General features: G+C 43.8%; 2 protein-coding genes across 3 annotated transcripts in view; one reads left to right on the plus strand and one right to left on the minus strand.

Annotated features, from left to right (window-relative positions):
- Positions 1-1,827: 1,827 nt before the first annotated feature.
- On the minus strand, positions 1,828-103,494 carry ccdc12 (coiled-coil domain containing 12). The gene is made up of 7 exons (XM_068031508.1): positions 103,360-103,494; positions 37,262-37,344; positions 19,467-19,546; positions 16,382-16,443; positions 9,972-10,006; positions 9,675-9,751; positions 1,828-3,402 (listed from the first exon to the last, which is right to left on the minus strand). Exons 1-7 carry the CDS (start codon positions 103,441-103,443, stop codon positions 3,323-3,325), a joined length of 501 nt encoding a protein of 166 aa, XP_067887609.1. The 5' UTR covers positions 103,444-103,494; the 3' UTR covers positions 1,828-3,322.
- Positions 103,495-113,982: 10,488 nt separating this feature from the next.
- Positions 113,983-144,179, plus strand: part of nbeal2 (neurobeachin-like 2) — a 314,989-nt gene continuing 284,792 nt past the window's right edge. For both annotated transcript variants that reach the window (XM_068031502.1, XM_068031504.1), the window contains exon 1: positions 113,983-114,455. In XM_068031502.1, coding sequence (XP_067887603.1) covers positions 114,405-114,455 — 51 coding nt within the window. In that variant the 5' untranslated portion in view covers positions 113,983-114,404. The remainder of the gene's footprint in view (positions 114,456-144,179) is intronic.

Consider the following 144,179-nt stretch of genomic DNA (forward strand, 5'->3'; position numbering starts at 1 on the left):
TAAAGCATACAGTATCCTAGGCTTATTAATAGGAAGAGTACAAGAGCAAGGAAGTTATGTTGAACTTGTATAAGACATTAGTTCAGCCTTATCTGGAGTATTCCATCAAGTTCTGGGCACTGCACTTTTAGGAAAGATGTGAATGCATTGGAGAGTGTACAGAAAAGATTCATGGGCATGGTTCCAGAGATGAGGAACTTCAGTTATAAAGATAGACTGGAGAAAAAGGCTGAGAGGAGATTTGATAGAGGTATTCAAAATCATGAGGGGTTTGGACAGAGCGAATAGGGAAAAACTGTTTCCACTCGTGAAAGGATCGAAAATGAGAGGGCACAGATTTAATGTGATTGGCAAAAGAAGCAAAAGCAACATGAGGAATATCTTTTTCATGCGGGGAGTGGTTAAGGTCTGGAACGCATTGCCTGAGAGTGTGGTGGAGGCAGGTTCAATTGAAGCTTTCAAAAGGGAATTAGACTGTTTTCTGAAGAATGAGCAGGGTTACGGGGAGAAGGCAGGGGAATGGCTTTCGGTGAATTGCTCATTCGGAGAGCCAGTGCAGACACGATGGGCTGAATGGCCTCCTTCTGTGCCGTAACAATTCTGTGATTCTACGATTATGCATTAGTAACGTTTGGCTGACTGACCATGAGGTACCCAGTTTATTACTTTCTCCATTTTTGAACAGAAATGTTAAATTGGCAACCCTGCAATCTTCTCTATGACTCTGTTCCATATCCCACAATGTTTGAAAGACTGCGCTCAGAGCCTCTGCTATTATCTCTGACTTGCCTCAGCATGCTAGGATATAACCATTAGGCTCAAGTGCCCCTTCCACTTGAACTCCATCTTTTACAGTATTACTTCCTTATCCATAGTCACCCTAATAGCCACAGCTCCTCCTCTTGTACCCTTTTGTTCCCACTACCAAACTCCGCTGTAAATAATAGGTCGGGGCTTTTTACTTTAGAAAAGTGAAGACCTAGAGGTGTCTTGATAGAGGCTGTTAAAATTATGAACAGGTTGGACAAGGTAGATGTGGAAGAATATTTTTACTTGTAGGAGAATTCAAAACAAGGGGCCATAAATACAAGGTAGTTACTAATAAATCCAACAAGGAAAAAAGGAGATAATTCTTTACTCAGTGTGGTTAGAATGTGGAACTCGCTGCTACAGGAAGTATTTGAGGCAAGTGGCTTGGATGCTTTTAAAAAGAAACTTGAGTACATGAGAGAAAGGGAATAGAAAAATATGCTGAAAAGCTGAGATGAGGCAGATGGAATGGGAGGAGACTCATGTGGAGTATAAACACCTGGCCTATTTCTGTGGTGTATATTCTATGTAGTTCTATCTAAAAAAAACTGAAGCAATCTACTCATTTAGGATCTCTGCCATTCTTCGTCCTCCATAAGATTTACTTCTCATCTCTAAAAGGGTACTAACACAAATCAAATAGATCGTAGCTGCCCTGGCTTTATGTGTCAGAATGCCAGTACTGGTGGACTGCTGGTGGCCTCTACCGGTCGGGTTGTTAGGGCTGGTGGAATATGGGTGACCCTACCGATGAGGTTGTCAGGACTGGTCGACTGTGCTTGGCTTCTACAGGTTGGGTTGTTAGGGCTGGTGGAATGCAGGTGTCCATATGAATCAGGTTGTCAGGGCTAGAGGAATGCAGGTGTCCCTATGGGTCAGGTTGTCAGGGCTGATGGGATAGGCCTGGTAGACTGGGCTTGGCTCATGTGCTGAAGTCTGAACAGTCCTGGTTGAGATTATTTGACTAATCACTTACTTCAAAAATCAGCCTGGTTTATTTCACTGTAACCCAGTAGATTTGGTTTATACTTGTTTTATTATAAATTGGTGCAGCATTTTATACAAAATGTAGGGAAAGAACTGTTCAAAACATCACAGAGTAGAGAGGACAACCAGTAAACAAGGGGGTAATCTATTTAGTGAAACCCCAATTCTGACTCATGGCAACAGCACACATAAACAAAGAGGGAGTGAGTTGTGGACATAACTCTCATACAGGGACAAGCAGACAGACACTGACGCATCCCCACACAGAGGATTACAGACACACACACAGGATAGAGGCTTACAATCTTCACAGATATAAAGAAAGAGATATACCACATAATAACATGCTGGGCTGAAACTCAAGATGAAACTCGCACCTTTTAAAAGTAAAATTGCTGGAACATACAGCAGTTCCGCCCACGTGGCAACATTCAGGGTACGGACTCTTCACCATTTCTGATGGAGGGTCTTTACCTGCCTTTCCTTTTCCACATACTGCCTGGCATACCCTGTACTTCAGCTAGTTGGGGTTTCTTTTTGTTTCAGATATTCAATCTTTGCAGATTTATGTTATGTTTAAACCTTAGAGAAGTTTATTAGTGAGCTCAGATTATAGGTATGCAACCACTGGCATGAATTACATTCTGCGATTGCAATGGGTTTTAATGGTGCAGGCTTAACTTTTCAGATCCCGATACAAGTTTTGGTTCTTGTATGACCTCACAGCCCCATTCTTCCACCCTCCAATTCACAACAAATCGATACGATTTCCTGTAGGACCAGGTGAGCTGAAGGCAGACAGCATGATAATAAAGATACATTAATTGTCTCTCGGGGAAGTTAATTATGCTGCAGGTGTCAGATAGGCTTTGCGGTAAGGTTAGTAGGTTTCACCACTTGAGAAACAGGGAGAGAATGTACAAAAATGAGACAGCACTCCAAAGTGAACAACTGCTTGTGCATAACTGCACAGTACTCTGGTCAGACTGCACCGACTACTGTGTCCAACTCTGGTCAGCAAGACATGAAAGAGTCATCCAACCCCTGCAGTCGGTGCAGAGAAGAATCTAAGAGGCTGATCTCTAGCATCAGAAGGAGTTATAAGAAAAATCTGTCTCTTTGTCTTGGAAAGGATGTAACTGATAGGAATCTAGCGAAGGTGTAGAGCATAGTAAATGACATAGAAAAAGTAAATCCTGGGACATGTCAAGATAAACCGTGACAAAGGGACAAGCAAGTTTAGGATTGAAGTTCTTCACACATCAACATGTGGAATGGAATTCCAGGTAAGGCGGGAGACACATTGGAATCACTGAATAAACTTCAGGACAATCACGGTGCAGACGACTGCAGGATCTTTTTGGAAGGACGGTCGAATGGCCTCCTTGCTCTTTATTGTGAGCACCCAGTTGGTTTCCTTCTGAGGTGAACAGAAGACTCCAGATGATATGGCAGTGTTCCTATTCCCAGAAGTCAGCTGGTTTGTGGCTGGCCTTCACCCCTACTGTCCATGTGAGAACCTGAATCACTCTGAGTCATAATCCTCCTGTTTCACAGCTCCAACTGCAGATGCCAGGTCATCTTCATTGCCTTTTAGTTTCTCCCCTGTGGGATTGAAAATAAATAATTAACATTACCCCAATATTATTTCAAATTTGAGAACAGACTTCCTTCTCTCTCTTCCCCTACCAGCACCCCCCCCTCCCCAAACTAATAGCCGCCGCTTGATGGCGGACTCCAGTGCTCACTGCTTCAATTATCACACTTGAACAAAGTCAGATGTAATAAAGCCTGGCTACCCTACCCGGACTACATGTGTCGGGTTCGGGTCGGGTCCGTATTCTGCGTCCAGCATTCGGGATCGGGTCAGGCTGGACTGTTTTGTTTCGTATTGTTTTTATTTGAATCTACGATCTTTTTTCTGTTTCAATAATATGTTGTTATTTTCAGGCCAGGTCGGACTTTAACAAAATTAAAGGACTCTGGTTCGGGTTGGCTGTTGTCGGGTCGGGTTTTAATTTTATACTCGAGCCAGGCTTTAAGGTGTAATATAAAGTCGATGCATTTGTGACTAATCGAGTGTATTTGTAAATGAGAGTGACTGAATGACAGCGAGGGAGAGATTGAGAGCAAAGGAGTGAATGAGTGAGAGCAAAGCAGTACGACAGTGAGAAAGAGTTAGAGCGCACGGAGAAGAGAATGCCGGGAAGAGTGCCTGAGGGAGGGTGAGAAAGTAAGACATTTTGAAAGTGGGAGAGTAAGCATGAGACAGAGAACAGCAAGCATGGAGAGAGGGAAAGCACGGAGAGAGCGAGTGCAAGAGAGATATATTTTGTGATGGTGTGTTGGGTGTTCACAGGATCTAGTTTGCTTGTGGTTCCCGTCCACTAATGATGGAAGAGCACCACTGTATATGTTCTATGCTGCCAGTTGTCCATGTTTAATTGTGGCTTTTTTCCACATTTATTTATTCTCCCTAATCTTCATCCTCCCCTGCTGACGGTAATGACTCCCGATTGGCACTGTGGGAGGTTGGCCTGCAGGTTGTTCAATATTAAAATAAAACAGAAAGTGCTGGAAGTACTCAGCAGATCAGGCAGCATCTGTGGAGAGAGAAGCAGAGTTAACGTTTCTGCGACCTTTATCATAACTGTTCAATGGCTGGTCAAAATTGACTGGCATCACACTCACAGTCAAGACTGATCCTGATCTTGACCAGTTACACACACACTTTCTACAGGGATACACAGTGCACAGAATGGTAGAAATTACAGCACAGAAGCAGGCTATTTAGCCCATTGCACCAATGCTGGGAACAGACTTTCAGTCTACTCTAAAGCCATTTCCTTTCAAATACTTATCGAATTCCTTTTCAAATTACATTGTAGCTTCTGCCTCGGTAACTACTTGTGGTAAAGCATTCCATAATATAAGAACTGTTAGGTTCAGGAAATATCTTTCAAATGTCAACCTTGGCCCACTAGTAACATTCCTTCCACTTGGGCACATAATTCTAGGTAACTTGTCCACAACTCTTCCATGCTAAGTGAAAAAGTTTCCCATGACTTCCCTTTTTACTCCTAGCTTTTAGTACTGAGGGAATAGTGCACTGTCAGAGTTACTGACTTTCGAAACATTAAACAGAGGCCCTCATCTGCACTTTCATATGAAAATTTAAAAGAATCCCATAAGAGCCTTGTGTAGGAAAAAAAACATTTTAAAAATGAATTCATGGCAAAAAACTTGCTGTGTAGGCCATATTCCTCGTCATGCCCTACAACAAAACGAACTGGACTGAAAACAAAAGCTCCTGTGCAAATTGCAGTCTTTCTAAAATAAACCTGAACTTGCTGAGCCGAGATACAAAAACAAACGCTAGCAGGAAAAACAACAGAGAAAATACAGGCAAGCAAGAGACATTGGTGTTTTGAATTTATGAACATGTGGCCTTGGAAAGATGGTAGAACTTAGATAAGATGAAGCACAGTGTGCCATCTGTTTCTAAAAGACTGACTGCAAGGGGCTTGAAATAATGGAAAATTAGTGGAGAAAGCAAAAGAGAGACGGACAACTTTCTGGGCCAATTCAAATCAAGGTTTAAACAAAGGATAATTGGGTATTGTGCTTTTCAAAGAAGCTTCATAGGATGGTGTGGCCTGTCAATACAATAAACTAATCACATCCTCTGAAAAGGGTATAAACAGGTTGAACACATTGGAGACCTTGGCAGCAGTCGCAAGAAAGCAGCATTGCAGTCAAGGGAAGAAAACCCAGCTAATTGTTGGAAAGAGATCTCATGCAGAGGGAGTCGACAGATCACTGGGAAGAGAACCAACAATCAACAGGAGCTGGCCACTACGGGTGAGTGTTTTACTAATAGTTACAACATATTTCAGTGAGATATTGATGAAGCATTTACTTGCTGAAAGTAACAAAGCATGCTTTTTACTACTTTCTTCACTCTTCTTTCTCAACCTTTTCAATTTGTAACCATTTTCTGTCATCATTTTAAATAAACCGTGACAACCTTTTAAGTGTCATCAATTTGTTCTCTTGTAATTTACGGGTCAGTGTTTTCAATCATTACAATTGAAAGAGCAGAGGAGTTCTGCCAGTCCTGTAGCCAATATTTATTCCTCAAATTTTTCTTTGGCTTCCTTGTCTCGAGAGACAATGGGTAAGCGCCTAGAGGTGGTCAGTGGTTTGTGGAGCAGCGCCTAGAGTGGCTATAAAGGCCAATGCTAGAGTGACAGACTCTTCCACAGGCGCTGCAGATAAAATTAGTTGCCAGGGCTGTTACACAGTTGGCTCTCTCCTTACACTTCTGTCTCGTTTCCTGCCAACTGCTAAGTCTCTTCAACTAGCCTCTCTTTATCCCTGCCGTTATGGCTGTCCGCCAGCTCTGACGATCGCTGGCAACTGACTCCCACGACTTGTGGTCAATGTTGCAGGACTTCATGTCGAGACATCTTTAAAACAGAGACATGGACGGCCGGTGGTTCTGATACCAGTGACGAGCTCACTGTACAATGCGTCCTTGGGGATCCTGCCATCTTCCATGCGGCTCACATGGCCAAGCCATCTCAAGCGCCGCTGGCTCAGTGGGGCGTATATGCTGGGGATGTTGGCCACCTCGAGGACTTCTGCGTTGGAGATACGGTCCTGCAACCTGATGCCAAGGATTCTCCTGAGACAGCCAAGATGGAATGAGTTGAGACGTCGCTCTTGGCTGACATACGTTGTCCAGGCCTCGCTGCCGTAGAGCAAGGTACTGAGGACACAGGCTTAAACACTCGGACTTTTGTGTTCTGTGTCAGTGTGCATTTTCCCACACCCTCTTGGCTAGTCTGGACATAGAAGTGGATATTTTTTCCATGTGCTTGTTGATTTCTGCATCGAGAGACAGGTTACTGGTGATAGTTGAGCCTAGGTAGGTGAACTGTTGAACCACTTCCAGAGCGTGGTCGCCGATATTAAAAGATGGAGCATTTCTGACGTCCTGTCCCATGATGTTCGTTTTCTTGAGGCTAATGGTTAGGCCAAATTTGTTGCAGGCAGCCGCAATCCTGTCCATGAGTCTCTGCAGACACTCTTCTGCGTGGGATGTTAATGCAGCATCGTCATCAAAGAGGAGTTCCCTGATGAGGACCTTCCGTACTTTGGTCTTCGCTCTAAAACAGACAAGGTTGAACAACCTGCCATCTCATCTTGAAGGAAAATTCCTTCTTCTGACGACTTGAACGCATGTGAGAGCAGCAGGGAGAAGATGATCCCAAACAGTGTAGATGCGAGAACACAGTCCTGTTTCACGCCACTCAGGATAGGAAAGGGGTCTGATGCAGCACCGCTATGCTGAATTGTGCCTTTCATATTGTCATGGAATGAGGTGATGATACTTAGTAGCTTTGGTGGACATCCGATCTTTGCTACTAGTCTGAAAAGACGACGTCTGCTGATGAGGTCAAAGGCTTTGGTGAGATCAATGAAGGCAATGTCGAGGGGCATCCGTTGTTCGCGGCATTTCTTCTGTAGCTGGCGAAGGGAGAACAGCATGTTCTCTCTCTGCTTGAAAGCCGCACTCTGCCTCAGGGTAGACACGCTCAGCCAGCTTCTGGAGTCTGTTTAAAACTACTCGAGCGAAGGCTTTCCCCATTATGCTGAGCAGGGTAGTTGTTGCTGTCACCCTTGTTCTTATAGTGGGTGATGATATTAGCATCGTGCATGTCCTGTGGTACTGCTCCCTCATCCCAGCACAGGCAAAGCAGTTCATGGAGTGCTGAGAGTATAGCAGGCTTGGCACTCTTGATTATTTCAGGGGTAATGCCATCCTTTCCAGGGGCTTTTCCACTGGCTATAGAATCAATGGCATTACTGAGTTCCGATTTTGTTGGCTGTTCGTCCAGCTCATCCATGACTGGCAGAGACTGGGCTGCATTGAGGGTGGTATCAGTGACAGCATTCTCCCTGGAGTACAGTTCTAGGTAGTGCTCCACCCAGCAGTCCATTTGCTTGCATTGGTCAGTGATCGTGTCCCCCGATTTAGACTTGAGGGGGGCAATCTTCTTGATAGTTGGCCCAAAAGCTCTCTTAATGCCATCATACATTCCTCTGATGTTTCCGGTGTCGGAGGGCCAGCTGAATACGGCTGCATAGGTGTTGCCAGTAGTCATTTGCATGGCGCCTGGCTGTTCTTTGCGCGGTGCCTCAGGCGGCTTTAAGTGCTAAGGATGTTAACTCGCTGGGGGCTTTCTTGTAGTTCAGCAGTGCAGTGCGCTTGGCAGCTATGACTGGTTCCATCTCTTCAGAGTGAGATTGAAACCAGTCTGCATTCTGCTTCTCACGTTTGCCAAAGGTGGTCATTGCTGAGTCATAGATGGCATCTCTGATGTGGTCCCATTTGGTCTCTGCATCCCCTGCAGGAGTGTTTTGAAGGGCTTTTTCAAGTGAATTAAGAAACTTTTGTGACAGCTGTGGGTAAGAAATTCTGTTAGCATTGATGCGTGGGCGGCCCTTCTGCTTGGAGTGACGTGGCTTCTTTAGTTTGAGTCTAACTATGCTGAACACCAGGGAATGATCAGTGTCGCAGTCCACACTGTGGAAGCTGTGTGTGATTTGGACTGTTTATAGAGGCTCGCCTTGTGACGATGAGGTCCAGCTGGTGCCAACGACGTGATCTTGGGTGTCTCCATGAAACCTGGTGACAGGGTTTAGTATGAAAGAACAAGTTGGTGATGCAGAGGTTGTGATAGGTACCCAACTCCAGCAGCCTCTGTCCATTCTCATTCATCCTTCCAATGCCATAGTGCCCGAGGCAGGAGGGCCATGAGTCATGGTCGGCCCCAACCCTAGCGTTAAAGTCCCCAACAGGAACAAATGTTCGGTATTAGGAATGCTACTAATGATATTATGGAGTTCCTCGTAGAACTGGTCTTTAACTTCAGGTGGGGAGCAGAGTGTTGGAGCATAGATGCTGAGTAGGTGTACTGGACCAGAGGCAGTGAGCAGTCGGATGGACAGTATGTGCTCCAAGCCATTTGTAGGCTGAGCAGAGTTTCTGATGGTGAAGCCCACTCCATGCTGTCTTGGTTCTTCTGGATCCCTATCTTGCCAGTAGAAGGTGTAGGCTTGCTCTCTTAGAGATCCGCTCGCAGAGAGGCGTTATCTCCTGAAGTGCTGCAATGTCCACATTGAGTCTACTGAGCTCGTTGTTAAATGATGGCGGTCTTCCGAGAGTCATCGATTTGTGTAACGTCTTCTGACAGGCCAGGACACATGGTTCTGATGTTCCAGCTTGCAAAACAAAGGGCTGGTACCTTCTTTCATTTTTTGTCGTGCTGTTTGGTGCGGTCTTACAGTCCACCTGTCAGACAATGACCCTGAGCTCCAAACACCCATTGAAGCAGGTGGACTGTGGTGGGACAGAACCTTTCTGACTGGGGGCTGCCTGGTCACCACTAAAAACATACTACCTATCTCATTGCTGATTGTGGCACCTTGTTGTTAGCGCATTGGCTGATCCACTTTCCTACAAGACAACAGCTTTGGGACATCCTGAAGGCTTGAAAACTGCTATATAAATGCAAGTTCTTTCTTTTTCATAGATCAACCCTACCAAGTCCTTTCTCACTATCTCCCTCAATCCCTCCTCCACTAGTCCACTTCAATGTCATTCCCGTAACTGATTCCACAACTTGATTTCCCTTTGGGTGAAAAAGAACCTACCGACTGCCTTCCTAATTTTTAATTTGTGTCTGCGTTTTAAACCCTTAACCATGGCAAACAAATTGCCATGATCAGTTTTGTCAACTTTCTTTTGTACTCGTCAATGTCAGCTGCCTTTGAATGCAATGAAACCAGTTAATTCATTAATTACTCACGGATTAGTTCTGCTATCGCTCTCTGTGTCCTCTTCTCCAGCTTTTCCAATTTCTTGGCTACATCCCTTTTCAGATCCCTGCAAAAGAAACAAGTCTTTACCACCACAGCATCCTTAGAAAATGCCCTCTAATCCACTGTTAACTTGGCAATCAAATAAAGGTCTCAAGATGGACAGGGTGACAAATTGAAAAATGTCACACGGGCTAAGTAGGACAGGTAGATTAACTTGCATACAAATTAAATAAATTGCTTTCGAAAATATCATCTTGAGAGATAAAGAAAACTCAGTCACGTACCAGTCAGGCTTCCTGGGTGCAAGGTTCACCAAATCCTACAAAGTAAGGTTAAAACATTAATAATAATTTAATAATGGAAATTCAACTATTTCAGCTCTTCAAAACCATATTGAAAACCAGAAGGGTAACAGGATAGGCTATCACTGTCCTTTCACCTCCAGGACTTGGGTTCAATTCCAGTCCAAATCTACAAGATGTCTACTGGCTGTCAGTGTCCAACAAGAAACGAACTTGAGCATTGGCACAAGAACGAGCAGTCTCACTCAGAGGGGCTGGAAGATGGCTGATGGCTGGGTAAGAAATTGTCACATTTTTGAGATTGGGATCAAGGCACATTGTAGAAAACTTCACTTTGTATCTTGGAGTCACAGCTGAGATTCTTCAGTTCTTATTCATAATCCTGGCTGAAACATGCAAAACAAAAAAGGTGCGGAGATCTTCATCGTCATGAGCGTAAGTCACAAATGGGACATTTACCAAGTAGTTGAGAACCCAACACAGGTATCATATAGAAGCTAAGCACCTCGGTCCCCTTGTCTCATTCAAAGGCAACCCATGCTGGTCAGGTACCATTTAGTGAGTTTGCTCCTTGGGAAGGGGTTGGGGAACAGTTGAGTTAGGTGAAGCCGAAATAGAAGTTGAAGTGCCTCCAAAATGGCAGACATTACAGGAAGTTACACTATGTATCTGCTATAGAGGATCCACCTAGGAAAATGCCCTGGGAAATTATAAGGATAGTAATTGGGAGACTGGAACACAAATACAATTCTCAACATTCCCAGGGCATTCTAATGAACAGATGCTCTGTACCAGACCTGTCCATAATGCTCCAGGTACTAACAGTATGTTGAAGAACCAACTGGGGAACAGGTTATTTCAGATTTAACATTGTGTAGTGAGACAGGATTAATTACTTTTTTTATTCTTTCATGGGATGTGGGCATCACTGGCAAGGCCAGCATATGTTGCCCATCCCTAATTGCCCTTGACAACTGAGTAGCTTGCTAGGCCATTTCAGAGGGCAGTTAAGAGTCAACCACATTGCGGAGGGTCTGGAATCACGAGTAGGCCAGACCAGGTAAGGATGGCAGATTTCCTTCCCTAAAGGACATTAGTGAACAACAGTCATGAATGGTGGTGGATGATTAAACAATTAACTGGAGGTAGAAACTCCACAAACATCCTCAATTATGGGAGAACAGCATGACCGCGCAAAAGACAAGCCTGGAGCATCTGCAACCATCTTCAGCCAAAATTGAGGAGTGGATGATCAATCTCGGCCTCCTCCTGAGGACCCCAGCATCATGCATGCCAGTCTGCAGTCAATTCAATTCACTCCACTTGATATTAAGAAATGGCTGAAGGCACTGGATACAAGAAAGACTATGGGCCCTGACAATACCCCAACTGTAGTACTGAAGACTTGGGTTCCAGAACTAGCCATACACTGATCCAAGCTGTTGCAGTACAGCTACAACACTGGCATCTACCCAACAATGTGGAAAATTGTCCAGTTTATGTCCTGCCCACAAAACGCAGGACAAATCCAATCTGGCCAATTACTGCCCCATCAGTTTTCTCTCAAGCATCAGCAACGTGACAGAAGGTGTCAGTGACAAGGTTATCAAGTGGCACATACTCAGCAATAACCTGCTCGCCAATGCTCAGTTTGGGTTCTGCCAGCACCGCTCAGCTCCAGGCCTCATTACAGTCTTGGTCCAAACATTAACAAAAGAGCTGTATTCCAGAGGTGAGGCGAGAGTGAGTGCCCTTGACATCACTACAGTATTTGACCGAGTGTGGCATCAAGGAGGCTTAGCAAAATTCAAGTCAATGGGAATCAGGGGAAACTCTCCACTGGTTGGAGTCATACTTTGCACAAAGAAAGGCGGTTGTGATTTTTGGAGATTAATTTTTAAAAATTCTTTCACGAGATATGGGTATTGCTGGCTATGTCAGCATTTACTGCCCATCCCTAATTGCCCTCGAGAAGGTGATGGCGAGCCACCTTCTTGAACCGCTACAGTCCATGTGCTGTTAGGGAGGGAGTTCCACGATTTTGACCCAGCGACAGTGAAGGAATGGCGATAGAGTTCCAAGTCAGGATGTGGCATGGCTTGGAGAGGAACTTGTGGTGGTGTTCCCAAGCATCTGCTGCTCTTGTCCTTTGGTAGAAGTCATGGGTTTGGAAGGTGCTGTCGAAGGAGCCTTGGTGAGATGCTGCAGTGCATCTTGAAGATGGTACACACTGCTGCCACTGTGCGATGGTGAAGGGAGTGAAGGTTGAAGGTGGTTGATGGGGTGCCAACCAAGGGGGTTGCTTTGTCCTGGATGGAGTCGAGCTTCTTCAGTGTTGTTGCAGCTGCACCCATACTGGGGCGATAGGTGGTGAGTTCCTTTGCGCTAAGTATGACGCCAACCAGTGGAGAGTTTTCCCCTCGATTCCCATTTTGCTAGGGTTCCTTGATGTCACACTCAGTAAAATTCTGCCTTGATATCAAGGGCAGTCATTCTCACCTCACCTCGAGTTAAGCTTTTCTGTCCATATTTGGACCAAGGCTGTAATGACGTCAGGAGCCGAGTAGCCCTGGTGGAACTGCATCAGTGAGCAGGTTATTGCTGAGTAAGTGCTGCCTGATAGCACTGTCGACAACACCTTCCATCACTTTGCTGATGACAGAGAGTAGACCGATGGGGCAGTAATTGACCGGGTTGGATTTGTCCTGCTTTGTGTGTACAGGGCATACATGGGTAATTTTCCATATTGTCGGGTAGATGCCAGTGTTGTAACTGAACTGCAACAGCTTAGCTAGGGGTGTGGCCGGTAATGGAGCACAATCTTTAGTAGCATTTATTTTTATTTAGTTTATTTATTTAGAGATACAGCACTGAAACAGGCCCTTCGGCCCACCGAGTCTGTGCCGACCAACAACCACCCATTGATACTAACCCTACAGTAATCCCATATTCTCTACCACCTCCCTACACTAGGGGCAATTTACAACGGCCAATTTACCTATCACCTGCAAGTCTTTTGGATGTGGGAGGAAACCGGAGCACCCGGCGAAAACCCACGCAGACACAGGGAGAACTTGCAAACTCCACACAGGCAGTACCCAGAATCGAACCCGGGTCCCTGGAGGTGTGAGGCTGCGGTGCTAATCACTGCGCCGCCCATATTGCTGGAATATTGCAAGGGCTCATAGCATCTCACCCCTAGGGTGTTGCTGCAGGATTTCCTTTGGGTAGTGTACTAGGCCCAACCACTTTCAGCTGCTTCATCAATGACCTTCCCTCCAACATAAGGATAAGGACAGCAGACACATGGGAACAGCATCACCTGCAAGTTTCCCTCCAAGTCACACTCCATCCTGACTTGAAACGATACTGCCATTCCTTGACTGTTGCAAGGTTGAAAATCTGGAAATCACTGCCCAACATCGCTGTGGGTGTACCTACAGCAAATGGACTGCAGCAGTTCAAGAAGCTGGCTCACCACCACCTTCTCAAGAGTAAATAGGGATGGGCAACAAATGCTGGCCTTGCCAGTTACACTCTCATCCCATGAAGAAAAAAAACATCTGAACTCTGTACTCCATATCAGGTCGGACCAAGGCCCTGTACACCTGAAGCATAAAGTCCTTGCTTATATTGCAACCCAACTGGCATCATAAAAGGAACAAAGAAAGTCAAATATAATAAATTGCTTTGTTACTCTTAATTAAAAGGCATGATACAAATGGAAATAGCGTAGGAAAAAAGGACACCAAGATTATAGGGGGAGAGATTCGGAGCGGTAACAGTGAACCCAGTCAACATAAGGTGGCTTTTGAGTTGGCTTTTAGAGGAAAGAAGAGAAACGGAGAGTTGATTAGGTTTAAGGAGTGAGCCTCAGGAGCCAAATGGGATGAGGCTTCAGTCTCAAATGTTGAAGCAAAAGAGAGGGAGTCACATAAAAGGCCAGTAGCTTTGGGGCAAGGGGATCCAAGCCTCAAGGAGGTTAAAGCTGAAGAGATTTACTTTCAAAGAAAACTTTTTTTATTCATTCTTGGGAAGTGGTTGTTACTGGCAAGATCAGCACTTGTTTACCACATTTGTATTTTCACCCGAGAAATTGTTGGTTGGCCTTCTTCTTGAACTGGTGCAATCCGTGTACTGAAAGTACTCCCACAAAGTTTTATAGTTCCAGGATTATGACCCAGTAACGATGAAATAACAGCGATATGATGGTGTATGACTTGGAAAGAAATTTGAAGGTGCTGGTGCTCCCATGTAACTGCTGCCATTATTATTCTACGTGGTGGGGGTTGTGAGCTTGAGAGGTGTTGCTGAAGACTTGGTGACTTGCTACAGTGCCTTCAGTAGACAGTACACACTACAGCCACAGTAGACGAGTGATGGAGGGAGTGTATGAGTTGCCAATCAATATTGCTGTTAACAAAAGACATTTACAGTGTCAGCAAGCAGCCTCCTCACAACAACTGTGGTCTTAGCTATTTATTTATTCCTGCCTCCCCCTTGTTTAAAGCATTGACTCATGGTCCAGTACAGTTCCACATATGGGCCCTTCAACCGTTCATGTGTAAGTCTACACAGTGAGTGTTGGCATGCTATTGAACCATGCAGGACGGCACAGCCATGTACAGTTCTATTCTCACCTGCTGGCCAGACAGATGCATATAGCAAGAATCAATGCACAACCATCAGTGCTGCAAAATGTGATTCATTTCCTCCCAAATCTAGGAACACCAAGACTAATTACAGCACTGTGACTACTGAACAAAGAACAAAGAACATTACAGCACAGGAACAGGCCCTTTGGCCCTCCAAGCCTGCGTCGATCCAGATCCTCTATCTAAACATGTCGCGTATTTTCTAAGGGTCTGTATCTCTTTGCTTCCTGCCCATTCATGTATCTGTCTAGATACATCTTAAAAGACGCTATCGTGCCCGCGTCTACCACCTCCGCTGGCAACGCGTTCCAGGCACCCACCACCCTCTGCGTAAAGAACTTTCCACGCATATCCCCCCTAAACTTTTCCCCTCTCACTTTGAACTCGTGACCCCTAGTAATTGAATCCCCCACTCTGGGGAAAAAGCTTCTTGCTATCCACCCTGTTTATACCTCTCATGATTTTGTACACCTCAATCAGGTCCCCCCTCAACCTCCGTCTTTCTAATGAAAATAATCCTAATCTGCTCAACCTCTCTTCATAGCTAGCGCCCTCCATACCAGGCAACATCCTGGTGAACCTCCTCTGCACCCTCTCCAAAGCATCTACATCCTTTTGGTAATGTGGCGACCAGAACTGCACGCAGTATTTCAAATGTGGCCGAACCAAAGTCCTATACAACTGTAACATGACCTGCCAACCCTTGTACTCAATACCCCGTCCGATGAAGGAAAGCATGCCGTATGCCTTCTTGACCACTCTATTGACCTGCGTTGCCACCTTCAGGGAACAATGGACCTGAACACCCAAATCTCTCTGTACATCAATTTTCCCCAGGACTTTTCCATTTACTGTATAGTTCACTCTTGAATTGGATCTTCCAAAATGCATCACCTCGCATTTGCCCTGATTGAACTCCATCTGCCATTTCTCTGCCCAACTCACCAATCTATCTATATTCTGCTGTATTCTCTGACAGTCCCCTTCACTATCTGCTACTCCACCAATCTTAGTGTCGTCTGCAAACTTGCTAATCAGACCACCTATACTTTCCTCCAAATCATTTATGTATATCACAAACAGCAGTGGTCCCAGCACGGATCCCTGTGGAACACCACTGATCACACGTCTCCATTTTGAGAAACTCCCTTCCACTGCTACTCTCTGTCTCCTGTTGCCCAGCCAGTTCTTTATCCATCTAGCTAGTACACCTTGGACCCCATGCGACTTCACTTTCTCCATCAGCCTACCATGGGGAACCTTATCAAACGCCTTACTGAAGTCCATGTATATGACATCTATAGCCCTTCCCTCATCAATCAACTTTGTCACTTCCTCAAAGAATTCTATTAAGTTGGTAAGACATGACCTTCCCTGCACAAAACCATGTTGCCTATCACTGATAAGTCCATTTTCTTCCAAATGGGAATAGATCCTATCCCTCAGTATCTTCTCCAGCAGCTTCCCTACCACTGACGTCAGGCTCACCGGTCTATAATTACCTGGATTATCCCTGCTACCCTTCTTAAACAAGGGGACAACATTAGCAATTCTGTTCCAACTGAGACCAGCACAGACTTGGGATCACACCCGGGACCTCCTTTGCACAGATAGTTCATTCACCCACTGAGCTACCAGAGCACCAAGTCTAGTTTCCATGACTAAACCTTTCCAAGCTGGACCGTTGAAAGTCATTTTGCAGTTACTGTAAGAGGTAGCAATACAAGACAAACATACCACTTCTTCAATGATTGGTTCAGGCTTCCCTGCTTCAAGTTGATCCTTCACCTTATCCTCCACTGTTGGTACAAACACAGATTGGGTGGCCGTGAACAGAACAGCAATTGAAATACAGCAACAAATGACACTGGGAAAGTTGCACAGTAATCTGGCTCGTCACCTTCCTGCAAGATGTCAACTCACTGCCAGCCTACAGTGCCTTGTCTAAGTAATCGATCATCATGTGGTAGTGCCATTAGAATACTGCACCGAGAAGGACTCTCACAGTTGAACCAGACGCTGGACTTTCCACCAAGTCTTATCTGCTAGTGATCACCAAAAGGAACCTTGTTTGGTTTCTCCCTCCCTCTCCGTGTAGGTGGAGCTCAACCAACTCGGCACAGATCAGACATTGGTCATTCCTGGGCTGCATGGCAGCAATCAGTACCACAGCAATCAGTGCATTCACTCACCAAGACATTTTTTCTTTTTTTTTTTGTGGGATGTGGGCTTCGCTGGCTATGCCAGCATTTATTGTCCTTGAACTGAGTGGCTTGATAGGCCATTTCAGAGGGCATTTTAAGAGTCAACCACATTGCAGTGGGTCTGGAGTCACACGTAGGCCAGGCCAAGTAAGGATGGCAGATTACCTTCCCTAACTAGAGTGCGACAATTTTTTCTTATATTAGTTCTTGGGATGTGAGCATCCCTGTCAAAGCCAGCATTTATTGCCCATCCTGAATTGCCCTCGAGAAAGTGGTGGTGAGCTGCCTTCTTGAACTGCTGCAGTCCACGTAGTGTAGGTATTCCAACAGTGCTGTTGGGAGCTCCAGAATTTTGACCCAGTGACAGTGAAGGAATCAGTCCAAATCAGGCTGATGTGTGACTTGGTGGGGAATTTGCAGGTGGTGGCGTTCCCATGCATGCATGCTGCCGTTGTCCTTCTAGGTGGTAGAGGTCACGGTTTGGAAGGTGCTATCGAAGGAGCCTGGGCGAGTTGTTGAACCAGGTCTGACATGCAAAACTATTTTTCAATTTGATTTTATTAATCTTTCATATGTCTCATGTTCAAATCCCTCCATGGCCTTACCCCTCCTTGTTTTTGTGACTCCCTCCAGCCATACAGTCCTCCAAAAATGCTTTCCTCTAGCTCTGGCGTTGTGCATTCCCCACTTCCCTTATCCCATCATTGCCTGCCATGCCTTCAGCCATCTAGGCCCTAAGCTCTGGAATTCCCTCCCTAAACCTCTCCTCCTTTCAGACCCTCCTTAAAACCTACCTCTTTCACCGAGCTTTTAGTCTTGCTTCCTAATATCGCTTTCTTTGACTGTCAATTTTTTCTGATTACCCTTCTGTGAAGCACCTTGGAATGGTTTCCTTTGTTAAAGTTGCTATATAAACACAAGCTGTTGTCTTTTTTGTTCCCTAATTTTGAAGTTTATTTGAACAAAGGTTTTTTTTTAAATATATAGAGGATAAATGCAAATGAAAAAGGTTAATGTTTCACAGGATAATTCCCTGATAATTTTGTGTTTAATTCTGGGTAAGATTCAGGAAAAATAACCTATGACCATATTAAACACAATCTTCTGGCATCCAGCCAATGAAATATGCCACTCCATATGAGGGACTATCTCCTGCCAAACTTTCCTACATTGTCTGTAACTTGCAGCCCTTTCATTCTGGATTAAATGTGATAGGTTTGGGGTGTGAGGGGGAAATCAGTCACGTGACATGCGGATAATTTGGCCCATGCCATATCATTCCCTTTGAATGAACCTAATATTGAGCCCTTGTGGCATTCATCAATGATCTCAGCTGTTGCTCCTCCACAACCTTAGTTTACTCACATGCTCATCACTGTCACATCAAATTGGTCTTGCATTAGTTTGACCCTGTACCTTCTTGTCCTGTCACAACTTAATTTCACAGAGCATTCTGGACCTATTTTTGCAGAACCATTTACAATCTCTCAGGCACCTCATTTCAAAGTAGGAAACTCTTTCACTCCAGAATTCTTTTCAGAAACTTCACCTTGCTTCGTCCCTCCTCCTTAAGCCTCCTTAAATATCTATTACTGTGACTTCACCCCTGTTCCCACCTGAACTTATTTCTGGTCTTGCTCAATATGCATTTTAAGGACTTGGAGGCATTTTATGTTCCTTAATAATTTAACTTTAAGTTCCTCTTTGCCTTAATTTTTTTTTTTACTTCTCTCATCTCTTCATGTTCTCTCTTATCATACACTCCTCGGCTGTCTATGTACTTAATGTATGCTGCTTTTTTAACCCTCAATTGTTCCCTTATGTCAATTCTGAGCTTAGTATCTAGGCCTTTACGAATCCAAACACGCATTATCGACAGTTTTTGCACATTCCTCTTGCTATTTTTCTGTTGAGCTAATGAGTGTAACTCACCTTATCTTAACGCACTTCACTCTTGTTCCATATAATTGCTATTTTACCAGTGAAATCTTCAGTTACAGGTCCGTCTTTGTTTCTGAATCATTAGTACAAATTAAAAAGGATGACGTATGTCCAGAGGTTTTCCTTTGCAGAACTGTTTTCCCATGTTATCATCAAGTTATTAAAGTTCTCCGAAACTTATGAATCAGTAGGCAATAGCACATATTTAAGTAAGTCTATTACTTTATCCTGAAATGGACCACTACTGTAGGGTCAGCCCTAGCCCAACAGTATTTTAAAATGAGATTAGTGAGAAAGCTGAGAAGGGTGGCACAGATTTAACATAATTGATAGAAGGATTAGAGGGGAGTTGAGGAGTAATTGTTGCAGCCAGAGGGTGGTGGGTGTCTGAAAATCACTGTCTGAAAGGGTGGCCAAGGCAGAACCCCGCACCACCACCCCCCCCCCTCCGCCATTGCATTTAAAAAGCACTTGAATATGCTCTTGAGGTGCCAAAATCTACAGGGATACAGACTAAGAACCGGAAGGTGGAATTAGGCTGGAAATCTTTCTTTGGCCAGCGCAGAAACAATGGACTGAATGGCCTCCTTCTATGCCCTTAATCTTTCTATGTTTCTGTTTCTGTGAAAGAGGGTTTCAGGGGCTAGAACATGGGTTTCATCACACATGGTACTAACCTGAAGCTGGCTTGGCATTGGGCACTTGGCGTTGTTTCAATTCTTTATCTTCTGGTACATAGTTACGGAGTTTTAACTCTCTGGAAGAGAAAAACAAAAAAAGTAGTTCAAAAATGAAAAGAAGATTTTACAACATTGATTTTTTTTTAAAAAAAAGGCACCATCAGCATTCATAAACTGCTGGTTTCAGCTATCTGACTGGATCAAGGTAACAGTCTTGACTCAGTGATAGCACTCTCTCCTGAGTCAGAAGGTTGTTGGTTTAAGTCCCACCCAAGATACTTGAGCATCTAATTCAGGCTGACATTTCAGTGCAGGACTGAGAGATGTTGCACTATCGGAAGTGCCGTCTTTCAGATAAGTCAAACCGAGGATTTGTCTGCTCTCTCAGGCGGATATAAAGTACGCTATAGCACTAGCCCAAAAAGAGCACGGGAATTCTCCCAGTGCCCTGGTCATAATTTACCCTTCAAACTATATAACTAAAACAGATTATCTGGGCATTTATCTAATTTCTGTTTGTCATAGAGTCATAATGGTAGAGGAGGCCATTCGACCCCTCGAGTCCATGTCGTCTCTCTGTAGAACAATCCAATCAGTCCCATCCAGCCCCGTAGCCTTAAGTTTATTTCCCTCAAGTACCCATGCAATTTCCTTTTGAAATCATTCATCTGCGCCAGTTCCACCAACCTCGCAGGCAAAGTGTTCGAGGTCATTACCACTCGCTGCGTAATAAAGTTCTCCCTCACATTCCCCCACATCTTTTGCCTGAAACCTTTAATATGTGTCCCCTAGTCCTTGTACCATCAGCTAATAGGAACAGCTTTTCTTTGTCTACCTTATCTAAATCTGTTTATAATCTTGTACACCTCTATCAAATCTCCCCTCAATCTCCTTCATTCCAAAGAGAACAACCCTTAATGTGGGCAAATTGGCTGCTACATTTTCTACAATACAAAAACAAACTTCCAAATGTAATTCATTGATTGTGAAGTGCTTTGAGACATTTTAAGGGTGTGAATTGCGCTGTACCATGCAAGTTCATTCCTACGAAATAACTTTTCCTCTGTAATTGTCTTCGGCTCTGACTTATTCCACATGGATTGCAACTGCAATTCCACCCTTCATGTATGGGATCCACCATGATTACAGATATCTCAAAAACATTCAGCGATCCTCGAACCACGGCTCTCACCACATCCCGAGATCCACACTCGACGCCATGCACCGTGATATGCAAGATCGCGACTTCTCACTTCAGCAGCACCAACTCACTATCTCTGCAGTTTAATTTTATTCTTCGCTTCATCCAACACTTCAACAAAAAGCTTCTCTTTCTTCCTTTCAGATACAAAGGATTGCAAGCTTTAACAACGAGAATACGAACGCCCCTCCGGATCGTGATTCCCTTTCACTTTCCTCTGACCGTATCCCTCCTTCCAGTCTCACCCTTTGCTGTGTTTTCACTATCCCCCCTGATGGTTCCCTCTCTGACCCTGAATGATCAGTCCTCAGAAAAGGCCTCAGATTCTTCCCACACGCGAAGCCACTCCCATCCCGCCACCCAAAATCAATTTCAAGTCTGGAACAATGCTGAGTTGTTCTTCCATCCCCTTCAGTACCCTGCTAGAAACTCCCTAACTCATATACAGCAGACCCTTTCTTCCTTGGTCAGAATTCTCATTCCATCTAGACCCCTCCCTCTGGCGTCTTACCCTCTCCAGATCTTTTCATTGGGAACTGCAGGCATGACATCAGCTGTCTCAATTTTTCTGCTCTCCTCACTCACTCTAACCTAGCTCCCTCTGAACGTGCAGCGCTGTTTTCTCATTAATACTGTCATTAAACCTGACCAGGCTGGCGCTGCTATTGTTTGGCGAACTGATCTCTAACTTGTGTGGGTTGAATGGCCAACTGACAGCTCCTCCTACCTTCCCCTGGACCATGACCCCACCACTGAACATCAAGCCATTGTTTCCAAGACAATCACTCACTACATTACCTTTGGAGATCTTCCCTCCATGCCTCCAACCTCATAGTTCCCAAAACTTTCACAGCCCACTTCTAATCATTCTCAAGATCCAAAAACAGGGCTGCCCTGGTAGACCCATCGTTTCAGCCTGTTCTTGCCCCACAGAATTGATTTCTTCCTATCTACCTCTATTGTTTCTCCCTTGCCCAGTCTCTTCCCACGCCTTCCCCACTAACAGTTTCCCGATCCTACAGTCTCCTTTTCACCATGGACGGCCAATCCCTCTACACCTCCATCCCCCACCAGGATGGTCTAAGGGATCTCCACTTCTTCCTTGAACGGAGGCCCAACCATTACCCTCAAAAGGAAATCATGTTTAACCAAGTTATTGGAGTTCTTTAAAGAAGAAACATGTGCTGTGGATTCAAAAAGGGAGGGAGACAGAAAGCAGGAAACAACAGGCCAGTTAGCTTAACATCTGTCATAGGGAAAATGTTAGAAGCTATTATTAAATACGTTTTAGCAAGGCACTTTGAAAAATTCAAGGTAATCAGGCAGAGTCAACATGGTTTTGTGGAAGGGAAATCATGTTTAACCAATTTATTGGAGTTCTTTGAAGAAGTTACATGTGCTGTAGATAAAGGGGAACCGGTGGATGTACTGTACTTAGATTGCAAGAAGGCATTTGATAAGGTGCCAGATTGAAGGTTATTGTGGAAAATAAAAGCTTATGGTGTAGGGGGTAACATGTTGGCATGGATAGAAGATTGGCTAGCTAACAGGAAACAGAGAGTAGGCATAAATGGGTTATTTTCTGGTTGGCAAGATGTAACGAGTGGTGTGCCACAGGGATCAGTGCTGGGGCCTCAACTTTTTACAATTTATATAAATGACTTGGATCAAGGGACCGAAGGTATGGTTGCAAAATTTGCTGATGACACAAAAATAGACAGGAAGTTGTGAAGAGGACATAAGGAGGCTACAAAGGCTTATAAGATTGGTAAAGTGAGTGTGCAAAGATCTGGCAAATGGAGTATAATGTGGGAAAATGTGAAATTGTTCATTTTGGCAGGAAAAGTAAAAAAGCATATTATCTAAATGGTGAGAGATTGCAGAGCTCCGAGATGCAGAGGGGTCTGGGTCTTCTAGTACATGAATTGCAAAAGGTTAGTATGCAGGTACAGCAAGTAATTAGGAAAGCTAATAGAATGTGATCATTTATTGCGAGGGAAATTGAATACAAAAGTAGGGAGGTTTTGCTTCAGCTATACAGGGCATTGGTGAAACCACATCTGGAGTAATGTTTACAATACTGGTCTCCTTATTTAAGGATGTAAACGCATTGGAAGCAGTTCAGGGAAGGTTTACTAGACTAATACCTGGAATGGGCGGGTTATCTTAAGAGGAAAGGTTGGACAGGCTAGGCTTGTATCCGCTAGAATTTAGAAGAGTAAGAGGCGTCTTGATTGAAACAGATATGATTCTGAGGGGTCTTGACAGCATGGCCGTGGAAAGGATGTTTCCTCTTGTGGGAGAATCTAGAACCAGGGGCCACTGTTTAAAAATAAGGGGTTGCCCATTTAAGACAGATGAGGATAAATTATTTTCTCTCAGAGGGTCGTGAGTCTTTGGAACTCTCTTCCTCAAATGGCGGAGTCTTTGAATATTTTTAAGGCAGTGGTAGATAAGATTCTTGATAAACAAGGGGGTGAAAGGTTATTGTGGGTAGGTGGGAATGTGGAGTTGAGGTTACAATCTGATCAGCCATGATCTTATTGAATGACCGAGCAGGATCCAGGGGCTCAGTGGCCTACTCCTGCTCCTAATTCATATGTTCGTATGTACCCTCCACTGTCTAGCTGAACTTGTTCTCGCATTCAACAACTTCTCTGACTTCACTCACTCCTCCAAATAAAAGGTGTTGCTTTGGAAAACCATACTGTCCTAGCTCTGCCCTCCTTTTCATGGGATATGTAGAACATTCTTTGTTCCAGTCCTACTCAGGTCCCCTCCCTCCCCTCTTTTTCTGGTACATTGATGTCTGTATAGATGATGTTTCCTGCTCTCGTCCTGATGTGGAAGACTTCATCAAATTTGCTTTCAATTTCCACATCCCTCGCCTTCATGTAGTCTATCTCCCACTCTTGCCTTCCCTTCTTTGAATGCTCTAATCCCATTTCTGGGGACAGGCTATCGACCAATATCCACTATAATGCCACTGACTACACTTCCTCACACCCCATTTCCTGTAAGGACTCTATTCCATTCTCAGTTTCTCTGTTGTATCTGTTCTGATGATGCCACCTTCCTTACATACCAGTGTTTCCGATATGTCTTCCTTTCTCATCCTCCGCCACTTCTGCCACCTCCATTGTGATGCCAGCACCAAACACATCTTCCTCTGGCCTTTCAGCATTCCAGAAACCATTCCCTCCATGACTCCCTGGTCCACTCCTCAATCACCCCCACTCCCCTTCCCATGGGAGCAAAGAAAATGTAACACTGCCCTTTCCCCTCCTCCCTTCCCACCGTCCAGAGCCTCAAACATTCTTCCAGATAAAACAGCAATTTACTTCTACTTCTTTCAAATACTAAACTGTATTCACCACTCACAATGCGGTCTCCTTTACAGTGGGGAGACAAATGCAAATTGGGTGATTGCTTTGCGGAACACCTCCGTTCAGTTCGCAAGCGTGGCCCCGAGCTGCTGGGGGCCTTAAGTTTTAATTCTACGCCCCACTTTCACTCGGACCTTGGCCTCCTACACTGTTAAAATGAAACTCAAATTAATTCAAGAAACAGCACCTCATCTTTCAATTAAGCATTTTATAGCCTTCCAGAATCAACACTGAGTGCAACAATTTCAGATCATATCCTCCGACCCCATTTTTCCGAACAGAAGCTGTTGGTAATGATTCTGCTTTCCCATTCACATGTCCTCTAGACCCATCATTTGTTTCTTTACTTGTCCCAATACCACCTTTCTTTTGCCTTTCACCATTATCTCTCTTGTCATTTAATCAGTCCTACCTTCCACCTTAGCACAGACTTCCCCTTTTGTTCTTTCTCCCCTCCCCCTGCACTTGTTTAAAACCCATTATATCTAACTTCTTCCTGTTCTGATGAAAGTTCATTGACCCAAAATGTTATCTCTGTTTCTCTCTCCACAGATGCAGCCTAACCTGCTGAGTATTTCCAGCATTTTGTTTTTAATTCTTGCTTAGGAATGCAAGAGTGTAGCTTGGAAGGATGGAGGACAAAGGAAAAAAAGGGAGGTGGAAGGAAAGAAATGAAATGAGGAAGAGGGGGAAGGGGGCATTTATATGGTGCTTCATCACATTACAAACCCCATCACATAAAAATTACTTTTAAGTACAGAGACTAATGTTTTGTGGACAAATGTGGCAGCCATTTTGAGCATAGCAAGATCCCATAAACAGAGGTTAAGTTGAAGACCAATTAATCTGTTTTGGGCAGAGTTTGTTGAGGAAGGAATATTGCCAGGACATCAGGAGAACTCCCCTTCTCTGCCTTGAATTTTGTCAAGCAATCTTTGATATCCACTTAAGCCAGCAGATCAGACAGACCTTGGTTTACTATCTCATTAGGCTCTTTCTCCTGCCCCTCAATTCCTCTCCCTGTCAAATATCGACACAGCTCCTTGAATATCATAGCATTCTTCAGCTTCACATAACAAAATGCTGGAAAATACAACTGCCCATCAGCAACTGAAAGCGGAAAAGGAGAAGTTAACATTTGATCCTTCGAGGAAACAGTCTTGACAAAAGGAGAGACCCAAAATTTCTTTCCACACTTGCTAACATGACTACTGTATCTTGTCCAGCATTTTCTGTTTTTATTTTGGATATGAAGTTTTTTCCCGCAGTTAAGAGACTTAAAAAAAAAATACAGAAGGTTTTAGGACATGGAAATGCCCCACCAAAAACAGTGGTAAAAGCAGAATCTATTGAAAAGAGAAGTGGATGAATATTTGAAGAAAAATTGAAACGTACATGGGGAAAATGGATAGCTCTTTCGGAGAATCAGCATAGATCTGAGGTGGGAGTATGGCCTCTTCTGCACTATAAAATTCTATGTTTTGTTAAAATTCATTCTTGGGATGCAAGGACATCAGGAGAACTCAGGCCTGCATTTACTGCCCATCTCTAGTTGAGTTCATGGCAACATATTAGCATGGATAGAGAATTGCTTAGCTAATAGGAAGCAGAGAGTAGGGATAAAGGGATTATTTTCAGGTTGGCAGGATGTGACCAGTGGGGTGCCACAGGGAGCAGTGCTGGGGCCTCAACTATTTACAACCTACATCAACGACTTGGATGAAGGGACTGTATACATCGTAGCTTAATTTGCTGATGACGCAAAGTTAAGTAAATAGTCAAGAGGGCATAGAGTCTACAAAGAAATATAGATAGGTTAGGTGAGCAGGAAAAAATTTGGCAGATGGAGTATAATGTGGGAAAATGTGAACTTGTCACTTTGGCAGGAAGAATAGAAGAGCGGATTATTTAAATGGCGAGAGACTGCAGAACTCTGCGGTACGGAGGGATCTGGGTGTCCTGGTGCATGAATAACAAAAAGTTAGTCTTTGGTACAGCAAGTGATTAGGAAGGCAAATGGAATGTTGTTGTTAATTGCAAGGGGAATAGAATATAAAAATTGGGAAGTTTTGCTACAGGGCCTTGGTGGGACCACATCTGGAGTACTGTGTACAGTTTTGGTCTCCTTACTTAAAAAAAGATAAAATTGCATTAGAAGCAGTTCAGAGAAGGTTCACTTGACTGATTCCTGGGATGGTGGGGTTATCTTATGAGAAAAGGTTGAACAGGTTGGGCCTATACCCATCGGAGTTCAGAAGAATGAGAGATGATCATATTGAAACATATACGACCCTGACAGGACATGACAGGGTGGATACTGAAAGGATGTTACCACTTATGGATGTGACTAGAACTAGGGGACCCACTGAAGATGGAGATGAGGAGAAATTTTTTCTCTGAGGATCGTCAGTCTGTGGAATTCGCTACCTCAGACAGCAGTACAGGCTGGGTCACTGAATTTATTCAAGGTCGAGTTGGATAGATTCTTCATAGAAAAGGGAGTCAAGTGTTAAAGGGAGCAGGCAGGAATGTGGAGTTGAGGCCACATTCAGATCAGCCATGATCTTATCAAATGGGTCGAGGGGCCAAGTGACCTACTCCTGCTCCTAATTCATATGTTCCAAGGCCACTTCAGAAGGCAGTTAAAAATCGACCACATTGGCGTGGGACCAGATAAGACTAGAAAAAGAAAACGGACACGCTTTCCCAAAGATCAGTGAACCAATTGAGCTTTTTACAACAATCCAACAATTTCAGAGTCACTTTTACTGTTAGCAGCTTTTCATTATCAGATTTTTAAAACTTAATTCTATTTATCAAACTGTCTAACTGGTTCTGCATATTTATCTCTATATGCACTAATAAAATCTAACCCACTACCCAATTTGAGTTTTTATCCAATTGACTTATGAATCATTATAACAGTAAAGCACAGAAGGAAGTCATTTGGCCCAATGCCATTATGTCAGCTCATTGAAAGAGCTATCCAATTAGTCCTGCTCTTTCACCGCAGCACTGTAAATGTTTCCGTTTAGAGTATCAAACTTAAAGAAAAAGCCTATAACTGCGCAAGGATGGGAGGCAGGTCAGAAGATTGCACAGAATATAAAAAACAGCAAAGAATGACTAAAAGATTGATAAGGAAGGTAAAATTAGAGTACGAGAGAAAGCTAGCTAGAAATATAAAGACAGATCGTAAGAGTTTCTTTAGATATTAGAAAAAGAAGAGTTAAAGTGAGCGTTGTTCCTATAGAAAGTGAGTCTGGGGAATTAATAATGGATAATAAAGGAGATGGCAGATGAATTGAGCAGATATTTTGCATCGGTCTTCACTATTGAGGATACAAGTAACATCCCAGTATTAGCTGTAAGTCAGGAAATGAAAGGAAGGGAGGAACTCAAGAAAATGGCAATCACCAGGGAAGTGGTACTGAACAAACTATTGGAGCTGCAGGCTGACAAGTCCCCGGGTCCTAATAGACTTCATCCTAGGGTGTTAAAAGAAGTGGTTAGTGAGATAGTTGATGCGTTAATTTTAATTTTCCAAAATTCCCTAGATTCGGGGAAGATTCTTTTAGATTGGAAAATAGCGAATGTAACTCCTTTATTCAAACAGGGAGGGAGACTACAAGCTAGTTAGTTTAACATCTGTCTTAGGGAAAATGTTAGAAGCTATTAAAGATGTTACAGTAAGGCATTTGGAAAAATTCAAAGTAATCAGGCAGAGTCAACATGATTTTGTGAAAGGAATATCATGTTTAACCAATTTATTGGAGTTCTCTGAGGGAGTTACATGTGCTGTGGATAAAGGGGAACTGGTGGATGTATTGTACTTAGATTGCCAGAAGGCATTTGATAAGGTGCCAGATCAAAGGTTATTGTGGAAAATAAAAGCTTGTGTAGGGGGTAACATATTGGCATGGATAGAAGATTGGCTAGCTAACAGGAAACAGAGATTCGGCATAAATGGATTATTTTCTGGTTGGCAAGATGTAACGAGTGGTGTGCCACAGGGATCAGTGCTGGGGCCTCAACTTTTTACAATTTATATAAATGACTTGGATCAAGGGACCAAAGGTATGGTTGCTAAATTTGCTGATGACACAAAAATAGATAGGAAAGTTGGTTGCAAAAAGGACATAAGGAGGCTACAAATGGATATAGATAGGTTAAATGAGTGGGCAGAGACCTGGCAAATGTAGTATAATGTGGGTAAGTGTGAAATTGTCCACTTTGGCAGGAATAAAAAAGCATATTATCTATATGGCGAGAGATTGCAGAGCTCCGTGATGCAGAGGTATCTGGGTGTCTTAGCGCATGAATTGCAAAAGGTTTGTATGCAGGTACAGCACGTAATTAGGAAAGCTAATAGAATGTTATCATTTATCGCGAGGGGAATTGAATACAAAAGTAGGGAGGTTATGCTTCAGCTATACAGGGTATTGGTGAGACCATATCTGGAGTATTGTGTACAGTACTGGTTTCCTTATTTAAGGAAGGATGTAAATACATTGGAGGCAGTACAGAGAAGGTTTACTAGACTAATACCTGGAATGGGCGAGCTGTCTTACGAGGAAAGATTGGACAGGCTGGGCTTGTATCCGCTGGAATTTAGAAGAATCAGAGGCGACTTGATTGAAACATAGAAGATCCTGAGGGGTCTTGACAGGGTGGATGTGGAAAGGATGTTTCCCCTTGTGGGAGAATCTAGAACTAGGGATCACAGTAAAAATAAGGGGTTGCCCATTTAAGATAAAAGTGAGGAGAAATTTTTTCTCTCAGAGGGTTGAGAGTCTTTGGAATTCTCTTCCTCAAAAGGCAGTGGAAGCAGAGTCTTTGAATATTTTTAAGGCAGAGGTAGATTAGATTCTTGATAAGCAAGGGGGTGGAAGGCTATCGGGGGTAGGAGGACATGTGGAGTAATCAGTTCAGCCATGAACCTATTAAATGGTGGAGCGGGCCCGAAGGGCCGAGTAGCCTACTCCTGCTCCTAATTCGTATGCTCATATGTTCGTAATGCTGGCCTTTATTGCAAGGGGGATGGAGTATAAAAGTAGGGAGCTTTGCTACAACTGTACAGGGCATTGGTGAGGCCACACCTAAAGTATTGTGTACAGTTTAGGTCACCTTATTTAAGGAGGGATATACTTGCATTGGAGGCAGCTCGGAGAAGGTTTATTCAGTTGATTCCTGGGATGAGGGGCTTGTCTTATGAGGAAAGGTTGAGCAGGTTGGGCCTATACTCAAGTGGAGTTTGGAATCATGAGAGGTGATCTTATTGAAACATATAAGATGCTGAGCGGGCCTGACAGGGTAGATGCTGAGATGATGTTTCCCCTCGTGAGGGAATCTAGAACTAGGAGACATAGTTTAAAAATAAGAGGACTCTCATTTAACACAGTGATAAGGAGGAATTTCTTCTCTCAGAGGGGTGTTAATCTTTGGATTTCTCAACCCCCGTGAGTAGTGAAGTCTGGGTCATTGAATATATTCAAAGCTGAGCTACGCAGATTTTTGATCCACAAGGAAGTAAAGCATTCTGGGGGACAGGCAGAAAAGTGGAGTTAAGGCCACAATCAGGTCAGCCATGATTTTATTGAATAGTGGAGCAGGCTCGAGGGGCCAAATGGCCTGCTGCTGCTCCTATTACTTATGTCCTTATGATGTTACAGAGGTGGAAATAGGTGGTTTTAGTGATGGTGCAAAGATGAGGTCAGAAGGTCATCTCTGGGTCAAATGTGACACTGAGGTTTAGAACAGACTGGCTTAATGTTGGAATGTTGCCAGGGAGAGGGATGAAGTCAGTGGCCAGGGAAAAGAGTTTGGGAACCGAAAACAATGGCTTCAGTCTTCCCAATATTTCATCGGAGGAAATTTCTGCTCATCCAGTATTGGATGTCGGATAAACAGTCTAATCGTTTAGCAAGCGTGGAGGAGTCGAGAGAGGTGCTGGTGAGGTAGGGCTGGGTGTCATCAGCATACATGTGAAAACTAACACCTTGCTTTTGGATGCTATCACAGAAGGACAGCATAGAACATATAGAACATTACAACATGTAGATGAGAAATAGGAGGGGGCCAAAGATACAGCCTCGGGGACACCAGAAGTAACAGTGCAGGAGCGGGAAGAAAAGCCATTGCAAATGATTCTCTGGCTAGTGTCATTGACCAGTAGTTTTTTTTGGGAATATGCAGTTTGCCTTTAAGGCTTGCAAGGGATCAGTATTGCTTTAAGAACCGGCAAGCCTCAGGAGTTATAGGAAGGTGCATTTTCGTTGCCTTAGAAACAGCTATTTGGAGACTGCGATTCAAAGGGTGCATTCTCGTTACCATAGATACGACCATTGGGAGTGAGTCTCATGCGATACATTTGTTGCAATTCAGTTTTGAACTGGCTTTTAGTTGAAGAGTTTGTTCTAACAGACAGACACATGGAGACAGAGGACACAGCTGTGTTTAGCGCACCTGAAAAAGAACTCTTAACCATTTAAACTGAAGGAAGAGGATTTTATTCTGTTTAATTATCTCTCAAAATTCTAAAAAAGTCAAGCCAAAACAGAGATCTCTGGTAATTTAAATTGAAGAAAGGGAAGGGACTGTGACTATCTTTTATCCCTCAAAAACTCTAGTCAGCTTGATTCCATTGAAAGAGTTTGCAAGTCGTTAATTGTTGAAATTCGCTGGAGAAGGAAAGCAACATTCTATGAGGACTTTGAGCAACACCGAGAACTTCGAGCAACATTGAACTGTAAATTTGCAAGGATTCTAAATTTTTCTATTTTAAATGTTTATATCTTCATAGTGTTTAAGAATTTAGTTCTTCTAATTAAAGAGTTAATTTGTTGATTTAAAGACACCTGGTTTGGTTAGCCTCATTCGGGGGTTAATAGATGGTACAATTCGGCTGGATCTTTCTTTAATTTGGAAAGTTTTAAATGATATGTTAGCCATTCTGTGGAGCAATGGGATTGAATTAACTATGCGTTGGTCCCACCACAATCAGAATCGTATAATTTAATTGGGGGCTTTGACAGGAGCGGTTGGTTGTAACACTAGGATTAGATAGATTCGAATGGAACGAGGTGAGAGCAGTTCCACACAGCAGGCCAATGGTGGAGAGGCTTTGGAGGAGGATGGTGCGGTCAACCATGTCAAAGCCTGCAGACAGGTCAAAAAGAACAATGAGGGAAAGTTTACCTTTGTCACAGTCACATAGGATGTCTTTCCTGACTTTGACAAGAGCTGTTTCAGTATTGTGGCAGGGGCGGAAACTTGATTGGAGGAGTTCAAACATGGAGTTCAGGGAAAGACGGGAATGGATTTGGAAGGCGACAATACATTCAAGGACTTTGGAGAGGAAAGGGAGGTTGGGGATGGGACAGCAGTTTGTAAGGATGGTGGGGGTCAAGGGTTGGTTTTTTTGAGAAGGGTGATGACAGCAGATTTCAAGGAGAGGGGGATAACACCTGAAGAGAAAGACCTGTTTGCAACATTAGCTAACATGGGGACCAGGAGGGGAAGTTGGTGGTCAGCCCTTTAGTGGGAACAGAATCGAAGGAGCAGGAGGTAGGTCTAATGGACAAGATGAACTCAGAGAGGGCATGAGGGGAGATAGGAAAGAAACAAGATAAAGTTGCAAGTTCAGGGCTAAGGCAGGGGGCAGCATTAGAGGAAGCTTGGCCAGGTGAGCTAGTGGAAGGGAGAGATGGGGCAGAGGTTCGAATGGTCTCGATCTTAATGACGAAGAAGTCCATGAGCTCATCACAGTAATTTTTGGAGGCAAGGGTGGGCGAGACAGGGGAGAGGTTTAAGGAGATTGTTTGCAGTGGAGAAAAGAAGCTGAGGGTTAACTTTGCATTCCAGGATGATCCTGGAGCAGTGAGCAGTTTGAGCAGCTGAGAGCAGGTCCTATATTTGCCATTCAGATTATTCACCAGAGGTCGAGCAGAGCAAAGCCTTCCAGATGAACACACTACCTTCCACTGTTTCTTTGAATTGTTCATGTTCTATTTGTCTTCACTCCTGTTAATAGGGTATCCCTGTCCATAGAGGAAAGCCAATATCTGGAATTTTCCCATTATCCCTAGGAGTGGCCCTTTCCATTGTTCTGGATAATGGAGGTTCTGCAATTTGACAACTTAAGTAGAATAAAACTGAAAAAAAAAGCCCCAGTGCAAGTTACAGAGGGGTAAAGTAATGGTTGTAAAGTGAATAGCGGTGACCAAAAATGTAGGTATAGTTTTAATAATGGAGAGCTGAAAAACAGCAGAGGGACTTTAAGGAATGGGTCTCAGACAGTAGCACCACAGTGGCTGAAAATATCGGATGGGGGTATGTACTAAAGTCAGAGAACCAAAGGGTGTGGGCAGGAATATTAGGTTGGAGGCAGCTCTAGAAGTAAAGTTAGCTAAGACCTTGGAGGGATTGAAGAACAGGACATGTATTTTAAATGCAACGAGTTGGAGAGTGGGAGCCACCATGATCAGCAAGGATAGAGGATGGACCAGCTGAAGTCAGTATGTCGACAGCTGATTTTTGGATGAGTCGGATTGAAAAGAAATGGCTTTGGTGTTCCAGTTAGAGAAAGCTTTGATTCATCCACAAGTTGTGGATCAGGCATTCTAACAGCCCAGAGGTGGTTGTTTAGTTAGGGAAAATGGAGAGCTAGAGCTGGATGTCATCAGCATACCATGACCTAAATGTAGAAAATGTCCCATGGCACTTCACAGTCGCATAAGGAAATTAGGAGGGGTGACCAAAGATTTGGTCAAGAAGACAAATTTAAAGGAGGATGAGAGGAAAGTGGAGCAAAGGAACTATAGATCTTGAGCTTAGCTAAAGGTACAGCTGTATATGGTAGAAGGAAGGGAGGGGGGGATGCATAAGTTAGTGAAAGCATGGATAACAGTTGAACAGGACTTGGAAGCTGATCTTGTGCCTCAGATGATATCACAATGGGCCAGCACCTAGAGAATGGGAAAAATGATGGACCCTTGGGAACACCAAAGGCAACAAGTGCAGGAGTGAGAAAACAGACCATTGCATCAAATATGCAAGCTGCATTAGGATAGGTAGGAGTTGCACCATGTGAAGACAGTCCCATGAAACAGAGGAGAGGAGGTGGAGAAGAAGGGATAGCACACTGCAGTTACAATCACAGAGAATGTGGCTTTGACTGGGATTGTGAGAAGGGTGGAAAACAGATCGGAAGAATTCGAACAGGGAGGCCATGAAGCTGGAAGGCAACACATTCCAGACCTCAGAGTAAAACCTGGCTCAGGTATAAAATTAAAACCCGACCCGGCCACAACCAACCCGAACCCGACCCGAGCCCTTTAATTTTTTTTCGCACCCGACCCGACACGAATGTCCTTCATCTGTTCCGGCAGCAGGCTATTCCTGCAGCTGGTAAGCCTGATCCCGTGACTTCCCGGAAGCAGTGTCCAGCCCAGCCCAACCCGACCCCGAATGCTGCACTCGGAATTTCAACCCGACACATGCAGCCGAGTTCGGGTCGGGTAGACAGACTTTACCTTAGAGCGGAAAGGAAAGCCAGAGATGCTGCAACTGTAGAAGAGGATGGAAGGATCAAGTTGGACTTTGAGAGAATTTGGGGGTGCAAAGAATGCAGAATGTGATCGTAGTTGCTTTGAAAGGCAGATAGCACTCATACCGCAGGGTCAAAAGGTTTGAACTCTACTCAGGACTTGAGCAGATAATGTAGACTGACACTCCTAATTATTGGAGATGCCATTCTTCAAATGGAATATTAAGGAAAGATCCCATTTGCCTGTTCTTTTTGACAATAAAACTGCCATGACACTCTTCAAAGATCAGTCAGTTAGCCTGGCATCCTGACCAACATTCTTCAGTCAAACAACACTGTCAAAAACAGATATACTGGTCAAGCACCTCATTCACGGTTTGTCGCATTTTGTTGGTGCAGAATGGGTGTTGTGATGGCTTACCTAAGAATAGCCCCTGCCCTCCAATAAAGAAAAAGTCCAAAGTTACTTTGAGAGGTTTCAGCAAGATGTGACAGTGCACTTGATTTTACATCATTGGTCGCAAAGCACTTTGGGACGTCCTGAGGTGGTGAAAGGCATTATAATAAATGCAAGTTCTTCCTTCCTTTATAAATGCATGGTAGTCAGCCAAAATCTAAAGGGAAAAGAAATGACAGGCGCAAGAGCATAGGGCAGGGCAGGAGACTTCAGTTAGAGCTGTCTTTTAAATTTTCTTATTCTTTCTTCTGTCTGAGGATGATCACTTAAAAAACCTTACAACACAGCAATTAAAGGCATTTCTTCAAATTGCCTCAATAAAACATCTAACAGTGGTTCTAAGAAACACTCAACTCTGCTTTTGGATTAGAAACCAATGCACTGTGATTTCAAAATCCCTTAAAGGTAAAATGTCAGGAGCAGCTGCAAGCCTCCACGTGGCATTAAGCAGCCTGCCATTTGGTTGAGAAATATGCCTCTGTTCATTGTGAATTCCACACATTTCTAAACAGTGGTGTTACAACATGCTCTTCCCTTCCTCTCAAAGTAGACCTTACAGGAAAAAAAACAGGTTATTGTTTTGGATAGAGACTCTGTCATCATTCATGGATAACTAACCCCACACCTTCACTTGTCTTTTCTCTATTCATGCACGTAGGCTTGCTCTGAGTCAGGAAGTTGCGGTTTCAAGTCCCAGCCCAGGTCTTGAAAACATAATCTAAGCTGACAGTCCAGCATAGTGCTGAGGGAGCGCCACATCATCAGTGGCGCTGTCTTGTCCAATAAGATGTTAAGCTGAGGTCCTGCCTGCCTGTTCAGGGTGGACATCAAGGGTCCCACGGCACGATTTGAAAAGCGTGAGCACTCCCGGCGTGATGGTCGATAATCCTCCCTCAAATAGCACCACCCAAAAGCAGGTTGACGGTCAGCTAATTGTTGTTGTAAGAATTTAGTTATCCCCAAAATGCTTCTCACATTTCCTGACACAACTGTCACTGTACTTCAAAAGTAATTGGTAATTCACTGTAAATGCACCATGCTTCGAGAGGATTCAGAAAGGTGCGGGAAGATGCTACAAAGGTCTTGCTTCCACAAATCTATTACATGTTTCAGTCATAGAGTGATTATGGCATGGAAGGAGGCCCATCGAGTCTATGCTGGCCCTCTGCAGAGTAATCCAATCTATCCCATACCCACACTCTATCTCCATAGCCCTGCAAATTTATTTCCCTCAAGTGTCCACCCAACTTCCTTTTGAAATTATTCATTGTTTCTGCTTCCACCACCTTCATCGACAGCAAGTTCCAGGTAATTACCACTCGCTGCATAAAAGGTTCTTCCTCAGCCCCCTTGCCAAAAACCTTAAATCTGCGTCCCCTAGTCCATGTACCATCAGCTAATGGGAATAGCTATTCTATGTTTATCTTATCTAAACCTGTCATAATCTTCTGCACCTCTATCAAATCTCCCCTCAATCTCCTTTACTCCAAGGAGAACAACCTTAGCTTCCCCATCCTAACCTTGTACCTAAAATTCCTCATCCCTGGAACTTACCAAAAGTACTTTATTGGCTGTAAAGCACTTTGCGACATTCTGAGGTCGTGAACAACGGTATATAAATGCAAGTCCTTTCTTTCGTTACTGCTCATATACCAACACTAAATTCTCAAAGGGGAGCTCCTGTCGCAGCATTGTAGCATTGTGGGGTGGGGTCTGGGGAAGAAGAACGCTGCATGCTAACACCAAAGTGATGCCATAAGAGTGAGAGATAACCCCTTAGACACTCATCTCTTTAAAACCAAAATGCACTGCACAACTCATTTCCAACTCAGGCCAGGTAAGTGGAGTTGCGGTAGAAGATCAACCATGATTTATTGAATAGCGGTGCAGCCTTGAAGCACCATATGGCCTCCTCCTATTTCTTATGTTCTTATTCCTTTCCAGCATCTCAAAACTGTGGAATTCGCACCAGCTAAACACAGCTTTCTGATTTCAGATTAAAGCCCCAAGAAGCTTTCACAGAATGGGAAGGGAAAAAAAAAAGAGAAGGTACAAGTTGAAGTGCCACAGAAATCAGCATTCTCAGAGGGGCAATGGAGGTGCGAAATGGAAATGAAGTTCAAATGAAGGTGAAATCAAATGAACAAATGAAGTAGAAGGTGACTTGGCATGGGACAATGATAGGGTCAGACTGAGGTTTGGCAAACCATGAAGAGATTAAATATCAGAGGATGCAAGTTAATTTGGAAGTTAGAATCAAAGTGCAGAGAATTCTTCATCAAGTCATGAGATAAGTTACCAGGGAAGAAAATTGAAGCAGATGATCAAAATGGGCTCAGGGGACAATTGGATGCATCCCTGGACTGAGACGGGACTGAGAAATGGTGGGCAACTGGGCTCCATCTGAGAAGAGAAAGGCTTTGATGAGGTTAATGAAGCTCTTCCCATATTCCTAAAAGTTTTTCAGCAAGTCTACAAAGGGTTGCTGGCAGCCCAAGGCGAAGAACAAGCAAATGTAAACATGTAGCAAAGGAATTCTTGAAGATAATTTGATTCAAACCCCTGTTGCATATGAAGGCCAACAATGAACAGTGATGTTGCTGAGCGATGAATAATAAGGTACTCACAACATTTCACCCCTTCGCTGTCTGAAGACTCTCCTCCCACTGTCAAATTGTGGAAATCTTTCCACTTGTACGACAGATGGTCCACGTTTTCACTTGGCACACCACATTAACAAAGGAATGGCAGCACAGCATGATACCTTTTTGTTTTGTTGTAAAAGGAGAATGACAAACTGTAGGTTCAGCCTGGCTAATGGCTCCTTGGCAAATCCAATTCAGCACTAGGTCAGAGACCATGGAAGTCCCAGGTTTCATCCACTGGTCAGAGCTGAATTGGCCTCAGTGCCCTTGGTTGGTTGATTGTGGGGGCATTAAGGAATCCACACTAGATCCTCTCCTATAATGCCTACTGGAACATTTGTTGCATGATCGGCAGGCAGGACTGAATCGGGCGAAAACTGTGACACCCCTTGTGATCAAGCAGCCCGTTTGCACTCTTTGTCCAGACTCATGTGAGTAATGGTCAAAAAAGCCTAATTGCACCTGTGGAACTGCAACACAGTACGAGTCTGTGCGAAAAGGAAAGGAAAAATGGGGTGGAAATAAACAATAAAGTCAATGAACACAATCTGCTCACCTGTGCTTCACCTCCTCCTCGTGCTTATCCTCATCCTCTCGGAGCTGTTTATTCTCTGGCTCTCCTTCATCTTTGTTACGGTTCTGTAGGCCAAAAATGTAAAAAAAAAAAAACTGGTTCAAAATGCTTGCGTTATGCTACTAATCTCACATATACTATAATGTCCTACCAGATTACAGTTCGTTCAGACAGGAAGGGTTTCGACAAGTATGTAAAAAGGAAAAGAGTAATTAAAGTGAGCATTCGTCCCTTAGGGGGTGAGACTAGGCAATTAATAATGGAAAACATGGAAACGGCAGAAGCGTTAAACAGGTATTTTGTATCAGTTTTTTTAATTCTTTCAGTGGATGTGGGTATAATAGTTTTTTTAGCATAATCGTGGAAAAGGACAAAGACAAAACAGGAGTAAAAGTTCTAAATTGGGGGAAGGCAAATTTTACGAAACTGAGGGGTGATCTGGCAAAAGTGGACTGGATACAGCTACTTGAAGGAAAATCAGTGGGAGGCATTCAAAAGCGAGATTCTATAGGCACAGCGTAGGCATGTCCCCACCAAGATAAAGGGTGGTACAGCCAAATCTAGAGCCCCCTGGTTATCGAGAAGCATACAGGGTAAGTGAAAGCAGAAAAAGCTTATGACGATCACAAAAAACTTAATACCTTAGAAAGCCTTGAGAAGTATAGAAAGTGCAGGGATGAAGTAAAAAAGGAAATTAGAAAAGCAAAGAGGGGAAATGAAAAATTATTAGCAGGTAAAATCAAGGAAAACCCAAAGAAATGTTATCAGTACATTAAGATCAAGAGGATAACAAAGGAAAGGGTGGGGCCTATCAGAGATGTACAAAGCAACTTAGGCATGGATGCAGAAGATGTGGGCTCTTTGTCTCTGTCTTCTCCAAGGTGAGGGATGATGTAGACATTGTAGTAAAAGAGGAGTGTGAAATATTAGATACGATAAGCATAATGAGAGAGAAAGTACTAGAGGGTCCGACATCCTTGAAAGTGGATAAATTGCCAGGGCCGGATGGATTGCATCCCATGTGGTTAAAGGAAGCCAGGGAGAAAATAGCGGATGCGCTGAGGAGCATCTTCAAATCCTCACTGGATACGGGCAAGGTTGGAAGTCTGCGAATCTTATACCATTCTTTAAAAAGGGTGCAAGGGATAGGCAAAATAATTATAGGTCAATCAGTAGGACCTCAGTGGTGGGTAAATTATTAGAATCAATTCTGAGGGACAGGATAAACTGCCACTTAGAAAGGCACGGATTAATCAGGAATAGTCAGAATGGATTTGTTAAGGGAAGGTCATGTCTTACTAAATTGATTGAGTTTTTGAGGATGTAACAAGGAGGGTTTATGAGGGTAGTGGAGTGGATGTGGTATAGATGGATTTTAGTAAGGCATTTGACAAGGTCCCATATGGCAGGCTGGTCAGTAAAATGAAAGCCCATGGGATACAGGGGAGTGTGGCAGGTTAGATCCAAAATTGGCTCAGTGACAAGAAACAAAGGGTAGTAGTCGACCGATGTTTTTGCGAATGGAAAGCGTTTTCCAGTGGCATTCCACAGGGCTCAGAGTTGGGACCCTTGCTGATAGTGGTATATATTAATGATTTGGACTTAAATGTGGGAGGCATGATTGGGAAATTTGCTGATGACACAAAGATTGGCCATGTAGTTGATAGTGAAGAGGACAGCTGTGGATTCCAGAAAGATATCAATGGTTTGGTTAAGTGGGTGGAAAAGTGGCAAATGGAGTTCAATCCAGAAGATTGGGGAGGGCAAACAAAGCAAGGGAATATACAATAAATGGGAGGATTTTGAGAAGGGTAGAAGAAGTGAGAGACCTTGGAGTGCACGTCCACAGGTCCCTGAAAGTGGCATGACAGGTAGATAGAGTGGTGAAAATATATGGAATGCTTTCCTTTACTGGCTGAGGTATAGAATACAAAAGCAGGGATGTAACATTGGAACTATATAAAACACTGTTTAGGCCACAGCTGGAGTATTGCATACAGTTCTGGTCACCACATTACAGGAAGGACATAATTGCTCTAGACAGAGTTCAGAGGAGATTTACAAGAATGTTAAATAAAAACAGAAAAGTGCTGGAAAAACTCAGCAGGTCTGGCAGCATCGGTAGACAGAGAAGCAGAGTTAACGTTTCAGATCAGTGACCCTTCTGCAGAACTTTTTGGTAGACACTTTATCAAATACCAGGAGGGAAATAGAAAGCAATGAAGGTGAACAAGGCAAAAGAGACAAACGAAATCCCTGTCAAGAGAGAAGAGCAGAACTTCTTCAAGGTAGGCATTCCTGGGAGAGAAGTGGCAGTGAATTAAACACTAAAATAAAAGCAAAATACTGCAGAAGTTGGAAATCTGAAATTTGAAGAAAGGTCACTGACCTGAAACGTTAACACTGCTTCTCTCTCCACAGATGCTGCCAGACTTGCTGAGATTTTCCAGCACTTTTCTGTTTTTATCTCAGATTTCCAGCGTCTGCAGTATTTTGCTTTTATTTACAAGAATGTTACCAGGGCTTTAAAGTTGCAGTTATGAGGTACGATTGGATTGGCTAGGGTTGTTTACCTTAGAACAGAGGAGGCTGAGGGGTGACTTAATTGAGGTGTACAATATTATAAGGGGCCTATATAGACAGGAAGGACCTGTTTCCCCTAGCGGAGAGGTTAATTACCAGGGGGCACAGAATTAAGGTGATTGGTAGAAGGATTTAGAGGGGACACAAGGAAAAACATGTTCACCCAAAGGGTGGTGGGTGTCTGAATTCACTTCCAGGAACGGAATTGGAGGCAGAAACCCTCAACTCATTTAAAAAGGTACCTGGACATGCACTTGAAGTGCTGTAACCTGCATGACTACGGACCAGGTGCTGGAAGCTGGGATTAGTTTGGGCGGCTAGTTTTTTCAGCCAACGCAGACACGATGAGCTGAATGGTCTCCTTCTGTGCCGTAATTTTCCTATGGATGTCGCTTGCAAGGTCTGTATTTATTGCCCATCCCTTATTGAAAGTGGTGGTGAGCCACCTTCTTCAACCATTGCAGTCCATATTGTGTAGGTACACCCACAGTGCTGTTACGGAGTTCCAGGATTTTGACCCAGCAACAGTGAAGGTACAGTGATATAGTTCCAAGTTCACAGAGATGAAGAGAAATTTTTTCTGAGGGTTGTGCAACTTTGGAACTCTCTGCCTCGAAAGGTGGTGCAGGCGGGCTCATTGAATATTTTTAAGGCAGAGGGAGATAGATTCTTGTTAGGCAAGGGAATCAAAGGTTATCGGGGGGTAGATGGGAGTGTGGAATTCAAAACACAAACAGATCAGCCATAATCTTATTGAATGGCAGAGTAGGCTCAAGGGGCTGAAAGGCCTACTTCTGCTCCTAATTCTTAAGTTCATATGTCAGGATGGTGTGTGGCTTGGAGGGGGACTTGCAGGTGATGGTGTTGCCATGCAACTGCTGCCCCTGTCCTTTTAGGTGGTAGGGGTCATGGGTTTGAAAGATGGTGTCGAAAGAGTCTTGGAGGGTTGCTGGGTGCATCTTGTAGATGGCACACACTGACTGTGGTGGATCGGGTGCCAGTCAAGCAGACTGCTTTGTCCTGAATGGTGTTGAGCTTCTTGAGTGTTGTTGGAGCTGCACTCATCCAGGCATGTGGAGAGTATTCCATCACACTACCGACTTGTGCCTTGGAGATGGTGAACTGGCTTTGGGGAGTCAGGAGGCGAGTTACTCACCGCAGAATTCCCAGCCTCCAACCTGCTCTTGTAACCACAGTACTTATGCGGCTGGTCCAGTTCAGTTTCTCGCCGATGGTAACCCCTAGGATGTTGATAGTCCATTTAGCATGGTGGTAGTGCCACACAACATGATGGTGGGTATCCTCAATATGAAGATGGAACTTCATCTCCACAAGGACTGTGTGGTGATCACTCCTATCAAAAATGCATCTGCGACAGGTAGATTGCTGAGAACTAGGTCAAGTAGTTTTTCCCTCTTCACCACCTGCCACAGACCCAGTCTAGCAACGATGTCCTTTCGGACTCAGCCGGTTTGGTCAGTATTAGTGCTACCGAGCTACTCTTGGTGATGGACATTGAAGTCCCCCACACAGAGTACATTCTTGACACTCTCAGTGCTTCTTTCAAGTGGTGTTCAACATAGAGGAGTACTGATTCATCAGCTGAGGGGGGACAATAGGTTGTAATTAGCAGGAGCTTTCCTTGCGCATGTTAGACTGATGCCATGAGACTTCAGGTCCGAAGTCAATGTTGAAGACTCCCAGGGCAACTCCCTCCCGTCTGTATACCACAGTGCTGCCTCCACTGGTTGGTCTGTCCTGCTGGTGGAACAGGACATTCCCAGGGATGGTGGTGTCTGGGACATTGTAAGGTATGATTCCATGAGTATGACTACATCAGGCTGTTGCTCAACTAGTCTGTGGGACAGCCATCCCATTTTTAGCACAAGCCTCCAGATGTTAGTAAGGAGGACCTTACAGGGTCAACAGGCTGGTCAACAGAGTTCTTTGAGGAAGTAAGTAGCAAGGTGGATAATGGGGAACTAGTAGTTATGTGTATTTAGATTTCCAAAAGGCATTTGATAAGGTGTCATATAAAAGGTTACCACACAATACAAGAGCTCATGGTATTGGGGGGTAACATATTAGCATGGATAGAGAATTGGTTGGCTAACAGGATGCAGAGAGTCAGGATAAATGGCTCATTTTCGAGTTGGCAAGCTGTAACTAGTGAAGTGCAACAGGGATCAGTGCCGGGGCCTCAACTAATTACCATCTATGTTAATGAATTGGACATTAACTGCATTACCCTCATTAATCCTCTGTTACTTCATCAAAAAATTCAAGCAAGTTAATTAAACAGTTTGCCCTTAACAAATAAAAAGAAGAAATGCTGGAACCACTCAGCAGGTCTGGCAGCTAAGGGTCACTGACGCGAAACGTTAAGTCTGCTTCTCTTTCCACAGATGCTGCCAGACCTGCTGAGTGGTTGCAGCATTTCTTGTTTTTATTTCAGATTTCCAGCATCCGCAGTATTTTACTTTTATTGCCCTTAACAAATCCGTTCTGGCTTTCCTTAATTAATTTACATTTGTCCAAGTGACTGGTAATGCGTTGGAGGTGGTTCAGAGGAGATTTACTAGATTGATACCTGGAATGAGCATGTTGTCTTATGAGGAAAGGTTGGACAGTGGGGGCTTGTTTTCACTGGAGTTTAGAAGAGTGAAGGGAGACTTGATTGACGTACATAAAATCCTGAACGGTCTTGACAAGGTGGATTTGGAAAGGATGTTTCCTCTTGTGGGTGAGTCCAGAACCAGGAGGCATTGTTTTGAAAATTAGGGGTCACCCTTTTAGGACAGAGATGAGAAGAAATTTTTTCTCTGAGGGTTGTGCGACTTTGGAACTCCCTGCCTCAGAAGGTGGTGGAGGCGGGGTCACTGAATATTTTTAAGGTGGCGGTAGATTGATTCCCTAGCCTAACAAGAATCTAAGGTTATGGGAGGTAGATGAGAGTGTGGAATTCAAGACACAAACAGATCAGCCATGATCTTATTGAATGGCGGAGCAGACGCGAGCGGCCGAATGGCCGACTCCTGCTTCTAATTCATATGTTTGTATGAAGGGACCGACTGCATGGTAGCTTAATTGGCTGATGACACAAAGATAGGCCCATATTCCTTTGTTGAGCAGAAAATGTAGGCCTACAATTCAGTGCAACCCAGAGGAGATTTCATTCTGCTAGTCATTTCCATTAATACATTATGCTATAAATAAACCACCCATACGAACATACGAATTAGGAGGATTAGGCCACTAGGTCCCTTGAGCCTGCTCCAATATTAAACTAGATCATGGCGATTCTGATTGTAACCTCAACTCCACATCCCAGCCTACCCCCAATAAACTTTCACCCCCTTGCTTATCAAGAATCTACCTCTGCCTTAAAAATATTCAAAGACTCTGCTTCTACTGCCTTTTGAGGAAGAGAATTCCAAAGACTCATGACCCTCAGAGAAAAAATTTCTCCTCTTCTCTATATTAAATGGGCGACCCCTTATTTTTAAACAGTGACCCCTAGTTCTAGATTCTCCCATAAGAGGAAACATCCTTTCCACATCCACCCTGTCAAGAGCCCTCAGAATCTTGTATGATTCAATCAAGTCGCTTCTTACTCTTCTAAATTCCAGCGGATACAGGTCTAGCCTGTCCAACCTTTCCTCATAAGACAACTCGCCCATTCCAAGTATTAGTCTGGTAAGCCTTCTCTGTACTGCCTCTCATGCCTTTATATCCTTCCTTAAATAAGGAAACCAATACTGTACATAGTACTCCAGATGTGATCTCACCAATAGTTGAAGCATAACCTCCCTACTTTTGTATTCAATTCCGCTCGCAATAAATGATAACATTCTATTAGCTTTTCTAATTACTTGCTATACCTGCATACTAGCCTTTTGCAATTCATGCACAAGGACACCCAGATCCCTCTGCATCAGAGCTCTGCAATCTCTCACCATTTAGATATGCTTTGTTTTTATTCTTCCTGCCAAAATGGACAATTTCACATTTTCCCACATTATACTCCATTTGCCAGATCTTGCCCACTCACTTAACCTATCTATATCAGTTTGTAGCCTCCTTATGTCCTCTTCACAACTTACTTTCCTACCTATCTTTGTGTCATGAGCAAATTCAGCAACCACACCTTCATCCAAGTCATTTATATAATGGGGACAATTTCAAAATAAGGGGTAAGCCACTTAAGACTGAAATGAGGAGAAATTTCTTCACTCAGAGGGTTGCGAATCTTTGGAATTCTCTACTCCAGAGGACTGTGGAAGCTGTTGAGTATGTTTAAAGCAGAGATTAACAGATTTCTAAATACCAATGTCATAAAGGGATATGGGGATAGTGTGGAAAAAAGGCCATGATCGTTATTGAATGGCAGAGAAGGCTCGATGGGCTGAATGGCCTACTCCTGCTCCTATGTTCCTATAAATTGTAAAAGGTTGAGGTCCCAGCATTGATCCCTGCGGCACACCACTCGTTACATCTTGCCAACCAGAAAATGACCCATTTATGCCTACCCTCAGTTTCCTGTTAGCTAGCCAATCTTCTATCCATGCCAATATGTTACCCTCTACACCATGAGCTTTTATTTTCACAGTAACGTTTGATGTGGCACCTTATCAAATGCCTTCTGGAAATCTAAGTACAGTACATCCACCAGCTCCCCTTTATCCACAACACATGTTACTTCTTCAAAGAACTCCAATTTCCCTTCCATAAAACCATGTTGACTCTGCCTGATTACCTTGAATTTTTTGAAGTGCCCTGCTAGAATGTCTTTAATAATAGCTTCTAACATTTTCCCTGTCACAGATGACCTGTAGTTTCCTGCTTTGTCCCCCTCCCTTTTTGAATAAAGGAGTTACATTTTCTATTTTCCAATCTAATGGAACCTTCCCCGAATCTATGGAATTTTGGAAAATCAAAACCAACGCATCAACTATCTCACGAGCCACTTCTTATAAGACACTAGGATGAAGTCCATCAGGACCCAGGGATGTATCAGCTTGCAGCTCCAACAATTTGTTCAGTACCACTTCCCTGGTGATTGTAATTTTCTTGAGTTCCTCCCTCCCTTCCATTTCCTGATTTACAGCTATTTCTGGGATGTTACATGTATCGTCTATGGTGAAGACCAATGCAAATATCTGTTCAATTTATCTGCCATCTCCTTATTTTCCCTTATTAATTCCCCAGACTCAATTTCTATCAGACCAACGCTCACTTTGTTAACTCTTTTAAAAAATATCTATAGAAACTCTTACTATGTTTTTATATTTCTAGCCAGCTTTCTCTCGTACTCTAATTCTTCCCTCCTTATTAATCTTTTCGCCATTCTTTGCTGCTTTTTATATTCTGTCCAATCTTCTGACCTGCCACCCATCTTTGCACAATTATATGCTTTTTCTTTAAGTTTAATACTATCTTTAACTGTTTTAGTTAACCACGGATGTTGGGTCCTCCCCTTGGAATTTTCCTTTCTCATTGGAATGTATCTCTGATTAGAATCAGCTTGTAACTCACTCCAGAATATCTGTTATTCTACATAAAAACCTCTCGATTGGATTCTACCTTGTGACTCATTCCTCGTACTCTGTTATTCTATATACAATAAAAGATACAGAACTTACAACAGGCAAACAAGTAGTTCAGCTGAACCAGTTTATTTTGGCATTTACTTGCCACGCAATCAGTATACACTTTCTTGCTTTAGCAATTCGAAACATTGTAAAGAAGGACTGTCTCAGGGTCTTTTCTGGAACCAATGTTATACTCGACATTTGAATTTTCTGATTTTTTTTTGCTCAAAATGGTCTTTCGATTTCCCTTTATACTCGGATGCTTTTTTGGGAGGTGTAACTTCAATTTTGTCGATTTCATTGCTTAGTTAGATAAAATTTGTAAGCCTAACACATTGCGGCCATCATCACTGAGCTCCATAAATCCAAATTCTATATAACTCTCCTCATACTTTCCTTTCTTCAACTGTTTCTTGCTACTAGACTCAGCACTATCCATAGCTTCGGTTGAAGTATTTGCAATGGCAGTATGAGGTTGTTTCAAATACTTTTCCATTTTCAAGTACTTTGCTCACACAGTGTCATTGATCAACTATTTTAAGTGTGTCGGTGTTGTACAAAAGTACACAGCTGGCAGAATGATAAAGGTAATGTATATATATAGCCCACATCCCATGAACGAATAAAGAAAATCAAATATAGCAACTGTGAGCTTCCGCAGTGCACTCCTGCAGAATTCTCAGACACTAATAAGAAGTGTTACTATTATACTTACTAACGGGGCAGCCTGAGGAAAACTGGTGCCCTGGGCAAACTTGTATTCTGGCACCTGTGCTTTGAATTTAAGTATGTAGTTCTTATATATTTAAAATAAAACCCCCCTCTTGAACAAGGCTGAACTCACCTGCGCCTATCGCCAGCCTTGGCAGCTTCGGGTCTACCTGTTGATTTTCATGCCACCCTCAGAGTTTCTCCGTGCACGCTATCCTCACACTCTGTGCTGCACATGTGGCAACCGCACTGTGCTCTGCACACCAAGTTGCCTCCAGCAGCCACAGACTCTATGGAAAGTCTCTACGGACTCCAGCTTGATAATCACTGATCGACAAGGACAAAGACACAGTTGCATGGGGCACCATCACTTCCAAGTTCCCCTCCAAGTCACACACCATCCTGACTTGGTCATATCACCATTTATTTAGTCACTGGATCAAAATTCTGCAACTCCTGACTTAAGAGTGTCTGGGAGCACCTTCACTATATGGATGAAGCGGTTCAAGAAGGCAGCTCACCACTATCTTCTCAAGGGCAATAAGGATGGTCAATAAATGCGTCCTTACTAATGACACCCAGATCTTAAAAACTAATTTTAAAAAAATTAATTGAAAGTGGTACAGTTCACAGGGTGCAGTTAAAACCTATTGTGACAGCTGAATGTACAAAATCACTTTCCCTCTTGCAGTTGTGGAGCAGAAAAATCATAGGTTCAGATTTTGCAATGGTAACGACCCCAAAAGTGTCAGCATTCCCTGTCATTACTCCACTGGAACAGACAGCAACTTCAGGAGTACACAAATGCAAATAGCACAGAAATCCAGGAGTTGCTTGTCAGTGATTCTATGCTCCTCCTGTTGAGATTCCCCCCTCAAATTACAATCCCAAATCAATAGATCAGTGAATTGACAAGAACTTCCACTTTGATGCAGTTAGTTTCATGGTAAAAATGTTTTCAAAAGTTACACCTTGTTGAATAAGCTGTAGATGTGCTAACTTCACAATTAAAAAGACCGACTTGCATTTACAGAGTGCCTTTCACGACCTCAGTCCGTCCCAAAGCGCATAACAGCTAATAAAGTACTTTTGATATGTAGTCACTGCTGTAAGTTAGGAATGTAGGTTGTAATGTAGATTATGTCGCCACTGACTGCAAAATCTAGCCCATCGTAATTTGCAGAGTTTCCCCGGTACAATCCCTCCGTCAATATTGGTGCTGTTATTTACATTTGTAAACTTAATGTGAGAAACTTCATACAGTGAATGCTCTGTATCTTTAAATACAAGGGTTTTTTCATAACACAAAACTGTCAACTTTTCTTTAAGCTATGCAATCAGTAAAGATCTTGACTCTAATACCCCCACTACATAGCTAACAATTAACTCACCACCTGACTCCCCAAAGCTTGTCCACCATCTACAAGGCACAAGTCAAGAGTGTGATGGAATACTCTCCACTTGTCCAGATGAGTGCAGCTCCAGTAACACTCAGGAAGCTTGATACCTTCCAAGACAAAGCAGCCCGCTCGATCGGCACCCCATCCACCATCTTAAACATTCACTCCCTCCACCACTGGCACACGGTGGCAGCAGTGTGTACCATATACAAGATGCACTGCAGCAACTCTTCAAGCCTCCTTTGGCAGCACCTTCCAAACCTGCGACCTCTACCAACTAGAAGGATAAGGGCAGCAAGTGCATGGGAGCACCAGGAGCTGCAAGTCCCCCTCCAAACCACACACCATCCTGACTTGAGAATATGTCACTGTTCCTTCACTGTCGCTGGGTCAAAATCCTGGAACTCCCTTCCTAACAGCACTGTACCTGCACCCCAAGGACTGCAGTGGTTCAAGTAGGCAGCTCACCACCACCTTTGCAAGGGCAATTAGGGATGGGCAAAGAATAATGGCCTTGCCAGCAACGCCCACATCACAGGAACGATTTAAAAAATCTGAGGCAGTTTTTAAAGCAGCAATTCCTTTAACACCTTTAAAAGCAGGACTTCAATAAAAAGGTAGGAATGCACTCAACAACTCATTCAGTACAGATAGTGAACCATACAGACCTAGGGAAATCCTAAGATGGATCCCTGTACCTTATTGCAGGTGGAAAACCAGTGATGTTGATACTACTCTTTCCTACATGGTCGAATAGCCCGTCAACACTCACTGCCTGGGTTCATACATGACAAATGTGGACACACATGGAAAATGACTTGAATGAGATGCTGTGGGGAACCCAATATCAACAGTCCTGCAAGGGTCAGCTCCTGTATGAAGAGAAGAGACAGAATTAGGGATCAGGCGTCAGCAACGCATCCATAGTAAAACAATTTAGAGATCCATGGTTTCCATCCAGCCTGCGAGTCCTGTGACTGACAGCGGGCTGCCCGTGGCTTGGCTTTGATTGATAGTTCTCTTATTAAATTGTGCATCGGGGAAGGCAGGACCAGCATCTGACGGACAGCAAATGCCTACCTGTGATTGGTCGCTGCCTAGGTGGGATGAGCTCTGATTGGCAGATCGTGGAGCAGGCGCACTGGGATCGGCCACTTTTGCACGGTTTGCTCCTGCAGGGGATAGGGGGAAAGAAGCCAAATGGACAGCAGGAAGTGGGCTAGACACAGCCAGAAGAGAAGAGTGGAGCGATGCTGTGAGTCACGCAGCCCTTTAAATAATCAGCCCAGGGAGTGGGCTAAATGAGAGACGGGGGGGGGGTGGGGAGGTGGATAGAGAGAGAGAGAGACTGCGAGACGGTGGGGGGGAGGTGGGGTGAGAGAGCAAGAGAGGTGGGGAGAGAGAGGGGGGACGGGGAGGTGGGGAGAGAGAGGGGGGACGGGGAGGTGGGGAGAGAGGGACAGACAGAAGGGAGAGAGACAGAAGGAAAGAGAAAGACGGGGATAGAGAGGGTGAGAAAGAGAGGAAGAGGGGGAGAGGAAGAGGAGGAAAGGGAGGGGGAAAAGAGGGGAGAGAAAGAGAGTGGGAAGAGAGGGGAGAGAAATAGATCAAGATTACTGCCGACAGATCGACATCTGTCCGAATTCTCTGCATTGCCAAATCAAGTGTGCGGGCTGTCATTGACAACTTGTGCAAGCAAAATCTATGCCAGGTATTCCAATAAATATTGAGAAATGAGTTTTAAATTGGACTGTGTTTTAATGGCATTAGGTTGGCTATACACTTTATATACAGATTAACTGCCCCTATATCCGTGGTTGAGTCAATAATTTTGTCCAATGTCCGTGCCTAACATGTTGGTGACCATCCCTGCTTGGGATTGCAGAGGTGGAAAGAGTTGAATGACCAGGAATGTGTGTTGTTACAACCAGGATTGTGTGTAATAAAGACAATTGCAGAGTAGAGGTGAACAAACTATAAATACTGACACTCAGGCAGAAGACTGGAAATTTTATTCATTGCTCTGAAAGGGGCTGTTTTACACATCTGTGGATTATGCTGGAGTTCAATCTTGAACCACACTCACCTGCTCCTGCTCTGTAATATAGAACCATAGAAACATTATGGCACAGGAGGCCATTCAGCCCATCCTGTCTGCGCTGGTCAAAAAAATTAGCCACCCAATCATATATTCTGGACTATGTGTCTGGTGCCCTGCTCACCTCTGTTCAATGTAAGCCACTTGTCTCTCCAGGCTCCTGTTCCCTGGCACACATCACCCATCTCTTTCCCTTCCATTCTCCCTTGACACTGTTTGACCTTCCACTCCCTCCATTCCAGAACATGTCACTCTTCTCTCCAAGGTCTCCAGTCTGTCTCTCTCTCCAGTGCCTGGCCTCCTGCTCCCCTCTTTTCAGAATACATTGTATATCTCTCACCAGATCTCTTCTCCCTGATCACAGGTCTCCCAAGCCTGAAGCAGTGTGTGGAATAGTCAGCACACATTAAACTAAAGACTTACTGCTATCAAGGGAGTGAAATGACTGAATGATAAAGTTGATAAACACGTTTTTGTACGAAACTTGTCTCTTTTGAGAAGTGAGAAATTAAAAAATGCCAATAAATATTATAAGCTGGGTGGCTTTTATTTTAATAAAAAAAAGTCAACAGATTAAACTCTCCGCCGAACAAAGGCGGTGGAGGGGTGCCACCACCCGGTAAACGGGACCTGGAACAAGCAGAGATCAGCAACCGCCAGCCTCTCAATCCATGTATGCAACATTACATTTTCTTAGCTCAAAAATAGAGTTCTCTTACATGCAGGTCACCTATACATGTGCAGGAGGGTTTTTAGCTTTGAGTGAAGGGCAGAGAGAGCAACTCAGCAGAAACATTTCCCAAGATTTGAAATGCAGAGATGTACACAGGCTATGGCTTGGCCCACTACATAATCTATTCTTGTTCCTTTCCTTATATGCATCATGTAAATATTCAAAGACAGAGTAGTGTTCTCACACGACAATGCATATTCTCAGGTACAGCAGCTGTCCCACTGGTACCAATTAAGCATTGAACTCCACCCACACCTCAGTGACTAGCCTACAGGCATTCATAAGCAGTTTAAACTTTCCAAGTGCATAAGCATGTCCTAGCCTGTCTGCTCTACTCGTTAATAGCAAGTACTATTTAAATGCATTGACAGATCAAATTATTTCCCCACCCACGTTAACTATTTTGAAATGGATTTTAAGGAAGAGTCAAACTCTTACAATCTCAGCAGGTGTTAACCTCTCTCCACCCTGTTTCCATGTCAGGTACGATAATAGCTGTGACACAGCCATTACTACCTCTCCACATACCACATGCTATCTGGGAGGCATGAAAGTTAACATGTAACACACAGTCGCAGTCTCTCAGCCAGCTACTAACAGTGGCTACGTGAAATTTTCAGCCTTTATCCACTTGAACTGTGAAGAAACACTGAACAGGACAATTATACAGTCCTTCCAAACTCAGACTGTGCTTGCAGGCAGGTTTGTGAGCAGTACTAGAGTGAAGTGTCAGTAGTTAAAAGGCTGACACTGATGTTGGGAGGCAATGAATTGCAACACCTCAAATAGTTGAGTATTGCAAAATGCTAAAACACACTAAACTCAGCACAAAGTTCAGAAGCCTCTGGCACTGTGCCTCTGGGCGGCACAGTGGTTAGCACCGCAGCCTCACAGCTCCAGGGACCCGGGTTCGATTCCGGGTACAGCCTGTGTGGAGTTTGCAAGTTCTCCCTGTGTCTGCGTGGGTTTTCTCCGGGTGCTCCGGTTTCCTCCCACAAGCCAAAAGACTTGCAGGTTGATAGGTAAATTGGCCATTATAAATTGTCACTAGTATAGGTAGGTGGGAGGGAAATATAGGGACAGGTGGGGATGTTTGGTAGGAATATGGGATTAGTGTAGGATTAGTATAAATGGGTGGTTGATGTTCGGCACAGACTCGGTGGGCCGAAGGGCCTGTTTCAGTGCTGTATCTCTAATCTAATCTAATCTAATCTAAAGGCCTGAGATAAAAAAAATCTTTTCCCCCACAAGATGCTGGATAAGGAATAAACTCCCAGGAAGGATTATTTCATGGTCAACTGGCATTTTCAAAGAGAAGTTCAACTGAAAGATATTGAGTAAAAGGAATGGAGGGCTCTAAAAGCACTTTGATTTTATTTTAAGGGGAGTTGGAGGAAGGAAGTTAGCATTCATTAAAATAGGAAGTTAACTGGAGGTGTGGAAGAAATGTCCTCAATACAATCAGCAAACATGGTCAAAGGGTACAGTAACCTAGTGGTTATAGGGCTATCAAACCAGAACTTGAGCTTTCATATCCCAATATGGCAAGTTGGGAAACTGAATTAAATATATCTGGTAATTTATGGACTGGCGCCAGAAAAGTAACATGAAAGCTTCCTGACTGTCTTAGAAACCAACTACTCTCCTTCAGGGAAAACAGCCAGCCATCCCTACCAGGCACACTTATGACTTCAGTCCCACACGATATGGCTAGCTCTTAATGCCCTCTGAAATGACCTAACAAGCTACCCCAATGTAAACAATTGCTACAAAAGTTTAATAAGAAAATCAGACAGCCAATATACTTCTTAAACGTTGTGAGGTATACATTGGGATGGCCTGACAGTCCTCAACATTATGTCCAGACCCCATGAAGTCGAATAACTTCAGGGAAACAAGATTGAGGAGACCGTTTGCTGACTAACACCGTACTGCTCCATGTTGAACACAGAGAATGTCTGAGGGAAGAAAAAGCACAGAATGAGTTGTGGGTGGGGCCTTCAATGTCCATCACCAAGAATGGCTCCACCACTGACCACGCTAGCTGAGTGCTGAAAGACATAGCTGCCAGATTAAACCTGTGCCAGGTGGTGGGGGAAATCAACTTGACCTTGTCCTCACCCTCACCAACCTACCTATCTAATAGGACAGCTAGAAGTGGCTAGGGCCCAGTCCTTGTGAAGACAATGTCTTGTCTCCACTATGATGACATCCTCTATTGTATCATGTAACTACCACAGTGCTCAGTAGGAATGACTAATTATATCTAGTAACTGAAAACTAGGTACTCATGAAGCACTGTGGGCCATCAGCAGCAGCTGAATTGTATACGATGATAATCTGTAATCTATTGGCAGATGCAGCACTCATTGATCACCATCAAACCAGGAGACCAACCCTGGTTCAATGTCTATTGTAGAAAGCCAGAAGCAGTATCAGGGATTTTGATAATGAGGTTTGGCCAAGTGAGACCCTATGCTAATAATCAAAAGTAGCTGATTCAAGACAGATCGACCTACTCCATAATTAATAGATTGTAGCAAAGCTCTGCAGCCCCACCACATCCAATCAAGAACGGTAGTTAACATCCAGGCATCTAACAGGAGAAGGGGCTGCCATCAAGTGACACCTACTCACTGACACTGAGTTTGGGTTTCACCAAAAACATGTGGCTGCAGAACTCATCATAGCTTTGATCTAGACACAGATGCAAGAGCCAACTGCCACAGGAGATGCCAGAACGGCTGCCTCAATATTAACTTGACTGAGTTTGGCACCAAGGAGCCTGAGCAAAAGGGAGGACAATGTGGGTCAAAAGGAAAGTTCCAGGGAATGGTTGTGGTTGTCAGAAGCCAGTCTTCACAGCTCCAGGGCATCAATGCAGGGGAGTTTCCTCAGCTCAACCATCTACAGCTGCTTTATCAATGACCTCCCTCCCTCAATGTCAACTAGCTGCTCGCTAATGATTGGAGTGTTCAGTTCCATTCACATCTTCTCCAACAATGAAGCAGTCAATCCAATCTACAGAAGAACAAGTGCTGACAAGTGGCATGTAACATTTGTGCCACACAAGTGCCATCTCCAATAAGAAAAAGTCCATTAATTTTTCCTTCACGATCAAGGACATTCGCCCAATCCTAACAACATCTTCGGGGGGCATCACCACTGATGAGAGATTAATTGGACCAGCTATATCAACACCATGGCTACCTGACCAGGGCAAAAACTGTGACTAGTAGCTCATGACGTTGCTGCTCTTTTCTTAATAGGTGGTAGAGGTCACAGAGGAAGGTGGTGCTGTTTAAGTAACCTTGGTGCGTTGATCCTATAGGTCGTACATACTGTAGCAACAGTGCATCAATGGTGGAGCGGGTGAATGTTGGATCCAATGGCAGGGCAACCACTGCTCTGTCATGAATGGTGCCAACCTTTTTGAATGTTGTTTCAGGTGCATCCATCATGACACTCCTGACTTAAGCCCTATAAATGGTGGAGAAGTTTTGACGGGTCAGGAGATGAGCCACTCATCAGCGTACCCAGTATCACAATATTGATATAGTGATTACCAAAATCCCCAAAACGAAGTGTTCTACTATCAGGACTGTTCTTAAAATATGAAACAAGCCTTTGGATAAATTCACTCTGTGATCTGGTACTAAACAACTTAGTGTGAGATATGCTACAGGTTCAAACACTGCTCAGTTCACTGATCTCAGCCAAGGTAGTGGTAGGTGCTACTATGTTCTGTCGATGGACTACAGAGATATCATGAGGAAGTTAACAATAATTTGCATTTATATAGCACCTTTAACATTGAAAAATGCTCCAATGTGCTTCACAGAGGCTTAAATCAGACAAAAATGACACAGAGCCAAAGCAACACCAGGGATCTGCTCCTGATTGCTATCCAGTGGCCCCGACCGAGAAGAATATCTGTGTGGCTATCTAGCGATGAAAACCTCAAATTGTGAAATCCTAGTCATAGCTGACCTGCTACTGACAGCAAACAAATGAAAAAATGACATGTAGTCAAGTTCCAGGAAGGCCGCTGGCACTTGAGGAACTATAACACTGGAAAGGTCACAGTTCAGGAACAAAAGAACACTCCTATTTCTGTAGCACCTTGCTTCTCAGAAACCTCTCGATGCTTAACCGAAAATGCATTAATCTGAAGTGCAGTGAATATTATGGTAGCCATTTTAAACACAGTAAGACGCCACATTCAAATTCTTTGCTTTCTTAAATAGTGCCTTCGGATCTTTAACATCTAAACCACTGGAACAAGGATATGGTTTAATATCTCAATTCTCGGTACTGCACTGAATTCATCATCCTAGAGGATGCGCTCAAGTACTGGAGTGCAACTTTGACCAACATCATTATGAGCCAAGCTGGCTCACAAACTCAGTGAGACATCAGTTGAAAATGAATGTTTCTTTGATTTAATCAAGTAATCTGCAAAATGTCTTCGGGAGGGACCATTTAAAGTAAATAGCTTAGATCGAAGACAATGATAGGAAACGACTACATTCCTAGCAACATGTGAAATATAAATTGTACATTTACAAGACAAATATTGGAACAGTTCAACCTGCAGGACATTACAGGAAATCATTTAAATAGGTCTATTTTCAGAACAAAATAAATGGTGTTAAAGGGGCTTGATTACTAGCAGCGAAATTCAAGAATAAAACTGCCGGGACCACCCGGCATCAACCTAGGCACCGGAAACGTCAAAGGCACACCCTGCTGAGTCGACCCGTGCAATGTCCTCACTGCTAACGTCTGGGGACATGTGCCAAAATTGGGAGAGCTGTCCCAGACTAATCAAGCAATAGCTTGACATTGTTAAACTCACTGAATCATACCTTACAGACAATGTCCCAGACTCCTCCATCACCATCTGCAGGACAGACACACCAGAGGTGGCAACACAGTCAGGAGGGTGTTGCCCTGGGAGCCCTCAACATTGATTCTGGATGCCATGAAGTCTCATGGGATCAGGTCAAACACAGGCAAGGAAACCTCCTGCTGCTCATCACATACCACCCTCCCTCAGCGGATGAATCAGTACTCCTCCATGTTGAGCACCACCTGGAAGAAGCACTGAGGGTAGCAAAGACAAAGAATGTACTCTGGGTGGGGGACTTCAATGTCCATCACCAAGAGTGGTTCGGTAGCACCATTACCGACTGAGCTGGCTGAGTCCTGAAGGACACAGGCCTGCGGCAGGTGGTGAAAGAACCAACAAGAGGGAAAATCCTACCTGACCTCACCCTCAACAATCTATCTGTTGCAGATGCATCTGTCCATGACAGTATTGGTAGGGGTGAACACCACAGAGTCATTGTGGAAACGAAGTCCCGTCTTCACACTGAGGACACCCTCCATCGCTTTGTGTGACACTCCCACCATGCTAAATGGACAGATTCAGAACAGATCTAGCAGCTCAAAATTGGGCATCCATGAGGTGCTGTGAGCCATCAACAGTAGAATTGATTTCAACCACTACCTGTAACCACATGGCCCAGCATATGCCTCACTCTACCATTACCATCAAGCCAGGAGATCAATTTTGGCTCAATGAGGAGTGCAGGAGAGCATGCCAGGAGCAGTACTAGGCATACCTAAAAATGAGGTGCCAACGTGGTGAAGCTGCAACACAGGACTACATGCATGCTAACCAGCGGAAGCAGCATACAACAGACAGAGCTAAGTGAACCCACACCAACCGGGTTGAGAAACGCCCCAAAGACAAAAAATTCTGAATTTTGTTTTGTCAAGAAATCACTAAGTACAGCACTGTTAATGATTTGTAATGAATGCAAATGCTTCCAGGTCACTTCAAATGTGTAGAAACATTAGTTTTCCCTTCGTTTACATTCAATTACCAGGAGGATGGTAATACATTTCTATAAAATCACCAAAGTGGCCTCAGCATTCCAACATTTCAGCATTTAATAGTTAGTACATCATGTCATTATGAAGGATGAAGTACATGTTAACTCCAGAACATGACCTTGAAAACTTATTCGTAAATCTGTGCTTGTTTGCTCATTGTCACCACAGCCTTAGTGGGGCCGTTGGCATCATTTTTTTTCCTCTGGCTTTCTTCAAGCCTCCCTCAGTCCACGTCTCAATGTCATTCACCCATCCAATTTTTCCTCTTCTGTTGTTGTCCCCCAATTTCTCCTTCAATTATTGCCAAGACAAAGCTGTCGGGTCTTTGTTTCCAATGTCTTTATAACTTTTCTCATTTCATCTTTCAGTACCTCAGGTTTCAGTTGTTCTTTTAACTTCCAATCTTTTCTGGTTCTTCTTCAAACAATTTCATGCAGTGATTTTCCCATCTCAGTCTTGACCTTATGTAACAAGTCTTTTTCATCTTTGATACCTATTCCTGGGTTTACATATTTCTTTCCAGCCATGACCTTGACGAGTGAATATATTTTCTTGGTTACCAATCTTGAAAGCTTCCTCTGCTTCTTCAGCTGTTCGCTCAGCCATTTGTTTTTGACTTTTAGACAGGTTTTCTTCACATCAGCGCACAATTTGAGGTATTCTCTACTTTGTAAAACTTTTGCACAGATTTGTACAAAAACACTGCTAATTGACTGGTTAAGTTTTCCCTTTAGCTGATGAATGCAGAGCTATAACATGGGCCTTTCAAGCTTTCTGAGCAACAACCATCGCAACGTCTTTGGCTGGTTTTCTGGTGTGTGATTGCTAGCCTTTTCCTCTTTTTCTTTTCTCCCCTGATGTTTCTCCTCAGCAGATATCTTACGGACCTCTTGCAAACACTTCACCAGTTTGCCACTGACAGGATCACTGGTCTCGTGTCTTCTGACTTGACTTTCCCTCTGCTCTCAGTGCATATTTCACAGTTTGAATGGCACTGTATAGAGTCATACAGCACAGAAACAGGCCCTTCAGCCCATCGTGTCTGTGCCGGTCATCAAGCACCTACCTATTCTAATCCCATTTTCCAGCACTTGGTGAATAGCCTTATATGCTATGGCATTTCAAGTGCTCATCTAAATGTTTCTTAAATGTTCTGATGGCTCCTGCCTCTACCGCCTGTTCAGGCAGTGCGTTCCAGATTCCAACCACCCTCTGGGTGAAAATTTTTTTCCTCAAATCCCCTCTAAACCTCCTGCCCCTTACCTTAAATCTATGCCCCCTGGTTACTGATCCCTCTGCCAAGGGAAAACGTTTCTTCCTAGCTAACCTATCTATGCCCCTCATAATTTTGTATACCTCAATCAGGTCCCCCCTCAGCCTTCCCTGCTCCAAGGAAAACAACCCTAGCCTTTTCCGTCTCTCTTCATAGCTGAAATGCTCCACTCCAGGCAACATCCTGGTGAATCTCCTCTGCACCCTCTCCAGTGCAATCACATCCTTCCTATAGTGTGGTGCCCAGAACTGTACACAGTACTCCAGCTGTGGCCTAACTAGCATTTTATACAGCTCCATCATAACCTCCCTGCTCTTATATTCTATGCCTCAGCTAATAAAGGCAAGTATCCCATATGCCTTCCTAACCAACTTATCTACCTGTGCTGCTGTCTTCAGTGATTACGGACTAGTACACCAAGGTCCCACTAACCTTCTGTACTTCCTACGGTCCTACCATCCATTGTATATTCCCTTGCCTTGTTAGTCCTACCAAAATGCATCACTTCACACTTCTCAGGATTAAATTCCATTTGCCACTGCTCCGCCCATCCTGCCAGCCCATCTAGATCGTCCTGTAACCGAAGGCTTTCCTCCTCACCATTTCCGACACCACCAATTTTCTTGTCATCTGCGAACTTACTGATCATACCTCCTATATTCACGTCTAAATCATTAATGTACACTACAAACAGCAAGGGTCCCAGCACCGATCCCTTTGGTACACCACTGGTCACAGGCTTCCACTCGCAGAGACAACCCTCGACCATCACCCTCTGCCTCCTGCCACTAAGCCAATTTTGGATCCAATTGCCCTGGATCCCATGGGCTCTTACCTTCTTAACCAATCTCCCATGCGGGAACTTATCAAAAGCCTTACTGAGGTCCATGTAGACTACATCAACTGCTTTACCCTCATCTACACATCTAGTCACCTCTTCGAAAAATTCAATCAAGTTAGTTAGACATGATCTCCCCCTGACAAAGCCATGCTGACTATCCCTGATTAATTCCTGCCTCTCCAAGTGGAGATTAATCCTGTCTCTCAGAATTTTTTCCAATAGTTTCCCAACCACTGATGTTAGACTCACCGGTGTGTAATTACCTCATTCATCCTTGCTACCCTTCTTGAACAATGGTACCATATTCGCTGTCCTCCAGTAATCTGGTACCTCTCCTGCGGCCAGAGGAGATTTGAAAATTTGTGTCAGAGCCCCTGCTATCTCCCCCCTTGCCTCACATATCAGCCTGGGATACATCTCATCCGGGCCTGGGGATTTATCCACTTTTAAGCACGCTAAAACGTCCTCCCTTTCAATACTAATATGTTCAAGTATATCACAATCCCCCTCCCTGATCTCTACACCTACTTCGTCCTTCTCCATAGTGAACACAGATGAAAAGTCATCATTTAAAACCTCACCTATATTCTCCGGTTCCACACACACATTGCCACTTTGATCCCTAATGGACCCTACTCTTTCCCTGGTTATCCTCGTGCCCTTAATATACTTATAAAATACCTTAGGATTTTCCTTTATCTTGCCCGCCAGTGTTTTTTCATGTCCCCTCTTAGCTCTCCTAATTACTTTTTTAAGTGCTAACTTTTTTTAAGTGTATGTGCTAACATTCATTCGGGTAGATCCTGAGTCAATGATATCAGCCATGGTACTGAAAAAATCTTCAACCATAGGTCCATGGAAGCAGCTCATCAAACTAAATATAAGACTGCAGAGAGTGTTGTACTTGCCCCCCTCGTGTACTTCATTCAACAATACGTCTCACCTTCCTTTCTTTTTGTATGGGGGCAATTGCTTGTCTGCATGCAACTGTCTGACCTCCAGAATGCAGCTCTGAAGTTCTGCCTCAGCTTACCCATCCAACTGCAACACAAACACACAATACCCCATTCCAATCCAACACTACACACCACCCACACAGTCCCCCATCCAAATCACCCCCATACATACTGTACCCCATCGAATTCTCCACAGACACATACACTGTACCCAATCCACACACACACACACAGTACCCCCAACTCCCCTCCCCACCCCACACTGTATCCCATCCAACTCAGGCAGCTTTATGGTTGGCCAGCTTTGAGAAAAAAAATGCAACTGTCAGTTCCATTTTTAATGTTGGTCTTTTAAGGTCAGAGAGGGAGAAGCCAATGGCGGATTTCCAAAATCCCAATGTCGGAAATCCACCATTTGGCGGAAATTTCTTATCTCTGCACCAACGGATGAGCTCAAGCTCTACAGTCCAGCCACATCCAGCTGTGAATGGTGGTGGACAATTAAGCAACTAATCGGAGGAGGAGGCTCCACAAAGACCCAAATCCTCAATGATAGGGGAGCCCAGCAAGTCAGTGCAAAAGACAAGGCTGAAGCATTTACAACCATCTTCAGCCAGAAGTGCCGAGTGGATGATCCATCTCAGCCTCCTCCTGAAGACCCCAGCATCACAGATGCCAATCTGCAGCCAATTCAATTCACTCCACGTGATATGAAGAAATGACTGAGGCACTGGATACTGCAAAGACCATGCGCCTTGACAACATTCCGGTTGTAGTACTGATGACTTCTGCTCCAGAACTAGCCGTGCCCCCAACTACAACACTGGCATCTGCTCGACAATGTGGGTGTAACACTGTATGTATTATATCATAACACACTGTGTTACTGGGTGTAACACTGACTGTAAGGTATGATTCCGTGAGTATGACTATGTCAGGCTGTTTGACTGGTCTGTGGGACAGCTCTCCCAACTTTGGCACATGCCCCCAGATGTTAGTAAGGAGGATTTTGTAGGGTCAACAGGGCTGGGTTTGCAGTTGTCGTTTCCGGTAGGTCGATACTGGGTGGTCTGTCCGGTTTCATTCTTTATTGACTTCATAGCGATTAGATGCAACCGAGTGGCTTGCTAGGCCATTTCAGAGGGCATAAAACCACATTTCTGTGGGTCTGGAGTCACATGTAGGCCAGACCAGGTAAGGACAGCAGATTTCCTTCCCTAAAGGACATTAGTGAACCAGATGGGTTTTTACAACAATCAGCAATGAACAAAGAACAGTACAGCACAGGAACAGGCCATTCAGCCCTCCAAGCCTGCGCTGATCTTTATGCCTGCCTAAACTAAAACCTTCTGCACTTCCGATTTCATGGCCGCCATTTAGACTAGCTTTTCATTTCAGATTTATTAATCGAATTCAAATTCCACCTTCTGCTGTGGTGGGATTTGAACCCATGTCCCCAGAGCAATACCCTGGGTCTCTGGGTTACTAGTCCAGTGACAATACCACTACGCCACCTCCTCCCCCAAAATTCTAGTCCAGTTTCAGTAAGGGAAAAGCCATATTTATATATTGTGGCATGGGAACAGGTCAGCGTTGCAACGCTTGCTGGAGAGTATGTTCCCATTTCTGAAACTCCACTAAAGTGATGTCAAAGATGATCATTTTGTAAGGGGGTGCCAGAGTTGGCATGTCGTGCGCACTCTAGTTATTTTTGTGTTATTGAACCTTCCCTTTCCTCTTCAGTGGTGCTAACTGATGCTGTTGCCAATGCTGTTGTGTGCATCTACAAGCAGTAGCAGCCCTCTGATTCAACTGGCCATTTTTCATAAGAGAGTCTGGAAAATGAGTCTTCAACTGTGGTAGGCAGTTGAAATGAAGTCTATAAATGTGTGTTTGCCAGCAGATCTTGCTAAATAATAGGAGTAGGGAAAATCCCGCAACATCTGAGGTCAGTTGCCAATGGCACACCAGGAATCAAACTTTGGGTGGGTTAGGTGCAAATAGCTCAGTGGTAATATTTTCCCTATGAGCCAATAACGGGTGACATTTTCCTCTCCGTTATTGTTTTTTTGACTTGGAACTATTTCGCCGTTCCTGCACTGTCACTGGGTCAAAATCTTGGAACTCCCTTCCTAACAGCACTGTGGGTTTACCTACCCCAGATGTACTGCAGTGGTTCAAGAAGGCAGCTCACCACCACCTTCTCAAGGGTAATTAGGGATGGGCAATAAATTCTGGCCGAGTCAGCGACACCCATATCCCATGAATGAATAAAAATAACTATCCCTATCGGGAATGATGTTGGCAATGACCATTCTTAAGAGGGGAACACAGCTGAGGAATCTAGAACATGGGGGCACAATCTCAGGATAAGGAGCTGATCACTAAGGACTGCGATGAGGCGAAATTTCTTCAAAGGTTTGTGAATCTTTGGAATCCTATTCCCCAGAGGGTTGTGGATACTCCATCGTTCAATATATTTAAGGCTGAGACAGACAGATTTTTGGTGTCTCAGGAATCAAAGGACATGGGGACCAAATGGGAAAGTGGAGTTGAAGCCAAAGATCAGCCATGATTGTACTGAATGGCAGAGCAGGCTCGACAGGCCATGTGGTCTACTCCTGCTCCTATTTCTTATGTTTTTACAAGAGTACAATGGAGAAAACAGGCAACAAAAAGACAGGGAGAAGCTGCAAGGGAAATGAGAGAGATAGCATCAGCAAGCAAAAGGGAGAGCCGCCTTCTAATGATCCTTGAAGTTGTCTTCTGTTCTCAGGACTGTCTGTTTCCCATGAGGTGCTAGCAATTACTGCGCATACATTATTTAGCACTCCCTGGCCTAGTGTAATTTGAACTGATGGATGCAAAACCCCAACCAACTGGAAAGCAGCAGTCTTTGTAAGTGTCCACATACATTTTTGTACAACAGACAGGTTTAACAATCGGGGGTGGGGGCATGGTTTGGAACCCAGAATTGGAGGAGGATGCAAATGTAAAAATCTTGAAGCATACATTTGGTAGTTGTGGAACCATACCTCTGTCAGGCTGCAGAAACGTCAGAGGAGAAAGGGAGGGAAATGGGGGGGGGGGGGGGCGGTTAAAACTATTTAAAAATAAACAGGCTCTAAAATAAGAATATCAAATATTTAGTTACTATTATCATGGTCATGTATAGTTTTTTCAGGACTAAACACTGCTAAGTACAACCTCTGTTCCTGCTCCAAATATATACATGCTCAGCTCCTGTAGTTCAGGCATATGGCACTCTGCCTGTGCGTGCTGATAGAGAGCCAACAAAAATAGAACAAAGAAAACTGGAAAGCCAAAGATAAGGGCAGATAAGATGGAGAGAGAGAGAGAGAGAGAGAAAGAGAGACAGATGGAGAGGGGGGCAAGACAAAAAAAAATAGGGAGACAGGGAGAAAGTTTACAAGGTGCTAGGAAGGCTCCTTCTCCAGTGGTTCAGTCCAGTAAAGAGAGGCCTGTGTCAGTGTGTGTGTATGTGTATAAACAGGGAGTAAGCTGATGGACTGCAGAAGCAAATAAACTTGCCTCATTTCAGTTTATAGTCCGAAAGTGTCACCGTCGAAATTGGTTTCGAATTGTGGGGCGGCACAGTGGCGCAGTGGTTAGCACCGCAGCCTCACACCTCCAGCGACCCGGGCCCAATTCTGGGTACTGCCTGTGTGGAGTTTGCAAGTTCTCCCTGTGTCTGCGTGGGTTTCCTCCGGGTGCTCCGGTTTCCTCCCACATGCCAAAGACTTGCAGGTTGATAGGTAAATTGGCCATTATAAATTGCCCCGAGTATAGGTAGGTTGTAGGGAAATATAGGGACAGGTGGGGATGTGGTAGGAATATGGGATTATTGTAGGATTAGTATAAATGGGTGGTTGATGGTCGGCACAGACTCGGTGGGCTGAAGGGCCTGTTTCAGTGCTGTATCTCTAAACTAAACTCTAGTCACCCATGTGACTATTCCATTCTCACACATGTCAAGTTGCACGCTACATTCTCCCTGGAGCACAGCTTAATTAGTTTTAAAATTAACAAAATCGATCTTTGAATCTGGCACAGTTAGCAACAATTTTGTTTCTTTTTGTTAGGTTCCAATTCCCACATTGGTATTTGCCAACAGTGGATGTAATCGCAGCTGTCTCACCATTTGGAAATCGCCGTTGACTTATCATGTTTTTCCCTTCATTGTTCCAATTCACGTAGTCTGAACCTTATTCTGACTTATGAAATATTAATACAAATAAAATAGCACACAGGATGAATGGCCACATAGGCAAGGTGCCAGAGGACTCCTGGATCCTGTGGAATCCCATCCCATAAGAGTATGTAATATAAACAAGAAATGCTGGAAATACTCAGTAGGTCTGACAGTATCTGTGGAGAGAGAAGCAGAGTTAACGTTTCAGGTCAGTGACCCTTCATCAGTTCTGATGAAAGGTCACAGACCTGAAACGTTAACTCTGCTTCTCTCTCCACAGATGCTGCCAGACCTGCTGAGTATTTCCAGCATTTCTTGTTTTTATTTCAGATTTCCAGCATCTGCAGTATTTTGCTTTTACCATAAGACTATGTCCCTTCATGGAGGATGGGGAAAGGCTGAAGGAAGTAAAAATGGAAAATAAGCAACCTGCATCGGCAAGAAAAATAAACTGCATTTTATAGCGCCTACAGTACCTTAGGATATTCAAACCCCATTCCCCAAACCCACCCTAGCCGCTCAGGAGGCCGTTGACTCTTGCTCATAGACAAAGAAGTACTTTCTGAAGTGTAGTCACTGTTATTAAGGGAAACACAGCAGCACATGGCAAGGTCCCTCAAACAGCAATTCAATAAATGATCAGTTAATTGATTTTAGATGTTGATTGAGGGATATATGCTGTCCATGCACTGTAACTCCAGCCCCACACAACATGGTTAGTGCTTCATGCCCTCAGAGCAACTAGGAACAGACAGTAAATACTGTCTGGTCAGTGTCACCCACATCCCATGAACGCAAACACTGCATCACACAGAGGGAGCGAGTGTGTGGAGCAGACTACCCCGGGAGACAATAGAGGCAAATATTGTCGACCAATTCAAGAGTGCTCTTCAAACCCACTCCAAGATTGAGCATATAACCTGGGCTGATAGTCTAGTTCAGCCCAGAGACGCGGGCCATGTTGTAATGGATTATTCTTTGTCTATTAACACCCGCATCACCTGGAAACACCAAGATAAACCTAGTGACAAACCTGCAGCATGCATCCTTTCATACACACACAAACACAGAGAGTTTTGGATCTTCTCGAAGGAATAAAATGTTTTCACCCCTCTCTCATTCCCCAACTTCACCCTCTCCGAAGACTGTTAACTCTTGCTCACAGGTGCTTCCACTTCCTCGGCGAGTAACCAGGGCATTTGATTGAGGGAGATCTGCTGCAGAGGCTGGCTGCAGTGAACCCTACTGTCATCCTTAGATGACATGAGCCATCACAGCACAGACCAGAGATCAGAACTTAGGACCTTAAAGAACTCGGCTATATATTGATTTTATTAAATTAGTCATCGGGAAGCATTAAGAGGAGTTTGACAACAATTCCTACTGCAATGACTTGTGCTGACTTACTTTGACATTGTCGGCCCCAGTGACAATGAATCTACCTTCTACGCCCAACAAGTCGAACAGTTCCTTCACAAACCGAAGCCAGTTGCAACATTCCAAGGGCAGTTAAAAATGTCTTAGCAGTCAGTCAACAGTTTAAAGATTTACCACATTTCGAAAAGGACTGCCAAACGTCAAAACTTTCAAAAACAGAGCTAAGCATCGAATAACGAGCCCAAATATATCCGAAGATGCTCCAGGCCATTTATTTACTTTGTAAACACCAGGATCCTGACTAATGGTTAAGAAGCTCTATATCTTTTTTAAACAAGTTGCTGCAGCACTGAGGGCCTTTTTGTCGTCAGCTTTCTGCCATCTTCTCCTGAGGGTGCTACCTTTAAGGAGGATGTCAAGGTCATGGAGAGGATGCAGAAGAGATTATCTAAAATGATTAAAGTGAGGAGAGGCTTTAGTTATGGGGAGAGACCAGAGAAACTGTTGGGGTTCTTTTCACTAGAACAAAATAGGCTCTGAGATGTAACAAGCAGGGTGGATAAAGGCAAACCAGTAGATGCAGTGCATCTGGATTTTCAAAAGGCATTCAATAAGGTGCCACACAGGTCACTACACAAGATAATAGCTCATGGTGTTGGTGGCAAATATTAGCAATTAGCAATTTGTTAACTAACAAGAAACGGAGAGTCGGGATAAATGGGGCATTTTCAGGTTGGGAAACAATAACTAGTGGGGTGCCACAGGATCAGTGATGGGCCTCAACTATTTACAATCCATATTAATGATTTGGATGAAGGGACGGAGTGCATCGTAGCCAAATTTGTTGACAGTACAAAGATAGGTAGGAAAGCAAGTTGTGAGGAGGACACAAAAGACTCTGCAAAGGGATATAGATAGTTTAAGTAAGTGGACAAAAATTGGCAGATGGAATATAACATGAGAAAATGTAAGGTTGTCCACTTTGGTGGAAAGAATAGAAAAGCAGAATATTTAAAAGGAGAGACACTATAGAATGCTCTGGTACAAAGGGATCTGGGAGTCTTTGTACATATATCACAAAAAGTTAGCATGAGGGTACAGCAAGTAATTAGGAAGGGAAATGGAATGTTGGCCTTTAATGCAAGGGGGATGGAGTATAAAAGTAAGGAAGTCTGTACAGGGTGTTGGTGAGACCACACCTAGAGTATTGCGTACAGTTTCAGTCTCCTTATATAAGGAGGGATATACTTGCATTGAAGGCAGTTCAGAGAAGGTTTACTAGGCTGATTCCTGGGATGAAGGAATCTGATGAAGGGTCACTGACCTGAAACTTTAACTCCGCTTCTGTCTCCACAGATGCTGCCAGACCTGCTGAGTATTTCCAGCATTTCTTGTTTTTATTATGCCTGGGATAAAGGGGTCGTCTTATGAGGAAAGGTTGAGTAGGTTGGGCCAATACACATTGGAGTTTAGATGAATGAGAGGTGATTTTACAGAAACATAAGATTTTGAGGGGGCATGACACGGTAGATGCTGAGAGGATGTTTCCTCTCGTGGAGGAATATAGAACTAGGGGGCACAGTTTCAGAATAAGGCGTCTCTCATTTAAGATGGCGATGTGGAAGGTTGTTAATCTTTGGAATTCTCAACCCCCGAGAGCAAGGCTGATCTACAAGGAAGTAAAGGGCTAAGGGGGGCAAGCAAGAAAGTTGAGTTAAGGCCACAATCAGATCAGCCCCGATCTTATTGAATGGCGGAGCAGGCTCAAGGGGCCAAATGACCTAATCCTGCTCCTATTTTTTATGTTCTTATCTGAAAGGAGGCCTGATGGAGGCAAACTATTTCCATTGGTCAATCCGTCAGTAACTAGAGAGAATAAATATGCAATAAAGGAAAAATTTTTTTTTTTTTTTTAAAACAGAGGGTTGTTAGGAATTGGAATGCCCAGCCATAAACAGAATTATGAGAAAAATCTATAATGGCATTTAAGAGGGAAATGCATTAATATTTAAAAAAAGAAAAACATTTCAAAGAGCAGGGGAATCGGATTAAGTGAACGGTTTTTTCAGAGATGTGATGGGCTGAATGGCCTGTTTCTGTGCTGCATAAATTTTATGATTGTATCTCTTACTAGGGTAGAGTTGAACAGCACTGAAAACACAAGAAGTATTTTGCTCAAGTAAGATGAGGCCAGACATTGCGTTTCAGGCTATTTTGCAATGAGGGAAATCACAGGCAACTCTGTCCACATCCAGACATCCATAAATGTGGATATACAAGCAAAACACTACATTTGCTGGAAATCTAAATTAAAAACAGAAAATGCTGTAAATACTCAGCAGGTCTGACAGCATCTGGAGAGAGAGAATTAACCTTCAGATGATGAAATGTCTTCCAGCTGAAATATTAACTCTTTTTCTGTCTCCACAGATGCTGCAAGACCTGAGTATTTCCAGCATTTTCTGTTTTTAATTCATAAACAGAAACTTGTCTAGGGACTGGGGGTACCAGACAGGAAAGGAATTTTTCAGCTTGGTCCAATTGTTGCGTTCCAACTCCCAGCCCGCTTACTCAGCACGGATTGAGCATTGATCTGGAGTACGTGTGGGCAGAGCCTGACAGTGTCCAGTCCACATTCTGTTCTGTTGTGAGGTGAGAATCCAAGCACTAACCTGACGCTCAGCGGGTTTAGGCAAATAGGAACAGGAGTAGGCTGTTCATCCCCTTGAGATGGCACAGACTTTTTTGAAAATTATTTTCTCTTTTCAATCCCTGCTCTGTGGAGAATTATCTCAGCTAAGGTGTATTATACAAAGGTACTATAAAAAATAGCACCAAAATCCATGAACTGGAATGAAATGGAAAAAAAAAATGCACAAAGGGTTGGCGGTAGAGAAGTGCGAGAGCATCTTTCCTGGTTTGAGATAGAACACGAAGGTCGGTGCAACCTGACATGACTCCAAATGCTAAACCTTTCCAATAAAAATGACTCATTTTTAATAAACATTACGGCAGCCCTATTTATCACTGTGTAAAGCTGACACTCATCAACAGTCAGGAAAACAAAGTAATTTGCTGAAAGTCAGCTCCAGGGACAGTGAGGAATAAGCAATTTCAGCTTTTTTGGAAATCCACAGAGAAGCATTCCTGCCAGTGTCCAGCTAAAAATACACCAATGTTAAGTAAACTGCTGACAGACACCCAGAGTGAAGATTTGCAGCTCTCTTCATAAACAATAAATCCCAAAGAGAGTAGCTGATAAAATACAAACCCCTTGCTGCCTCACTGTTAAGTTTTCAATATTCTGAACTAGATTTCCCTCTTTATACAGTGAGCTACTTACATAGAAATCTTTAGGAGTTGCAACAAGCAAACTGGCCATTCAGCCCATCCTGTCCACATCAGCAATGACCCAAGTTCTAATCACATTTGCCCACTCTGTTCCCATATCCCTTCATCTCCTTTTCCCTACCTTGAATGCTGACATAGTTTCTGCCTCAACCAAGAACCCTGAAGTGAATTCCACATGAACAACTGTGTGAGAGAGAGAGTGTGTGTGTGTGAGAAGTTTCTCCTGATCCCTCTTTTAAATCTGTTGCATTTATTCTTGCATCAACGGCCCCTCGTTCTTGATCCTTTAATTCTGGAAACATTCTGCTTCTATCAAACCTGTCCCATTCGTTCATAATTTTAAACTCTATCATATCACTCTGTAATATGCATTGTTCCAATGAAGAAAGCCAAACATTTTCCAAGTCTTTCTTCATATCTATATTTCCTCACACTAAGTTGCATCCTAATGAAACTACACAGTACCCTCTCTCAAATCTAAAGCCTAACACTGTAAACAATATGTTAATTGAGTTTTTCTATCAGCTTTTCTATTCTATAACTCGCGATAAACCTCAATTAATGTGCTTTTTTGTAACCTCATCAACCTGAGGTGCTGTCTTTAATGTCCTGTGAACTTGTACCTTTTCAAATCCCTCTGCTCTTCTAGAGCATCAAGCAGACTTCCATTCAGATCATAACTACTGCCTTTTTAAAAAACTAATATGCATCACCTCACACTTACTGGCACTTGAATTCCATAAGTCACTTTTCACATCCCAACAACTCATTTATATAGTGCCTTTAATGTAATAAAAAGTCCCAAGGTGATTCTTAGGTGCATTATAAAACAAAATACACCAAGCCACATAAGGAGATATTCGGTCAGATGACCAAAACTTTGGTCAAAAGGTGGGATTTAAGGAGTATCTTAAAGGAGGAAAACAAAGTAGAGAGGTGGAGAGGTGTAGGGAGGATATTGCAGAGCTTGGGCCCAGACAACTGAAGGCACAGCCACCAATGGTGATGTGATTAAAATCAGGGATGCTTAAGAGGCCAGAATTAGAGAAGTGCAGATATCTCTGAGGGTTGTGGGCCTGGAGGAGATTACAGAGATAGGAAGGGGTGAGGCCTTGGAGGGAATTGAAAACACAGATGAAAATTTTAAAATCAAGACGTTGCTTGACAAGTAGCCAAAATAGGTCAGTGAGCATACGGTTGATAAACAGGATTGGGTGCGAGTTAAGATACGAACTCAAGTTTACAAAGGGTATGTGGGAGACCAGCCGGGAGTGCGTTGGAATAGTCAAGTCTAGAGGTAACAAAAGCATGAATGAGGTTTCAGCAGCAGATGAGCTGAGACAAAGACGAAGTCAGGCAATGTTACGGTGATGGTGCAAATATGAGGTCGGAAGGTCACCTCGGGGTCAAATGTGATGACAATGTTGCAACAAACTGGCTCAATCGCAGACTGTTGCCAAAGGGAGGGATGGAGTTGGTTGCTAGGGATCAGATCAGATCGGAGAGGGGTAGGGAAGGAATTTCCCCCTTTTAGCAATATCTCTTCTCTTCGCAGCTTCTTTTGATCTAAAGAATTAGTTATACCCCCTATCTTATATCACCTGCAAATTCTGACACCACTCCCTCGAGGCCTATAACAAAATCATCACAGTGAACAAAACGGATCCCTGCGGGACACCATTAAACACTTCCAGCCACTCTGAAAAACTGCTATTAACTCCTCTGTTTTCTTCTTTCTGAACAACTTCAATCCAGTTTGCTGTTCCCTCCCAATTTCATTCCTCTCAATCCTCTCCAATAGCCTATGTGGTACCTTATCAAAGGCTTTCTTAAAGTTCATGTACACTATATCCACTGCAATTCCCCCAATATCATGTCTACTACCTCCTTGAACATTCGATAAGGTTTCTAGAGTACAACTATCTATTTCAAAAATTGTGCTGGCTATTTAGTTGTAATTATGCTTTATCTACATTCATAGTAATTTCACATTTAGAATCTCTTAAAAATTTCCATGACCATTGAGGTTAAACTAATTGGCCTGTAATTACCTATGTCTTCCTTTCTATAAATGGATATTACACTGACCACTCGGCAGTTTTCCACACATCCACTCTCAGTAGAGGCCTGAAATATAATTTCTAGGGCCTCTGCTGTTCCTCCTTCAGTATACTAGGATGTCTAGAAACCTATCTAAAAGTTTCCTCTTATCTATCATAATATTCGCTCACCTCACTCTCAACCTTCTTCAGGATTCATTTGCTGTCGCAACATCATTCTCTTGACCAAAGTCAAGTACTTATAAAATGTCATCATTTTTTGATGAACAAATCAACACACCTCTCCTTTCAGAGTTCCCACCTTACTTTAACAATTCTCTTTTTACCAATATACTTATACAATGCTTTACAGTTCCTTATGATAGTTTTTGAATTATTTTCCTGAATGAGTCGGTAGCCCTTTCACCTGAGTTAAAAGCTGTAGGTCCAAGCCCCACTTCAGAATGCTAGCACATAATACAGGCTGATCTTTTCAGTGTAGTACTGAATATCATGGGACAGAACGTCAGAAATGCTCCATCCATCAATATCGGCGAACACGCTCTGGAAGTGGTTCAAGAGTTCACCTACCTAGGCTCAACTACCGCCAGTAACCTGTCTCTCGATGCAGAAATCAACAAGCGCATGGGAAAGGCTTCCACTGCTATGTCCAGACTGGCCAAGAGAGTGTGGGAAAATGGCGCACTGACACAGAACACAAAAGCCTGAGTGCATCAAGCCTGTGTCCTCAGTACCTTGCTCTATGGCAGCGAGGCCTGGACAACGTATGTCAGCCAAGAGCAATGTCTCAATTCATTCCATCTTCGCTGCCTCCGCAGAATCCTTGGCATCAGGTGGCAGGACCGTATCTTCAACACAGAAGTCCTCGAGGCGGCCAACATCCCCAGCATATACACCCTATTGAGCCAGCGGTGCTTGAGATGGCTTGGCCATGTGAGCCACATGGAAGATGGCAGGATCCCCAAGGACACATTGTACAGCGAACTCGTCACTGGTATCAGACCCACTGACCCTCCATGTCTCCGCTTTAAAGGTGTCTGCAAACGTGACATGAAGTCATGTGACATTGATCACAAGTCATGGGAGTCAGTTGCCAGTGATCACCAGAGCTGGCGGGCAGCCATAAAGGCGGGGCTAAAGTGTGGCGAGGCGAAGAGACTTAGCAGTTGGCAGGAAAAAAGACAGAAGCGTAAGGGGAGAGCCAACTGTGTAACAGCCCCGACAGCCAATTTTATCTGCAGCACCTGTGGAAGAGCCTGTCACTCTAGAATTGGCCTTTATAGCCACTCCAGGCGCTGCTTCACAAACCACTGACCACCTCCAGACGCTTACCCATTGTCTCTCGAGACAAGGAGGCCAAACAAGACTGAGCAATATCTGTCATCCAGATCCCACATCACTCATCTCTCACTGGCCTGGTATACACTCCTCCCTCCAATAGGGAGGATAAAGAGAATCTGCTGGGGGAAATCCAGAACATGGGTTCATAATCTTAAAATTAGTTCGGCCATTTAGGAGCAAAATCAGGTGGTGTTTTTTCACACAAAGGGTTGTGGAAATCTGGAATTATCTCCTCCAAAAAGCTTTTGATGCAATTGAAATTTTAAGACTGACATTGCTATATTTGTTTTAGGTAAGGTATCGAGATAGAGGGATCAAAGGCAGATTAATGGAACTGAGATAAAGATTAGCCATGATCTAACTGAATGGCAGAATAGACTCCAGGGGGTGAATGGTTTACTTTTGTCCCTATGTTCTCAACAAAGCACAAATTAAAGAAAACAAATCAGTTGTTAATATCATTGCTGTCTGTAGAATATTGGTGATCCAGAATGACTGCATTTGCCAATAGTGCATTTCAAAAGAAATAAACTGAGACACACAGAAATGTTAATATATTCTAAAATGTTCAGCGCTCCATTCTTCCCCCCATAACAGACTGCACAATATATGTAAAGCAGGCAACGACAGACAACAGTACTGAGAGATGTAATACGCTGTAATATAAATCCAAGTTTGTTTTTTTATCTTTTCCAATCTTCATTAGTGTTCATAGCTGACTGCACTGAGAATATTTCATATAATGCACAATAGTTGAGAAGGCCTCTCATTGACACTCAAATAATGTACCCGTTAGTCTGCAGGTAATACTCTTCCCATTAAGTAAATGTTAAGCAACAGTCAGGTGCAAACTTGATTATCCCTCCTCAAATTTTCACTGCTCTTTGCTTCAAGTCTTTGACTTGTTGACTAGTAATGCAGGTAACCCTTTGGTCCCTTGCCCCAGTAGCCATTATTCATGCAAGATTTGACTGTCATTGTGTTGACTCACAGCCATGCATCATCCTGTCCTCATCCAACATTCACACAAGATTTATGTAGATGAAGGAGGTCATTCAGCCCATCTTAGCTCGTTCATCCTGAAAAATCTGCCGTGTCACAACATTTAACAGTGCCTTAAATAATTTCAAGATAGTTGCTTCCATTGCTAAATCCGAGAGTTCATTCTGTTTTGATCAAGCCCAACTTTGCCTTTTGTTAGTTCAAACCTGTTTCCTTTGCACTACGCTCACAACCACTTTGAACTAATTTTTCATATCCACTTTTCCATAACGTTTACGAGCTTCTTTACCCATGAAGGCTATCAAGCCCAAGATCCTTTCGTCTGTCCTCTGATACCATGGATCAGCTTCATAATGTTTTTGTGTGTTGTCCCCCAGAGCTAAAATGTTGCCCTCGTATCTTGGTGACCAAACCTTGACCAGTATTCAAAATGTGGTACACTTTTAGCATGACTTCCAGCTGTAAAAAACGTGCATTTATCCATAGTAAAATGGTGCTCACAGGAGGTTAGGTTTTAAGGAGCATCTTAAAAGAAGGAAAGAGAGGCAGAAGGGTTTACGGAACACCTTTGCAGATGTAAGCACAGCCAGGAGGGGCACAGCCATGGTGATTTGAAAATAAGGATGAGAATTTTAAAATCGAGGCATTGCTTAACTGGAAGTCAATGTTGGTCAGAGAGTACAGCATGGGGGTGAACGAGACTTTAGATAACAGGCAACAGAGTTCTGGCTGACCTCAAGTTTACGGAGGGTAGGACGAGGGAATCCAGCCAGGAGCGCGCTCTGGAATAGTCAAGTCTAGAGGCACGTTAAAAATCCCAACTGTTTAGCCATTGGCCTTCCATTCTCTACATTTCTGCAGTTACTGATTTGCTCAACCGCACCTTCGCCTCCTCCTTTGATGCTCCAGAACCAATAAAATCATTATTCTCTCTCACCCTGGCTGTTTTCGCCAGTACAGTCCTCATCTCTGCACCATTAAGTCCAAGGGACACACATTTAAAAGGATATGGTGGACAACTGGCCTAGCCATCCACTGCCAGACCTGGCTGGACCACTTAAAAACACCATCGGGTCCTGCTCTCATCTGCTAAACCTGCTCGCTACTCCTGGATCATCCTGGAATGCAAAGATAACCCCAGGCTTCTTTTCTCTACTGCACACCATCTTCTTAAACTTCTCTTCCCTGTCATCTACACCCTCACCTCTAACAATGTGTGAGGAGATCTTGGTCTTTATCACTTTAATCGAAACCATCCGATCAGCTACTGTTGCCACGTCCCTCCCTTCTACGAGCCCACCTGGCCAAACTTCCTCTAATGCTGCTCTCTGCCCTAGCCCTGAACTCGCATCTTTCTCTAGTTTCTCTCTTAATACCCCTCAGGCCCTCTGAAATCATCCTGTCCATGAGACCCACCTCCTGCTCAATCGATTCTATTCCCACTAAAATGATCTTCAAGACAAGTCTGAACCATTTGCATCCATCTTCAGCCAGAAGTGCCGAGTGGATGATCCATCTTGGCCTCCTCCTGAAGTCCCGGGCATCACAGATGCCAGTCTTCAGCCAATTCGATTCAATCTACATGATATCAAGAAACGGCTGAAGGCAGTGGATACTGCAAAGGCTATGGGCCCTGACAACATTCTGGCAATAGTACTGAAGACATGCTCCAGTACAGCTACAACACTGGCAGCTATCCAACAATGTGGAAAATTTAAATAAAAACAAGAAATGCTGGAAATATTCAGCAGTCTGGCAGCCTCTGTGGAGAGAGAAGCAGAGTTAACGTTTCAGGTCAGTGACTCTTCTTCAGAACTAGCAGATATTAGAAATGTGAAAGGTTTTAAGCAAGTAAAGCAGGGGTGGGGCAAGAGATAACAAAAGAGGTGTAGATAGGACAAGGTCACAGAGAATAACCAATCAGAAGGTCATGCAGCAAAGGCAAATATATTAGTGGTGTGTTGAAAGACAAAGCATTAGTACAGATAGGGTGTTAATGGACTGAAAACTGAACAGCCACAAGCACAAACATGAAACAAACAGTGGGTAGGCAAACTGAATAAACTAAGATAAAATAAAATAAAACACAAAAAAAAAGTTTAAAATGTGGAAAATTTCCCAGGTATGTCCTGTACACCAAAAGGACAAATCCAACCCGGCCAATTACCATCCCAGTTTACTCTCAATCATCAGCAAAGTGATGGAAGGGGTCGTCGACAGTGCTATAAAGCAGCAAATGCTCAGCAATAACCTGTTTGACACACAATTTGGGTTCCGCCAGGGCCACTCAGCTCCTGACCTCATTATAGCCTTGGTCCAAACATGGACAAAAGAGCTAAACTCCAGAGATGAGGTGAGAGCGACTGCTCTTGACATCAAGGCAGCATTTGATCAAGTATGGCATCAAGGAGCCCGAACAAAACTGGATCAGGGGGAAAGCTCTCTGCTCATTGGAGTCATAATTAGCACAAAAGAAGATGGTTATAGTTGTTGGAGGTCAATCATCCAGGGCATCACTGCAGGAGTTCTTCAGAGGAGTTTCCTAGGCCCAACCATCTTCAGCTGCTTCATCAATGACCTTCCCTCCATCTTAACGTCAGAAGTGGGTATGTTAGCTGATGATTGCACAATGTTCAACACCATTTGCAACTCCTCAGATACTGAAGCAGCCTGTGTACAGAGCAGCAAGACATGGGCAACATCCAGGCTTGGGCTAAGTGGCAAAGTAACATTCACGCCACACAAGTGCCAGGCAATGACCATCTCAAAGAAGAAAGAATCTAACCATCTGCCCTTGATGTTCAATGGCATTACCATCACTGAATTCTCCACTATCAACATCCTGGGAGTTACCACTGACCAGAAACTGAACTGAAATAGCCACATAAATACTGTGGCTACAAAAGCAGGTCACAGGCAAGACATTCAGCAGCGAATAACTCACCACCTGACTCCCCAAAGCCTGTCCACCATCTACAAGGCGCAAGTCAGGAGTGCGATGGAATACTCTCCACTTGCCTGGATGGGTGCAGCTCCAACAACATTAAAGAAACTCAACACCATCCAGCCCGCATGATTGACACCCCATCCACCACCTTCAACATTCACTCCCTTCACCACCGATGCACAGTGGCAGCAGTGTGTACCATATACAAGATGCGCTGCAGCAACTCACCAAGGCTCCTTTGGCAGCACCTTCCAAACCGGTGACCTCTAGTACCTAGAAGGACAAGGGCAGCAGATGCATGGGAAAGCCACCACCTGTAAGTTCCCTTCCAAGCCACACACCATCCTGACTTGGAACTATATCGGCGTCCCTTCACTGTCGCTGGGTCAAAATCCTGGAACTCCCTTCCTAACAGCACTGTGGGTGTACCCAGACCCCAAGGACTGTGGCGGTTCAAGAAGGCAGCTTACCACCACTTTCTCAAGGGGAATTAGGGATGGAAAATGAATGCTAGCCTAGCCAGCGAAGTCCACATCCCACAAACAAATTAAAAAAAAAATTCCCCTCCTGGTCCCCACGTCAGACGATATTGTGAACAGTTCAGGTGTTAGCCCTCTCTCCTTTTAATCTGTCAATACCTCTCTCCTCAAAAAGCCCTCGACCCCACCCTCCTTGCAAACTACCATCCTGTCACCAACCGCCCTTTCCTCTCCAAAGTCCCTGAATGTGTCATCGCCTTCCCAATCCGTTCCCATCTTTCCCAGAACTCCATGGTTCAATCCCTCCAATCAGGTTTCCACCCCTGCCACGGTACCGAAACAGCTCTTATCAAAGTCAGAAATGACATCCCATGTGACTGTGACAAAGGTAAACTTTCCCTCCTCCTTCTTGACCTGTGTGCAGCCTTTGACACAGTTGACCACACTATCCTCTTCCCAACGCCTCTTCACTGACAACCCACTGGATGGGACTGCCATTACCCGATTCCATTTTATCTATGGAATTATAACCAGGGAATCATTTGGAATGGCTTATTTTCCTGCTCCATTACCTCTGGTTTCCCCAAGGATCTATCCTTGGCTCCCTATTTCTGATCTACGTGCTGCCCCTTGGCAATATCACCCAAAAGCATAGTGTTGGTTTTCACATGAACGCTGACGACACCCAGCTGTACCACACCACCACCACTCTCCACTCCTCCACAGTTGCTAAACTGTCAGACTGATTATCTGACATTCAGTACTGGATGAGCAGAAATTTCCTCCAAATAATTATTGGGATGACTGATTGTTTTCAGTTTCCACGCCAAACTCCATTCTCTAGCTACCAACTCCATCCCACTCCCCGAAAACATTCGAAGATTAAGGGTGCGAACAGACTGACAGAGTCATATTTGACCCCAAGATGATCTTACCACCTCATATTTGTGCCATCACTAAGACTGCCTATTTCCACCTCCGTAATATTGCCTAACTTCACCCGTCTCAACTCATCTGCTGCTGAAACCCTCATTCATGCCTTCGTTACCGCTAAATATGACTATTCCAATGCACTTGCGGCTGGTCTCCCACATTCTACCCTCTTTAAACTTAAAGTCATCCAAAACGTTGCTGCCTGTGGCTTAACTCACTCCCTGCTCCCCTATCACCTGAGCTAGCTGACCGACACAGGCTCCCTGTCAAGCAACAGCTTGAGTTTAAAATTCTCATTCTTATTTTCAAATTTCTCCATGGCCTAGCTCTCTCCCTATCTCTGTAATCTCCTCCAGCTCTATAACCCTCCAAGATATCTGCGCTCCTCTAATTCTGGCTTCTTGTGCATCCCTGATCTTAATCGCTCCATCATTGGTGGCCATGCCTTCAGTTGCCTAGGCCCTAAACTCTGGAATACCCTCCCTACATCTCTCCTCCTTGCTACCAAACCCTACCTCTTTGACCAAGCTTTTGTCATCTGATCGAACATCTCCACATGCGTCTCAGTGTCATATTTTGTTTTATTATGCTCCTGTGATGTTAAATGTGCTCTTAACAGAAGTTGTTGTAAGAAAGGCATGGATGAGTGTTTCAGTAGCACACGAGCTGAGGCACGGACAATGTTGGGAGATGTTACAGAGGTGGAAACATGCGGGCTTGGTGACGGCGTGGGTGTGTGGTCAGAAGCTCATCTCGGGGTCAAATAGGACACTGACATTGCTAACAACCTGGTTCAGCCTTAGACAGTTTCCAGGGGGAGGGATGGAGTTAATGGCTAGGAAACGGAGTTTGTGGTGGTCACCGAAGACAATGGCTTCAGTCTTCCCAATATTTAATTAGAGGAAATTTCTCCTCACACAGTACTGGATGTTGGACAAGAAGTCTGACAATTCTGAGATAGTGGAGGGTTGAGAGAGATGGTGGTGAAGTAGAATTAGGTGTCATCATCTGCACTGGCAAAGGTGCCATTCTTTAGATGAGACAATAAACTGAGGTCACAATGTCTTTTCCAGGAGTTCAGATAGATATTGAAGATCACATAGCGCAATTCAAATGGAGCATCCTGGCCAACATTCCTCCCTCATCATGCGGTCTTCAAACCACTCAAGAATTTCTGCTTACCCAATATGGAGTGCAAAATCGTTCTCCATGATACACATTAATTCTATGGTCCAGGGATCCAAGGTGTGCATAGTGACAAAACCAATGCTTAGGGACCACTTTTAAGTTCAAACAGTGTTAACCATGACAAGCACAAAACAGTGATAAGCATCCCCCGTTTATCCATGCACTGGATTGTAGAACAATGTATAACAAGGAAATTGACTGCATTGGAATGAAGCACACAAACACTCCCCCAACCCTCGCCCTCCCGTTTATCTTGTGAGGCGAGAGGTGCTCTATCCGACGGTAGGTTCGTAGTGGATCTGTGAAATGTCAATTATATTGGAGTGAAGCTGACAGAGGGAATCCTGTATACAATGGTTTCATAGGGAACAAAAGTTTGTCTTTAAAAAAAAGTTAAGAACAGCTATTTTGGATCACTCAAAATGTTCTGATAATACTGAACCACACGTTTCCTTTTCATACCCTATATAGCAGCAGCTTCTCGCATGTCACTGTGACTTTGCAACACTGACAAACTTCTGATCAGACACTCAGATGGAGGGATATTTCATTTTTTTAAACAAGAGAATGGTTAGCTTTCTTTAAAAAAAGGGCATATTTATATTTCATCAACAACATCTGTTAGAAACATCCTCACGTGCTTTATATAAATCACTTTGAAGTTCAGCAACTGTTCTCATGTAGGTAAACAAAGCAGCCAAAGTGCTCTTAGCACCGAGGACAATGAGATGAACAACCCATTAATATGGCATTAGCTGATGGATGAACGTTGACCAGGAAACTGGGAGAATCTGCTTTCTTTCAAATAGCCCCAGGATATCTTGAACATCCACTTGGACAGTGCTTTTGGATCCCATCTGGGATAAGGAGCACTACCATGATGCCGCACACCGGCAGTATCAGACTGGTGTCGGCCTCTATCGTGTGCTCAATCCAGGCTTCAATTGACGGCCATCTAAACTGGAGACAAGCACGCTATCAACTAAAAGAATCTGAACCTAACATACCCGCATAATAAAAACTTTCAACAATAATTCACTTTTACTGTTCGAATGCACTGTTTGCCTGCTGCATTCAGAAATATATCTGAAGCTTCAAACTTCTATGTTTCTGCTGCACCGGAAGTCCACTTTTTCATGGATCTTGCAAGTTGCCAGTGGAATTATTACCCTCTCATTCTAGCCCACCAAGTGCACATAAAACCTGTTTAGTGCATCCAGCATCAAAAGCTACACATTGAAATTGCTGCAAACCTGTAATCACAACTAGTGCTATGCCTTGCATATACACAAAAAGACAGTAATCTGCATTACCAACCGACATCCTAAGGGGAAGAGCAATGCATGCAAGTATTTTATTAGTAGTAAGAGACATCTGTCTTCACACATACAGATTCAAAAATTACTGCCCTGTAAGGGTTAAATTAGGCAAACAGGTTACATAGACGACACTTGTATTCCCTTGAGTATAGAAAATTAAGGGGTAATCTAATTAAGGTGTTTAAAATGATTCAAGGTTTTGACAAGTTAGACAGAAACAACTTCCTCTGAAAGGGGAAGAACGAACAAGGGAGCATACCCTTAAAATTAGTGATGGGCCACCGGGGGGGGGGGGTGGCATCAGGAAGCACTTCTTCAGAAAGAGTAACGAAAATATGAAGCTCTCTCCCCAAAAAGGCTGTAGAGGCTCGGTCAATTGAAAATTTCAAAACTGAAACTGAAATATTTGTGTTAGCTAACGGCATTAACAAATCCAGAGCCAAGGCAGGTAAATGGAGTTAAAATACAGATCAGCCACAATGTAACTGAATGGCACAAGAGGCTCGAAAAGTCAAATAATCTACTCCTGTTCCTATGTACTGAAACAAAATAGACACCCGCTTACAACAAAAACAAGAAATGCTGGAATCACTCAGCAGGTCTGGCAGCATCTGTGGAAAGAGAAGCAGAGTTAACGTTTCGGGTCAGCGACCCTTCTTCGAAGTTCCGAAGAAGGGTCGCTGACCCGAAACGTTAACTCTGCTTCTCTTTCCACAGATGCTGCCAGACCTGCTGAGTGATTCCAGCATTTCTTGTTTTTGTTTCAGATTTCCAGCATCCGCAGTGTTTTGCTTTTAGACACCCGCTTAGTTTAGAGATACAGCACTGAAACAGGCCCTTCGGCCCACCAAGTCTGTGCCGACCATTAACCATCCATTTATACTAATCCTACACTAATCCCATATTCCTACAACATCCCCACCTGTCCCTATATTTCCCTACCACCTGCCTATACTAGGGGCAATTTATAATGGCCAATTTACCTATCAACCAGCAAGTCTTTTGCATGTGGGAGGAAACCGGAGCACCCGGAGGAAACCCACGCAGACACAGGGAGAACTTGCAAACTCCACACAGGCAGTACCCAGAATTGAACCCGGGTTGCTGGAGCTGAGAGGAGAGAGAACAAGTGCCACAAGAAAGAATACTGGGAGCACACCATTGAAAAATATGATGGTTGCCTGGGAGAAGACTGGTTTGTCTCCAAGAGCTTACGCTGAAATGCATCAAGTTAAACTCTGAATTTGACAAAGGAGGAAAGGGCTGCTTCAAATGCTAATTGCATGTTCAGAGGCACAGACAACAATGCTGCTTGCAACTTTGTGGTCAGGATTTTCCTGGCAAGAGGCAAGTCCCAACGTCAGGACCCGCGCAGGTAAGCACTGGGACCGTGGCAGCAATCTTCCCAGCAGTGGTCAATTACGAAACCGACACCGGGCCTGCTGTCTAATTAAGGACAGAGAGCTGCCGCTCTACACTGCTAGCCTAATCAGAGGGCCAGCAGCTCTGCAACGCGACTGATAAAGGTGGCTGATGCTGAGCCTGCAAGGAGAACAAGTGGGTGTCTCCATTTTGAACTGCCCTCGAAGGGGAGACAAGAAATTAGTTTGCTGTGCCAGGAGCCAGGCCAGGGGTAAGCATGCAGTTGGCGGCCTCCCCACATAGAGGGGAGTCGCTCCACTGCCAGCAAAATGCCATCAAGTGGCTCTTTAATTATGCAAATTGATTGCCTCTGGTCAGCGGCGGCTGAGCCACTGCCATTTCCACTGCTTCGATAATGGCCTGGTGGCAGGACTGCGCCGGGGTGCATTTTACCAGCAACCCACCCCTCGAACTCTCTGTTCCTGACTCTAGCTTCTTTTGCGACCCTCCTAGATTCGCACCATGACTGGTGACTGGACTTCCAGTCGCTTAGTTGCAATGCTCTACAACTCTCTCCCTTGAATCCCTCTGTCTGCCAAACTCTTCAAGATTTTTCCAGTTTTCACTCTGGTGAATCACTTTGATGTGTAAATAAACCTGGATAGTAGTTTAACATGTACAAAATTGAACAGGAGTGATTATTTTCTGTCAGCTTAAACTTAACCTAAGCAAAATAACATTAATGATTAGATTAGAGATACAGCACTGAAACAGGCCCTTCGGCCCACCGAGTCTGTGCCGAACATCAACCACCCATTTATACTAATCCTACACTAATCCCATATTCCTACCAAACATCCCCACCTGTCCCTATATTTCCCTACCACCTACCTATACTAGTGACAATTTATAATGGCCAATTTACCTATCAACCTGCAAGTCTTTTGGCTTGTGGGAGGAAACCGGAGCACCCGGAGAAAACCCACGCAGACACAGGGAGAACTTGCAAACTCCACACAGGCAGTACCCGGAATCGAACCCTGGTTCCTGGAGCTGTGAGGCTGCGGTGCTAACCACTGCGCCACTGTGCCGCCCTAATGGAGCAATTAATGGCACTAAAGAGCAACAAATCCCCAGGACCAAATGGATTCCATCCCAGGTTTTAAAAGAAATAAGTATAGATGCACTAACTATAACCTTCCAACATTCTCTCCAGTAGGGAACTGTTCCTTTAAATTGGAAAATTGTTCATGCCACTATTTAAGAAAGCTGACAGAGGGAAACCAGGGAAATATAGACCACTTAGCCTAACATCTGTTGTTGGGAAAGTGCTAGAGTCTGTATTTAAAGAAAGGTGACTGAACATCTTGAAAATTTTCAGCTGATCAGTGACAGTCAGCAAGGATTTGTCAAGGGTCGGTCACACCTGACAAATCCAATTGAATTTTTTGAAGAGGCGATTAAAGTAGCAGAAAAGGAACTATCTAAGGATATTATTTATATAGACTTCCAGAAGGCGTTTGATCAAGTCCCCCATAAGTGACTACTAGCTAAAGCTGAAGCTCATGGAACTGAAGACAAATTATGAACCTGGTTAGGAAATTGGCTGAGCGGGAAGAGACGGCGAGTATGGATACACTAATTGACAGAATGTGACTAGTGGCAACCCACAAGGATCTGTATTGGGGCCTCAACTATTCACTGTATTCATTAACTTAGATGATGGGATAGAAAACCACATATCCAAATTTGCCGATGACACAGACAGGTGGCACTGTAAGCAGTGTAGATGGAAGCATAAAATTACAAAGAGATATTGATAGATTAAGTGAATGGATAAAACAATGGCAAATGGATTTCAATGTAGGCAAATGTGAGTGAGGTCAACCATTTTAGATCTAAAAAGGGTATAACAGGGTACTTTCTAAATGGTGAGAAGCTAGAAACAATGGACGTCCTAAGAGACTTGGGGGCCCAGGTATATAGATCTTTAAAATGTCATGAACAGGTACAGAAAACAATCAAAAAAGACAAATGGAATACTGGTCTTTATATCTAGCGAACTAGAATACGAGGTGGTAGAAGGCATGCTTCAGCCATACAAAGCCCTGATCACGCCTGGAGTACTGTGAGCAACTCTGGGCGCCACACCTTAGGAAGGATATACTGGCCTTGCGTGGAGTGCAGCGTAGTCTTACCAGAATGATAACTGGAATCCAAGAGTTATGAGGAAAGATTATACCAATTACGGTTGCATTCCCTGGAATCTAGGAGGTTAAGTGTGGGAGATTTGATCAAAGTTTTCAAGATATTAAGGAGAACAGATAGAGTAGATTTGGAGAAACTATTTCTGCTAGTTGTGGAGACTAGGACTGGGGCATAGTGAAAAAAATCAGCGCCAGACCTTTCAGGAGTGAAATTAGCAAACACTTCTTCATGCAAAGGGTGGTAGAAGTTTAGATTTCTCTTCTGCAAATGGCAATCAATGCTAGAGCAATTATTAATTTTAAAACTGAGATCGATAAATTGTTAACTAAAGGGATATGGGGCAAAGGCAGTATATGGAGTTAGACTGCAGGTCAGCCACACTCTCATTAAATAGGCCCGAGGAGCTGAATGGTCTATTCCTTTTCCAATAAACCCTTAAACACAATTTCGCCTGACAACGCGAACACTGCCCCTTCCCCACCCCCCACCCAAAACATGCTCCCATTTTGCACCTTGCATAAACTCCAACTCGGTGAAAACTTTGCTATCCAGTCCTGCCATATGTCATACTCAAGCATCAACAAACTTCAATGACACTGTCTCTAAATACATCAAATTTTAAATCTGCTCTATTGTAACTCTTCATTGTATTAAAAATCTCTATTAAATCTCTTAAGCCTTCTCTGCTCTGGTGGAAATAGTCCCAATGTCTTAAGTCTCTCTGCATAACCTAGCTTTCCATCCCTGGCATCACCCTGCTGAATGTACACTGTATGCTCTCAAAGACTTAAACTTTTTCCAAAAATGGGGCATCCACAATTAAATATGGCCGAACGATGTTTTGTATAAATGTATAATTACTACTTTATTCTTGTACTTTCTGCTCCTCTTCCTAAACCTTAAGATTCTATTGCCCTTTTTGTGTCTCTATCTACCTGGACTTGTATTTTATGGGAATTATGTACAATCTTCAGATCTCTGTTCATACTTTGGTATTAAGTGCATGCTCCCATTCCTTTTTTTTCCTCCCAACTTGCACAATCGGTGTTTTTCTATATATGTCTGCCCATTCCACTAATTTATTTTTCTGCAGTTGATTTACAGTCCTTCTTAATGTTTGAAAAACCACCTACTTTTGTGTCATCAAAATCATGTTTGAAAGCTCTTTGAAAGAACAGTCATGTTTAGTCCTATATCTCTGCTTTTTGGCAGAAAGTTCCCTTTTTAAATTATTTATGAAGTCAGTTTCCACTACCTTTTCGGTAAAGCACTCCAAATCCTGACAATTCTGAAAAAATTTCTCATCTCCTCTCTAGATCTTTTGCTGATGATTTTAAATTTATGGCTTCTAGTTATTGACCCACTCGCCAGAGGGAATAGTTTTTCCTCAAGCTACTCGATCAAAACCTATCATCTTGAAAACCTCTGTTAGGTCACCTTTAAACTTCTCTGCTTTGAAGAGAACAGTCCTAACTTTCCAACCTTTCCTCATAACTGCTGTCCCTCATCCCTGTTAGCATCCTGGTAAATCTCCTCTTAACACTTTCTAAGGCCTTTACATTTTTCCTGAGGTGTGGTGCCCAGAATTGTCCACAATACTCCAGTTGAAGCCCAACCAGTGATTATAAATTTCTAGCACAATCTCTTTGCTTTTATATTCGACTCCTCTATTTACAAACCTAAGTAACCCTTGTGCTTTATTTTTAAAACCATCTTGTTAACTTGCCCTGCCACCTTTAAGGATATGTGTATATGGACACCAAGGTGCTTCTGCTCATTTACACTTTTCAAAATCATGTCACAAGTAGCATACTGTCTTTCCATATTAGTCCTCCCAAAGTAACACTTCACATTTGCCCGCATTGAACTCCATCTGCCGTGCTTCTGCCCACTTCATCATCCTGAAGCTTATAACTATCCATATCACTCTCTACTACTCTATAAAGTTTGCAGATTATACAAAACTTGACAATGCTGCTCCCTACACCTGAGTCTAGGTCGTTTATAAAAATTGCATTTGAATATATTCAAGTCCAAATCATCTATACATATACCAAGAATAAAAACAGACCCAACACTGACCCCTGATGTACAGCACTTCCAGTCTGACCAACAGCTATTAACTCAACTTTGTTTCCTGGCCGTCAAATACCCTTCGATCAATGCTGCTATAATTTTCTCTTGTACCACATGCCCGGATTCTACCAACAAGTGTCCCAGTAGACATTTTATTGAACACCTTTTGAAATCCACATGCACTACATCTACTTTCTTTCTTTTCTTTCTTCTTTCTTTTGGGCCTCCTTATCTCGAGAGACAATGGATACGCGCCTGGAGGTGGTCAGTGGTTTGTGAAGCAGCGCCTGGAGTGGCTATAAAGGCCAATTCTGGAGTGACAGGCTCTTCCACAGGTGCTGCAGAGAAATTTGTTTGTTGGGGCTGTTGCACAGTTGGCTCTCCCCTTGCGCCTCTGTCTTTTTTCCTGCCAACTACTAAGTCTCTTCGACTCGCCACAATTTAGCCCTGTCTTTATGGCTGCCCGCCAGCTCTGGCGAATGCTGGCAACTGACTCCCACGACTTGTGATCAATGTCACACGATTTCATGTCGCGTTTGCAGACGTCTTTATAACGGAGACATGGACGGCCGGTGGGTCTGATACCAGTGGCGAGCTCGCTGTACAATGTGTCTTTGGGGATCCTGCCATCTTCCATGCGGCTCACATGGCCATGCCATCTCAAGCGCCGCTGACTCAGTAGTGTGTATAAGCTGGGGGTGTTGGCCGCTTCAAGGACTTCTGTGTTGGAGATATAGTCCTGCCACCTGATGCCAAGTATTCTCCGAAGGCAGCGAAGATGGAATGAATTGAGACGTCGCTCTTGGCTGGCATACGTTGTCCAGGCCTCGCTGCCGTAGAGCAAGGTACTGAGGACACAGGCCTGATACACTCGGACTTTTGTGTTCCGTGTCAGTGCGCCATTTTCCCACACTCTCTTGGCCACTCTGGACATAGCAGTGGAAGCCTTACCCATGCGCTTGTTGATTTCTGCATCTAGAGACAGGTTACTGGTGATAGTTGAGCCTAGGTAGGTGAACTCTTGAACCACTTCCAGAGCGTGGTCGCCAATATTGATGGATGGAGCATTTGACATCCTGCCCCATGATGTTCGTTTTCTTGAGGCTGATGGTTAGGCCAAATTCATTGCAGGCAGACGCAAACCTGTCGATGAGACTCTGCAGGCATTCTTCAGTGTGAGATGTTAAAGCAGCATCGTCAGCAAAGAGGAGTTCTCTGATGAGGACTTTCCGTACTTTGGACTTCGCTCTTAGACGGGCAAGGTTGAACAACCTGCCCCCTGATCTTGTGTGGAGGAAAATTCCTTCTTCAGAGGATTTGAACGCATGTGAAAGCAGCAGGGAGAAGAAAATCCCAAAAAGTGTGGGTGCGAGAACACAGCCCTGTTTCACACCACTCAGGATAGGAAAGGGCTCTGATGAGGAGCCACCATGTTGAATTTTGCCTTTCATATTGTCATGGAATGAGGTGATGATACTTAGTAGCTTTGGTGGACATCCGATCTTTTCTAGTAGTCTGAAGAGACCACGTCTGCTGACGAGGTCAAAGGCTTTGGTGAGATCAATGAAAGCAATGTAGAGGGGCATCTGTTGTTCACGGCATTTCTCCTGTATCTGACGAAGGGAGAACAGCATGTCAATAGTCGATCTCTCTGCACGAAAGCCACACTGTGCCTCAGGGTAGACGCGCTCGGCCAGCTTCTGGAGCCTGTTCAGAGCGACTCGAGCAAAGACTTTCCCCACTATGCTGAGCAGGGAGATTCCACGGTAGTTGTTGCAGTCACCGCGGTCACCTTTGTTTTTATAGAGGGTGATGATGTTGGCATCGCGCATGTCCTGGGGTACTGCTCCCTCGTCCCAGCACAGGCATAGCAGTTCATGTAGTGCTGAGAGTATAGCAGGCTTGGCACTCTTGATTATTTCAGGGGTAATGCTGTCCTTCCCAGGGGCTTTTCCGCTGGCTAGGGAATCAATGGCATCACTGAGTTCCGATTTGGTTGGCTGTATGTCCAGCTCATCCATGACTGGTAGAGGCTGGGCTGCATTGAGGGCAGTCTCAGTGACAGCATTCTCCCTGGAGTACAGTTCTAGGTAGTGCTCAACCCAGCGGTCCATCTGTTTGCGTTGGTCAGTGATTATGTCCCCCGATTTAGATTTGAGGGGGGTGATCTTCTTGATGGTTGGCCCAAGAGCTCTCTTCATGCCATCATACATTCCTCTGATGTTTCCGGTGTCTGAGGCCAGCTGAATATGACTGCATAGGTGTTGCCAGTAGTCGTTTGCGCAACGCCTAGCTGTTCTTTGTGCAGTACTTCTGGCTGCTTTAAGTGCTGCGGATGTTAAATCGCTGGGGGCTTTCTTGTAGTTCAAAAGTGCAATGCGCTTAGCGGCTATGACAGGTTCCTACTACATCTACTACATTATCTTTATCTAGCCAATTGATAACTTAACCTTTTAAAAACGCTATTAAATTTGTTAAGCCTGGCACTCCTTTGCCAGTGCCTTTCATTAACCCATCCATTTCTAAGTGCTCAATAATTTAGAGTTTGGTCACAACTAATATTAGTGTAATTGATAAATAGTTTATATTTCTCTCCCTTCTAAATGAGGATGTTACATAGGCTTTCCAGGCCAATGGCACAATTTGCATGTTTAAAGAGAATTCAGAATTGACAAATTGTGGCGAGGGTCTTTGCTTTTCTTAACTTTTCTCAAAAGCCAAGGGTACAGGCCATCGGGGTATATATCACAGATATTAGGTGGATAATACAATTGAGAACCAGACTGACTATTCAGAGAGAAAGTGAAAAAAAAAGAGAAGTAAAGAGAGAGTATGAGAAGAGACTGGCAGCTAACATAAAAGGGAACCCAAAAGTCTTCTATAGACATATAAATAGTAAAATGGTGGTAAAAGAAAGAGTGGGGCCGATTAGGAACCTAAATGGGGATTTACACATGGAGGCAAGGGGCATAGCTGAGGTACTAAATGAGTACTTTGCATCTGTCTTTACCAAGGAAGAAGATGCTTCCAAAATCATAGTGAAGGAGGAATCAGTTGAGACATTGGATGAGCTAAAAATTGATAAAGAGAAGGTATTAGATAGGCTGGCTGTACTTAAAGTTGATAAGTCACCAGGATCGAATAAGATGCATCTGAGGATGCTGAAGGAAGCAAGTGTGGAAATTGCGGAGGTTCTGTCCATAATCTTCCAATCCTCCTTAGATACAGGGATGGTGCCAGACAACTGGAGAATTGCAAATGTTACATCTTTATTCAAAAAAGGTGTAACAATAAACCCAACAACTGCCTTACAGTCAGTTGAACCTCAGTGGTGGGAAACTTTTAGAAACAATACTTCAGGACAAAATTACATACAAACATATGAGTTAGGAGCAGAAGTACACCATTCAGCCCCTCAAGTCTGCTCCACCATTCAATAAGATCATGGCTGATCTGTTTGTGCCTCGAATTCCACACTCCCATCTACCTTCCATAACCTTTAATTCCCTTACCTAACAAGAATATCTCTGCCTCCACCTTAAAACTATTCAATGACCCCCGTCTCCACCACCTTCTGAGGCAGAGAGTTCCAAAGTCACACAAGCCTCAGAAAAAATTTCTTCTCATTTCTGTCCGAAAAGGGAGACCCCTAATTTTCAAAACAGTGCCCCCTAGTTCTGGACTCACCCAAAAGAGGAAACATCCTTTCCACATCCACCTTGTCAAGACCGTTCAGGATATTATATACGTCAATCAAGTCTCCCCTCACTCTTCTAAACTCCAGTGAAAACAAACCCAGTCTGTCCAACCTTTTCTCATAAGACAACCCGCTCATTCCAGGTGTCAATCTAGTAAACCTCCTCTGAATCGCCTCCAACGCATTACCAGTTACTTGGACAAATATGGATTAATTAAAGAAAGCCAGAACGGATTTGTTAAAGGCAAACTTTTAATTAACTTGCTTGGATTTTGATGAAGTGACAGAGGATAGCTGAGGGTAATGTGGTTAATGTGGTGTCCATGGACATCCTAAAGGTATTTGATAAAGTGCCAAGGCTTGTCAGCAAAGTAGAAATTTAATGCACAGAAGTGTGAAGTGATTCATTTTGGTAGGAAGAACAAGGAGAGGAAACATAAATGGTACAATTCTAAAGGGGGTTCAGGAACAGAGGGACCTGGAGGTATATGTGCACAAATCATTGAAGGTGGCAAGGCAGGTTGAGAAAGCAGTTAATGAAGTGTCATGCTAGGCCCCCACCTGCCAAAAATGAGACACATTAATTTTGTCATGAATATTGATTTTAAACTGTTATTGGAGTGACGGGAGGACTTGTTGAACAGATCAGCCGTGGCTGGAAAAGGTATTTGCATATTGACAGACAGTGTTTGGAAGGACAAAGCAACAATTCCCTGACATTCAACCCACAATGGACTTCTGATCAACAGATGTTGAAGGTGGGGGAGTTCGCATTCCAGGTTGACCGCTGAGGTGGCCGAATAAATAAATAGACATGGTCAGTCACATAACTAACCTGTTTGGCAACCTGGGTTTTTCTGAATTGCACAAACAGTTTGAACTCAGAGTGTGTCTGCTCCTGGACTGAGAAGATCTCTCCTGTCTGCTCCCATCTCTTTCTCACAAGCCTCGGAATCCACTGAAGACACATGAACCCCAAGAAAGAAAAGTCTCCTACAGTGAACAAGGTTTAAGAAGAATACTGGGCCTCAACAAAAAGCAAGATCTATCTACAATCAAGGACTCTACAATGAGCTCGAAGAACTGTAACAGCAACTCTTCAGATATTGCCTCAAACTTTTCCACTTTATTTCTTCTGCTCTGTTCCGTCTCTATCTGCATGTGTGTATCACGTATGCATGCTAGCGTGGGCGCGTCATGTATCCATAGGTGTCAACCGAATTAGAATTCAAGTTTAATAAAAATTTCAACTTTTCTTCTTTAAACCTAAGAAAGTCTGTTTGTACTGGTTTCTTTGCCATATAATTGGAAAGGGGTGAACAAGGATTCACCAAGCAGGAGCTAAAAACAGTGTATTTAAAATTAAACCCGATCACAGTGAGACCAGGTGAAGGCTGAAAGGGAACCCTAGACCTCTTTCTCACCTGGTTGTAACAAAGCATAAGGGATCATGCATTTTATAAATAGGAGCATAGAGTACAAAAGCAAGGAGGTTATGATAGATCTGTATAAAACATTGGTTCAGCCTCAACTGCAGTATTACATCCAGTTCTGGACACCACATGTCAGGAAGGATGTGACGGAAATAGAGAGGATGCAGAAAAGATTCCCCGAGAATGGTTCCAAGGATGTTCTCCTTGGAGATGATTAAGAGGAGATTTAAAAGAGATGTTCAAAATCATGAGGGGGTCTGGACAGAGTAGTTAAGGAGAAACTGTCCCCCTTGGTGGTTGAATCGAGAACCAGAGTATACTGCTTTGAAATAACGGCGACACGAGAAAACCACTTTTTTTTTTTAAACACAGCAAGTGGTCAGGATCTAGAACGCATTGCCTGAGAGTGTGGTGGAGGCAGATTCAATCAAGGTCTTCAAAAGAGAATTAGATTATAAGAAAAAAAATTGCAGAGTTATGGAGAAAAGGCAAGAGCGCGGGACTGGTGGGTTGCTCTTGCAGAGAGCTGGCATGGACATGACGGGCCAAATGGTTTCCTTCTGTGCTATAGCCATTCTATGATCAGGCTAGTGACATGTCACTGAGTTTTGCTAATGTTTTTAATAACCTAATGCTTTTCAGAACCAGTTCTACAGTTAGCTGCATCAGGTGTTCCATATCTTTCCTTGGTTGGAGTATATTATTTCCAAAATCACTTGTAAAACCAATGCAATATTTAGTTCCTTCGCCAACCTGTCATCCTCCAAAAATAGACTTCCCCTTTCATCCTCGCGAGGTCCTATGTATCTGACTACTTTTTATTTTACATGCTTATAAAATTTTATATTTTATCCTTTGGGTGGCACAGTGGCGCAGTGGTTAACACTGCAGCCTCACAGCTCCAGCGACCCGGGTTCAATTCTGGGTACTGCCTGTGCGGAGTTTACAAGTTCTCCCTGTGACCGCATGGGTTTTCGCCAGGTGCTCCAGTTTCCTCCCACAGCCAAAGACTTGCAGGTTGATAGGTCAATTGGCCATTATAAATTGCCCCTAGTATATACTAGGTACTATATACCTAGTATAGGTAGGTGGTAGGGGGAAGGCAGGGATGTGGTAGGAATATGGGACTAATGTAGGATTAGTATAAATGGGTGGTTGATGGTCGGCACAGACTCGGAGGGCCGAAGGGCCTGTTTCAGTGCTGTATCTCGAAATAAAAAAAATAAATAAAAGCCCTTACTATTCCTTTCCTATCAACTAGCCTTTTCTTGTTTTCTTTTAGCTCTTCTGATCTCCCTTGACACCTCCTTCCAACCATAGATATGTTCAACTTGACCAAAGGCCAAACATAACAAAAGTCCATTCTAAACTAATTCTTCTAGTATTCTAACTTTTCAAACCTAAAGTCTGTGTTTTTGGACTCCAAACATTTATAACTATGCTGTGAGAAGCTCAGCCTAGTAGATGATTGAAGATGGTTTTCCACTAGTCTATGTTAATCATCGCTTGACCTTCAATCCTCTCTAATTTTCAAGTAATTTATTCAGAATTCATCTCATCAAAGGCACCAATTTTTTTTTAAACTTCAATATGGGTTCATTTTGACCAACAGCTGCACTTCGACCTCCACGGTAAAGTTCTTTGAAAATTGGTTGACAGCGTAATTCTTAGCACATTAGCGTAATTATTTAGCAAACGTTGTCCAATTACTAATTTACACCATGCCCTACGCTGCGCTTGGTCTGATGTGCGCAAATTTTTCATTTTTCGATTTGATCCGTTTATGCCACGATATTGTTTCAATAGATGGCCGCACCATAAACAATACCTGTTTGTAACAAACCCGCACTGTAAACTCACTTAAGCATAAGTGGTTTGGCAACGCAATCAACGACGCCACTAAACCCTCATAACAAATCTCACTGACCACGTACTTAGAAAGTGAGGAGTTTGTTCTTGCCTTCATCCCAAATCAAACGGGAAGAGGTACTTGCTGAGTTCGAACTCCTCTACTCCCAAATTTCCTGCCACAAACCAGCATCCAGTGAAGACGCTGAATCCTTGAAAACGTGCCTAGCTGATCTAGCGCATGCATATTGCGGGATTCCCAACAGCGTGTTTGATTTCCACATGCAACGTAAACAACTGAACAAATTGTTGGAGCTGCAGGCTGACAAGTCCCCAGTCCTGATGGACTACATCCTAGGGTCCTAAAAGAAGTGGCTCGTGATATAGTTGATGCATTGGTTTTAATTTTCCAACATTCCCTAGATTCAGGGAAGGTTCCTTTAGTTTGGAAAATAGCAAATGTAACTCCTTTATTCAAAAAGGGAGGGAGACAGAAAGCAGCAGACTACAGGCCTGTTAGCTTAACATCTGTCTTAGAGGAAATGTAAGAAGCTATTCTTAAAGATGTTACAGCAGGGCATTTAGAAAAATTCAAGGTATTCAGACCGAGTCAACATGGTTTTATGAAAAGGAAATCATGTTTAACTAATTTATTGGAGTTCTTTGAGGGAGTTACGTGTGCTGTGGACAAAGGGGAACCGGTGCATGTATTCTAGTTAGATTGCAAGAAGGCATTTGACAAGGTGCCACATCAAAGGTTGTTGCAGAAAATAAAAGCTCATTGTGCAGGGGGTAACATATTGGCATGGATAGAAGATTGGCTAGCTAACAGGAAACAGAGAGTAGGTATAAACGGGTCATTTTCTGGTTGGTAAGATGTAACGAGTGATGTGCCACAGGGATCTGTGCTGGGGCCTCAACTTTTTACAATTTATATAAATGACTTAGATCAAGGGACTGAAGGTATGGTTGCTAAATTTGCTGATGACCCAAAGATAGGTAGGAAAGAAACTTGTCAAGAGGACATAAGAGATATAGATAGGTTGTGAATGGACAAGGACCTGGCAAATGGAGTATAATGTGGGAAAGTGGGAAATTGTCCACTTTGGCAGGAAAAATAAAAAAACATATAATCTGAATGGTGAGAGATTGCAGAGCTGAGATGCAGAGGGATTTGGGTGTCCGAGTGCATGAAAAATATTATCATTTATTGCAAGGGGATTTGAATAAAAAAAAATAGGCAGGTTATGCTTCAGCTATACAGGGCATTAGTGAGACCACATCTGGAGTACTGCGTACATTACTGGTCTCCTTTAGAGTCATAGAGAGATACAGCACCGAAACAGGCCCTTCTGCACACCATCAACCACCCACTTATACTAATCCTACATTAATCCCATTTTCCCTCTCACATCCCCACCTTCCCTCAATTCTCCTACCACCTACCTATACTAGGGGCAATTGTTTTTTTACAATGGCCAATTTTACCTATCAACCTGCAAGTCTTTGGCATGTGGGAGGAAACCGGAGCACCTGGAGGAAACCCACGCGGTCACACGGAGAACTTGAAAACTACGCACAGGCAGTACCCAGAACCGAACCCGGGTCGCTGGAGCTGTGAGGCTGCGGTGCTAACCACTGTGCCGCCCTTATTTAAGGAAGGATGTAAATACATTGGAGGCAGTACAGAAAAGGTTTACAAGACTAATACCTGGAATGGGTGGCCTGTCTTACGAGGAAAGATTGGACAGGAGAGGCTTGTATTTGCTGGAATTTAGAAGAGTAAGAGGCAACTTGATTGAAACATATAAGATCCTGATGGTTTTGACAAGGTGGATCTGGAAAGGATGTTTCCCCTTGTGGGAGAATCTCGAACTAGGGGTCACTTTTTAAAAATAAAGGGTCACCCATTTAAGACAGAGATGAGGAGAATTTTTTTCTCTCAGAGGGTCGTGAGTCTTTGGAATTCTCTTTCTCAAAAGGCAGTGGAAGCAGAGTCTTTGAATATTTTTAAGGCAGAGGTAGATAGATTCTTGATAAGCAAAGGGTGGACCGTTATCGGGGGTAGGTGGAAATGTGGAGTAATCAGTTCAGCCATGAACTGCTGCTCCTAATTCGTATGTTCCTATGTGAATCTCTGCCAGCGTTGCAAGGCCTGAAGACCAACCTGGACATACACATCAGTAAACCGGACAAAGGGACAGGAATAGTCATCCTTAACAAGCGTGACTATCAACAACAAAACGCACACCATTCTTAACAATGGGTCCAATTTCGTATCTATTAGATCTGCCGCTCAACATGACCAGACAGCCTTGCTGGAAAGTAAGTTAAATAAAAAACGCTTGCTGGACTTGCGCAAGAGCAATGAGCTGCCGGGTGATATACATGACAGGGTTCATCCTCACAGCTCGCTGCGTCTGTGTATGTATAGGATGCCTAAGACACCCAAAAGTGATGACCCTCGATGCCCTATCTTATCTATGACCGGTTCTGCACAACTTGAATTGGCCAAATGGTTGGGCGAATTGTTACAACCAGTTTTGAGCAAGCTTTCCACAAATACGGTGAAGGATTCCTTCACATTTGCGAAGACCATTCGGACTTGCATATCGATAGCAATGCTATTTCCATGTGCTCACTTGACATTGCTAGCCTCTTCACCAATGTACCACTTAAGGAAGCCATAGATATTTGTGCTGCAGCACTATTTCACAGTGATCTAGACCCACCACCAATGCATGAATCAGTATTCAGCAAACTTATGAATTCAGCAACTCGGGCAGTTGAGTTCAGTTTTAACGACACCACGTATGCCCAAATAGATAGTGTTGCCATGGGATCCCTTCTAGGCTCAGCACTTGTAAACATCTTTGTTGGGTTCCCTGAGAAACGTGTTTGAGGGAATGACACTTAACCGCCTACCTCTTGCACAGTTCTGATATGTAGATACATTTGCTATATTTGAATCCATAGCTGCATATAATAATTTCCTTACATGTCTTTATAGACTCCATCCTGTGCTCAAATTCACCTTTGAAATGGAGCAGTCAAATGAGCTCCCTTTCCTTGACGTACTAGTTGAGAAATCTCCTAAGGGGTTCTCTACCACGGTCTACCGCAAACCTACCTTCACTGGTCAATACGTATGTTGGGATTCTTACAGTCCCACTTGCTATAAGATTGGCCTTATTGGCCCAAGCCATTTGCTCACCATGCAAGCTTGATGCTGAAATAGGGCGAATGACAATGGCTACCCTGATCAGATCATTTCTCGCTGTATATTGCACAAACTTATGAACAGGCCTAAGGCTGTCATTTTCAGCCCTGAAAAGTGCCCAATCTAGCTTAGATTACCCATCCCAAACATTTGAGCAACAGGTGAAGCTAGTTGTTTCACCCTGCTACTATGCAACACTGGATGCTGCTGTCAAGCCAAAAAGACGTTCCTCCTATCACACAAATGAGTAATGTGGGGGTATATGAATTTCAATGCCAGTGTAAAGCTAGGTATATACGCTGTACGTCCCAAAGACTGGCAGATCGTATCAAACAACATGTCCCTTCCGCTGTACACAACAGGCAAGTTAGAGGTCGTACCCAACCAGCCCGTGTTTGCAAAACTCAACACACAATGTCCAACATTAGATGTGATTCCACGATTGGATAATATTTGCTAAATAATCCTCAGTGTGCTAAGAAGTACGCTGACAACCAATTTAAGATTGTCAGTCAGGCTCACAGTCTGGTGCATTTGCGTGTACTGGAAGCTACATATAATTAATACACAGGATCCTGTTCTTTACAGACAGAATGAACATGTACACGCACTGCACATGTTTCAGCTAAAGAAAATAAGTGACAGCCATTAGCTGGTTCATTCGTCAGGGCAATGCCTTGAGCAGAGTCAAGCTGCCTGGTTTAAATTTCAAACAAAGCTTGGCAGTTAACTGTCAGTCACCATTGCCTGGTGCATTCTCCATGGCAATGCCTCTACCAGAGTCCACTTGCCAACCAATCAGCACCCTCTTATCACTGTATAAATTTGGTGCTTTCCCTTACATTAGTATTCTTGAAAATTGTCCTGATGAGTGCAAGACGAAAAGTTTTGACAAAATGTCTCTATTTTCAGCAATACTTATTTCTTTCCTTTCAGCCTTTTTTTTTTAAAAAGATTTTCTGCATGGTCTAGATACCCCTTTTTATCTCTGGAACTTGTGTCCAAATTCAGCCCCAGCTGATGGGACAGAATTCTCCAATGTATGGTCAAGCTGTGAGGGTCTCTTACACAGTTCCATTTATATAGCACCTGCAATGTAGTAAAATGTCCCAAGGTGTTGGGTGCAGTAGTCATACTGGACTAACAGCCCAGAGTTCGCAGCTTCAAATCCCAATGCTGCAAAATATGCAATTGAATTCAATAAATCCAGTAATTTGTAGGCTGGCACCAAAAAAAATGACTATGAAAGACACAAGAATATGAAAACTCACTTCTGTCCTGCAGGGAAGGGAAGCTGTCACCCCACCTGGACTAACATACACGTGACCCCAGTCACGTGCCTTGTCAAAAACAATTGCTAGAAGGCAGTCGCCAGAGGACACATCATCGCAGCTTAAAACTGCTCCTAATTTGGCACTAAACAGGATCTACAAGATTACTGCTGTGGAAAGTGTCAGAATGTTGCAGCAGCAGGCAGCTTTCTGAAGTTGGAGCAGAGACAGATTGTTGAAACAAAGCATAAGGAGCTTTAATCTGTATCTGACTCTGGGGGCAGTGTGTGCTCCACTCAGCAGTTGCTGAGCACAAACAAAAATTCACACACATGAAACTAAGTTAATTAACGCACGCTCAAGAGCTGCGGTCATTGACTCCCATGTCCTTTGCCAATACAAATCAAAGTGTATACATCTCCAGCTTCCTTGCTTTGTCTGCTCACCAAGGGCAGTAACCTATCCCAACAGATGTTTTAGTACATTTTGTAGCTTTTCAGCTGGCTTTGTTTTTTTTTAAACAATGAGGCATCAATTTACAAGATATCAAAAATTCCAAATCGATTCCCTCAGGCCAAATATTTCTCGATAATTCCACATGCACTTCGATGTCAGATGAAAGTATTGCTGTGTTTACATGATCTAAATCTACTGCAACAAAGCTACAGCAGCAACTTCCTCTTTCAACCGCAGTCCAAACTCTACCTTATCGCACTCAGCAGCAGCACAGTAACTGCTTCCTTTTCACCCACGCTCCAGGGAGAAGCCATTAACTGAATTAACACGTCGGCAGCTTGGCTTGTTTCGGTAGCACGCTCAATCAGAGGGTACTGGGTGCACGCCTCCACACAACAGAGGTTTCAAGCCAGGCTGCTGCGACAGTGCAGCATTGCGGGAATGGTGCACTGGGAGGAGTTAGCACCTTTCGAATACGATGAGCAAACCGAACATAATCTCACTGATTCCACAACATTCAAGGAGCAGGGAGCTCTCCTGCTGTCCTGGTCAACACTCCTTCCCCCACTATTCAAAAAAAAGTCAATTAATCCTTCACTCCGCTGCCCCATTGTGAGACAGTGCTGATCCAGAATAGCTACCATCTACATAACAAGAGTCACTGCATTCAAGGTGATAGCGACGTTTAAGAGGCATCTTGACAAATACATGAATAGGATGGGAATCGAGGGATATGGTACCCGGAAGTGCAGAAGGTTTTAGTTTAGGCAGGCATCAAGATCGGCGCAGGCTTGGAGGGCCGAATGGCCTGTTCCTATGCTGTACTGTTCTTTGTTCTTTGTGACGTACATTGAAATATTTTGATTTGGTAAGTTGCTGCATAAATGCAAAGATAACACCACCACAATTAATCAGTCCAGTATCCTAGGGGTTACAGTAAGGAACTCATAATCCAGACAACATGTGTTCATATCCCACCATTGGCAGTTTAAATTCAGTTTTTAAAATCTGCATATTAAGTAAAAATAACCATGAAGCTGTCGGGATTGTTGTAAAAACTCAGCTGGTTCACCACTGCCATTTGGAGAAGGAAACCTAGCATCATTACCCTGTCAGGCCTATATGTAACTCCAGTCACCCACAACATGGTTGACACATAACTGGCCACAATTGTATCCCTACCTTCTTAGATCAATCAGAAACTAGGGTCTTAAATCTAAGCAAAGGAAACTAAGAAGTTATGAGAGATTGGGAAATGGTGTTAAAAGATATGACGGTAGATAGGCAATGACTAACATTTACAAAACTAATACATAGTTTACAGCAAAAATACATAACTCGCACACACAAAAACCCAGCAAGGAAAGTGTTCCAACTGTGCCTTTCCTTGTTCATGAGTCATTGAAAGCTAACATGCAGGTACAGCAAGCAATTAAGGCAGCAAATGGTATGTTGGCCTTCATTACAAGAGGATTTGAGTACAGAAGTAAAAATGTCTTACTGCAATTTATATAGAGCCTTGATGAGACTGCACCTGGAGTATTGTGTGCAGTTTTGGTTTCCTTACCTCAGCTTGCCCTTGAGGGAGGGCAACAAAGGTTCACCAAACTAATTCCTGATATGGAGGGACTGTCCTTTGAGGAAAGACTATTCTCTGGAGTTTATAAGAATTAAGAACTCATTCAAATATACATAATTTTTAGACGGCTCAACAGGTTTGATGCAGGAAGGATGTTTCCCCTGGCTGGGGAGTCCAGAACCAGGGAACACAGTCTCAGAATAAGGGGCAGGTCATTTAGGACTGAGATGCGAAGGAATTTCTTCACTGAGGGTGGTGAATCTTTGGAATTCTCTGCCCTAGAGAACTGTGGAGGCTCAGCTGAGTATGTTTAAAACTGAGATTGATAGATTTCTACATATTTAAAACATCAATGGTTAGGGGATAGTACAGGAAAATGGTGTTGAAGATGATCAGCCATGATCTCATTGAATGGCAGAATGGGCTCGAAGGGTTGAATGGCCCACTCCTCCTATTTCTTATGTTATTTTGTTATGTAATAACTTTTGAAGGAGAATTGGATTAATTATTGAAGGAGAAAAAGTTGCAAGGTTATGGGAAACAGCAAGCAGTGAGACTGCTCTTTGAAAGAGCTAGCACAGACTCAAAGAACAAAGAAAATTACAGCACAGGAACAGGCCCTTCGGCCCTCCAAGCCTGCGCCGATCCAGATCCTCTATCTAAACATGACGCCTATTTTCTAAGGGTCTGTATCTCTTTACTTCCTGCCCATTCATGTATCTGTCTAGATACATCTTAAAAGATGCTATCGTGCCCGCGTCTACCACCTCCGCTGGCAATGCGTTCCAGGCACCCACCACCCTCTGTTTAAAGAACTTTCCACGCATATCCCCCCTAAACTTTTCCCCTCTCACTTTGAACTCGTGACCCCTAGTAATTGAATCCCCCACTCTGGGAAAAAGCTTCTTGCAATCCAACCTGTCTATACCTCTCATGATTTTGTACACCTCAATCAGGTCCCCCCGTCTTTCTAATGAAAATAATCCTAATCTACTCAACCTCTCTTCATAGCTGGCGCCCTCCATACCAGGCAACATCCTGGTGAACCTCCTCTGCACCCTCTCCAAAGCATCTACATCCTTTTGGTAATGTGGCGACCAGAACTGCATGCAGTATTCCAAATGTGGCCGAACCAAAGTCTTATACAACTGTAACATGACCTGCCAACTCTTGTACTCAATACCCCGTCCGATGAAGGAAAGCATGCCGTATGCCTTCTTGACCACTCTATTGACCTGCGTTGCCACCTTCAGGGAACAATGGACCTGAACACCCAAATCTCTCTGTACATCAATTTTCTCCAGGACCTTTCCATTTACTGTATAGTTCACTCTTGAATTGGATCTTCCAAAATGCATCACCTCGCATTTGCCCTGATTGAACTCCATCTGCCATTTCTCTGCCCAACTCTCCAATCTATCTATATTCTGCTGTATTCTCTGACAGTCCCCTTCACTATCTGCTACTCCACCAATCTTAGTGTCGTCTGCAAACTTGCTAATCAGACCACCTATACTTTCCTCCAAATCATTTATGTATATCACAAACAACAGTGGTCCCAGCACGGATCCCTGTGGAACACCACTGATCACACGTCTCCATTCTGAGAAACTCCCTTCCACTGCTACTCTCTGTCTCCTGTTGCCCAGCCAGTTCTTTATCCATCTAGCTAGTACACCCTGGACCCCATGCGACTTCACTTTCTCCATCAGCCTACCATGGGGAACCTTATCAAACGCCTTACTGAAGTCCATGTATATGACATCTACAGCCCTTCCCTCATCAATCAACTTTGTCACTTCCTCAAAGAATTCTATTAAGTTGGTAAGACATGACCTTCCCTGCACAAAACCATGTTGCCTATCACTGATAAGCCCATTTTCTTCCAAATGGGAATAGATCCTATCCCTCAGTAACTTCTCCAGCAGCTTCCCTACCACTGACGTCAGGCTCACCGGTCTATAATTACCTGGATTATCCCTGCTACCCTTCTTAAACAAGTGGACAACATTAGCAATTCTCCAGTCCTCCGGGACCTCACCCGTGTTTAAGGATGCTGCAAAGATCTCTGTTAAGGCCCCAGCTATTTCCTCTCTCGCTTCCCACAGTAACCTGGGATAGATCCCATCCGGACCTGGGGACTTGTCCACCTTAATGCCTTTTAGAATACCCAACACTTCCTCCATCCTTATGCCGACTTGACCTAGAGTGATCAAACATCTGTTCCTAACCTCAACATCCGTCATGTCCCTCTCCTCGGTGAATACCGATGCAAAGTACTCGTTTAGAATCTCACCCATTTTCTCTGACTCCACGCATAACTTTCCTCCTTTGTCCTTGAGTGGGCCAATCCTTTCTCTAGTTACCCTCTTGCTCCTTATATATGAATAAAAGGCTTTGGGATTTTCCTTAACCCTGTTTGCTAAAGATATTTCATGGCCCCTTTTAGCCCTCTTAATTCCTCGTTTCAGATTGGTCCTACATTCCCGATATTCTTTCAAAGCTTCGTCTTTCTTCAGCCTCCTGGACCTTATGTATGCTTCCTTTTTCCTCTTAGATAGTCTCACAATTTCACCTGTCATCCATGCTTCCCTAATCTTGCCATTTCTATCCCTCATTTTCACAGGAACATGTCTCTCCTGCACACTAATCAACCTCTCTTTAAAAGCCTCCCACATGTCAAATGTGGATTTACCTTCAAACAGCTGCTCCCAATCTACATTCCCCAGCTCCTGCCGAATTTTGGTATAGTTGGCCTTCCCCCAATTTAGCACTCTTCCTTTGGGACCACTCTCGTCTTTGTCCATGAGTATTCTAAAACTTACGGAATTGTGATCACTATTCCCAAAGTAGTCCCCTATTGAAACTTCAACCACCTGGCCGGTCTCATTCCCCAACACCAGGTCCAGTATGGCCCCTTCCCGAGTTAGACTATTTACATACTGCTCTAGAAAACCCTCCTGGATGCTCCATACAAATTCTGCTCCATCTAGACCTCTAACACTAAGTGAATCCCAGTCAATGTTGGGAAAATTAAAATCTCCTGTCACCACCACCGTGTTACTCCTACATCTTTCCATAATCTGTTTACATATTTGTACCTCTATCTCACGCTCGCTGTTGGGAGGCCTGTAGTACAGCCTCAACATTGTTACTGCACCCTTCCTATTTCTGAGTTCTGCCCATATTGCCTCACTGCTCGAGTCCTCCATAGTGCCCTCCTTCAGCACAGCTGTGATATCCTCTTTGACCAGTAATGCAACTCCTCCACCCCTTTTACCTCCCTCTCTATCCCGCCTGAAGCATCGATATCCTGGGATATTTAGTTGCCAATCATGCCCTTCCCTCAACCAAGTCTCAGTAATAGCAATAACTCAATGGGCCGAAAAGCCTCCTGCTGTGTTATTCTATGATCAATGTTCCTGGACAATGTATGTCAGCCAAATGCGACGTCTCAATTCATTCCATCTTCACTGCCTCCGCAGAATCCTTGGCAACGGGTGGCAGGACCGTATCACCAATGCAGAATTCCTCGAGGCGGCCAACATCCCCAGCATATACACCCTACTGAGCCAGCGGCGCTTGAGATGGCTTGGCCACGTGAGCCGCATGGAAGATGGCAGGATCCCCAAGGACACATTGTACAGCGAGCTCGTCACTGGTATCAGACCCACTGGCCGTCCATGCCTCCGCTTTAAAGACGTCTATAAAATGCGACATGAAGTCCTGTGACATTGATCACAAGTCGTGGCAGTCAGTTGCCAGTGATCACCAGAGCTGGCGGACAGCCATAAAGGCAGAGCTAAAGAGTGACGAGTCGAAGAGACTTAGCTGTTGGCAGGAAAAAGGACAAAAGCGCAAGGAGAGAGCCAACTGTGTAACAGCCCAGACAACCAATTTTATCTGTAACGCCTATGGAGGAGTCTGTCACTCTAGAATTGGCCTTTACAGCCACTCCAGGCACTGCTTTACAAACCACTGACCACCTCTAGGCGCTTACCCATTGTCTCTCAAGACAAGGAGGCCAAAAAAGAAAATGTTCCTACACCACATGGATTGCAGCGGTTCAAGGCTGCAGCTCACCATCACCTTCTCAAGGGCAATTAGGGATGGGCAACAAATGCTAGCCTTGCCAGTCATGCTCACATCCCGTGAACAAATAAAAAATGTTCATCCAAAACCTCCTACGATCGCGCACACCAAATCCCTTCCAAAATGATCGCACCCCCTTCCCATGGATCAAACTCTTCCCCCTGAACAAACCTCCTTCCAACTTCCCGAGCATCCATCCTCTGCCATGTGTACCCCCCCGCCCCCCGACACTAAATCCTCCGTTCTCATGCCCTAAATTCCGCCTCCGCTGTCCCATCCCATTTACTGCTTGAGATATTTTATCTGCCCCTGCTGTGAACTCCCGGCTCTTCTGACCACCCCTCATTCCGTACCTCCTCACTCCCTGTTTAGACCACTAGCTCTGATATATGTATATATATATATATAAAATACTGCTGCTGTCTGCCTTTACCAGGCCTGTAAACAGAGGCCGAGAGACAGGGCCTGGGCGGTGGGAGGACAGGAGGTCGGGTAAACGAAGTACTCAACACCTGGTTCGTATGCCCGCGGCCTCCCTTACCTGCAGCTGCCGCTCCCTCAACGCCCTCAGCCGCTCCTTCCTCCTGAGCGCCTCCTCCTGCAGTTGCCCCGCTCGATCCGCCATGTCCCGGCAGCGCAGCGCCTACAATTCCCAGCAGGCCCCGCGGCAGGCGTAGCCAGCCACTCACAGGGCGATTGGTCAGGGAGGGCACACCGAGCGAATCGATTCACCCAATGCCAGTAGTCTGTCAGCTCTTCAAACACTGGAAGTAAGTTGGTAAATTAGAGGCAGTCTTTTACACTGAGTTATCCAACCAGAGAACTCAGTTTAAAGTCTACTCATTTATATATGTGGAACTACATTTCTTTTATTCATTCATGGGATGTGGGCGTTGCTGGCAAGGCCAGCATTTATTGCCCATCCCCAAATGCCCTTAAGAAGGTGGTGGTGAGCTGCTTTCTTGAATCGCTGCAGTCCATGTGGGGTAGGTAAGTACCCACAGAGTGCTGTTAGGAAGGGAGTTCCACGATTTTGACGGAGTGACAGTGAAGGAACGGCGATATAGTTCAAAGTCAGGATGGTGTGTAGCTTGGCGAGGTACTTGCAGATGACCCATGCATTTGCTGCCCTTGTCCTTCTAGATGGTAGAGGTTGCGAGTTTGGAAGGTGCTGTCTACAACTTCCTTGTTAGTTATCTACACTATTAAACTCAAAATAAAAGTTCATAAATTAGTACATTATCTCAATTCCAGCACCAGAAAGAGGCAATAGGGTAAGAGATTGCAGTGTGTTTTCTAAAATGTAAAAGTTATATTTGTCCAGATGTTTTACCAAATATCTGTTCCACATTTAAACCTCACATCACAGAAGCAGATTCCAACTAAGAGTGTTATCTTCAAATTTCCGTACAAACCTCAAGACTCCCCAAAGCCTGTCCACCATCTGCAAGGCACAAATCAGGAGTGCGATGGAATACTGTCCATTTGCCTGGATGGGTGCAGCTCCAACAACACTCAAGAAGCTCACCACCATCAAGGACAAAGCAGCCCACTTGATTGACACCCCATCCACCAACTTCAACATTCACTCTCTCCACCACCGACACACAGTGGCAGCAATGTGTACCATCGACATGAAGCCTCTCACCAAGGCTCCTTAGACAGCACTTTCCAAACCCACGACCTCTATCACCTAGAAGGACAAGAGCAGCAGATGCATGGGAACGCCGCCACCTGCAAGTTCTCCTCCAAGTCGCACACCATCCTGATTTGGAACTATATCGCCGTTCCTTCACTGTCACTGGATCAAAAACCTGGAACTCCCTCCCTAACAGCACTGTTGATGTACTTACACCCCAAGGACTGCAGCAGTTCAAGAAGGCAGCTCACCACTACCTTCTCAAGGGCAATTCGGGATGGGCAATAAATGTAGGCCTAGCCAGCGAAGCTCACCTCCCACGAGCAAATAAAAAAAATTCATTCGATGGGTTATTTTCATCCATCCAGCTTACACCTCAGATTCACAGTATGGGGTTTTGGCTCCTAAAAGAGCCACCTTCATTTGCAGTACCTCCTGCAGCAAGATCACCAAGCTGTCATCACCAAATGGTTTAGTTTTCTGCACCTTTCACTTAATCATCATTTTTTACATATAAGGTAAGTTTTTTTGACACACTCAATATTATCCTCCTCTTTTCGGGGCAGCAGTTGTACCTTAAAGCGTTGCACAGTGGTCAGATATCCTACCTGCCAGTCAATGGGGATACAGGCCAAATGCCCCATGCATATTTCTCTTACACAGTGTGTGGAATGATGTTGGCTTGAAAAATTCGATGAAGCCAGTCTTCAACAGTGTACCACACCGCAAACATACACAACCCTGATTTTAGCGGACTCGCAAAATTTGAAGCGTGTTAATATTTAATATAATTTAATATAACACTGGGGAGGGGTAGAACTTGCACACTTTTCTTTCTTATTTTTTCAGGTTGTAGGCAATGCTGGCAAGGTTACATTGGATGCCCCTCCAGGTAGCCCTGAGAATAGTTGCCCTAACCAACTCAACTTCTCTGCTTGCTAACATTCTGTCTGTTTTGCTTTATAACTTAAGTTGGCATCCTTCCATCTACGAAAGACGATGGACATGCAGCAAACAAACCACTTAGGTGGGGTGCCTTCTCTTGATGCACCTTTGCTGGTGGCTATGAAGGCCAGTCCTTGAGAGGCAGCTTCTGCCACAAGTGCTACACGTGAAGCTGCCAAGTGACGCTGTGAGTTGTTGTTTTTGACGTTGGTGCCTGTTGCCAAGCTGCTGTAACAACTGGTCATTGTGGTAGTGCACACCAGTCCATAGGATGTGTCGCCATTTCTGTCTTTTGTCACCTAGTGACTCCCAAGTGCAATAGTCCACATTTAGGGATTTGTTTCACGCTTGCAAGCATCCTTGAAGCGGAGGTTTGGGTCCCCTACTGGTCGTCTGGCCCAGCTACCTCACTACACAGAAGATCCTTGGGTATGCAACCATCTTCAATCCTGTGAATGTGTCCGATCCACCGAAACCGCCTCTGTTTGATTAATGCCAACACACTTGGGAGCTCTGTCTTTGTGAGGACTGCCACATTTGTGATTTTGTCCTGCCCGGATATACCCATAATGCACCTCAGACAACAAAGATGAAAATTATTGAGCTTCTTTTCCTGGTAGCTGTAAGTCACCCATGTTTCACAGCAAGGTGCTGAGAACACAGACCTTATAAACCATCAGCTTGGTCCTAAGCGTCAGCTTGGTGTTATCCCATGAGCGTTTCGCACTCAGTCAAAGGTGGTAGCTGCTTTCCCTGTGTATCGAGCACTGCATCAAGGTAGCAGAATTTGTTAACCACTTCCAATGGGGTGTTATTGAGTGTAATCGGGGTGGAGATGCAACACCTTGTCCCATGACCACGGTTTTTTTTGACACTTAATGTCAAGGAGAACAAGTTACAGGCACGGGAGAGACAGTCCATGAGTCTTTGTAGCTGAGTTTCCATGTGAGTGACCAGCACAGCATCATCAGCCTAGAGGAGTTCTCTGATCAGGACATGATCTGTTTTTGTCTTCTCTTTCAGCCTTGATGGATTGCAGAGCTTGCTGTCTGCCCTAGTGTGCAAGTAGACTCCTTCCATATCTGCAGGGAAGGTGAAGGTCAGGAGCATGGAGAAGAAGATGCCAAACAGAGTGGGGGCTAGGACACAACCCTGTTTCACTCCATTCTTCACTCCAAAACTGTTGGAAGTGGAGCCATCAAACTGTACAGTGCAATGCATGTTGTCATGAAAGGAGCGGATGAAACTGAGGAGCTTTGGTGTGCAGCCAATTTTTCCCAAAATCTTGTATAGCCCTGTTCTGCTGACAGTGTTGCATGCCTTAGTGAGATCTATGAAAATTAAGTAAAGGGGTATACTCTGTTCCCTACACTTCTCTTGTAGCTGGTGTATGGAGAAGATAATATCCACAGTAGATCTGCCAGCAAAGATACTGCACTGAGCTTCTGGGTACACTTGGTCTACAAGTAAATGGAGCCTTTTAGGTATGACCCTAGCAAAGGCCTTCTCCGTGACGCTAAGGAGTGAGATGTCCCTGAAGTTGTTGCACTCTCCTCTGTCGCCTTTGGTTTTGTATAGTGTGATGATTTTGGCATCACACATCTCCTGTGGAACAGGGCCTACTTTCCAGCAGAGAAGAAGGTCATAAAGGTGTGGCAATAGATGGGACTTTCTGTGCTTGAGCAGTTCGGCTGGGATTCCATCTTTGTCAGGTGCCCTTCTGTTTGCTAGACCTTCTCGAGTTCTAGTGATGAGGGTTCTTCATCTAACTCATTCATGACAAAAAGTTGCGGGAGAGCATCGAGCACAGACTGGGAGATGTCTGACTCACAGGAGTACAGCTCACAGTAGTATTCAGCCCAGAAGGACATCTGTTTATCTCTGTCAGTGAGTACTCCCCTCCTAACAGCACTGTGAATATACCTACACCCCAAGGACTGCAGTGGCTCAAGAAGGCAGCTCGCCACCACCTTCTCAAAGGCAATTAGGGATGGACAATAAATGCTGGCATAGCTAGTGATGCCCACATCCCCAAATGAATAAAAAAAAATTTGTCGACTTCAGGAGAGCAACTTTGGTGATGGCAGGGCCAAGCGCCCTCTCGATCCCTTGGTACATAGCTCGTATATTTCCATTGTCACATGCAGTTTGGATTTCTTGATATAAGCTGATCCAGTGTTTTTTTACACAGTATCTCTCTCTCCTTTGCATGGCAGTCGTGGCTGCTTTCAAGTCATGCAGTGTCTTAGCTGTTGGGTTTATGTTGTGCATCATGTAGGCTTTGTTTTTTGCATCAATGATAGATATCATCACAGCTGAGTAGGTCTCAAACCAGCCCTTGTTGTGAGTTCTGCCTTTAGCAAATGATGCTTCTGCTACTTCATAATTGATTGAGCTTAGTGACTTCCAGGTTTCATCAGTGCCGGCATCGGTGCTTCCCGTTAAGGCTTTGGTGGGTAGCAAGCATTCTAGCGACAGTACGAAGTGCTGGTATTTGGCATCATTTCTTATGCAAGTGATATTGATGCCTGGCAGGCCGTTGTGTTTGGAACTCTGGAACTTTTGGGGGTGCACCTTCACTCTGCTGCTAATAAGAGAGTGGTTGGTGTCGCAATCTGCACTATTATAGGTGCGGGTGTGAAGAACACTGGGCAGATCATACCTCCTTGTGATGACTAGGTCTAGTTTGTGCCAATGACCAGATCTTGGGTGGCACCATGATACCTTGTGGCGATGTCTGCCCTGGAAGACAGTTGTGATGCAGAGTTCATTCAGGGCACAAAACTCATGAAGGCTTTGTCCATTATTGTTGATCTTGCCCACCCCATGACGACCGAGGCACATTGGCCATGAATCATGTCTGCCCCAACACACACATTGAAGTCACCCACTATGAATAGCCTCTCACCATTTGGGATGCTCCTCAGAATGTCGCTGAGGGAGTCATAGAAATGCTATTTATCTGAGATGCTGGCGTTCAGAGTTGGTGCGTAGATGTAGATAGAGTCATAGAGTTATACAGCACAGAAACAGACCCTTTGGCCCATCGTGTCTGTGCCGGCCATCAAGCACCTAACTGTTCTAATCCCATTTTCCAGCATTTGGCCCGTAGCCTTGTATGCTATGGCGTTTCAAGTGCTCATCTAAATACTTCTTAAATGTTGTGAGGGTTCCTGCCTCTACCACCTCTTCAGGCAGTACGTTCCAGATTCCAACCACCCTCTGAGTGAAAAACTTTTTCCTCAAATCCCTCTCTTAACCTCCTGCCCCTTACCTTAATTCTATGCCCCCTGGTTATTGACGTTTCTTCCTATCTAACATATCAATGCCTGTCATAATTTTGTATACCTCAATCATGTCCCCCCTCAGCCTTCTCTGCTCTAAGGAAAACAACCCTAGCCTTTTCAGTCTCCCTTCATAGCTGAAATGCTCCAGCCCAGGCAACATCCTGGTGAATCTCCTCTGCATCCTCTCCAGTGCAAACACATCCTTCCTATAGTGTGGTGCCCAGAACCGTACAGTCCTCCAGCTGTGGCCTAACTTGCATTTTATACAGCTCCATCATAACCTCCTTGCTGTCATATTCTATGCCACGACTAATAAAGGCAAGTATCCCATATGCCTTCCTAATCACTTTATCTACCTGTGCTGCTGCCTTCAGTGATCTATGGACAAGTACACAAAGGTCCCTCTGACCCTTTGTACTTCCTAGGGTCCTACCATCCATTGTATATTCCCTTGCCTTGTTAATCCTCCCAAAATGCATCACCTCATGCTTCTCAGGATTAAATTGCATTTGCCACAGCTCCGCCTATCTTACCAGCCCATCTATATCGTCCTGTAATCTAAGGCTTTCCTCCTCATTATTTATGACACCACCAGCTTTCGTGTCATCTGTGAACTTACTGATCATACCTCCTGTATTCACGTCTAAATCATTAATGTACACTACAAACAGCAAGGGTCCCAGCACCGATCCCTTTGGTACACCACTGGTCACAGGCTTCCACTCGCAGAGACAACCCTCGACCATCACTCTCTGCCTCCTGCCACTAAGCCAATTTTGGATCCAATTGCCCTGGATCCCATGGGCTCTTACCTTCTTAACCAATCTCCCATGCGGGACCTTACCAAAAGCCTTACTGAAGTCCATGTAGACTACATCAAATGCTTTACCCTCAGTTACACATCTAGTCACCTCCTCGAAAATTTCAATCAAGTTCGTTAGACACGATCTCCGCCTGACAAAGCCATGCTGACTATCCCTGATTAATCCCTGCCCAACCAAGTGGAGATTAATCCTGTCCTTCAGAATTTTTTCCAATAATTTCCCTATCACTTATGTTAGACTCACCGGCCTGTAATTACCTGGTTTATCCCTGCTACCCTTCTTGAATAACAACCACATTTGCTGTCCTCCAATCCTCTGGTACCTCTCCTGTGGCCAGAGAGGATTTGAAGATTTGTGTCAGAGCCCCTGTGATCTCCCCCCTTGCCTCACATAACAACCTGGGATACATCTCATCTGGGCCTGGGGATTTATCCACTTTTAAGCCTGTTAAAACTGCTACTACTTCCCTTTCAATGCTAATATGTTCAAGTATATCACAATCCCCCTCCCTGATCTCTACACCTACATCGTCCTTCTCCATAGTGAACACAGATGAAAAGTAATCATTTAAAACCTCACCTATGTCCTCCAGCTCCACACACAGATTGCCACTTTGGTCCCTAATGGACCCTACTCTTTCCCTGGTTATCCAGGTTGACTGTGCCTCCATCAGATGATAATCGCAGGGAGATGAGGCGCTCCGAGTTTGCTACTGGTGGTTCAATTGATTGTGTCAGTCAGTTTCTCACTGCGAAGCCTACACAATGCTCACAGCGATCTTCAGCGCTCTTTCCATGGCAGTAGAAGGTGTAATTAACCTCTCAAATAGAGCCTATGTCAGCTAATCTAGTTTCTTGTAGAGCAGCAATGTCGATACCAAGCTTGTGTAGCTCACAGTCAATTAGGGCTGTTATGTGTGCACTGGGTGTGGAGTGTGGGTCGCTGATCTTTCCAAGACACATAGTCCTCACGTTCCAGCTTCCAAGCCAAGAGGTTACCTTTCTTTGTTTGCTGCATAGCCTTGGCATGGTTTTAGGTTTTATATTTTAACAATAATATAAACTCTAAATATCAATTAAAATTAAAGACAGAATGGAGACTGAATTATGTGTGTGGCTCTGGTTACTCATTTCTTTGCCCTCTAACCAAGCTTCACCTAAATGCGACACTTGGTCTTGGACTGCCAAGTGTGATGCTACAAATGCCTGACTAGTTTTGTATATTTTTAGATGGATTTGCAGCAAAGTCAGGGCACTAATATTTTTAAAAAGTGAATTCTGAGATTTATTTGTCTTTTTGACTTGTTGAATGAATACCAGATTATCTGGACATATCACATTTTAAAGTGCAACTAGAATTCCCCAAAGGCTAGTCCATTAAAATGAGCATTGTTTTACAAAGCTGATTGTGTCAGTTGTACCATTCCCTGGGTACACAGCATTTGAATTATTTGAGACATGACATGTGATAAGTGTCGCAAGCTTGGGAAGAACAGATGACTTTGGACCTGTGGTTTGCAAAGCTCTCCACCACTGGGGTTTTCCTCACATCATGTCTGGGTCTGTATTAAACGAATTGATAGAGACTGATTGCCATCATGAGCCAACAACTCCATTCTTGTTAATACTGATAGGTGAACTAGATTGACCGTGGTTTTTTCCCGTCTAGCAATTTCTATGTTTCTATGTAAGCTTCAATCGGCCAAGTCTCAAGTATGACCAGGTATATAATATATTTATACAGTTCTCCCTTTCCATACCCACTGAGTGTTAAAAAAAATTAATGTTGTTTACCAGGTCTTTGAAAAAGATACAGAGCCATTATTTGTAATGGCCAGCCCATTGGTTTTATCCTGCTTGCAAGACACTTGGCTATGGTAACAGGTCTTGTTTGTCTTTAAGGGATCAGATACCACCTGCCAGGTTTATCTGCACAACAGGCCTAGTTTTTTGGAGTTCAGTTCAATCAAATGTACAGGAAGCTTTGGCAGGGCAGAACTAGTTGTAAAAGCAAGCACTACAAAACAAACCCACCAACAACAAACATGATGATCCCTATTTACTCTTGAGAAGGTGGTGGTGAGCCAGCTTCTTGAACTGCTGCAGTCCATTTGCTGTAGGTACACCCACAGCGATGTTGGGCAGTGATTTCCAGATTTTCAACCTTGCAACAGTCAAGGAATGGCAGTATCGTTTCAAGTCAGGATGGAGCGTGACTTGGAGGGAAACTTGCAGGTGATGCTGTTCCCATGTGTCTGCTGTCCTTATCCTTATGTTGGAGGGAAGGTCATTGATGAAGCAGCTGAAAGTGGTTGGGCCTAGTACACTACCCAAAGGAAATCCTGCAGCAACACCCTAGGGGTGAGATGCTATGAGCCCTTGCAATATTCCAGCAATATGGGCGGCACAGTGGCGCAGTGGTTAGCACCGCAGCCTCACAGCTCCAGCGACCCGGGTTCAATTCCGGGTACTACCTGTGTGGAGTTTGCAAGTTCTCCCTGTGTCTGCGTGGGTTTCCTCCGGGTGCTCCGGTTTCCTCCCACATGCCAAAGACTTGCTGGTTGATAGGTAAATTGGCCATTAGAAATTGCCCCTAGTATAGGCAGGTGGTAGGGAAATATAGGGACAGGTGGGGATGTGGTAGGAATATGGAATTAGTGTAGGATTAGTATAAATGGGTGGTTGATGGTCGGCACAGACTCGGTGGGCCAAAGTACCTGTTTCAGTGCTGTATCTCTAAAACTAAAAAATAAATACTGGGGAAGAAACCCAAATTGTAATGACACTTAATCTGCTGCTGGTTACATTAGTTGAGGGATGAATGTTGGCCTGTAAGCTAAGGAAGCTTCCTGCTGCTCTTCAAATGGTGTTATCAGAGACATTAGGAACTTGCAAGACGTCAGAGGCTCAAAGTGGGTCCAGTGATATTTTTAACGATATCAACTTCATTGATGTAGAAGCCCCAAAACTTTGATGGGGCCTTCAGAAAGCAAACGTTGTTCCTGAGTGCTAAAGGTCCCCTAACCTCTATCTGAACCACCGGAAAAAGAAGATGGGCCCTCAGTTTAACATCTCATCTGAATGACACAACCCTGACAGCAATACTCCCCTCAGTACTGATCCCACAGACTTGTGACTTGGTGGAGGTACTTAGGAACTGTTAGATTTGTGAAAGGATATTGCTGGGGTTCAGTGAGTTAAAAGTGTGCAACTTCACAAAGAAATGAACTTAAGCCATTTGATTCCTGAACCCGTTCTCTGAGTTATCCACTTAGTTGTAACACTCAGTTCTTTCTCTATTTAGCCCATCATAATCTCTGAAAGAACCAGCCCTTTAGTCACGTTTCACTATCCTTTCATGATTCAGCCCCTAGTCCCCGTGCCCGCTACTGGAAGAACCGTTGCCTTAGTCCCATTCTCCTGCCCTTTCCTATTTGACTGCAAAGGGTTAAACTATGAGGACATTGCATAGATTTGACTTGTTTAGAAGGTTGAGGGGATGATATAATTGAGGTGTTTAAAATGATTCAGGGATCCAATGAGTAGGAACACAGGAACAATTCCTTGAGCCTGCTTCATCATTCAATTGGATCTTTGCCTGATCTGTAGCTCAAATCTATCCAACTGCCTTAACTCCATATCCCTCAAAACAATACAGAAAATAGGTTTCCTTTGTTTTTTGGGGGAGGGGTGAACTATAACAAAGATGCGTAATCCTAAAATTATATCTCTACCATTTAAAAGTGAAATCTGAAAGCACTTTTGCATACAAAATATAGTAAAAGTGTTGGGCACTCCCCAGAAGTTTTTACGTTTTCTAGACTGAGATGGATTGAATTTTGTGAGTTAAGATTATGGATATTGAGTTGCAGGTTGAGGATCGAGGGGCTGAATGGTCTACTTTTGTTCCTGTGGCTCATTTTGCCCGTGCCAGTTCTCTGAAAGAACTGACCCCTTAGACTAATCTCTTTTGTCTTAAACCTTCTAAGTTTTCTTTGGAGAATCATATAATTTACTAGGGAGTTTCCAACTGGTTTAGCTAGGTAAAAACACCATAAAAATAGATCAATAATCGAGATTAATATTAAGTGATGATGTTTACGAAGTAGCTCTTCCGACATCTCAAGTGCTTCGCATACAATGAATGACTGAAATGCAGCGACTGTTGTACGGAACTAAAATCATTTTTTTTATTTCAGCAGTCTAATGAGATATTTGAACATCATGGACTGGTGGCAGCACCAGTGAAAAGGGGCCGCGCACCTGGTCGCGCGCTCCCTCTTACCTGGCGCCCGCGGGCGCGCGCCTCGCTGCTTCCTGGGGAGTTGGAGACGGGGGCGCGCACCCCCTCCCCCTCCTGTGGTGCGCGCGTGTGGATCTTCAGACTTCCTTCTCTCCCCCCCCCTGTAATTTGGGGGGCGCGCCCCCGACAGAGGGCCGGCCTCCATCAGCGTGCACGCGCACAGTGAGGAGCAAACATACAGCCAAAAAAAAAACACAACAGGAGCAACAACATTGAAAAAAAAAAGAAACCCCGGAACCGAGATGGTGGAAGCGCTCATTGTGTGAAAGCAAAAGCGAGAGAAAAAAATTCACCCGCAGCAACTTTTAACTTCATCAAAGGTTTTATTCTAAAATACAAAGCGAAGAACCCCAGCTTGCTGGAAAAGAGGGGAAAAAAAAGAGGAAAGAGAATCTTCGCTGATGCTAAATTCTACACTTTTTTTTGCAACAAGTGAATAATTCTAAATTTAAAATTTTTTTTGCAACAACGGGGGAGAAGAGGAAAGCAGGGATGAAGAGTTGCAAGAAAAAAATGCGTGTTTGAGAGAAAAAAAAGGGGAAATAATAAATTAATAAAAAGAAGAAACCGCAGCTTTTGCCGGTCGAGAATGGCTTCGAAGGAGCGGCTGTACGAGCTGTGGATGTTGTACTTCGCCAAGGTGAGTTCCACACCTGTAAACGTGGGGGCCGGGGCTGGAGCCGCCAGTCCCACCACAGCTCCTGTCACAATGCTGAGCTTCGCTTGCAAAAAAAAAACCAAATATTGAAAAGAAATCGATGGTCAGTGCACCGTGACAAAAAGCAACTAGGTTTACTTTGGTGTTGCGTTTGCGATTCACCTTTTAATGTTACGTTTATTTCCTTTTTAAAAATGTAAAGGCGATTCCTGTCTGGGAGAATGATTATTGCAGGATGGTTGGAGATCTTTGTTCGAGATTATGAAATGTTTTATGTGTGTGTGTCAGCCAGTCTAACTATTTTGAAGGTAGGAGAGTTATACAAGATATTTAATTCCCCCCACCCATCAACTTTATGATTCATTTTCTCACGTTTTTAAATGTAATCCAGGACTCGCTGTGCCCAAAATATAGAATGTCTTTTTGCTGGGGGGTGGGGCTCGTATGTTACTTGTAGTCATTTTTTTTAAAGAATTGTTTGAAAGTAAGAGTTGGAGTGATATTCATTTAGAGAGAGGGGAAGGGCGTGTTGCTGACCAATTCGCACTGCAAGTGCGAGATGGGTTCGTTCTTGGCTATAGTGTGCTGAGTTAGAAAGCAAAAAATATCTCGGCACTTAAAGTGTGAGGGCGAGATGCAGTGCAGCCACAAGCCTGCAACAGTCCATTATATTATCGATTCTAATCGTTTTGCAATGCCTGATTTATTCACCCTCCGATTTAGAATTGGTTACATTGCAATCACGTGAAGATCTGTCTAAAATCTGGCCGCTCCTCAAAGTTTCCAAATTGCATTTCTTGTACTTGGGAAAAAATTAACTGTGTCTGTCATTTGTGTCACTATTTCCTGAAGGTGCTTTTATACTTGTTGCAGTCGATTATTTATCGAGATTGGTTTGGGTGTAACACTGTTTATATTTAGTGTGTACATGGTGTTGGAATTAGCAATCCCCATGGTAGGGGCTTGTCTGAACATTGGATTAGATTGGCTTTTGCTTCAGGAACTGGGGAACCTAGGCGGTTCTGGATCTTCAGATGGAGCCACTCCTTGGGCTTTGGCTGTATGTATTTATGTGGAATTCAACCCTCAAAACCTAACCCCTTCGTGTGTATCACACATCAGACTTCCAGGACCACCTATTTTCCACAGATTTTTCTGTTCCTACATCTTCTCATCTCCCTCAGGACATTTGGGTGAGACAATGATGTAGTGCAGGCCTATCTGGAGACCGAATTACAAGTCAAAGTTCCTCCCCGCCCTAACCCATCCTGCTTCTCCTTCAGGCACTCAGTTATGCTGGAGTGATCCTTGGTACCTAACACAAGTGACCATTCTGCACCAATGGACTGGGCAGTGGCTATTGGCAGCTATTTTACTGTGGGAGGCATCACAACCAGCCCAAATATGTCTGCACATATAATAATCAGGTGTGGGAACCCTGGCAGATGTTTTTCTCCTTCCCTAGCACAGAGACGTGTGCTTTACTCCATGATTCAGTTCAGTGACCAGATTTAGAGAAAGCACTTGTACATACAGATTTCACAGTTTTTTATGATGTCTAGGGGTTACTTCTACACACGAATGATTACATGAGTATCTTCAAGAGGAGTTCAGGACTCAGTGTAATAGCTGCAATCGATGATTTAGGGGTTAACCAAGTATGTACAAGGATTGGACAATGTAGTAGTGAAATGTACGTTTTTTTTACATCTCGGTCTGGGTTCAGATGCGTACTGGGAGATGAAAGTCTCTTCTGTCTACTGGCTGTAAGGACCTTACACAAAATAAATTTTGAGGTTTCAATCCAGTTTCTGGTGGGGGTAGGACTCTGCATAGCACTGCCACTTATTGACACTAAGTTGACTCAGCATACCCATAGGATTCCTTATATCCTCATCGCAACATGCCCTCCCACCTATTTTTGTATCATCAGCAAATTTGAATATATTACTCTCAGGCCCCTCCTCCAAGTTATTAATAGATAGTAAATAATTGAGGCCCTAGGACTGAGCCTTGTAGCACTCCACTAGTTACATCTTTCCAACCTGAAAAAGACCCATTAATTCCGACTCTCCTGTCTTCTGCGAGTTAACCAATCCTCAATCTGTGCTAATACATCACGCCCAGTACCGTGAGCTCCTATCTTGTGCAATAATCTTTTATGTGGCACCTTATCGAATGCCTTCTGGAAATCTAAATACACTACATCTACGGGTTCCCTTTATCAACTCTGCTTGTTATATTCTCAAAGAACTCTCGCAAATTTGTCAAACATGATTTCCCTTTCACAACACCACATTGACTCTGTTTGATTGCGTTAAGCTTTTCTAAATATCCTGCTATTTCTTCCTTAATAATGGACTCTAGCATTTGCCCAATGACCGATGTTATGCTGACTGGCCTATAGTTTCCTGTTGTTTGTCTCCCTCCCTTCTTGAACAGGGGCGTCACATTAGCGTCACATTAGCGGTTTTCCAATCCACTGCGACCCTCCCGGAATCTAGTGTGTTCTGGAATATTTCGACCAATGCCTCCACTATCTCTGCAGCCACTTCCTTTAAAACCCTTGGATGCAGGCCATCAGGTCCTGGCGACTTGTTTACCTTTAGTCCTTTTGGTTTGTCAAATACTTTGTCCCTCGTGATAGAGAGACTGTTACAAGATCTTTCCTCTCATTAACTCCTTGCTTATTTGATCTCTGTGGCATGTTTATAGTGTCCTCCGCCATGAAGACCGATGCAAAATGTTGGTTTAAATTATTTGCCATTTCCCTGTTCCCCGTTATTAATTCTCGAGAAGGTCCTCCAAGGGTCCCATGCTCACTTTAGCTACTTTCTTTTTATATACTTGTATAAGCTCTTGCTGTTTGTTTTTATATTTCTTGCCAATTTACTTTCATAATCAATTTTCCCCCTCTTTATTTGCTTTTAAGTCGTCCGCTGCTGGTTCCTAAAAAATTCCCAATCCTCTGCCTACCACTAGTTTTTGCCACTTTTATATGCCTTAGTTTTTGATTCTTTTAGGCTTCAGCTGACACCACTGCTTTGAGAAATAGACAAAAACCAACTCTGTTCATATCAGGAAGTGCAGAATATAAATGCCACTTGGTGTTCTTCCCCACCCCCAACGCCACCGAGCGTCCAATAATGACAAGATTGCAACGGTGAATTCAGTGGGTGCAGAGGTAGGAGCAGCACAGGCATAAACCCAGTTCCTACAGCTCTGTGGCCAGGGTGTATGTGAAATGGTTAAATTGTAGCTTTCCAGAGTTTGCACTCAGCTGCTGTGAGAAGTAAGTAAATGGTAAACAGTGAGTACATCAGAGCAGCTCTGTGGAGAGGCTAAGTGGAGCATGTGCTTACAAGTATTATGCTTAGCAAACTCATATGACTCAGAGCAAACATGGATTCTCACATAGCTTGTATGGAAAGTGGAAACTAAATAGCCATGGAATAAGAAGAACAACTTGTATTTAAATAGTGCCTTTCATGATCTCCGTATGCCCCAAAGCGCCTTACAACTGATGAAATATTTTTTGAAGTGCAGTCCCTGTTGTAATGTAGGAAACGTGGCTGGGAATTTGCCCACAGCAAACAGTAATGAAATAATAGCCAGATAATCTGGTTGTATTGGCTGAGGGGTGAATATTAGTCAGAAAAGCAGGAGATCTCCCCTAATCATCTTTGAAACTTTTACATGTACCTGAGGGGGCAGACAAGGCCTCGGTTTAATGCCTCATCTGAAAGACGGTACCTTTGACAGTGCAGCACTTCCTCAATACTACACTGGAGTTTCAGTCTGAGTCTCCGCATTGGGAGTAGGGCTTTTGTTTTATTCGTTCATGGAAACCCATAATGTTCTGATTTCGAGTTGAAACTGCTGACCAATGTTCCCTCTAATTATTTTTTGTTGTTGTTTGTGGCCTATTCATTTAAGTGCACAGGCCCTTAAAGTTTTTTTATGTGCGTGTGTGGTATCTTAAAGAGGCTGACTTGTGCTCAACCTGTGCAGAAATTTCTGGGTTGCTGTGCAGACGCACAGCTAAGAAGAAACATTGGTGCTGACGTAGCCATCCTGCCACTTTGGATGGGCACACCGGCAGCTTATTTTGAGGTCCAGTGGAAAATCAAGCCGGGTCAGCCTCAAGTGGGTAGTAGTTTTTTTTTCTAAAATTATTTGCCGACTGTCTCAATTTTCAACAAGTACGCAGATGATAGTCAGCCCCGATGAAAATCTGCACCATTGGTATTGAAGAATAGAAAGCTAACAGCACAGAAGGAGGCATTGGGCTTGTTGTGTCTAGGCCGGCTCTCTGTAAAAGCTACGCAACTAGTCCCACTCTCCTCCCTTTTTTCCCTGGAGCCCTGCAAATTTTTTCTCTTCAGATAATTATCCAGTTCCCTTTTGAAAGCCATGATTGAATCCACCACCCTCTCAGGCAGTGCATTCCAGGTCCAAATCACTCGCTGCATAAAAATGTTTTCCTCATGTCACCTTTGGCTATTTTGCCAATCGCTTTAAATCAGTGTCCTCTTGTTCTCGACCGTCCCACCAATGGGAACAGTTTCTCCCTAGCTACTCTGTCTGGCAAACAAATCCAGAGCTTCCTGGGAATACAGCAGAGGTAGAGATTATGATGAAGAAGAAAAAGTGTACTTATGACAGATGCCAGGTAGCAAATACAATTGAGAACCAGGCTGCATATAGAAGGTGCAGAGGGGAAGTGAAAAAGCAAACAAGAGAAGCAAAGAGAGAGCATGAAAAGAGACTGGCAGCTAGCATTAAAGGAAATTTCAAAGTTTTCTTTTGGCATATATATAGTCGTCTTCTTTGGCCTCCTTGTCTCGGGAGACGATGGGTAAGCGCCTGGAGGTGGTCAGTGGTTTGTGAAGCAGCGCCTGGAGTGGCTATAAAGGCCAATACTAGAGTGACAGACTCTTCCACAGGTGCTGCAGATAAAATTGGTTGTCAGGGCTGTTTCACAGTTGGCTCTCCCCTTGCGCTTCTGTCTTTTTTCCTGCCAACTGCGAAGTCTCTTCGACTCGCCACACTTCAGCCCCGCCTTTATGGCTGCCCGCCAGCTCTGGCAATCACTGGCAACTGTGACAGTAGAAGGGTGGTAAAAGGAGTAGGGCCGATTAGGAACTAGAAAGGGGATTTACACTTGGAGGCAGAGGGCATAGCTGATGTATTAAATGACTACTTTGCATCTGTCTTTACCAAGGAAAAGACAATATTAAAAGAGGGATTTAAAATTGATAGAGGAAGTATTAGATAGGCTGTCTGTACTTAAAGTGGATAAAGCACCAGGGTTGGATGAGATGCATCCAAGGATACTAGAGAAGTGAGGGTGGAAATTGCAGAGGCACTGGCCATAATATTTCAGTGTTCCTTAGACTCGGGAGTGGTGCCAGAGGACTGGAGAATTACTAACATTACACCCTTGTTCAAAAAAGGGTGTAAAGATAAGCCCAGCAACTACAGGCCAGTCAGTTTAACTTTGGTGGTGGGAAAATTTCTAGAAAAAAATAATTTGGGACAAAATCAATAGTCACATGGACAAATGTGCATTAATTAAGCAAAGCCAGCATGGATTTCTTAAGGGAAAATCATGTTTAACTAACTTGCTGGAGTTTTTTGAGGAGGTGACAGAGAGGGTTGATGAGGACAATGCTGTTGATGTGGTGTACATAGACTTTCAAAAGGTGTTTGATACAGTGCCCCACAACAAACTTGTGAGCAAAATTGTAGCGCATGGAATAAAAGGGACGGTAGCAACATGGATACGAAATTGGCTGAGTGACAGGAAACAAAGAGTAGTGGTTAATGGATGTTTTTTGGGCTGGAGGAAGGTTTGTGGTGGAATTCCCCAGGGATCATTGTTGGGACCCTAGCTTTTTCTGACCTAGACCTTGATGTACAGGGCACAATTTCAAAGTTTGCTGATGATACGAAACTTGGAAGCATTATGAAATGTGAGGAGGATAGTATAGAACTTCAAAAGGGCATAGACAAGTTGGTGGAATGGGCAGACAAGTAGTAGATGAAGTTCAATGCAGAGAAATGTGAAGTGATTCATTTTGGTAGGAAGAACTTGGAGAGACAATATAGAATAAAGGGTACAATTCTAAAGGGGGTGCAGGAGCGGGGGGACCCGGGTGTATATGTGCATTGAAGGTGGCAGGACAGGTTGAGAGAGTGGTTAATAAAGCATACAGTATCCTGGGCTTTCTTAATAGGGGCATACAGTACAAGAGCAAGGAAGTTATGTTGAACTTGTATGAGACACTAGTTCAGCCTCAGCTGGAGTATTGTGTCCAATTCTGGGCGTCGCACTTGAGGAAAGACTTGAGGGCATTGGAAAGAGTACAGAAAAGATTCACAAGAATGGTTCCAGGGATGAGGAATTTCAGTTATGAAGATAGATTGGAGAAGTTAGAACTGTTTTCCTTGGATAAGAGAAGGCTGAGAGGTGATTTGATCGGATTCAAGATAGAGAAAAACTGTTTCCATTGGTGAAAGGATCGAGAACGAGAGGGCACAGATTTAAAATATTTGGTAACAGAAGCTAAAATGACATTCGGAAAAACTTTTTCACGCAGCGAGTGGTTAAGTTCTGGAATGTGGTGGAGGCAGGTTCAATTGAAGCATTCAAAAGTGAATTCGACAGTTATATGAAAAGGAAGAATGTTTAGGGTTATGGGGAGAAGGCAGGGGAATGAAAGTGAGATAGTTGCTCTTTCCGAGAGCCAGTGCAGACATGATGGGCCAAATGGCCTCCTTCTGCACTGTAACGATTCTGTGATTCAGACCCCTCATCGTTTTGAACACCGCTATCAAGTTTCCTTGATATAGATCGTTTGGAGACTTGGACGCAGAAATGGCAGATGGAGTTTAATCTGGACAAATGTGAGGTAATGCATTTTGGAAGATCTAATACAGGTGGGAAGTGTACAGTAAATGGCAGAACCCTTAGGAGTATTGACAGGCAGAGAGATCTGGGCGTACAGGTCCACAGGTCACTGAAAGTGGCAATGCAGGTGGATAAGGTAGTCAAGAAGGCATACGGCATGCTTGCCTTCATCGGTTGGGGCATAGAGTATAAAAATTGGCAAGTCATGCTGCAGCTGTGCAGAACCTTAGTTAGGCCACACTTGGAATATTGCGTGCAATTCTGGTCGTTACACTACCAGAGGATGCAGAGGCTTTGGAGAGGGTACAGAAGAGGTTTACCAGGATGTTCCCTGGTCTGGAGGGTATTAGCTATGAGGAGAGGTTGGATAAACTCGGATTGTTTTCACTGGAACGACGGAGGTGGAGGGGCGAAGTGATAGAGGTTTACAAAGTTATGAGTGGCATGGACAGAGTGGATAGTCAGAAGCTTTTTCCCAGGGTGGAAGAGTAAGTTACTAGGGGACATGGGTTTAAGGTGCAAGGGGCAAAGTTTAGAGGGGATGTGCGAGGCAAGTTCTTTACACAGAGGGTGGTGAGTGCCTGGAACTTGTTGCTGGGGGAGGTGGTGGAGACAGGTACGATAGCGACGTTTAAGAGGCATCTTGACAAATATATGAATAGGATTGGAATGGAGGGATACGGACCTCGGAAGTGCAGAAGGTTTTAGTTTAGACAGGCATCCAGATCGGCGCAGGCTTGGAGGGCCGAATGGCCCGTTCTGTGCTGTACTGTTCTTTGTTCTTTTTTCCTCTCAACCTTCTCTTAAAGGAGAACAGCCCCGGCTTCTCTAGTTTATCTTCATAACTGAAGTCCCTTGTCCCTGGAACCATTCCCGTAAATCTTTTCTGCACCCTCTCTAATGCCTTCACATCCATCCGATAGTGTAGTGCCCAGAATTGGACATGATACTCCAATTGAGGCAGAACCAGTCTTTTATAATGGTTCACCATAACCTCCTTACCTGCCCTGCCACATTCAACCATTTACGCATACACACCTCCACTCCTGCACCCACTTTAGAATTGCATCCTTTTGTTTTATATTGCTTGTGATTGAAAACCAGACCTGCCAAGAATGAGGCATATTAATTTTGTCATATGGAGCATTAATTTTAAATTGTTGCTGGACTGAAAAGATGACTTGTTTAAAGAGATCACAGCATTGGCTGAAAACACACTGCTCATTTGCATTCTGGGAGACAGTTGACTGGAGAAGACAATGGAACTGCTCCCTGGTTCTATTAACCAGATGGATTTTGATCACAAGACATTGACTGTGAAAGCCAGTATTCGAGCCCCCTGCTGAGGATGTCTACTAAGATTGAAAGAATCCACAAAACTGCCAGGCAGGTTGTTTTTTTTTTTTAAAAAAAGCTAGTCGCATGATTGGCCTGCTGGCCCAGGTTTCGTTTGAATTGTTTTAAAAGCAAAATACTGTGGATGCTGGAAATCTGAAATAAAAACAAGAAATGCTGGGAACACTCAGCAGGTCTGGCAGCATCTGTGGAGAGAGAAGCAGAGTTAACGTTTCAGGTCAGTGACCCTTCTTCAGAACTAGCAAATATTAGAAATGTGAAAGGTTATAAGCAAGTAAAGTGGGGGTGGGGCAAGAGATAACAAAGGAGCAGGTGTAAATTGGACAAGGTCATAGAATAGCTGACCAGAAGGTCATGGAGCAAAGGTATGTTAATGGTGTGTTGAAAGACAAAGCATTAGTACAGAAAGGGTGTTAACGGACTGAGAATTGAACAGCTGCAAGTGCAAACATGAAAAAAAACAGTGGGTAAGCAAACTGAATGAACTAAGATGAAATAAAATAAACACAAAAAAAAATTTTTTTTAAGGAAAAAGAAAAAAAGTAACTAAAAATAAAAGTAAATGGGGGGCCCGTCATGCTCTGAAATTATTGAACTTAATGTTCAGTCCGGCAGGCTGTAGTGCGCCTAATCGGTAAATGAGATGCTGTTCATCGAGCTTGCATTGATGTTCACTGGAAGACTGCAGCAATCCCAGGACAGAGATGTGAACATGAGAGCAGGGGGGAGTGTTGAAATGGCAAGCAAGTGGGAGCTCGGGGTCCTGCTTGCGGACTGAGCGGAGGTGTTCCGCACAGCGGTCATCCAGTCTGCATTTGGTCTCACCAATGTTCGTTTGAATTGTGTTCACCGAACTGTTTGGGTCAGACTGCAACTAAACTTGAAGGAAGACAGCATCTCCCTGTCTTGCGCTCGCTCTCTGTCATGAAAAGCAGGAACTGCAACTGGATTTCAAGAAGACAGGGAACAATCGAAACAAGTTTGAAAGAGTGTACTGGGCCCCAACGAGACGGCAAGATTTAACTGCAACCAAAGACTTTATGTCAAACTCAAAAGGCAGTAAATGAACTCCAGTTATTGCTTCAAACCTTTCCCCTTGATTCTTTCTCCTTTTCTGTCTCTATCTGCGTGTGTTCATCACATATGTGTGCTAGTGTGGTCGTGTTGCATATTTTTAGTAGTTTTAACCGAATTAGAGTTTTAAGGTTAATAAACTTACACCGTTCTTGTTTAAATATAAGAAAATCTGTGTGGTTGATGTCTTTGCCATTACAATTGGAGAGCAGTGAACAAGAATTCACTGAGAGGAAGTTTAAAATATGGTGTTTTAAAAAATTAAACCCTGTTATGGTCAAACCAGGAAAAGGCTGAGAGGGAACCCCTAGACTCCTCTCTCACCTGGTTGTAACAGAAATTTAGGGCCTAGCGTCCGAATTGGACCCACTGACAAACGAGGAATTGGAAGTGGGAGGTCAAATTGATCCCAGTCAAAAAGAGAAAAGATTTCAATACAGGTTTTCTTATGTTTGTGTGTGCTAGAATACTAATGTGGCTGCAACTGAAACCAGTAACTCCCTGAGCCAGGGTGAAGTAACTTGGGGTAAGTTAAAAGCACTGTCTATGGAAGAGTTGAGAAAAATAGTTGAGTAGTGTGGGATCACTGTCCAAGCCAAAGCTGGAAAGTCTGAACTCCTAAGACGAGTGGCCAATCATTTCCCCTTGAATCTGAAGAAGCAGAAACAGGGTTAGAAATCGACTCCGACAGGATATAGTTAGCAAAGTTACAATTGGAACAGCAGTGGAAACTTGAATTTGAAGAAAGAGAAAAAGAGAGAGGAGAAACAAAGAGCTTTCCAGAAGGAACGTGAGGAAAGAAAAAGAGAGGAGGGAGAAAGAAAAAGAACCTTCCAGAAGGAATGCGAGGCGAGAGAGCTAAGGCAGCTTGAGTTAATTAGGGGGCGACCAACTAACCCCAGTGAAAGTATGGTCAATATGGAGGATCGTAATTCAGGGCTGGGTACTGAATTGTTAAAATTTACACAATTGATCCCAAAATTCACTGAGGGAGATGTGGAAGCATTTTTTGTATCTTTTGAAAAACTTGCAAGGCAGTTAAAGTGGCCAGCTGAGACATGGACTCTGCTGTTACAAAGCAAGTTAACAGGAAAAGCCTGTTGCCAGATGAGAGTTCATCAAATTATGAACTGACAAAAATGCTATCCTTGGGGCATATGAGCTCATACTGGAAGCCTATCACCAGAAATTTCGAACCCTCAAGAAGCAAGCTGATCAAACTTAACTGGAGTTTGAGTGAAGTAAGCATTTGGCTTTTGACCAGTGGCTGAGAGCTGTTAAAGTGCAGCCCAGCTGTAAAAATCTGAGAGAGGTAATTCTGCTCGAGGAATTTAAAAACTCCCACTCTCCCTAAAGACACATGTTGAGGAACAAAAAGTGCATCGAGCCAGATAAGCCACACTTCGGGCTGGTGAGTTTGCTCTCATCGAAAAGTTGTTTCCCCAGGGGAAAACCTTTCCTAATCACCCCCACAAATCCGAAAAGGACAAAGGGTGGGAAGGTGATAGAAGCCCAAGCAGTCCTTGGAGAGAAAGAAAAGCTGGAGACACAGGGGGCCCTCCTCCAGCCAAAAAGGAAGGTGGTGCTGTAACTAGGAATGAAACCCGGAGACCTGTGTGATTCCATTGTAATAAAGCAGGGTATCTAAGAGCTGACTGCTGGAAACTACGGGGAAATCCTGTAGGGTTAATCAGGGCACACCCACTCAGTGAAGGAGAAAGGACCCTGGTGGAAAGCACAGCTGAACAAGCTGTGGCTTTAACTGCAGCAGTCGTAAGGCTCAGGAAATGTACCGCAAGTTGTGGCTTTAACTGCAGCAGTCGTAAGGCTCAGGAAATGTACCGCTGTAAGTGCAGGAAAATGTAATAGGATTCCTGAAGGTGATCAGGATTTTGTGTCTGAAGGGAGAGTAACCCCATACCCCTCGAGTGGGGCAAGCAAGCCCATAATAATCCTCAGGGACACAGGGGCCACTAAATCCCTTTTACTGGCCTGTAACTGCTGAGGAACAGGGATGTAACATTTGCAATTCGCTTGTCCTCTGGTACCACCCCTGTATCTGAGGATTGGAAGATTATGACCACCCATAATGTCCACCTTTCTTCCCTCAGTATCCTCAGATTTATCTGATCCAGTCTTGGTGACCTATCGACTTTAAGTACAGCCGGTCTAATACCTCCTCTTTATCAATTTTAGCCCATCCTGTATCTCAATAATGTCCTCTTTCACTAAGACTTTGGCAGCATTTTCTTCCTTGATAAAGACAGATGCAAAGTATTCATTTATACCTCAGCCATGCTCTCTACCTCCATGCGCAAATCCCCTTTTTGGTCCCTAATCGGTACTGCTTCTCCTTTTACCACCCCTTTACTATTTATATGCCTATGGAAGACTTTTGGATTCCCTTTTATGTTGGCAGCCAATGTCTTCTCCTACTCTCTCTTTGCTGCCCTTGTTCCTTTTGTCACTTTCCCTCTGACCTTTCTATATTCAGCCTAGTTCTCACTTGTATTATCAACCTATCATACGCACCATTTTTCTGCTTCATCTTTCTCTCTCTCTTCCGTCGTCCAGGGAGCTCCGGCTTTGTTTGTCCTACCTTTTTCTCCTCATGGGAATGTATTTCAACTGTACCCAAACTATCTCCTCTTTAAAGGTAGTACATTGTTCAATTACAGCTTTGCTTGCCAATCTTTGATTCCAATTTACCTGGGCCAGTTCCGTTCTTGCCCCATTGAAATTGGATCTTCCCCAATGAATTATTTTCACTCTGGATTGCACCTTGTCCTTTTCCATAGCTAATCTAAACCTTATGATACTATGATCACTGTCCCTTAAATGTTCCCCTATTGATACTTGATCCACTTGTCCCTGTCATTCCCCAGAACCAGACCCAGCCATGCCTCCTTCCTCGTTGGAATGGAAATATACTGTTATAGAAAATTCTCCTGAACACAATTTAGAAACTCACTCTCTCTGCCCTGAACACTATTACTATCCATATTATATTATGGTAATTAAAGTCCCGCATTATAACTACTCTATAGTTTTTGCTCCTCTCTGTAATTTCCTTACAAATTTGTCCTCTATGTCTTTCCCACTAGTTGGAGGCCTATCGAATACACCCAGTAGTCTAACAGTACCTCTATTGTTTCTTTATTTCTGCCTTCGACCCCTCTGGGGCATCCTCTCTCCGTTATCTTTAGTCAATACTGCCACCCCTCCTCTTTTTCCTTCCCTACCTTTCCTGAACACATTGTATCCAGGAATATTTAATACCCAGTCTTGCCATTTTTTGAGCCAGGTTGAGTGGTGTAACGAGTGGTGTGCCACAGGGATCTGTGCTGGGGCCTCAACTTTTTACAATTTATATCAGTGACTGAGATGAAGGAACCGAAGGTATGGTTGCTAAATTTGATGATGACACAAAGCAAGTTGTGAAGAGGACATAAGGAAGCTACAAAGGGATATAGATAGGTTAAGTGAGTGGGCAAAGACCTGGCAAATGGAGTATAATGTGGGAAAGTGTGACATTGTCCATTAAAAAAGAAGCTTATTATCAAAATGGTGAGTGATTGCAGAGCTCTGAGATGCAGAGGGATCTGGGTGTCCCAGTGCATGAATCGCAAAAGGTTAGTATGCAGGTCCAGCATGTAATTAGAAAAGCTAATAGAATGTTATCATTTTATCGTGAGGGGAATTGAATACAAAAGTAGGGAGGTTATGCTTCAGCTATACAGGGCATTGGTGAGACCATAGCTGGAGTACTGTGTACAGTACTTATTTACAGTACAGTCTCCTTATTTAAGGAAGGATGTAAATGCTTTGGAGGCAGTACAGAGAAGGTTTACTAGACTAATACCTGGAATGGGCAGGCTCTCTTATGAGGGAAGATTGGACAGGTGAGGCTTGTATCCTCTGGTATTTAGAGGAGTAAGAGGCGACTCGATTGAAACATATAAGATCCTGAAGGGTCTTGAAAGGGTGGATGTGGAAAGGATGTTTCCCCTTGTGGGAGAATCCAGAACTAGGGGTCAATGTTTAAAAATAAGGGGTCGCGCATTTAAGACCGAGATGAGGAGAAATCTTTTCTGAGGGTCATGAGTCTTTAGAATTCTCTTCCTCAAAAGGCAGTGGAAGGAGAGTCTTTGAATATTTTTAAGGCACAGGTAGATAGATTCTTGATGAGCAAGGGGGTGGAAGGTTATCGGGGGTAGGAGGAAATGTGGAATAATCAGTTCAGCCATGAACTTATTGAATGGTGAAGCAGGCTCGAAGGGCCGAGTGGCCTACTCCTGCTCCTAATTTGTATGTTCGTATTATCACTACAACATCATATTTTCGCGTGGCTATCTGCGCCTGCAGCTCACTCGCCTTATTTACCACACTCCATGTGTTCACATACGTGCACTGCAAACCTAAATTAGATCTTATTGCATTCTCTCTTACTCTGGCCCCCACCTATGCCTTACTTTTTTATTTACTCCAGTGTATCTGTCTCTCCCAATTTGTTATGCACCTTGTTTTTCCTCTGTAATGTTACCTCTTGGTTTCCATTCCCCTGCCAAGTTAGTTTAAACCCTCTCCAATAGCACTATCAAATTACCCGGCAGTATTAGTCCCAGCTCTGTTCAGGTGCAACCCATCCAGCCTGTACAGGTCCCATCGGCCCAAGAATTGGTCCCAATGTCCCAGGAATCTAGAGCGCTTCCTACTGAACCATCTCTCCAGCAACACATTCAGTTGCTCTATCCTCCTATTTCTATGCTCACTAGCATGTGGCATCAGGAATAATCCAGAGTTTACTATCTTTGAAGTCCTGCTTGCTAGTTTTTTTTCCCTAGCTTCCTAAAATCTGCCTGCAGGACCTCATTCCTTTTTGTACATATATTATTGGTGCTGATATGGAACACGACTGTTCACGAATGTTCATCCTCTTCACACTCCCCCCCCCCCCCCCCCCCCCACACAGAGTGCTCGGCCACCACTCGGGGACATCCACCAGGGAGGCAACATACCATCCTAGGTTCATGTTTGTAGCCACAGAAACACCTTTCAGTTCCCCTAACTATTGAGTCCCCTCTCACTATTGCTGTCCCAGTCTTTCTCCTGTCTCCCTGTACAGCTGAGCCAGCTGTGATGCTTGGGACTTGGCTCATGTTGCCCTCCCCAGAGGAACCATCACTGTCAACAGTAATCACAGCTGAATACTGGTTGGAGAGTGGGATGCACTCCAGGGACTCTTACATTACCTGCATGGTCCTCCTTGCCTGCCTGACCGTCACCCATTCACTATCTGCCTGCAGAACTTTAAGCTGCAAGGTAACCACATCTCTAAACTCTCAGCCTCATGGATGAACCGCTGTGACACCAACTGCCACTCGAGCTCCAAAACCTGGAGTTCACGCTGCTGCGGCTGATACTTCCTGCACTGATTGTCCTGGAGACGAGAAGCATCTTGGAGTTCCCACATGGAACAGGATGGGCACTGCATGGGACTGAGATGTCGTGCCATACCTCAGTTTATTGGTCAATTAACTGACTTAACAGAAATAAACTTAAGACTTAAATAAATAAGGACTCACTGGCTACTCACCAGGCAGCTGCTTCCTTTGTACTGATGTCACTTTGTTTTAAAGGGAGGTTAACTTAAATGTTTTCCTTAACTCATTATTATCTATATACTTCAGATTTTAATTCACTGAAAAATTTAGAACACTTTAGTGTTACTATCCCTTGTTATTTACTTTTAACTTCATCCCCTAGATTTGATTAATTAATTGACATGATAAATTGTCAAATTAGCTTTAGGTTTACACTGATTGTTACAAAAGTGCTTCCATTTTTAAAGATTTTTTGAAGACTCACGTTTATTAGAATTATGGACATTGTTTCATTTGGGAAAACTGAAAAGGATTCCATGGATGTTTCTTTCACTGGGGTCATCAGAAGGCCTTTTGGACTTGGTTTGTAAACAACCCTTACTGGAAGTCACCTGTTTTTAGATAAATATCCAGCAGGGTCTTTTTGACTTGGAGAAGATTTACAGAGAAGTGACAGGTTAAGATTTGTAGGGGTCAGTGTGTTGGGATCTGAACTGTTTTGAAGGCAGTTGGAGAAGACCAGCCAAGAGAGCAGACACCATCAGCGCCCTCTTCCATCTCTCTCAGAACTTCCTGAGAATCAAGTGTAAGAAATAGGGAAACTGATGCGGCATTTCTCCTGAAAAACCTGAAAACCTGCCAGAAATCCCTGTTGTCGCATTTCTCCTGGAAAGCCTACCAAACTGACCTTCAACGTCGCCTGAAAAGAACTGTTCTGGAGAGATCCCAGTGACAGCTGTCTACAAGTATTTGGGATGGCAAGCGAAAAAGGGACAACTGACATTTTTCCATATCTTTTTTTTTCTTCAAAGAATCGCAAGTATTTGGCCAAAGTATTTTTTTGTCTTTTTTTTTGTGACAGAGGTCTAAAGACACATCTCTTTTTTTCAGTTACAGTGTGTGTGTGACAGACAAATTGAACTTTCATATTTCAATGTATGTTTATGCTTTGCTTCATTACTGGTTAAGTCTTGTTTTATAATAAACTGATAATTTTGTTGTTTATTAAAGAAACCTGATTTTATTCTGGGATAAAAATAGAGTCTGTGATTGACCGTATTGGAAACTGGGTACACATTTAAATGTATGTTGTGACCTGTGGATAGTGGAACTAGGGAAAACAGTGCACTCCTTCCTCAGCGATTGCAACATGATTAATTCATCTGGTCTTACTTCATAGTTGGTAATTTTTAATTGCAATTTAATTAAATTTAGAAAGCCCCACGTGACTCCTTGTCCTGTGATGTCACTTTGCGGTATAACCCCACCTCTCACCGTGGCTCCTCTCTCCCGCTGTGCTTTGCTGCTCTGTGACCATGACATCCTTCCCAAAGAAAGGCACCCAAAACTGGATATAGTATTCTTGAATTGTTCGTAGTCTGGCTGGGGTCCCTCTTCAAACCTCTTCAACTTTGTATTTTTCTCTCCTCCTTAAAACCTACCTCTTTGATCAAGCATTTGACTACCCATCGTAATGTCACCTTCTTTGGCTCATAGAGTTATAACGATGCAAAAGGAGGCCATTCGGCCCATCAGGTCCACGCTGGCTCTCTGTCGAGCAATCCAATCAGTCCCATTCCCCTGCTCTATCCCTGTAGCCCTTCAGGTTTATTTCCCCCATGTTACCAGCTAATTTTCTTTTGAAGTCATTGATTGTCTCTGCTTCCACCACCCTCGTAGGCAGCAGTAAGAATTTTGCCTAATTACAGTCCTATGAAGTGCCTTGTCACATTTTACTATATTGTAGGTGCTACATAAATGCCAGCTGTTTCTGGATTTGGTCAGTCACCGAATGATTTGTAGATTTGTACTTTTCTTGTGTCCTGCTCAAGTTACACAGGCATTTCTTTTTTAAGTGGGTAGCAGCATTCGATGTGTGAATCAATGTGGATTGTCCTGTGTGTTGCCCTCCTAGTGAGGATGGTGCATATGCTGCTTCCCAGTGGGGATGTTTAATTTACTTCAGTTCGTATAAGAGCACTTTCTTTGGATGTTTCATGGTTGGCATCTGAAGAACATGGCTGAACCAACCATTAAACCAAAACCACTGATGCAACCTTTGGGTCCTGCCCATTAGGACTCTGGATTATAGTTCAGGAAGAGTAGGTTTATATGTCCCATCTGTTGAGTTTAATTATCTGTGGTGTCTGCTGCAAGTTTATACACAGAGGAGAACAATAGCTCAATGAATTGTATTTGAGCCTTCAAACTTGACTCCCCCTCTTTAACTTTCCTGTCTTCTTACCTGAGGGTACTGAATTTTGCTGGAATACAGTTCCAAGGGCTCCAGCTACCCTCAACCCTTGTTCCTTGCCCATTGTTTTCATGTGTGACCCTGGAAATTGAATATCACCAGATTCTTTAACTGTGGAAGGAACCACAGCTTCACCTTGTGCTCAACGATGTTCACCGGGACACCGGCTGAATTCACTCCCCCACCCCAAGGGCACTGAGACCAAATGTAGTTCCCCAACTAGCACCCCGGTTAAGATGAGCTAACAGAGCAGAGATTGAGGAGTTCAATGTAGGGCCTTCTTGGTCAGTACCTCATTGGGAATTACTCACTGAGCTCTGGACATGAGCTAAATTAAACTTTTACCATAATGACAAAAGAAACCCCAATAAATGCCACCAGAGAAGCTGGAGTTTAAAAATGATGGCATCTTGGGCCATGCAGTGGCCTTGAACACCACTGCATTTGTACAGGCAGATGAAAATTAGATTGTCTCATTCTGTTCAGTTCGGATCTGACCATGCTGCAAGGAACTAGTGGGAGGGCACTGAGTGGAGGCTGCAATGCATCACATCAAGCAGGATGAAAATTGAAGATGATAATCACAAGGACCCAAATAGAGGAGAAGTAGATCATATGACCCATCGAGCCTCCTCGGCCAATCAAAACGATCTTGGCTGATCTTAGGATTCAGCTCCACTTTCCTGACATATCCCTTGATTCCCTGAGAGACCAAAAAGCACTCTATCCCAGTCTTAAATTTATTCAGTGATGGAGCATCCACGACCCTCTGAGGTAGAGAATTCCAAAGATTCACAACCCTTTGAGTGAAGTAATTTTTCCTCATTTCAGTCCTAAATGATCGGCCCCTTATCCTGAGACTGTGCCCCGGTGTTTTAGATTTTTCTACCAGCAGAGACTATCTCTGCGTCTACCCTATCCAGCCCCTTGAGAATCTTATGATTCAATGAGATCACCTCTCATTCTTCTGAATATAGGGCCAATTTACTCAGCCTCTCATCATAGGACAACCCCCTCATCCCAGGGACCAATTTAGTAAATCTTTGCTGTACTGCCTCCGATGCAATTATATCCTTTCTTAAATGTGGAGACCAAAACTGCACACAGTATTCCCGATGTGGTCTCACTGAAATCCGGTACAATAGTAGCAAGAATTCTTTATTCCTCTGCTCCAATCCCCTTGCAATAAAGTCCAACTTGCCATTTCCCTTCCTAATTGCTTGCTGTACTTGCATGTTAACTTTCTTGTATAAGCACCCACAAGTACATCAACGCTTACAAGTTTTACACCTTTTAAAAAAAAATTCTGCTTTTCTATTCTTATGACCTAAGTGCATAACTTCACACTTCCCTACATTATACTCCATCTGCCATCTTGTTGCCCACCCACTTAACCTGTCTGTATCTCTTTGCAGCCTCTGTGTCCTTCCCATAGCTTACCTTTCCACCTACCTTTGTATCATCAGCAAACATAGATACATTATTCTGTCTCTTCATCTAAGTCATTAATATAGATTGTAAATAGTTGACGCCCCAGTACTGATCCTTATGGCACTCCACTATTTACTGCCTCCCAACTTGAAAATGCCCCGTTTATGCCCCCTCAGTTAACAGACAGGAAGCAATCATCTATCCATGCTAACATATTACCCCAACTCCATGAGCCCTTATTTTGCATATTAACCTTTTGTGTGGCACCTTATGGAATGCCTTTTGGAAATCCAGGTGTACTACATCTACTGGTTCTCCTTTATCTACCCTACTAGTTACATCCTCAAAAAACTGTAGTAAATTTATCAGACAGGATTTCCCTTTTGTAAAACCATGTTGACTTGTTCTAATCATGCTGTGCTTTGCTAAGTGCATTGTTGAGACTTCCTTAATAACAGATTCCAGCATTTTCCCAGTGACTGATAGGCTAACTGGCCTGTAGTTCCCTGTTTTCTCTCTCCCTCCTTTCTTCAAAAGTGGTGTAACATTTGCCAACTTCCAATCTAATGGGACCGTTCCCGAATCGAAGGAATTTTGGAAAATCATAGCTAGCGTATCCACTATCTCTGCAACTATCTCTTTTAGAACCCTAGGGTGTAGGCCATCAGGTCCTGGAGATTTGTCAGATTTTTGTCCCTTAAGTCTCTCAAACTTTTTCTCTGCTGATATTAATTTCCTCACTCTTTTTAGCCCTTAAGTTACTGTCTGTTTCTGGTATGAAACTTGTGTCTTCTACTGTGAAGACGGACACAATATTGTTCAATGCCTCTGCCATTTCCTCATTCCCCATGATAATATCTCCTGTCTCTACTTCTAAGGGACCAAAATTTACTTTAGCTACTTTCTTCCTTTTGGTATACCTATAAATGCTCTTAAAATCTGTTTTTATGTTACTTGCTAGTTCACTCTCATTCATTCTGTTTTTTTCCTTTTTTATTAACATTTTGGTGCCCCTTTGCTGGTTTCTAAGACACTCCCAATCCTCAGATTTGCTACTTTTTTGTAAGCCTCTTTTAATCTATTACTATCCTTAACTTCTTAAGTGAGCCACGGATGGGTCTGTCTTGTTGAGTTTTTATTTTTCAATGGAATTTTTTTTAACATTTTGAATTGTTTCCTTAAAGGTTTCCCACTGTTCATTTACCACCATACCTTTTAGTCGATTTACCCAATCTACTTTAGCCAGTTCTCCTCTCATACCTAAGTAATTGGCGTCGTTTCTGTTTAAGATTCTTTTTTGGGTATTGCTGAAAATAGAGGCATTTTGTCGAAGCTTTTTATCTTGCACTCATCAGGACAATTTGCAAGAATACCAATGTAAGAGAGGGAAGCAACAAATTTATACTTTGTAAGAAGAGAGTGCTGCTTGGTTGGCAAGTGGACTCTGATTGGTAGGGACATTGCCAAGGAGAATACACCAGTTTGTGGTGACTGATAGTTAACTGCCAAGCTTTGTTTGAAATTTAAACCAGGTAGCTTTACTCTGGTCAAGGCATTGCCCTGAGAAATTAACCAGTGAATGGCTGTCACTTATTTTCTTTAGCTGAAACAGGCACAATGTGTGTACATGTTCTTTCTGTCTGCAAAGAACAGGGCCCTGTGTATTAATATATGTAGCTTCCAGTACGCGCAAATGTGCCACATTGCGAGCTCAACTGACGATCTTAAATTGGCTGTCAGTGTAATTCTTAGCACACTGAGGATTATTTAGCAAAAATCAAGCCAAAAAGATGTCCTGCCTATCACACAAATGAATAATTGTGATATATGAACTTCATTGTCAGTGTGATGCTAGGTATGTAGACCATATGTCCCAAAGATTGGCGGATCGTAACAAACAACATGTTCCTTCCACTGTTCGCAACAGCCGATGGACAGACTGTACCCAATCAACCCGTGCTTGCAAAACTCAAAACACAGTGTCAACATTAGATGTGATTCCGCGGTTGGACAACATTTGCTAAATAATCCTCATAGACCTCCACCTCAGTAAGGATCAATGCGGAGAATACTGGCGGCCAGGAAGGGGAAAAGGAAATGCATGGAAACTTGTCATGGAAATAAGTTTGCATTCAGAAAACAAAATGCATGTATCGGCGCATCTTGGTACATGATGTTGTGACCAGTGACGTGCGCAAATCAGTTCTAGTAGCATCAGTATTCAATGTTTCAACAAAAAATATCATAAAAGTGGAAATAAAAACAATAGTTGGGAGGAGGTTTGGAATAAGGTCAAGCAGAAGCCTTCAGAGGAGATTGTTTTAAACGCAAAGACAAAGAGCTTGCATTTAAATAGTTCTTTTCACATCCGCACCACATCCGGAGAAGCCTCACAGCCAATGATGTATTCTGAAGTGTAGTCATTGTTATAATGCAGGAAACACAGTAGTCAATTTGCTGTGTCCCACAAACCACATTGACATCATGACATCATAAACTGTTTTAGGGATAAAAACAAAAAATGCTGGAAATACTCAGGTCTGGGAGCATTTTTGGAGAGAGGAGCAGAGTTACCATTTCATTGGAACTGATGAAAGGTCACTGACCTGAAACGTTAACTCTGCTTCTCTCTCCACTGACGCTGCCAGAGGTGCTGAGTATTTCTGGCATTTTTTGTTTTTATTTCAGTATTCCAGCATCTGCAGTCTTTTGCTTTTATTTAACTGTTTTTAGAGATGTTGGTTGAGGAATAAATTTCACTGGGAGAACTCCAATACTCTTCAAATAGTCCTGTGGGATCTTTCATGTTCACGTGGGTGAGCAATCAGAGCCTCAGTTCAGGGTCTCACCTGAAAGGCGGCACCTCTGACAGTGCAGAACTCCCACTCTGTACTACACTGAGCTATCAGCCTAGATTCTAGTGCTCAAGTCTCTGCAGCAGGATTTTAATCGACAGCCTTTTCACGTGGAGGCAAGGGTGCTAACGTTGAGCCATGGCTGACACCTAAATTCTTTTGGGAAGAAAATGCCATAGAGCAGAGATGGAGTGACAAAGATAAGCCACCCATGGAGAGGGGTATCAGCAATAATCATGTTATGAAGGTGCAGAGCCTCTGACTGTTCAGAAGTAGTGTTGCTAAACTGTGGATGGCTTAAAGGGGCAAGGGGGTAGATCTTTGTGCAGTAGAGTAAATGGGTGATAGCAGAAATAAATATTCAGAGATGTAAAATGGGCTGCCAGCTTGTCTTATACTATCGCAATATCAAAATCTACCCCCAAAGACTTTGAGGCTGATAGTCAAGCACAACAAGGAAGACATGACTAGCACCACACAAGATGGCTTGTGCTCTCCTGCACTTACAATCCGTAGCAGCTCTAAACCTTAAATTGATTTATGATTTTTTTTTTTACATTTAGATTCCTTTATTTCCTTTGGTGAAAGTTCTGTTCCTGTTACCACAGGGGTTGCATTATTGTCTCTGCCTGTCTGACTGAATCTTAATGTATAAGATTTTTATTCTTCTAAGTTTTCTATTCCCAGTTGATGAATGTAAGTGTTGTTTTATATATAAAAATCTGCAAGATGGAAACAGAGTTGGAAAGCAGACTTCAGAAACTTGCTCCACAGAACCACCAATGGCCAAATCTTGCAACTACACTGACAGTATTCAGCACAGTTGAATGGGGAATGTTAGTTTAGCAATTTACATTGGGAAATGTTGACACAAAAGCATGAGCAAAGTTAGTAGCAACAGAAAGTGCATCCAGGTTCAAGCCTCAGTCTTTGATGACAGCACGGCAACTGGCCTCCGTGCATCTGGGTTCGGCAGTCATGGGGGTTGCTGGAGAGAGGAAATCAGCTTCTGATTGTTCCTACAGGAATATGTTTGATTATTGTTTAAGGACAAGACCATGGTTTGCTGTGATGCCTGATGGAGCTTTTCAAAATTATGAGATATTTTGAATGTAAATAGTGAAACATTGTTTTCATTGGTTGGTGAATGGATATTGAGTGAGCACAAATTGAGGACAATCACTGGAAGAACGAGGAGGGGAAGATGTAAGAATTGATTTTTCTCTCCCAGAGGATCATTAGCATCTGGAATGCTTTATCACAAGTGGTTATAGAGGCAGAGACTGTAAGGCAATTGAAATGGTGTAGTTGGAGTATTTGAAAAGGAAGAATATAAAAGGATATGGAGAACGGAGATAATAGGGTTGGAGAAGATGGCTGCAGGTGAAGAATTAGCACTGGCAAAGGCAGACTAAATGTCGTCCTCTGCTGTAAATCTTACAAATGCCCCACCATTGTTGAATAGCCTGCCACCACTCAATATCTGCACATGTCCCTGAGAAAACAAAGATGCTGGAGGGCAACTGGTGATTGTGAAACTACTCCATGAAAAGTCAGCACTTTCAGGAAAAGAAAAGTTCAGTCTTCAGACTGAATGCCTGGTGAAATGTGAGTGCAATTCTGAAATGGTGATTATCTCCTGTTCCAAGTTGAAAACAGTTTTTTTTAGTTCTAAATTTAGAAAACAAAATGAATGTAAATCGTGATTTCAATGGCTGGAGGATCTTCTCTGCGAAATGTTGAAATACCACTAAACCAACATCGATGAAGAGTGAAAGGAAAGGTTAGAAACCCTTCATCAAGATTTACTAAGACCCTAATTTGCATCAGCTTGGCTCAATTGGTATTACTTTCACCTTTGAGTCAGAAGGTTATATGTTCAAGCCCCACTCTCCAGGACTTGAACCCATAATCTAAGGCATCACTCCCAGCAGAGTACTGAAAAAATGCTGCACTGGCGGAGGTGCCGTAAATCAGATGAGACGTTGAGCCTAGAGCCCTTTTGTCTATTGAGATGGGTATAAGACAAAAAAAATTCCATGGCCCGATGAAGAGCTGAGACTTCAGGTAAACATTCCTCCCTCAAACAAGATTAATGAAAATAGAAGAACTGGTCATTATCCATTGTTGTTTGTGAACCTTGTATGCTAATTGGACATTGCGTTTTATGCAGTACAGTGGGGACTGTCCATCAGTGAAGTTCAGTTGAATGTAGAATGCTTTGGCACTTTTCTGAGAAATGTGATAAGGAACTATGTAAATACAAAATTTATGGGTGTGTTGCCTTTTGTGTTGGTTCAAAAATGGTCAGATATCTGTGGGAGGAGATTAAATGGGTGGAATAGGATCCATGTTAGGGTAGAGAGAACAGGGCATGTGGGATGAGATGAAATGTATGGGTTTGAGTCCATGATGGGGGAGATTTTACAGGTTCTTTAGGAGGATATTAAATGGGTGGCTGGGGTCCATGATGGAGTAAACTGTACAGGGTTTGTGGTAGAAGATTAAGTGAGTGGGCAGTGTTCATAATAGGATAGAGTGTACAGGGTCAGTGGAAAGAGATTAAATGGGTGGGGTAGAGTCCATGATAGGTAGATTGTATAGTGTCTGTGGGAGAAGCAGGCTTGATGGGCCATAGTGTCTGTTCTTGTTTTGTTGGCTGCACTCCAATTATCTGCTGTAGATTGCACTTGATAAAGCCTTGCACAAGATGTAAATTTGTTGCATCTTCACTAATATCAATTTCCTGCTGTCAGGTGAGTCAATCGCTGAGCCTAGGGACGATTAAGCTCAATATTTGATTATAAATTATAAGTGGAGGATATTGCTGTGCCAGGCATGGTAAACCAAAACTTGGGACCTTCAATAATGGGTCAATTTCTATTCTCCACAAAAGGGGTCACCTCCAAAATTTCATCCTCTGCTGTAAATCCTACAAATGGTCCACCATTGCTGAATAGCCTGCAACCATTAGATATTTGCACATATACCTGAGAAAACAAAGTTGCTGGAGGGCAACTGGTGTTGGTGAAACTGTCACATCAAGAAGATGGCCCCCCTCAAATCAAAATTAGGGGACATAATCACTGACCAACGCAAGCAGATGGACCGCTGGGTTGAGCACTACCTAGAACTGTGCTCCAGGGAGAATGTTGTCACTGAGACTGCCCTCAATGCAGCCCAGCCTCGACCAGTCATGGATGAGCTGCACGTACAGCCAACAAAATCGGAACTCAGTGATGCCACTGATTCTCCAGCTAGCGGAAAAGCCCCTGGGAAGGACAGCATTACCCCTGAAATAATCAAGAGTGCCAAGCCTGCTATACTCTCAGCATGACATGAACTGCTTTGCCTGTGGTGGGACGAGGGAGCAGAACCTCAGGACATGTGCGATGCCAATATCATCACCCTCGATAAAAACAAAGGTGACCGCGGTGACTGCAACAACTACCGTGGAATCTCCCTGCTCAGCATAGTGGGGAAAGTCTTTACTCGAGTCGCTTTAAACTGGCTCCAGAAGCTGGCCGAACGCGTCTACCCTGAGGCACAGTGTGGCTTTCATGCAGAGAGATCAACCATTGACATGCTGTTCTCCCTTCGTCAGATACAGGAGAAATGCCGCGAACAACAGATGCCCCTCTACATTGCTTTCATTGATCTCACCAAAGCCTTTGATCTCGTCAGCAGACGTGGTCTCTTCAGACTACTAGAAAAGATTGGATGTCCACCAAAGCTACTAAGTATCATCACCTCATTCCATGACAATATGAAAGGCACAATTCAACATGGCGGCACCTCATCAGACCCCTTTCCTATCCTGAGTGGCGTGAAACAGGGTTCTCGCACCCACACTTTTTGGGATTTTTTTCTCCCTGCTGCTCTCGCATGCGTTCAAGTCTTCAGAAGAAGGAATTTTCCTTCACACAAGATCAGGGGGCAGGTTGTTCAACCTTGCCCGTCTAAGAGCGAAGTCCAAAGCACGGAAAGTCCTCATCAGGGAACTCCTCTTTGCTGATGATGCTGCTTTAACATCCCACACTGAAGAGTGTCTGCAGAGTCTCATCGACAGGTTTGCGGCTGCCTGCAACGAATTTGGCCTAACCATCAGCCTCAAGAAAACGAACATCATGGGACAGGACGTCAGAAATGCTCCATCCATCAATATTGGCGACCACGCTCTGGAAGTGGTTCAAGAGTTCACCTACCTAGGCTCAACTATCACCAGTAACCTGTCTCCAGATGCAGAAATCAACAAGTGCATGGGAAAGGCTTCCACTGCTATGTCCAGACTGGCCAAGAGAGCGTGGGAAAATGGCGCACTGACATGGAACACAAAAGTCCGAGTGTATCAAGCCTGTGTCCTCAGTATCTTGCTCAATGGCAGCGAGGCCTGGACAACGTATGTCAGCCAAGAGCGACATCTCAATTCATTCCGGAGAATCTTTGGCATCAGGTGGCAGGACCGTATCTCCAACACAAGTCCTTGAGACGGCCAACATCCCCAGCTTACACACACTACTGAGCCAGCGGTGCTTGAGATGGCTTGGCCATGAGAGCCGCATGAAAGATGGCAGGATCCCCAAAGACACATTGTACAGCGGGCTCGTCACTGGTATCAGACCCACCGGCCGTCCATATCTCCGCAACATGAAGTCCTGTGACATTGATCACAAGTCGTGGGAGTCAGTTGCCAGCGATCGCCAGAGCTGGCGGGCAGCCATAAAGGCGGGGCTAAAGTGTGGCGAGTCCAAGAGACTTAGCAGTTGGCAGGAAAAAAGACAAAAGCGCAAGGGGAGAGCCAACTGTGTAACAGCCCCGACAAACACATTTTTCTGCAGCACCTGTGGAAGAGCCTGTCACTCTAGAATTGGCCTTTATAGCCACTCCAGGCGCTGCTCCACACACCGCTGACCACCTCCAGGCGCTTACCCATTGTCTCTCGAGACAAGGAGGCCAAAGAAGACTCCAGCAAAAGTCAGCACTTTCAAGAAATGAAGAGAAAAGGAAAGTTAAGCCTTCAGACCAAATGTCAGATGAAATGTGAGTGATTCAACTCCCATCTAACTTGGTTCCCACAGCTATTCAGTGATTATGCTGTGGACGAGTTTGGGTTAATTCTCTTGTGACTTCAGATCTGTCTCAATTCAGTTACTGCTATGCGAGTGACTCGTGTCTGCTCTGCATGTTATGTAAACAGGACAATGGAAGTCCTGGTCAAACAGGATATAGTATTCTTTCTGTCACGACAGGAGGACTGGTGGCATCATTTGTTGACAGCAACACAGCCAACGAGCTTGAACAGCAAGGTCAGAGCAAAAGAATTAAATGATGGGGTAGGGGGAGGTTCAGATTTTTGTGGTTGTGATATGGTCTCTCCGTTTCTATAAGTGTCTGAAGCTTCTGACGTGGAACTTATGACTTTATTCAAGCTCCTTTTGATTGTATCGCCTCCATGTCCCGCACCGTCTTTATTCTTTACTTAGGTAACAGCTGTGGCTAAATTGGTAGCCCTCTCTCCTCTTATTCAGGTTTAAGTTCAACTCAGAGACTCCGCAGACACTACAGTACTGTACTGAGGAAGGGCTGCACTGTTGGAGGTGCTATCCTTTTTTAAAGAACAAAGAACAAAGAAAATTACAGCACAGGAACAGGCCCTTCGGCCCTCCAAGCTTGCGCCGATCCAGATCCTCTATCTAAACATGTCGCCTATTTTCTAAGGGTCTGTATCTCTTTGCTTCCTGCCCATTCATGTATCTGTCTAGATACATCTTAAAAGACGCTATCGTGCCCGCGTCTACCACCTCCGCTGGCAACGCGTTCCAGGCACCCACCACCCTCTGCGTAAAGAACTTTCCACGCATATCCCCCCTAAACCTTTCCCCTCTCACTTTGAACTCGTGACCCCTAGTAATTGAATCCCCCACTCTCGGGGAAAAAGCTTCTTGCTATCCACCCTGTCTATACCTCTCATGATTTTGTACACCTCAATCAGGTCCCCCCTCAACCTCCGCCTTTCTAATGAAAATAATCCTAATCTACTCAACCTCTCTTCATAGCTAGCGCCCTCCATACCAGGCAACATCCTGGTGAACCTCCTCTGCACCCTCTCCAAAGCATCTACATCCTTTTGGTAATGTGGCGACCAGAACTGCACGCAGTATTCCAAATGTGGCCGAACCACAGTCTTATACAACTGTAACATGACCTGCCAACTCTTGTACTCAATACCCCGTCCGATGAAGGAAAGCATGCCGTATGCCTTCTTGACCACTCTATTGACCTGCGTTGCCACCTTCAGGGAACAATGGACCTGAACACCCAAATCTCTCTGTACATCAATTTTCCCCAGGACCTTTCCATTTACTGTATAGTTCACTCTTGAATTGGATCTTCTAAAATGCATCACCTCGCATTTGCCCTGATTGAACTCCATCTGCCATTTCTCTGCCCAACTCTCCAATCTATCTATATTCTGCTGTATTCTCTGACAGTCCCCTTCACTATCTGCTACTCCACCAATCTTAGTGTCGTCTGCAACTTGCTAATCAGACCACCTATACTTTCCTCCAAATCATTTATGTATATCACAAACAACAGTGGTCCCAGCACGGATCCCTGTGGAACACCACTGATCACACGTCTCCATTTTGAGAAACTCCCTTCCACTGCTACTCTGTCTCCTGTTGCCCAGCCAGTTCTTTATCCATCTAGCTAGTACACCCTGGATCCCATGCGACTTCACTTTCTCCATCAGCCTACCATGGGGAACCTTATCAAACGCCTTACTGAAGTCCATGTATATGACATCTACAGCCCTTCCCTCATCAATCAACTTTGTCACTTCCTCAAAGAATTCTATTAAGTTGGTAAGACATGACCTTCCCTGCACAAAACCATGTTGCCTATCACTGATAAGCCCATTTTCTTCCAAATGGGAATAGATCCTATCCCTCAGTAACTTCTCCAGCAGCTTCCCTACCACTGACGTCAGGCTCACCGGTCTATAATTACCTGGATTATCCCTGCTACCCTTCTTAAACAAGGGGACAACATTAGCAATTCTCCAGTCCTCCGGGACCTCACCCATGTTTAAGGATGCTGCAAAGATCTCTGTTAAGGCCCCAGCTTTTTCCTCTCTCGCTTCCCACAGTAACCTGGGATAGATCCCATCCGGACCTGTGGACTTGTCCACCTTAATGCCTTTTACAATACCCAACACTTCCTCCCTCCTTATGCCAACTTGACCTAGAGTAATCAAACATCTGTCCCTAACCTCAACATCCGTCATGTCCCTCTCCTCGGTGAATACCGATGCAAAGTTCTTGTTTAGAATCTCACCCATTTTCTCTGACTCCACGCATAACTTTCCTCCTTTGTCCTTGAGTGGGCCAATCCTCTCTCTCGTTACCCTCTTGCTCCTTATATATGAATAAAAGGCTTTGGGATTTTCCTTAACCCTGTTTGCTAAAGATATTTCATGACCCCTTTTAGCCCTCTTAATTCCTCGTTTCAGATTGGTCCTACATTCCCGATATTCTTTCAAAGCTTCGTCTTTCTTCAGCCTCCTAGACCTTATGTATGCTTCCTTTTTCCTCTTAGCTCGTCTCACAATTTCACCTGTCATCCATGGTTCCCTAATCTTGCCATTTCTATCCCTCATTTTCACAGGAACATGTCTCTCCTGCACGCTAATCAACCTCTCTTTAAAAGCCTCCCACATATCAAATGTGGATTTACCTTCAAACAGCTGCTCCCAATCTACATTCCCCAGCTCCTGCCGAATTTTGGCATAGTTGGCCTTCCCCCAATTTAACACTCTTCCTTTAGGACCACTCTCGTCTTTGTCCATGAGTATTCTAAAACTTACGGAATTGTGATCACTATTCCCAAAGTAGTCCCCTACTGAAACTTCAACCACCTGGCCGGGCTCATTCCCCAACACCAGGTCCAGTATGGCCTCTTCCCGAGTTGGACTATTTACATACTGCTCTAGAAAACCCTCCTCGATGCTCCTTACAAATTCTGCTCCATCTAGACCTCTAACACTAAGTGAATCCCAGTCAATGTTGGGAAAATTAAAATCTCCTATCACCACCACCCTGTTGCTCCTACAGCTTTCCATAATCTGTTGACATATTTGTACCTCTATCTCACGCTCGCTGTTGGGAGGCCTGTAGTACAGCCCCAACATTGTTACCGCACCCTTCCTATTTCTGAGTT

Source organism: Heterodontus francisci, chromosome 5 (genome assembly GCF_036365525.1).
Source record: "Heterodontus francisci isolate sHetFra1 chromosome 5, sHetFra1.hap1, whole genome shotgun sequence".
In the NCBI taxonomy this organism is placed as follows: Eukaryota; Metazoa; Chordata; class Chondrichthyes; order Heterodontiformes; family Heterodontidae; genus Heterodontus; species Heterodontus francisci.

What these genes read in the sequence shown, in the direction of transcription:
- ccdc12 (XM_068031508.1), bottom strand. Translation starts at nt 103,443, where the DNA reads ATGGCGGATCGAGCGGGGCAACTGCAGGAGGAGGCGCTCAGGAGGAAG. An exon ending in AACCAATCATTGAAGAAGTG is followed by an intron (nt 10,007 to 16,381) that starts GTATGTTTGTCT and finishes CTTACTTTGTAG; the next exon opens with GATTTGGTGAACCTTGCACC. An exon ending in AGCGATAGCAGAACTAATCC is followed by an intron (nt 3,403 to 9,674) that starts GTGAGTAATTAA and finishes TCAATCCCACAG; the next exon opens with GGGAGAAACTAAAAGGCAAT.